The sequence below is a fragment of the Pinus tabuliformis genome, chromosome 5_2 (genome assembly GCF_031772625.1).
Source record: "Pinus tabuliformis cultivar Carrire ecotype Pingquan chromosome 5_2, CPIR1, whole genome shotgun sequence".
NCBI lineage: Eukaryota > Viridiplantae > Streptophyta > Pinopsida > Pinales > Pinaceae > Pinus > Pinus tabuliformis.
Window position 1 is genome coordinate 698,859,554 of NC_142306.1, and position 144,179 is coordinate 699,003,732.

Here is a 144,179-nt window from a genome sequence, read left to right on the forward strand (position 1 = left end):
CTATGGTGAGCACATGTCCCCAAGTTGGAGCAAGATGTTATTGACTAAAATGGGTAATCCTATAGGAGAAAAAAAATTATCCTATCTTGGATAACCAACTAACTAGCAACCCTACACATTTGCTCATTGATAATGATATGTCAGTTTCCTTCCAAGGATTTTTGGGGTTCTCATGAACTCTCTGTTCAAGCTTATGGATCATGCACTCAACATTGGGCACATGTCCTCGAGTTGGAGCAAAATGTTACTGAGAAAAATGGGTAATCTATAGGAGAAAATGTTTTCTCCTTTCTTGGATAGCTAACCAGCTAGAAACCCTACACATTTTCTCCTTGACGATGATATGTCAATTTCCTCTCCCATATACACCAGTCATACACCTATCACTATTCAAAATTCCTCTTGGATGAACATGGGATACCACTCAACGAGTATTTTAATCATTTTTCATTCAATTGATTTTACTTAATGTTTGGAATTTATAGTGGAAAAATGGGTGATGTGGATGATTGAATGATATTTACTATTTAATTATTATTTAACCTTTCTAGGGATTTAACCTTTATCCCTTGTCTAGTGGGACCTCCACTAAGGCCTTAAGGTTATAGGAAGGGAATTTCTTGGAAAGCTTGGATTGAAGTAGTGTGTCCATTCTCCTTTTCCATACTTAAGATTTTCCATGTCATGTTATTTCCTTTGATTCTCCACTCTTTATGTTAACTATCATTGGTTCATTGGGATCTTACACTCACATACCCACATCTTTGAGTCGGCCCATAAAACATTGCCTTGGATGTTGATGTAGCTAAAAGAATGAAAAAGATTAAGATAGCCACAATGAAATAAAAAAGAAAAGTCAAAATACAAATGATGGTTGGGACATAAGCGTGCATGTGGTAAAAATCATGGCATGAGCTCTACCCCCCTCATTAGCCATCACCCAATTCTTGAGAAATTGATGATCCATATCATCAAAAGGAAGCCTTGCATGTCCAACCCTAATGAGCGGGAACCTTCCTCAACTTAAAGGGATAAAAAAATGCCATATCGTAAAGAGAAAGTGATCATCCTTAAGTTATACACCAAATAAAAATCATTATAAAAAAGAAGTAAAAGGCACACCATAGGTGTGGAAAAAGTAGGATGATGATTAATCCCTCCATTACATTTATACACTTAGGATGTGGAATCTCATTAGCTAGTCCCCTGACCATGGCACTTGGCCATGAAGTCCTTCCCCTCCAATTCAACCTACTTTCAATAACACTTACGAATTGAAGGGTCGACCTTGGAAATATCACCTCCCCTTAGGGGTTGGAAGCACCTAATAGGTTTGACTACTTAGCCACCCATATAAAGGTAGAGAGCATTTTTACGATACATGGTCTAGTTAGATATTTCAAGGTGTTCATCATTTGAAGTATTAAAATGGCCTTAACACTTATGTATAGTCCACTTAGATGCATTTATGGTCTTAGTCTCTATTAAATTGATTATTTAAGTTGATTTTGAGATGGTTTTCTAGGTGGTCCAAAGTAGCTAAGTCCTTGAGGGAACCCAAATCCACATGATGCCTCATGCCACATTACTCTCCTACACAACATGATTATCTACTAGATGCAATATTTTCCCCATATAGAAGATCGTTGGGCACTTTGATTACCTTAGCAGTTCATGAATATCCTAGAGCACCCCCAAATGCCAGAACATTGATATTCTTTTGCTTAGCAAGGAGGATTCTTCATGATGTACTAATGGACCCAACATGCCCCTAAGATGGGTTGACATTACTTGATAAGAATGCATTGATATATAGCCTATATGAGGATGGTCATCCCCTAGGATGATTAGGGAGGGTATTAGTGCCAAAATGCACCACCCTTGAGCAAAAAATTCTTGAACTTCCAAAATCAGAAGAAGCAAGTGACTCAAAGTTATAGGGTACCAAGTGGGGCTATAACCCCACAATGAGACTAAAAAAGGCCTACCTATCCATGCCAATGATGCATGTCAGCAGGTTGGTGTAACCACCCTCCTCCCACATCTACCCAAGTAATCGGCCAATCGGGGTAAACATGCAACGCGATAGGCCACTATGAAGGGATTCAACCTCCTCAGTGACCTTAAGGAAATGGAATTGATAAAACACATCAGCCATACCTTCCACATTAGAAACAACACCCCTAGGAGATATCTCAGCCACTCAGACATCCTGCCCTTGGGTCCCACTTATATTTTAGACCTCTTGACCTATGGACACTCTCATGCCATGGGAATTCCAATGTCTAGGGACCTCTGGACACTCTAACAGGCCTGTATGCCAGTGTCCAGGGAATTTTCCAATGTCCGCGAGATTCAAGGCACTTTTCTAGCCCAAAATTTCAGCCACTGCCCAGAACTTGTTATAACTTTCAGAATCTGTCAAAGATATGATGACAAGATGCAAATTTGTGGATCTTTATATCCAATTAGTTGGATTCTAGTGATGCGACATCACACATCTCTTTATGCAGATCCTGGTCCCAACAATAGAACCATTTGTTGGCTTAGTGGGTCCTGACCCAAGTTCAGAGTTAAGCTTACCAAACAAATCCTACACTACTAGCCCTTTCGGCATCAATTCGCGGAGCGTGGACTAAAGCCTCAACTGAAGCAGTATGGGGGGATTCTGGAACCAAGTTTCCACACCCAGAAATGGTTATGATGTCATTTTATTCCCTAAACCTGTCTTCACCTATATCGATAAGCCCTTGAGGCTTATCGATATAAATTCCTTTTACCTGCCTCTAGACCTTCGCGAAGGTCTACGACTGCCTTTTGCGGACCCTAGACAGGTGAATCAACCACTTACGTGCCTCTGTAATCAGTCCTAAGCCTGTTATTACCTGGATTAGCTTAAGTTTCTGATATCTTTAGCATGCATTAAGATATTCTCTGCGCAAACAAATATTATTACTTGCATTCATATAACAATGTAAACCATGTAGAATCATGCATCAATACAGTATTAAATCATAAACACAATATTCATCATAACATAAACGCATTCATTCATAACAGAAGTAAATGGATAAAACAGATATTTTCATAATAGTCTCTTTATTGATACTTCAGATTTGCTTACAGACTTAAAACTACCCTACACACTCAACTGTGGACTCTACTCTAGGCCTCTAAGCACACAATTGTAGAGCCTCTCTTCTACTCTAAGACTCTTCACTCTTCACTCTTCACTTCTAATGACCCATTACATCAACTATGAACTTCCTTGAACTGCTTTAGACTCTCTAAGACTCTCCTTTTTATACAATCCCATGGTCCATGGACCATGGGTAGGTTTATACAAGCTGACACAACTTACATAAAAGAAGGGAAAATCCCTTTATGAAACTTATTATCTACGCACTCTGTGACCATAAATTATGGAGACTTTACACTTTACATCACAAAAAATGGGCTTTCTACCCCAAAACTTGGGCTTTTTCCCCAAAATTGACTGTAGGAGACCCTATCCCAATAGGTCCCCAACACAAATATTGTGACTCGCACCTGAGTCATTCTGCTGGTGTGGAGATCTTGTTGTGGAGACCTACCAGCTTGACTTGTGATACTGCTAACTCGGCCACACTTTACGTGGCTGCCTGCTTCAGCTCCTCAACTAGCTACTCAGTCGTTGGTCTTGCACTATCTTCTTTGACCTTCTGTTGTGTCCTATGTAGGCCTGCCAACTTCTCTTCAATGGCGGCAGAGATAACATATGCCTCGTCCAACCAAGGCCCCAATATGGCCTTGAGGACTGCCTCTTTTCATTGCGCTGCCTCCACTTGTTCAAGCAACTGCTTTGCCTCATGTAGCTTAGCCAATCACGGTGATATGGCACGGTGCACGCCGTCGCTCTAGCTTCGTCATAGTGCTATTGCAATTCCTGGGTCTTTGTGTTCAACCTCTGTAGGTTAGGATCCACTTGTAGAGTCGTAATGACCTCCATTGCCTATTCAAAGAGTGTGCTGCAATCTGCCACCGTGATGTCCATTGTTGCTACTACATCTTTTATAGCTTCCTCGCGTTGTTTTCTGACCTTCAGTGGAGTTGAAGGCTATGTATTCAACTCAAGCTCTATGATTTTAAGGTTTGGTTCAAACTGAACCTTGGCCATCTATGTCCATACATCGCACACTCCTACAACAAACTTTTGAATCTTGGCCTCTACCAACGCTTCTTCTAGGATATGCAGCTCTGGAACGATTCTGCATGCTTCGGCTACCACTGCTGCAGTGCACTCATTCTTCTCCTAGACCTTCTTCCAGGCTTCTAGCATGGCTATCTTCTCAACGAATATCTATTCATTGTTGACTTTCTACTCATTTATCATGCTCAGCGCACACTACTCTCGGGCCTTAAGCTCTTCAATCACAATTGCTTGTAGTGTGTGAAGGAATTCACTGCGGAGTGTGACCAAGTTGAGGCCAAAATTCCTTAGCACAATGACAACAACCTTGTCCACTTACACCTCCGTGCTTAGAGCTCCATCCGGCAGCGTGATTGCCAGGAGATCCAAGGATCGAACCAACTCTGCTGCTTGAGTGGTCCCTAGTGCCAACCTGGTCGAGGTCACACTACTCTGCCCTGCACCTGCCTGTAGTCTAGTTGTTTGGATCAGCAGCTCGTGCAGACCCATCTGTGTGGCACTGAGTACTTGCTTTTGTTGCTGCTCAAACTGCTGTAGTAGTTCCGTGGTCATATCCCTTACCTTATCTCCAATATCATCTAAGTAACCCTCCATCAAGGTGATTGGATCAAGAGATGATTTGGAGGCCTTGGTATTCTTTCACTACCCCTCCTTTTCTTGTTCTCTATGTTGCTTTACACGAAAAGGAGTGGTCTCCAGATCGTCGCCTCCCTATTTTGACTATTGGTCATCCTCCGTTTAGGGCAAAGGAGACTTCTGACTCCTGTCAGATTCATGCTCTTCCTGCTTCGCTTGATCCTTTGTGGCATGCTATGCTTTTGCATGGGCCTTCTCCTCAGTCTCCTTCTTCCTCTTCTCTACCAACTATTGCACCTTCAGTTGGGCCACTTCCTTCTTCTGCTTCTCTGCAGACTTGCTAGTCCCGACAACCAAATATGATGGTGTGTTCCAATCTGTTGGCCATCGCTTAAGGACTTTGGCAATGGCATCATCTGTAGCCAAGTAAGGAAGATCATACCACTTCTGGTCCAGATCCTTCAGCGCTCGGATGTAAACTTGGTGGAAGTCTTCTTTGAACTACGCATACCTAGATAACTACTCAAAAATGGTTGGTGACAATTGTGTCTCGCAGTTGATGGCTGCGTGGATGCTTGCCTCCATCAACACCCAAAAAAATTTAGTTTCTCAAACTCACGCTACGTCCTTTGTGGCCCATAGCGAAGAAAACTTTGCAGCTTCTGGTAAATCTGTCTGAATAGGAGGAAACTGAATGTCCTCTGATAACTCCCACAGTACCAACACAATTGATAAGAGAAGCCATGAATAATGAAATGTATTGCTTTGGTCTTGTGCCTCCCTGCAGTTCGTTAGGAACTCCCTGCACAGGTAGCGCGCCCAGTTGAACTGTAATCCCTCCGCGCACTGAGCCGCCAGTGAAACCACTGGTGCCGGCACCTCGTTCGCATGGCACTTTCTCATTATTTTTCCAGCCAAAATTTGGGTGGCCACCTTCACTGCAGGGTCAGTAATACTAGAGATGGAATACTTGCGCGCTTTCTTGACAAGTTTGAACTTGTCCTTCATCTTCTCGATGAGGTCGCGCTCGCCCGTCTTGCTGCCAAATGCCTTTGTTGGATTCAATCCAAAGTGAGGGAGTAATGTGATCCTATGGATCAGCATATCAGTGATTGGTATCAACTCACCCAACCACAAGCACCTGCCATGCACAAGGCACAACAACTGCTTGATGACCGTCAAGTTTATAGGTGCGTGGTGGTAGTGCAGCACCCATAGGAGGTTCAATAATCCTACCTTGTTTACCCCCTAAATCGATCCCACTGAATCTATCGTGGCGACACTGGAATCCTTCTAGAACACTCATTTCATGAATGTATCACTAGCTAGGTGGGGAAACTTCTCCACGTCTCCCAAGTCCCAATCCTCAAGCTTCAGATGTGGTACGTGTGCCAAGCGCGAACCTTCAAATGTTATGTTTTACGGAAGCAAAGGGGTGTTCAGGAGGAATTGTCCCTAATTTGGGTCCTTTGATACCTTCAGCTTGCCCTGGCGTGGAGGGATGTACTCCGACATCTTCGAAATAGGGTCTACCCCCTCAACATCTATGTCTTCCACACACTCATCACCCTCCAGGTCCACCACTTTTCCCTTTTCCTGCGCGGTTGGATTTTCTTTTCTTTGGACCTGGGTAGCTGGATGTTTCCTGGGTGACTCGCACACCAACAATGTCTTCTTCTATTTATCTTTCTTCAGCTTAGGGACCTCCCTTATCAACGTAGGCTTTGGCCTAGGTGACCTTGATGACTTAGGTAATGTTGTGGGAACCTCCATACTCACAACCTGAGGGGAATCTCCCTAAGAGGAAATATACCCTCGGGCACTAGTGGTCTCAGCTGGTGTAGACATGAAGTTGTTAATGAGCTACTGGGTTTCCTCAGGTAACCTCTCAAATACAGAACTAGCGACCAAGTCCTCAAAGAAAACACAGTTCATACACACCAGATAGCATGAAACATAAACTCTCAAAATGCAAAGTGTCTATCGTTGGACGACCATCTGTAATTTATAGGAAAATTCGAATTCAAATTCGACTGTTCCCCCCAAAATGTGCTCATAAATACTAGATAGGTGGTAGATTTTCAAAGATCTTGCTCTTCAATTCAGCCTTAAATGTCGCCCCCTGCTCCTGTTAGCTATTTTCTCACTGTCAAATCATGAACAGTGACGATAACTGTCATGTTCTAGCTACACTGCGTGATCTATCATCCTATATTGCAACTCCCTTCACGTGTCTACTGACACTGTGACACCCTTCTATTCCGCGCAGGCCCCTCATCGTGTAGCTCTCCACCTTTCTAGGAAATGGATCTCCATTCAATTTCACAAGCTAAAATGCTCCACCATCAGTAATCTCCTTGATCGCATATGGCCCCAGCCAATGCATATAAAATTTACTAGGAAATTTATCAAACTTGCTGTCATATAATGAAACTAAATCATTTACCTTGAAGGTGCATAGTTTGATGTGTCGGTCGTGCCATTCCTTTTCATGCTCCTTTTGAACTTGTTGATGGAATCCAACCAAGAATCTATCTTCCTCCAATTCTGTTAGTTGCGCGAGCCTCTCTTCTAAGGCTTCGCAATCCACCATTCATGTGAACACCACTATTCATAGACTAGGCACAATGTACTCCATCGGCATCACAACTTCTACGTCATAGAACAATTGAAAAGGTGTCTGTCTAGTCAGCTTCTTACAAGTAGTTTTATAAGCCCATAACACCGCTGGTACGCACACGTCCCAATCATTCCTCTGCGCATTGCAAACCTTTGTTAGCACATTCTCCAATATCTTATTAAATACTTCCACCATCCCATTAGCCTGAGGATGATACAACATGCTCTTCTGATAATAAACTTGGAACTGTTCCATTAGCGCGCTGATCGTTTCATTAAGGAAATGCGAACCACAATCACTCATTAAAACCTTAGTGCAATCGAACCTAGTCAGTACACATTCAAACAGGAACTTTTATGTTGTTTCCAGTTTACAATCCTTTACAGGATGCACCTCTGCCCATCTGGTCAAATACTCAGTCACGGTGATGATATACCGCACACCCGTCTTATTTCCTGGAGGCTGAATCTACCTTGCAAAATCAATTCCCCACTTTTCGAATGGCTGCAATGATACTTGTGGATTTAGAGGAAGCTCATCCCTTCGCAATGGCCTACCTATCCACTAACATGCATCACGCACCCTACAATATGCTTTCGAATCCTTATGCATTGTTGGCCAGCACAACCCAACGCGTAAAATATTTTGTTCTCTTTCTTTTCCTGCATAGTGGCCTCCTACAGCCCCTCCATGAGATTTAGCTAGGATGTTGCTTCATTCAAACTCAAGCACATATCATTGCAATATCTCATCCACTCCTATCTTATACAAGTGACCTGCAATAACGGAAAAATCTGCTACGTGCACCACCAATTTCTTCTTCTGTTGACTAGTGTAACCCTCTGGATCCGTTCCCATAGTTAGGAAGTGGATGATGTCTGCAAAATGATTGTATGCCACATACACCTTAAAGAGTTGTGCACAAGGTGGTCTATTGAAAATAGCAACAAGAAATGCTAACAATAGAAGTGCTAAAAATAACACTGCGATAAATAGCAGTTCGAGTACCAGTGTTGGATATAGCAACAAGGAATGAAAAATGGAAGTGTTATAAATAGCATTGCTATAAATAGCATTTTGGGTTAGATTCCTATTTTAGTTAGTCCCTGAACTAAAATAGAGAAGTAAAATTCGAATTTGATCTTAGTAGCTGTTTGTAAAATAATTAATTAATTCACCATGAGTTAATTAGTTGTATAAAATCAAACATGAAGTCTATGTGCGGACATGCAACAGTTTCTCCATTAATTGAGGAATTTATCCACCAGTTAAAGAGATAAGGATGAGTTGTAATTTGGGTTGTAATTAGTTGGCTCATTAACTGAGTCAAGTCTAGTTATATTAATTCATATATTTTGTTGAATTAATTGTGAGTTCAGTTAGTTAATGATTGCATGCATGTAACTGCTGCTCTCCAGATAACTGAATATTCTCTCATAAATAACTCATGCATGTCAGTTCAGTCAGAGACCCAGTTGAGATCAGAGGAAGGGACAATGTACTATCAGTTGGAGGATTTTTCCTATATAGGAAACTCATCCATGCAGAAGGAATTATCTCCTTCAGGATTACGCAGTTAGATCAGAGATTAGTGACTATTTGAAGAGGCCAATTCACACAGGTGGCAGCACTGGACCCCAAGGAAAACTGCACAAGGAAATAGGAGACTTGGAGGGTAGAGGAGAAGGTTTGGATAAGCCTTTTACTGTTTATGAGCAGCATTGTTTGATTTCAGAGAGAGCAGGATATCTTGAGAGATGATTCTTTTTGTAACTTGAACATATTTCCACTTGTATGATAATAAAAAGATTAGGGTTTTAGGCTGAGGCTTTCCCCGAGTTACTTCTTCTGTGTTATGTGTGATTTATTTCTCATTCTAAGTTATATGTGTTCTCAATTGATCGTGCTCAAATTGATTAAGCTTCCACAAAGTTTGTTGTAGAAGTAGATCTTGTATTTTGCTTTAGTATATTGCATAATATATTGATCTACAGTGGGAATTTCTACATGGTATCAGAGCTAGCTAATTTGTAGGAAAATTCTACAGGGTATCAGAGAAAAGGTGATCAAAGTGAAGAATAGTATACAAGAAGGGAGAAGGGAGAAGTTTCAAGTTCCTGAATATAGAAATCGAGTTCTTATCACATCTCAATTTCACCAATGACATTCAACGGTTTAAGACTCGAGTATGCCCTTAATGGCAGCTCAAATTATATAGCCTGGAAGGATTGCATGGAAGCAGTATTAGAGGTTAATGGTCTAAAGGACTTCAGTGATCAAGAAGTCCCCAAGCTGGTAGTGGCTAATGCTACAGAATTGGTGGAATGCAAGAAATGTGTGGCTAGAGCAAGGAGAATCATTCTGGAGGGAGTTCGAGACCAAATAGTCTTGAGTCTCCATGGGAAGGAGACATTGTTTTCGATGTGGAAAACATTGAAAGATCTATATCATAATAGCAGTGATCAGAGGAAGCTGGTGTTGAAAGACAAGCTTCGGAAAATCAAGTGTGAAAAGGGTGACATGACCTCTACATATCTGAACAAGCTCACCACCTGCAGGGATGAGCTTGGAAGTGTAGGGATCATGACAATCAATGATGACATGGTGAGTCTTTCACTCCTTAGTATTCCTAAGAGCTGGCATAGCTACCAAGACTCGGTTAATGGAAGAGAGAAACTGCCATATTGGGAACGACTTTGGTCGGATTTGATGCAGGAGGAGATAAGAAGAAGCACCAGAGATGGATCTTCGTCATCCAAGGAGGATGAAGAAACTTGCACCTTAACGAGTAAGTCAAAGAAAGGGAAGGAGAAGGATTCTCATCCCAAATTGAGTTCTTCCCATGGTGGGAAGAAGTTTGACAAATCGAAAGTGCAATGCTTTCGTTGTCATGAGGTGGGCCATTTTGCTACAAATTGTCCACTGAGGAAATCCAAGATGGGATCCAAGGAAGGATCTGAAGGTGAGGCATTGGCCTCACAGTTCGAGTTGGATTTCACCCTCTTTGCATGCATGGTTTCATCCATGGTGGGATGTGGTTGGTTTCTTGACAGTGGAGCTTCTTTCCACATGACTGGCGACAAGAGTTTGTTCAGTACCTTGGAGGAGAAAGATCTCCAGATACTCATAGCGATGGGTAATGATGAAAAGTATAGTGTCTCAGGTGTAGGCATGGTTGTTTTTTAGAGGGAGCATGGAGCTCGCATTACCTTGATTGATGTCAAGTATGTACCAGGATTGAAGAAAAATTTGGTGTCGATCGCAATGCTGGAAGACAAAGGCTATGATGTAGTCTTTAGTAAGGGAAAGGTTTTCCTTCGACACATCACCATGAGACAGGTGAAGCAGATCGGTTCACGAGTCAAGAACCTGTATGCTCTTGAGGTTCAAGATGCATGCAAAGCCTTGAGGAGCAAGGCAATTGATGGAGACTTGGTGGTTGAGAGGGAGAGTACATTACCTCTCAACATGCAGTGCCAGAAGAAGTCTTAGAAAATTGTGGAGGAGCCACAATTGGTGAAGCAGCTTCAGGAGGTTGTGGAGCAGCCATGACTGAAGAAGCCAGGAGGAGATTGAGTGGAGGAATCCACTCATGTAGAGACCTCCAGTAGGGGGAAATTTCGAGCCAAGTGGGCAGAGGGATCATATGCATCCATACCTCCAAGTCGGAGGTGGGGCGATGTGGAGTGACAGTCCTAAGAAGGCTGGAAAAGGGGTAGGATCATTGAGGTACCCAACCTCTTTGATTATACATTCCTACGGGAGCCCCGATGAGGAGTAGTAGGACTAGTTGAGTGGGTAGAGGCAGATGCGGATGGAGTGGTAGAGAGAACTACAGTGTAGGAATCCCAAGACAACGTAGAGCTAGCAGGTTACAACAATGTGAGAGGCACAAGAGTGTTGCATCAGTGCAAGATGGCATAGAGAGGTGTGCAACAGTGCGAGATGTGTGGAGTGTTGTAGTAGCTTAGAGGTCATAGAGGGAGCACTTGTCAGCGGCAGAGGGAGCTTCAGCATCAGAGGGTGTTTCTAGCCCAACAGGGAGGTCAGTTGGGAGATATTTTTGTTTGTAGAGTTACTAGAGCAACAACACTTAGGAGAAGTGTTGCATGCAGAACATTCCAAAGGTTCAGGATCGGGTTCAAGTTGAATGCCTTTCTTGTTGAGAGGGAGTGTTTAAAATAGCAACAAGAAATGCTAAAAATAGAAGTGCTAAAAATAGCACTATTATAAATAGCATTTTGGGTACCATTGTTGGATATAGCAACAAGGAATGAAAAATGGAAGTGCTATAAATAGCATTTCAGGTTAGATTCTTATTTTAGTTAGTCCCTGAACTAAAATAAGGAAGTAAAATTTGAATTTGATATTAGCAGATTTGTAAAATAATTAATTAATTCACCATGAGTTAATTAGTTGTAGAAAATCAAACATGAAGTCTATGTGGGGACATGCAACAATTTCTCCATTAATTGAGGAATTTATCCATCAGTTAAATAGATAAGGATGAGTTGTAATTAGTTGGCTCAGTTAACTGAGTCAAGTCCAGTTAGATTAATTCAAACAATTTGTTGAATTAATTGTGAGTTCAATTAGTTATTGCTTTCATGCATGTAATTGTTTCTCTCTAGATAACTAAATATTCTCTCATAAATAACTAATGCATGTTAGTTCAGTCAGAGACCCAGTTGAGATCAGAGGAAGGGAAAATGTACTATCAGTTGGAGGATTTTTCCTATATAGGAAACTCATCCATGCAAAAGGAATTATTTCCTTCGGGATTGTGCAGTTAGATCAGAGGTTAGTGACTGTGTGAAGAAGCCAATTCACATAGGTGGTAGCACTGGACCCCAAGGAAAACTGTGCAAGGAAATAGGAGGCTTGGAGGGTAGAGGAGAAGGTTTGGAGAAGCCTTTGTTTATCTATGAGCAGCATTGTTTGATTGCAGAGAGAGCAGGATAGCTTGAGAGTTGATTCTTTTTGTAACTTGAACATATTTCCACTTGTATGATAATACAGAGATTGGGGTTTTAGGCTGAGGCTTTCCCCAAGTTATTTCTTCTATGTTATGTGTGATTTATTTCTCATTCTCAGTTATATGTGTTCTGAATTGATTGTGCTCAAATTGATTAAGCTTCCACAAATTTTGTTGTAGAAGTAGATCTTGTATTTTGCTTTAGTATATTTTATAATCTGTTGATCTACAGTGGGAATTTCTACATGGTATTAGAGCTAGCTGATTTGTAGAAAAATTCTACACAGTCTTTCCTCCAAATTAGTAGGCTTTTCACATGTTTCAATGCGTGACAAATGATCCAGTCTGACATTCAATCTCCCTGGATTCACAATGACTTCAAAGTCATACTCCTGAAATAGAAACAACCATTTGCATATTCCCCCCCCCAAACACAGGCTCGTTGACTAGGTATTTTAATGCATAATGGTTTGTGTAGATCTTAAAGTGTCTACCGAGAAAGTAATACCTGAACTTCTGGAGCACATACACCATGTCCAACCCTTCACACTCCATTTTCGAATAGTTCTTTTCGGCCTTCGACAACTTCCGACTTGAAAATGTTATCGAGTGATCCAGTTCTCCTTCACCGACCTATGTCAGTACGACTCCTAACGCAATACATGACACATCCACATGCACATGAAATTCCTTCTTCCAATTCAGGAAGACTAAGATCAGCGTGGTGACCATATTTTCTTTTAACACATCCAGGCTCTGCTGACATTCCTCATTCCAATAGAATGTAGCATCCTTTTTCAATAGTTTCTCCATCGGCCTAGTGATATGAGCTTAACTCTTGATGAACTTTCGATAATAACCAATATGCCCCAATGTTGCGTGCAACTATTTAACACTTCATGGTGCCTCCAAATTGATTATAACCATGATCTTAGCTAGATCCACCATTAATCCTTGTCTTCACACTACATGACCCAACAAGATTCCAAAAGTGATGCAAAATAAGCACTTTTTCAAGTTCAGTGTGATGTGATACCTCCAGCATGTATCCAGGATCAAGTGCAAACTAGCTACATGGCATTTGACCAAATAAAACAACGTCCAATCATCAAAGTATACCTCCAAAAACTTGTGAATGAACTCTTTGAATGCTGCAATGACTACGCGTGAAAATATTGTTGGTGCATTCTTCAGTCCAAAAGGAATTACTATATATTGGAAGCATCCCCACTCGGTCGCGAAGGTCATATTACTCCTATATTCCAACGTGATCTTGATCTTATGGTACCCCAAGAACCCATCAGTGAATGAATATGCTTCTTGTCCTCCTACATTATCCAACACTTCATCAGTGAATGGAGTTGGAAAAGGATCATGCACACAAGCATCATTCAGCTTCCTGAGATCTACGCAGATCCTTATTTCATCCTTTTGCTTCTTTTTTTGAACTACCATAAGACTGACCTAATTGGATTCCTCCACGGGTTCAATGATTCCTGCTGCCAACATTTTATCCAACTCCAAACATACTCTTTCCTTATATTTAGGATTAAGGCGATATTGCCTCTGCTTCACAGGTTTCGCATCTGGTTTCAATGTTATCTTCATTACTCCTAAATTGCCTATTATCCCTTTTAGATATAAAAAAATTGTAGGGAGAAAATATTGCTACTCACGGAGAAACTTAGTGACCTTATCCACCATAGCATCATCCCAGTAGTCCCTTATCTTCACAAACTTCGGCTTTGCCTCTGTCCTAATTTTCACTTGTCTTGTTTTCAGCAGCGCGGTGATATCATGATTCTCTATCTATGGCCCCTCAACTTTGCGGTGACCTTCTACCTCGAGGATATTAATGTTCCTTGGACCCTCCTCTTCTTCTTTAGTAGTCACCTTGTAGCACTCGATCGCATGGCACAACTGGGTGGTCCAATCTAGTTGAATCAAATGCAAGGGATCCTGCGGGATTATGAAGATCACTGCTTTGACCTCCTGTAGTGCTTCATCGATCCACTCGAATCCATATTCAAAGATGAATGTCATCAAGAATCCCTGTCTCAAACATTTTTCCGTGCCATGACAGAGCTCTATCTCCAAGTACCAATTCATTGGTATTATGTCCAAAGTGTGATAGAACAAATGTAACCACTCCAGTTGCAGTTCTGCTCCATAAATGTTAATCCATTTTGCTAAGTGATCGCGTAGATCACTCCTTCCATCATATTTCTCTATGAATCACACCTTTGGGTGACCAAACCACACCCTCATCATTCTTTTGTATTCACACCATCCATCAAAATTGTCTTTATGCGTACCCCACCATCTTGTAGGCATAGCACGCAGCACCAAGTCCAAGGCTTGGAAGTGATGCTTCTCTAGCACTTCCCTTTCAAATGCATCCAAAAATTTATCAACATCAGTTAAACCATCATAATAATGCAAACTTCTTACCTCTAATGATACGTAACATAGCTATTTGGTCATCATGTTACATCGTAGCATAGACACTTTGTGCAATTGATTCTACTAGTGTTCCAATTCCTCATTTGAATCTGATGTGCAGGAGCTCTCGCAGTCCCATGAAATACGTCCATCTATTGTCGAATTCACCCAATCTTGATCTTGTTCCGTTATCTTATAAATCTGGTCCAAATCATCATCACTTTCATAGTCGCAGACCAATTTAGTATAGCGCAGTCCTTTTGCAGGGTCCAAAGGTACTACTACATGGAGCGATTTTCTTTCAAATGACATGATTCATCCATTTCTTCAAATTGATCGCCCCATTCATGTTAATAGACCAATTGATCCCAAGGAGCACGGGGTAGGGATTGTTTTCATCAACAATCTCTTTCACTTCAAAATCTGCCAATGTGACTTCAATATCTACTATCACTCCCTGCAATCTTCCCATGGGGATAATATTGTGTTGATTTTCCACCCTCAATTGAATAGGAGACCATTGCAAGGCAGGTCTCCCCATTCTCTCCCATGTCTATTTCGGCAAAACATTCGCATCTAACCCAAGATCCAGAATAACCTGGTTCATTTCATACTCTCCTATTTACGTGGTGAGCCTCATCTCACACCTTGTTCTTGCCTTATGCTTACCAATTTTCCTGACCATGCGCTGTCCCTCGGGAGAATTAATAGCACATTTATTGATAAACTGTTATAATCCTCTTACGGCCTTGCTATCACGTAGTAGCTTCATACAGGTCTTAAAAAATGTAGTACGCATGGATGGGTCCATTTCTTGAGACTGCTTATCCTGACTTCCTAAGGTAGACACCTTAGCGAAACTTTTCTTCACTTCCATGAGGGTTTCTTTTGCGCGTTCTAGATCAAAGTTGACCTCCTTCTCTGGAGATTTGCAGACCCATTCACTTTCCTCCAGTTGCTTTCCTTTATCTTTGCTAGTTGTCATTCCACTATGTAGCACAATATTCATATTAGGATCCTCTTCATGGGGTTCAACCCTCATCATCTACAAATTCTGGGTAGGCTGCATCCCCTTTTCACGCATTTTAGTTATTAATACAGGGAAGTCTTCTATCACGTGTCAAACTGAGTACAATATCAGCATGATAGGCACATTGGGTTCGTTCATTCTCATGCGTAGTGTCTTGGCCCTCCACAATTGTAGCAAATAACTTGTCCTCGACCTCTCGCAGGTCCTCCTTCACCTCGACCTCATCCGCGCCCCTGATATCCTCTTTATGCTCCCCTAGTGCCCTAATTTGGAGGCCAAGTTTCTATCTGCATTTGATATGCGGGCATTCTCTCCATCATTAACTCGTAACTACGGCAATTGTGCTCCTAGTGACCTACTATTTTGTAGAAGTTGCTAAAGAGATGTTGTAGTGTCTGTACAAATTTCTGCAGCAAGTGGCATTTATCTGTCGCATGTTTTCCAACTACCTGATAGATAGAACACCACAATGTGGGCCCTATACTTGGCCCTGCTTAAGATTCTGGGTTCAGAGGCATCGGCCCTCTCCCTGCAACATAATTCATGAAGACATGGCAATGATCTTTATCATGCCCTTAACTCTTACATTTAAAACACCAAACTTCTTCACGCACCTCCGACCGAGCCGCTCTATCCTTCTTTAGAATTTGGAATTCTAGGAAAAGGTTCTGCAACTCCACGTGAATCTATTGAACTCCCAAAGAAGCATCTTGAATTAGTGTCTCATGCAATCTCATCACAATCTCTAGGGCCTCCGCCTGGGTCCCAATCTTTTGTTGTGATAAAGAAACCCTTATATGAGGCAAGAGCGAAGACACAAACCATTCGCGGTGCTGCCCATCCATAGGATTCATGTTAGTTTTGCGGATCTTGCATTTCAATCTTTGATCTAGCTCCCAGGGTGTCTTGCCAGGCTTCATCATGATCTCCTTGAATCCAATGATCGATTTCACTTCAGATTTGGGCCTACTGAATTCCTTATTCAACGCAGTCTGAATGTCTACCAATGCAGCCATTGGGTTATCAGTGCAGTACTTAATGTACCACGTTAGCACGCATTCCTATAAAGAAGTAACCAATGTTGCTTTCTTCATCTGATCATCTATAATGCCCTGGGCTTCCCACACAACCTTCACAATGAACCAAAACTAGTCTAGGTCCTCATTCCCCAAGCCCTTGAAAACAGAAAATTTTACTGAATTCACCATATTGAATGGTGGTGGAGGTGGTGGTGATGTGGGCAAAGGTGTATATGGTGGTGGTGAGCATGGAGGTGGTGTGGGTGGATGGGATATTCGCAGGAACCCTCACCTTATTAACTTGATAGCGCTCTATGAAGAAGCCTGTGCTGCTTCTTTGTCATCACTTAGAGGAGGCTCAATCAACGGGCTATATTCAGGTCCTATACCCCTTCTATCCCTGAATAAATTTCCACTTCACGTAGCTCCAAACACCAAGGTAATCACATAACCCGCTTTTCACACAAGATCATTTTAATCCAAGTATTCAGAGATCTCAAATACTTACGTCGCGGTTCCTTGAAGAAGCGTCGCTATGCTTCATTGTAGCTAACCGAGGTATTGACCATGAACTCCGTCACAAACCTTCTAAGGATATGATCAATCTAGTGATCAATAGCGTGCATGATCTTATCTTTAGAGGCTTCCAACCTTCGCACTAACTTTGGGGTCCAAACTATTGGACCATCAAGCCTCCACCTTCCCTAGCCATCTACCAATTTAGTGATCCACTCATATAGTTTGACCGAGAAGGAAAAAAAGAAAATTTTGTGTATCTCTATGTATAGGTACCTATCCAACCATTGTTCTTTCATCATTCGCAGGTTCTTGTTCTCTTGCGTTGTGAATTCGTGGATCTTTTTGTCCAACCAATCCTCAATTTCCTTCTTAGTTGGATTCCAGTGATGCGACATCACACATCTCTTTATGCAGATCCTAATCTCAGAAATAGAACCATTTGTTGGCTTAGTGGGTCCTGACCCAGGTTCAGAGTTACGTTTTCCAAACAAATCCCTACACTACTGGCCCTTTCTGCATCAATTCGCGAAGCGCGAACTAAAGTCTCACCTGAAGCAGTATGGGGGGATGTTGGAACCATGTTTCCCACCCCGAGATGGTTATGATGTTGTTTTATGCCCTAAACTTGTCTCCGTGCAGATCAATAAGCCCTTAAGGCTTATCAATATAACTTCCTTTTACCCACCTCTAGACCTTCGCAAAGGTCTACGACTGTCTTTCGCAGGCCCTAGACAGGCGAATCAACCACTTACGTGCCTCTATAATCACTCCTAAGCTTGTTATTACCTGGATCGACTTAAGCGTCTGATATATTTAGCATGCATTAAGATATTCTTCACATAAACATATATTATTACTTGCATTCATATAACAATGTAAACCATGCATAATCGTGCATCAATACAATATTAAATCATAAACCCAATATTCATCATAACATAAACACATTCATTCATAACAGAAGTAAATGGATAAAACATAGATATTTCCATAATAGTCTCTTTATTGATACTTTAGATTTGCTTATAGACTCAAAACTACCCTACGCACTCAGCTACAGGGGTCCGTACACTCAGTTGTGGACTCTACTGCAGGCCTCTGTGTACACAACTACAAAGCCTCTCTTCTACTCTAAGACTCTTCACTCTTCACTTCTAATGACCCATTACATCAACTATGAACTTCCTTGAACTGCCTTAGACTCTCTAAGACTCTCCTTTTTATACAATCCCATGGTCCACGGACCATGGGTAGGTCTATACAAGCTGACACAACTTACATAAAAAAAGGGAAAATCCCTTTATGACACTTATTATCTACATGTTCCGTGGCCATAACTTGTAGAGACTATACACTTAACATCACAAAATTTGGGCTTTCTGCCCCAAAACTTGGGATTTTTCCCCAAAATTGACTGTAGGGGACCCCATCCCAACACCTAACCATCCCCAACTAGGACTGACATTCTGTCAAACACTTGGCATCAATGAAATCTACATGTCTAGGATACAAGACAGATCATGAATGACTGAAAAATCTTATGAAACATGACAAGAAGGATCACCACCTTCTCCATTGAATTGTTATAACATCAATTAGGTCTTTCATCCATCATTTCAATAAATACAAGTAAATACATGAAATAACCATGACATGAACCAATCAATTAACCATGCTTATAACAAGCATAAAACCATGTAAATATCAGAGATATAACATCCATTAAATCTACATATAAACAAGTGCAAAAGAAAGAGAACTTAACTTTCATTAATCATAGGCAAATTAGATCAGGTTCAGCACTTCCATGTACCACTCGATCATAGACATGGCTGAACCAAATCTTTCTTTCATTCAGTCACCCTCGTGCCATATTCCAAGCCTGAATGTGGGATCTCATGGATAAACCAATCCAAAAACAACCAAGGGAATCTAAAGGTTAAACCACTTCGACCCTCACCAAACTGTGATCACACAAAAATCGGTGCTTCGATCACAACCTAACCAAACTTGGAATGCCATCTAGAATCTATCACTATCCTTGAGGAATTTTCTGTCTCCTTGTCTCTCAGGTTGAAGCATAAAACTTCTGATACGCAGAATTATATATATAAATATTTTATTAATAAGATGGATAGACAGATGATGATTGATTACAATGGGGTTCCTGGCTTATATACCGCCACGGACACCCTTTGGGAAAGGGCATGATCTTATGATCGTGCCCTTTCATCTAATTAAAATTAAAATTAAATAATAACCCTAAAATTAACTAATTTTTTACATAACATTGCCTTCCTCTCGAAAGAATGCTTTGTCCTCAAAACATAAGTAACGACGGATGTTATTGAAGAATGATTCATTCTCCCAAAAAGCGTCTTCTTCGGGTAAGTCCTTCCACTTGATCAGATATTCCAAGATGATCAAGGTCCCACACTTTAAAAGGTCTTGGATTAATCTCTCAAATTCCATTTTTTGGTGATGTGGATATCGGTATGGCTTGCTGTTGACAGGGTCTGACCCTGCCTTGACTTCTATTGTATGCTCAATTCCCCTATTAGGCGGTATCTTCATAGGTAGGGCTTGAAATACTTTTTCATGCTTCCGCATCAGATCTTGTATCTCTGGTGACTCTTCACTGGTCATATTTGCAGATAACATTTCTAATTGGTGACATTGTACTACATAAGCAGGTGCTCCTTTTCAACTCAGCTTCATCACCTAAGATGATGATACAACTTGATTTTCTAGTGCTTGGAATCTGTGTAGCTTGTACTTCTGACCTCCCCATTTGAATTTTATAAATTGTACTTGATGGTTGGCGGCATAAGTACCTAAAGTTCGTAGCCATTGGATACTTAAGACTACATCTACTCGTCCTAATGGTACCGTGAAGAATGGAGACTCTAGATTAAAGTCTTGAATCTGCAAATTGACCTTATGGCATTTCCCCACCTTTTCAATCTTCTTACCGTTAGCTACCATCACTTTCATGTTTGGTAAGGGAAATGAAAAGATATTGAGTCTCTTTGCCATGGTTGCATCTAAAAAATTGTGTGTACTTCCAGAGTCGATGAGAACCACTACATTGTTCTTCTTTATGTGTCCTTTTAACTTTAAGGTCTGAGGTTGTGATATACCTGTCATGGCTGATAATGACACTTGCGGAATACTCCCGTCATCTAATTCAGGTAAGAATTCTGGGGCATCTTCTATTTCTTCTATGTCAGAACCTTCATTGTTTGAATCATTGGTTGCTTCACAATTATACAGGTTCTTTAGTTCATTTCCTTTAGCACATCTATGTTTGGGGTCCCACTTCTCACCACAACATTTACATTTACCCTATTTTATCCTTTGCATTTCCACATTAGATTTTTCATCTTCATGACAATGTGGTGGAACATATCTTGTATTATTTGAGTCCACATACTGGGGTATCCTTCGTCTTGCATAAGTTTTTTCTGCTTTTGACCAAAATATTGGTTCGGATTTCTTTTCGGCTATTTTTTCTTTTCGTCTTGCTTCTTCTATAGATGTAATATCATGCATCTCAAGTTCTGCTTGTAAATGGGTTTTGAGTCCCGAGATGTATGACTGAATTAGACGAGATTCTGATAACCCAGGTACTCGTGTTACTAAGGTCTCCCATTCTTGAGTGTATTTGTCCACACTTCCTTTTTGTCGTAACTTGATGAGTTTTGAAAAGAACTCTTCTTCTCTTACACCTTGGAATCTTTTAAAGAATGCATCTTTAAATTTTCTCCAGCTAATGAAGTGTGTTGTTTTTTTCCACCACATATACCAGTTATATGCTTCTTCTTCCATTTTCATGGATGCATGCCTGAGCTTTTCGTCATCGTCATTGATGTCATATATCTCAAAGTATTCTTCTGCTTTATTTATCCATGCAACATTGTTTTTTTCATTTCCATCGAAATTAGGCATCTCGACTTTTGCCCTTCGCTGGTATGTTGCTAATGGTTGAGCGAAAAAAGGGTGTTGATTGGTAAAGTTATCCCAGAGTTGCTTGTTTGTAAAGGCTGTGTTACTCGCTTCTTGGTGGGGTGTCGCTGATTTTTTTGGGGATTCAACTTTTTCATGAGAGTCTGTTGACTTTGTTGAATCTGATAAGATGTGTTCTTGATTCTCTTCACCTTCTTTTAGTAGTTGTTCGGGTGTACAATTCAACCTTTTACATAGAGTTTTCAGCATTGTTAAGACCTCTCTGATGCCTGCTTCTGTCTGAACATGGTAATTTTCCATCTTTATTTCTATTCGATTTGTCGTATCGTGAACATTTTTGATTTCATCAGCTTGCTCCCCAAGCTTGATCTGGAATTCATTTAATCTTTTATTGACCTCATCGTGGTTGCTATTTATCTTATGCTCTGCATCCAACAATTTTTTTTGGAAATCCGCCATTGTCATTGTCGACATTGAGCGGGTTTGCGGGGGCGTGTATTTATTTGCCAGCTAAAATATTTTTCCTCCCTTTTTTTTTTTGTTAAATTAGCTAAAATAAATTTTATACATATAAATTTTAATTAATTAAAATAAATTTAATTAATTAAATTAATATATATATATATATATATATATAGATAACTTTTAATTAATTAAAATAAATTTAATTAATTAAATTATATATATTATATATAATATATAATATAATTATATATATGTTATATATAATATATATAGATTACCGTTATATATATATATATATATATATATATATATATATATATATATATATATATATATATATATATATATATATATATATATATATATATATATATATATCCACCGTCATGTTCGCTGGTGGGGGGTCACCTCCGTTGACCGTTCGAATCTTCCCGTCGGACAAGGATGCTGCAGATAATTAAAAAAAAAAAACGTGAGCTTACAGCGTTATCACCACAACTGGACTCTCAGCACACGACTCACCGTAGGTATAAAACAAATGCCATAATTCATTGGTTCAGCGCAGACAAATGACCGGACCTTCTACACTATTACCCGCAAAGCCCACGCAGTCAAACAGGGATCGGACTTCAACGTTAATTATTGAGGCTCTCTCCGTCAACGCGTAAGTCACCGCAAATAAAACAAACGCTGGAATTTAGTGTTATCACCACAGGTAAAAAAAATGCCACTCGATCTTGGGCTGGAAATCACAGTGTTTAGTTTAGCGTATCCGCAGACAGACGTATGGACCATACGTGCCGCAGACAGACGTACAGCACACACGTACCGCAGACAGACGTACAGCCCACACGTGGCTACGGTTTATGGAAACCCGATAGGGCCTGATGGCCAGCAGAACTTGTGGGTGTCACCAGTTCGTGTTGGCTCTGATACCAGATGAAGCATAAAACTTCTGATACGCAGAATTATATATATAAATATTTTATTAAAAAGATGGATAGACAGATGATGATTGATTACAATGGGGTTCCTGGCTTATATACCGCCACGGACACCCTTTGGGAAAGGGCATGATCTTATGATCGTGCCCTTTCGTCTAATTAAAATTAAAATTAAATAATAACCCTAAAATTAATTAATTTTTTACATAACACAGGCTTTACCGCAATCCAATCCCAGATCACTAGGCCCTAAACTGAGACCAGTCTCTTAAGATTTACAACAATCCAAACTCGGATCACTAGGTCCTAAACCAAGACTCCTCCATCAGGCTTTACTGTGTATACCACCAAAACTGGTCAAGGGATTCCTAGGCCTTTGGGAATGAACCTTGAGACCACCTCTGCCACGTATTCCCAAATCCATCCAGCAAACCAAAGCTCAAAAGCTGAGATAAACATTCCAACATAACATGGCATCTAGAAAAAGGCAAGGCTAGGATGAAAACCACTGTCATAACTCGGAAAAATGATGCCACCAATAGCAATAGAACCATACACTAACATGCAAAGCCATGCATGTCAAAACCAACTAGGAAATCACACATGTAATATGGTACCTGCAATTATTCCTACTAAAACTGATGATCCTTTTCTTCCTTCATTGATCCTTGCTTTCCTTCCTTTTCCTTTGCTTGCTTTTTCTCCCTTGACCTAAAGCTAGAGTGCTCTAAGAAGACTCTAAGTGACCAAGAGTGAGAGAGAGAAAGAGAATAATAAGAGAGCTCCAAAACTTGAACTGACAAAAGGTTATGAACTAATCCTCGGAAGCATTTTTATTAATGAAGCCTCTATTTTCTTCATTTTCCATTATTTTTCTACTCACATGCAACCTTTGAGCTTTGACCTTACTTTTCTCCTAATTTCCTTTATTTTCATAAATAAATGTGACAAAAATTCCTTTTTTCGTTTTAATGCCTTTGCCTTAGCCTTTTGCCAATTTGCTTAGCCATAAACACATCTAGTGATGCCCACTAGGATATCTTTTCCCAACATTCAGCTTGGAATAAATGTCCCTTAACCATGGTCTTATTTTGCCTTTATTAAATTTTGTTACATGAACTTCTCACCAGGTTTTTTACAGAACCCTCCCCTTTGGGGAAAATTGTCCTTGGTGTTAAACCACACCAAGACTTCAACAAAACTACTAAAAAGAAAACATACTTCCCATGGATATTTATAACTTAGCTTGTTGCAGTATTTACAATGAAAGACCCGCTCAAAAGCAAAAAATCATGACAACATGACAAGATAAAAACCATACCACTTATAAGACCTTTATAACTTAGCTCATGGTGGTATTTACATACACACACACACACAGACAGCCATATATACCAAAAAATCAAACAAAACATATGCCAAACATATACCAAACATCAAACCAAAACAACTTTTCCTCAACCGGAAAACAATGAAGGATATACAACCCACATCTAATCTGCCAACTCCCATGTAGCTTCTTAAGGCCCAAAGTGCTTCCAATGCACTTTAACTTGCTTTATGGCTCTGTTCCTAGCTTGAGATGCTTCCGTTGCAATATGCACTAAGGCTCCGTTGGAACTCTCCTTCTTGCTCTACTTGCAATACAAACCAATCAATAACAAGATCAACATGATTTATATACCTTTTAAGCAATGAAATGTGGAAAACATTATGGACTTTCACTATTGGAGGCAGTGCAAGTCGATAGGCCACTGGTCCAATCCTCTTAAGGATCTCAAAAGGCCCGCAATATTGTGGTGCCTACTTGGCACATGAACCAATCCTCAGAGAGCTCTTATTAGTCTTGATACGTAAATACACATGCTACCCAACCTGAAACTCCTTGAATACCTTGCGCTAGTCTGCATAACTCTTCTGTCCATCCTGTGTTTCCTTTACATTATTTTTTATAACCTACATTTCCTGTTCCATTTCTGCCAACATCTCTGGTCCAATAAGTACCCTATTCACTAGATCACTCCATCTGATGGGAGTATTACAACTCCATCCACACAATGCCTCGAAAGGACTCATCCTCAATGACTCCTTATAACCATTCTTGTATGTGAACTCAACCAATGGAAGATACTCCTCCCATCTCCTCTACTAGTACATCACATACATCCTCAGCATATCCTCTAAGATCCTATTGACTCCCTCTATTTTTCCACCTGTCTACGGATGATAAGTTGTGCTAAAGGCCAACTATGCACCCAAACCTACAAATAGCTCCTTCCAGAACTTGGAAGTTAACTTTGCATCCCTATCCGACACAATTTTCTTCAAAACACCATGTAATATCACTATCTCTCTGAGGAAAACTTGTGCTACCTCATTGGCTGAATATGTAGTCTTTATTGGAATGAAGTGAGCTATCATGCTCAACCTGTCGACCACGACAATAATAAAATCATGTTGTGTCACTCTCCTTGGAAGACCTATAACGAAAGAAATGGAAATGACCTCCCATTTCAATTCCAGAATTGCTATAGGTTGTAGTGAACCACCTGGATTCTTACATTCTTCCTTGCTGAAAATCTAAACATCTAGCCACAAACTCTGCCACTTCCTTTTTCAGATTTGGAAAATAGTAGAACTTCTTCACCATCGTCAATGCCTTCTGATATCTTGGGGACCCAAGTATGGCCTGACGTGAAACTCCCTCAAGATAAGCTTCTTGAGCTCACTACAATTCGGTATATAGATCCTGTACCTGAATCTCACCAAACCATTTGTCATGAGATGCTAGTCTGCATCCTGATCATCACCAATACATATGCTTGCACCTGTACTTGCACCTGTACTTGTACCTGTACCTACACTTGCACTTGTACCTGTACCTATAGTAAGTTGTAACCTGTGCATGATCTCCATGGACTTGTTATCCTGTTGTCTTGCCTACAAAATCTTATCATGTAACTATGTCCCATAAGAGATCATAGCTGCTATATGATTTACATGTACCTTCTTGCTAAGAGAATCTGCAACCCGATTCTCCTTTCCTTTGATGTATCTAATCTTGAAGTCAAACTCACTGAGGGTGGAAAACCATCTAGCTTGCCTACCATTTAGATTCGGTTGGTCAAACAAATACCTCAACCCACTGTGGTCACTCATCAGTACAAACCTCCTGCCAAGAAGATAGTGCCTCCACATCTTCAATGCATGTATGATCACTGCTAGCTCAAGATCATGCGTCGAATAGTTCTACTCATGCTCATTCAGTTTCGTGACTCATAGCACACTACCTATCCTTATTGCATTAGAACTCCACCAAGTCCTCTCTTGCAAGCATATATACACACTACAAACTCTTTATCTGAATCTACAACCTTTAACACTGGTGCATTTGTCAACAACTGCTTGAGCTTCTCAAAACTGGCTGCAGATTCCTTTGTCCATTCAAACTTCTTACCTTTCCTCTGTAATGATGTGATAGGATATGAAATGCATGAGAAGTTCATGATGAACCTCCTGTAGTAACCTGCTAATCCCATAAAGGATCTTACCTCATCCACATTCTTAGGAGTTTCCCACTCCATGATGGCCCTTATCTTTTATGGATCTACTACTGTGCATTCCTTGGAGACAACATGCCCCAAGTAATAAACCTCATTATGAAAGAAGCTGCACTTTATAAGCTTAGCATACAACTGATGTTCTCTTAGAAATCTCAACACTACTACTAAATGCTCGACATGTTCTTCCTCATTTTTAGAATATACCAGTGTGTCATCAATGAATACAATAACAAACTTGCCCAGATAGGGATGAAACACACTATTCATCAAACACATGAATGTAGCTGGAGCATTAGTCAAACCAAATGGAACTACAAAAAACTCATAATTCCCATTCCTAGTCTTGAACAGAGTCTTAAAGATATCCTCTTCCTTGATGCATACCTAGTGGTATCCTGATCTCAAGCTGATCGTAGAGAACAATGCTGCTCCCTTCAATTGATCAAACAAATCATTGATCCTCGACAATGGGTACCTGTTCTTAATCGTTACCTTATTCAGCTGTCTGTAATCAATGCACAATCTGAGAGTACCATCTTTCTTCTTTACGAACAACACTGGTGCACCCTAAGGCGATACACTTGCCCTAATGTGTCCCTTGTCAAGCATCTCCTTTTACTGCAACTTCAACTCTACCAGCTCAAGTGTGCTCATCCGATAAGGTGCCTTTCATGCCAAAGCTACCCCTAGCACCAACTCAATAGAAAAGTCTACCTCCTTGTGAGGTGGAAACCCTGTAATGTCCTTAGGAAATAATTCCTGAAACTGTTGTAGAACTGGGTATCTGCTCAAAAAATTTGCATCCCTAACTTTCTTACCTTTGTCACTATAAATGTGCACTACAAACATTACACAACATTTTCTACAACTATGCATAGCCTACATAGAGGTAACCATCCTCACTGATGTAGGCTTCCTCTTCCCCTGCAAATTTCTCTTTTCCCCACTATCATCTAGACACTCAATGGCCTTGTCTAAGAAATCCACTTTGGTCATGTGAAGGTACAATCAATCCATACCCAAAAGCATCTATACGAGCCCAATGGAAGTACATTCAAATGTGCTGCTATAGGCATACAATTTCACTCAAATGCACAAGCTCTTACCCAATGGTAAACTCTCTTCTTTGTGCCTATAGCCAACTGCACCAACCAAGATTCTGCATGCACTTCTTTTCTCAAACCACACTTATCCACCAAGTTAGGATTAATATAACTATATTTAGATCCAGGATCAATGAAAATAGAAACAACTTGATCACAAAGCTTACCATCCATATCAATGATATATGCCTAATGATTCCATTGTCCATAGCTACATAGATCTGAGGAATGCTATGACCAACATCACCAACTGTATGCACCTCCTGAGCACTATAAATCTGGGGTCTACCACCACTTTGATACTGTAGACAATCCCTCTTATGATGATCCTTACCACATATCCAACACTGCAATGGTTCCCTACCACTACCTCTAGCCTGCTGCTCTCCATGTCCTTTCTCAGTTGTATTGAACTTCTTGTAAGGAACTACATTTTCTTTCTCACTTGCATCTTGAGGTATTCCTCGCTTTGGTGGCCATTTTACTTTAAAATTGTTATTTCCTTTCAAGTCACGCTTAGGCTCAACTTTGCACTTCAATTGCTCATAACAATGTTTCAAATTTTGGATGGCCTCCTCCAACGATATAGGCTCATCAAACTCAATCTGGTCTTTGTATGCTATTTGCAGTCCATTGATGAATCTTTGAACCTTAGCCTTCTCCTCCTTGAGGTAAGGCACATATCTCAATAGCTCCAAGAACCTACTAGTATACTCATCATCTGTCATGGAACCCATCCACAACTCATAAAACTCCTTAGCTCTGTCATCAAAGTATCTTTCTGACAAATACTTCTTCTTGAAGAGCCTCTCAAACTCATGCCAAGTCAAATCATCCTCATGTATACCTTTAAAATTCTTCACATCTTCCCACCAAATATTTTCTTTACGTTTGAGACTGAAAGTGGCTATATTTTCTTTCATGTTTTCTGAATAGTCATGCAATTTGAACAGTTTCGCCATACCAAGCAACCATGCCTCTGCACCCTATGATTCTTCATCTCTCCATCAAAGGTAGGTGGATTTTCTTTCTTAAAATCATCCGGCAAGTATCCCCTATCACTCCTCCTATAAGGATGATAACGATGACGATCATGATGCCTGTCCGAACCAAAACTAGAATAGTACCTATGTCCATCACCTCTCCTATCCAAAGTGTCCAACAACCTGCCATCTTTGATAATGTCATCTTTGTCTGACCTGTGACCACCATAACACCTTCTACCATAGGCTCCATTACTTATGTCCTCCTACTCATGGTTGATCCAAAGTGGCCCCTATTGTTGCAATTCTGATAAACATTGAAGTAGTATTGCATTAAACTATGCTTGTTTCTCTTGTTCCTACATGATTTTGTCATTGTCCATCTTATAACTTCTTATTTCTTCCTTCAATATTCTCAATGTATTTTCCAAATTAGAAGAGAGCCCAACACCACGTTGCTCATTTGATTCATAGGGAGAGTCTTTGTAGTCTACCATCTTGCTAGCCATTTGATCTCTTTCCTGCAAGGCATACTATGTCAGCTAAACCAAATCACAATAAACCAACGTACCTTAGCATAGTTCAGGGAGGATATCTCATCTGCAAGATCATCAAATCAGCGTGATACATGTATAACATAATCATAACAACATATAGACATATGATACATAAGCACATAACCATGTAACCATCAGTCTAGCTAGAGTCTAGTCATCAATGCATGACCATATCAACTACACACATACCATGACTACATGCATGACAACAACAACCATAACACCACTGTATACTTGACCACATGAAAACATTAACATGCATAAGCAATGCGTAATCGACCACACACACGCATGAATGCATATGATCAAGCATGAACAATGATACTTGTAACCAAACCTACAAGAATGATACATGTAACCAAGCATGCAAGAATGTAACCAAACATATGAGAATGTAACCAAGCATACAAAATGACACATGTAAGCGACATATAACAACATGTAACCAGTCATACACTCATGACAACATGCTTCACACAACGAAATCCTTATTCCCATGGCAACATCACTATGACCATGACTAACACCATGCATATGCAACAAGCACATTGACCACAAGGACGACTCACACATGTACAATTGACATGAATGCATGACAAAAACATTCACCCAAGGAGAGCGCAACTTGGTTCTGATACCAATATGTAACCACCCTCCTCCTACATCTACCCAAATAACCGGCCAGCCTGGGTAAAAATGCAACAAGAGAGGCCACTATGAAGGGATTCAACCTCCTTGGTGACCTTAAGGAAATGGAATCGACATAACACATCAAACATACATTCCACATTAGCAACAACACCCCAAGAGACATCTCATCCACTCAGACATCCTGCCCCTAGGTCTCACTGTTCTTTTAGACCTCTTTACCTCTAGACACTCTCATGATATATGCATGCCAGTGTCTAGGGACCTTTGGATGTTCTCATAGGAATGCTCTCATAGGCCTTCAAGCAGTGTCTAGGAACTTTTCCCAACATACCTCTGCTAGCATCCACGAGATTCGATGCACTTTTCTAGCCCATAATTTCAGCCACTACCCAGAACTTTTTATAACTTTTAGAATCCAGTAAAGACATGATGACAAGACTAATAAACCAAAAATCAGCCTCAGGACTAGGCCTGACCATCCCCAACCGGGAATGAAATTTTTTCAAACACTTGGCATCAATGCATTCTATAGGTCTAGGATAAAAGATAGTGAATGAATGATTGAAAACTCTTATGAAACATGACAATAAGGATCACCACATTCTCCATTGAACTGTTACAAGTAAATACATGAAATAATCATGACATGAACCAACCAATTAACCATGCTTATAACCAACATAAAACCATGTAAATATCAGAGATATAACAACCATTAAATCCACATATACACAAGTGCAAAAGTAAGAGAACTTAGCTTTCATTAATCATAGGAAAATTTGACCAGGTTTGGGACTTCCACGTATCACCAGACTGTAGACATGGCTGAAGCAAATCTTTCTTTCAGCCAGTCACCCCTGTGCCATATTCCAAGCATGAATGTGGGACCTCAATGGATAAACCAATCCAAAAACAACCAAGGCAATCTAGAGGTTAAACCACCTCCACCCTCACCAAACTGTGATCACACCAAAACTGGTGTTCCGATCACAACTGAACCAAACTTGGAATTCCATCAAGAATCCATCACTATCATTGAGTAATTTTTTGTCTCCTTGTCTCTCAAGCTTTACCACAATCCAATCTTGGATCACTATGCCCTAAACCGGGGTCTGTCTCTTAGGCTTTATCGCAATCCAAACCCGAATCACTAGGACCTAAACCAAGACTCCTCCCTCAGGCTTTACCATGTATCTCACCAAAACTAGTCAAGGGATTCCTAGGCCTTTGGGAATGAACCTTGAGACGACCTCCGCCCAAGATTCTGAAATCCATCTAGCAAACCGAAGCTCAAAAAATGAGATAAAAAAGGACCAACAGACATCCAGAAAAAGGAAAGGCTAGGCTGAAAACCACTATCATAACCTGGGAAAACCATGCCACTGACAATAAGAGAACCATACACCAACATGCGAATCCATGCATGTCAAAACTAGCTAGGAAATCACACATGCAATATTTTACCTGTAAGTTTCCTGCTAAAGTTGTTGATCCTGTTCTTCCTTCCTTGATACTTGCTTTCCTTCCTTTCCATTTGCTTGCTTTTCCTTCCTTGACCCAAAGCTAGAGTGCTCCAAGAAAACTCTAAGTGACCAAGAGTGAGAGAGAGAGAGAGAGAATAATGAGAGAGCTCTAAAACTTGAATTGACAAAAGGTTACCAATTGATCCTCATAAGCTTTTTTATTAATGAGGCCTCTATTTTCTTTATTTTCCATTATTTTCCTTCATTTTCCTCTTCACATGCAACCTTTGACCTTTCACCTTACTTTTCTCCTAATTTCCTTTATTTTCATAAGGAAATGTGCCAAAAATGCATGTTTGCCTTTTAATGCCTTTGTCTTAGCCTTTGTCAATTTCCTTAGCCATAAACACATCCATTAATGCCCACTAGGATATATTTTCCCAAAATTCAACTTGGAATAAGTGTCCCTTAACCGTGGTCTTGTTTTGCGTTTATTAAATTTTATTACATGAACTTTTCACCAAGGTTGTTATAGTTGGTGTGGAAACGAGTGCAAAAACAATGTTTGAATGGGCATGAGTAGGAGCTACACAAACTGACTATTGAACAATAGGTGTGGGCGTGGATCTGATGACCCACAACACCCTGCACCACTAAATCACATAGTTTTTAATGAAATTAAGGGTTGCAGAGGAGGAAATGCATCGCCCTCCCATGCCTCCTGCACCCTAGTCAAATTTTCAACACCATGTCCAAAAGGCATTTGGAGCGCACCATGTAGAATTGTCACATCAACCTTCGATGCCGACTATATTCCCCATGTCAGCACCAACCCACCACATCAATCATGCCATGTTACCCCCCCTCCCCCCCACAACACCTATGTCGTACCTTATGCCACATCATCTTTGCTAAGTCATACTTGGCATCCATCCACTGCTTGCGACATGACACCACCCTGGTGACACATTGCAAGGTCCACCTTATCATGCTGACATGATTATGTTGTAAGCCTGATGTCAACCCTAAAAAATCCTAATGGCATCCTGACATGTGTTAGAAAAATCTTTTATAAAAGGGCATCAAGCCCATTTTATTTGTCATTTTGTACACTCTAGCTTCTTACTCATGATCCCGATGGACTTGTGAACTCAATTTGCTCATTTGTGACCCTTTGAGCTCAAATTCACATTTTCAAATGCACAATTCATCTCGTCTTCACAAATTCAACATGTCAAAGCCCTCTCTAAGCCAAATTCAAGAGAATTCGAGCTTAACAAGTAACCCTAGCTCATCTACATGAAGAATAGATCACCTGACTTTGAGAGCTCAATTTTGAGCCAATTAACTCTCCTTTTCACAAAATTAATCCTACAAGCATCATCATGAGCCAATTTTCCTTTTAAGAAGCCCCATAATTGGTCAATTCAATCACTAAAACTCCATAAAACCCTACAATTTGAAAGGAAAACACAACTCAATAATTTTGAATAAATTTTCCCTCCATCCCATTGGCCAACCCTGTTTAGCCACATGGTAGCCCCATATTGGTTGGTTAAGGCATTGTTGTAGTTGCTACAACACACCTTAAAATTTAGCCTACCACTGAATTTTGGGCCCACTCTACCTTTTTTTTGGGCCCACTCTACTTTTCAAGGTTGCACGAGTATGCTTGTAGCATAAATTGGTTAAATTGTTCAAAGATCTAATTACCATTAAATCCTATGGTTTCTCATTACATATATATTCTTTGATTTATCTTGGTTCTTGTCCTTCATCTTGGTTCTTGTCCTTGAAAGGAATTAGGGATTAGGGTTTGTGAATTCATCACTTTAATAATGCATCCTCAAACTTTACACATTCTATGTTATGTGAATCATAGACATACTCCATGTCACCATCAATACTTCAACTCCACACTCGTCCCTTAATTTGCAACCTCGAGCTTGAATTCACTCGAGTATTTATGGCCGTCATAGTCACCGCAATTGCACCACATATGCGTGCTAGTTTCAATCATTGAGGTGGTTCGTATGCCTTAAGGAAATAATCACTTAACTTTTGACATGAAATTTTTAACAGACATATCCTTTACTAAGCTCCTTTTCAATAAAGAGTCTAGCATTTGCCAAAGAATCCCCCAAAGATCTCTCTTTTGGTGTTTGCAATCTCCATCATTTATTGTGCATGCCAAACACGTTGAGGAGAGAGGCCATCAAGCGCTAACACCAAGCAGCAAAGATATAAGTGACGAGAAATTCAATGATGTCATGAATGAAAGAGATTTGAGAAATTTCAGAATAATATGTTCAACGAACATTCAAGTAACACAGTGAATGGCTACACGAAGAAGCCTTTGGAAATCATGCAATAAATGCATTGAACAAAAAACAAGCAAGGCGTTGAAACAAAGGAAAGTTTAGATAATAAAATCACTGCGTTAAACATTATACCTTATGATAGATGGTGCAATGACATCGTAGCTACAAATTCTTTATCGAGATGAAAACGATGAAAAGATAAATGAGCACTATGAAAAGGGATTAATCATGCGCGTGCACTATATTTAGATCATATATCATAGGGTTCTAACGCTGCATCGTACGAGGGTGATATTCAGTGTTTTCATAGGTTATATCAGTGCTGAGAAGGGTCGCACAAAGGTAATGTAAAAGGGATCTCCCTCAATTCAGTGCTAATTGTAGTGCATGTCATCTTAAGAGCCAAGGTCTAAGTGCATATTGTAGGGCAAAGAGATTGCACCGTGCATTATTGAAATGCGACAATGCGACATAAGGAATCGAGCGCAATTGCATCGATGCAATTAAAGCCACAAGGTCCATTCACCTCTTATTACTATTGCTACACATATAGTGTCGATTCATACGTTTCCAATGAAAAGTGCGCATACTTGAAAGCTATAGTGATAATGCTACTGCATACAAATTGAAAGCTATTCAAAGGACAAGGAAAGGAGGAACCAAATGCTAAGATGCGACAGGGAAAATGCAAAGAATATAAACATTACACAACGGGCGTATAATTATTAACCCAAGATGAATGTGCCAAAGGGTGTGTGCTAAAGAAGCGTTGAAGGCCATCATACATAAGGACACTACATGCCTATAGCTCCCAGTCTTGAATCCTTGTCTGTAATAATTATGCTGGCACTGGTGCTGGAAAATGCGACAACGATCTAGTAAAGGTTCCTATCCAGGCATCATATGCGATGGGAGGTTCAATAACACATCACGAGATTCTTTGTCAACAATGCGGTTGATGAATTAGGTTACATTGTGTCACATGCGTTGGTGGCTAGTGAGACATGAGCCATGTCAATATTGAATTAAAGTCCTATATATTGAACAATACAAGGATCATATTTTGACACGCACATGGTATAGTAGAGAAGGGATTATATTGAATCCCCGGAATGTGCATTAAGGGCTGTCATATACCATATTGAAAGAGCTAACCACAATTTTCAAACAAACCAATGGCATGTCATTGTTGGGAGGCTTTGTTTTTGTTGTGAATTATATTGCAATGGGAATGTATACAAACGCTGCAAGAGAATGCCAATATAGTAATGAGAAAATGTGAGGCTGTTGGAGGATGCAATAATGATATTCAACAATCCACACATTGAAGGGAAAAGTGCAAGGTTTTACTGGGACACAAGAATGCGAGTAAGGAGATGAGGACACATATAGTCGATGGATCAATTCTGGTATCAAGATGAAAGGATCGTTTTAAGGGATGTGAACTATTACTAACCTTTCGATGCTAATTATGTACACCAACTTCACTTATGATAATTGTCTCTTGTTTTATTATGATGCAAACGTTTTTCACGTACTAATGAATGGTTATGTGTTTTTGCAGGATTGGAGCGACAGAATGATGGATGGTCTTTTATATCTAGACACTTTATAAAGGCATGATCCAAGTGAATAACAATTAACGAATAGGCATGATCCAAGTCAATAAAAATTAACGAATGATCCAACCAACACTAAGGCGACCTTACAAATGTTACGAGGACATCCAGGATCAATATCTTTTCTACTTGATATCATGTCAAAGTATATTACATTTTATTTTATTAAATTGTATTAAAATTTGATAAATATTAAAATTATAGAAAATGTCAAAAGAAAATATAAAAGGCCACGAGGGAGTTGAAAAGTCTGAAGGAAGTTAAAGAGTCAATTGGAAGTCAGAAGTTAGAAGGTGATGAGGGAGTCCAAAAATCATAGGCAAAGGTGAAGGGTCACCCTCCTCATTTCTATAAATGTATCCCCGTACCTTAAGTAAAAGGAATTTTAGCACTTAAGATAGGCTAGTAATAGAATTGTTATTTTTTTGCTTGAGGAGTTGAAAGCACTCACTCTTGGTAGCTTATAGGTGGAGGGATTGTGACGCTAGTGTTATGTCATAAAAATGATATAAACTTATTTGGTTTTTGATGAGCTTGTGTACATGTACTTGAATGTGCGACAACATTAATGAGAAGCTTTCAATTCATGCATTACTTCTCATACATGTTAATGGCACTTGTAATAACTATTCATGCTTTTGTTGTTTATGTATGTTTGTTTACACATTGGCTACATGTTTATAAACTATTTCGTTTCATGCAAGGTGTGTTGGTTTTCAATGTTACTGTTAGTGAATAATTGTGAATTAATTTGCATTTGGTCTCTAGCACTCTCTTACTTGTGTATGTCTCATTTAGTCTCAACTACTTGATTCTTCCATAAAGAATGCTCTTACTCATTATGTTGTTGTTATGTTCTTGTATCATGCTCTGGAAATCATTAATGGATGTCTGATTTTGTCCTCATCCTTCTCACATATTACACTTGGTATCACACACTACTACATATAGCACTAAATTGCAATGACATAGTTTGACAGTCTGACCCATACTATCGCAAAGGTAAAAAAAAATGTCATTTTTTTAGTTTTGGTGCCCGTGTTCATTGCAATAATGACAACATATTTTTCATGTATACATTATTTTTAGTGCGATACATATTTTGTTTCAAGTGAAATGAATCCATTCATTGTCATTATAGAGACGAAAGACATTTATTGTCAAAATTCAAAAGACTATTATATATATGTTTTTCTTTATATAAATATATTTATATACATTATACATATAAATATATTATATATATTTTATATATGTGACTTTATAGTATTTACATACTTGTTTTATATATATATAGCATGTAATTGAGCCATTCTGGAGCTGAACTAGTTATTATAATAACTAAATAGATTTGAACCATTATAATTAGAAAATATAAACCTACTCGCGGCAACAAGTGCTCTATCTCTCTCTCTATTGTCATTGTCCCTTCTCAATTATTCAATGATATTTCACAATAAAGAAATATCTCTTCGATTTGTTTCCTTTTGCATTTAGATCTCAATATCACGGTCTTACATTCAAGAATATCCACAATTAGTTATGCCCATGCTTATCCAAATTTAAAATCCTCTCTTCATTAGAGTCACATCCACATAGCTTGCTTTCAATATACCTTATAGGCAATGTTATTGTTCTTGATCATGACCAACTTTAGGCATAGGCCCATGGGTTTCTACCAAAAATAAAGCCACATAATCATTGGAACCAAGCAAACATGGGCATCATTCTTGTTTAACGCAGCAGCAAGCACCAGAACCAGGCAGACAGGGGCATCATTCTTGTTTATCACGACAACAAGCACCAGAACCAGGAAGAAGAGGGTGCCATTCTTGTTTAGCGCAGTAGAAAGCACCGAAACCAGGCAAATAGGGGCACCAGGCAGAAGAAATCCCCGCTTGCTCTATTACCAGACATACCAACCTTAGAAGATCGACAGCAAGCACCAGAACCAGGTAGGCAGGCAGAATGAGACTAAAAAATCATAAGAATATTGATCTTCCTTTGGACTTTTCCTATCATTCGCCACATTTATTTCCTGACTCACAGTCATGCAACAATCCAAATCTAACCTTTAATAGGCTTAGCTATAATGGGACGGTAAAAAAGTTTCCCTTTCTTTCCATAGTTTTGTGTGTGCACCATACTTGAACTCAACCCGACAATCACAGTTGCAGGCCAGAGATTCGATCTGGAAACCCTGTTCTCACGGCATATTGGTATTGTATTTTGTACCCATCCGGGGCTCCCAAGGAACCGACTCTCTTCTTGGATTTGTTTGCTTAAACTCGTAATCTCTCTCGTCTGTCAGAGATAAGAATCCGTTGTAATTTCGTTGATTCCCTTTTGTTGCGAATTAGTGTTTAATTTTTTTTTACCTGAAGATGGGTGCTGCTCTTGGTCCCTGCTTTTACTATGACTCTCTTCAGAGCTTGTTGCAGGATCAGATACCCTTCTTTGACAGGTTTACACTGCTTACTGAGATGAATACCGAAATATAGAACCTTCGCTGCTACTTCAGGGTCCTCACTGACCAAGCCATAAACAACAAGGAATGGAACATAGGTAGGAAAAGCATCACTTCCACAGCCATAACCCTAGTCCCTAATCAAACCAGAAATTAAAAAAGATGGCAGTAAGAATAAATAAGAACTCAACTCATTATTGCCAAAGTAATGTTGCTAGCCACATTGCCAGAAAAAAAATCATGGGATTGAAATCAGTAAGGATCCACAACTTCAACCAATGATATCAATAGTGGGACAAGGAAAATAAAAGTAGGATAAGCCATGATAGGGAACTTCATCGCAATAGGCCACTAGATTTACACAACGATCATGAGATTGTACACATTACTATTAACACTCTAGCTGGCAATTTTTAAGGGATCCATCTAGAAAAATCAATCCTCGATCCAAATAGGCTTCCTCAAATGTATCTTGGCTTACAAGAGAATGTCCAGTATTCCTCCTCCCTCTTCTACAAGAATCGAGTGCTACATGATCATTACCAAACCAATAATGGCACATAAATCATTGTATGACATTGATAGGGAACAAGTTGGTCTCTTATTTCATACTAAACTTGAATTTCCTATGTCTCTACCTATCATCTATTTTGAACTTTACATGGAATTTCTATCAAAGGAGTTTCACTATATTATTTTTCATAATTTCTCGAGGGTATATAATCAAACTATTATGTTACAATATATAACATTTACATTCTTTTGATTAACCTTGAAATTTATTTTGATGAAACCATCTTTTTAGATGATAGAAGCCTTCAATTATATTAACCTTTTTTCCTTCAAATTTTCAAAAGAAATTATTGATTTCTATAGTTAAAATCAATCATTTGAAGGAAACTCTCCATTCTAGTCATCTACAGGATACCTTGTCACCACAACCTTCCTATATAATAGAATAGTATATAGATTTCTATAATTGGGAGAAATGTTTAATCATATGGAGCCTACAATCCATTCTAGTGTTTACTATATCCCATAGGTGGTTGAGATTTTTGAAAGATGCCATTAGATAGTGACTACTTCAGTAAGTGGAGGGGATATAATGATGAGGTGGTCAAAGAATTTTTCATGAACCTATAGAGTATGTCATTGTTGTCATAGATCTATAAATATTTGTGAATGAAGAAATTATCATCAGAGTGTATAGAATCCTAGTAGAGATGCATTGGGAAAAGAGGAGAGGCAAGAGGCCACTCTTGCCAATAATAATTTCTTCCTTAAACATGAGGACTACCTTGAAGATAATAATGGGGTAAAAATGGATAGCTTATCATCCCCCTTGAATGAAGTGGATTACCATATTATAGAGTATATTTCATGTGAGGGTACATTCAATGTGGTACATGTCCATCATTTTAGGCTTCTATACAAGCTAAGGGACCAATCCCACCTAGATCTTGTAGAAACTCTCAATGTACCATATTTTATATGCAATCATTGAATATGATGAGTACCAAAATAAAGGGAAAATGAAAGCACTATCTCATCTCATCCAAGTAATAGTCTACCATGCACTAGACAATCTACATATTTGTAAATAAAACATCAAATAGATTAAGAGAGGAAATCCCACACCCAATTCCTTCCACTAGAGTAGAGTAACCCTTCACAAATAGTCCTTGAAACAAATCCTTTGCAGGTAGTTTTTGACATCAATATTCAACAATGAAAAATTCACAACATATTCCTCACATGAACACTAATGAACCCTTAAATTTTCTAATAGCTTTCAATAAATCTTCAACGATGAGCTCTCAAAAGTTTGCTACACTTTTAACAACCATTACAATAAATAGGTGATTCTCTTATATAGAGTCCAAGTTCTCATGGAAATCATCAACATAGTCATTGTAAACTTTAAAGTTGATCCATCAATGAAATGTGTGTAAAATGAGGAGCGCACAACTAAAAGAGCTGCCAAATATTACACAAATCAATTCAAGCACCATCTATAAGGTAAACACTAACATCCACCACATAGATAGTACAAACTGATAAAAACCAATAGTGCAAATTATCTTCACATTTATTAATCAAATATCACATTACATATATACAAGAGTATTGTCTCAAGATAGGAAAACTATCTTGGACATGCAATCTATTAGTTGAGAGAATATCTCAACCACACACAAATCTAGGAACATAGTTAGGAACAGACTCCTCTAGTTAGAAAGACGCAACTGAGACAAGTAGGAATTACATATTCCAAAACACCCCCTTAATGAGTACTTTTCTCGATATGCTTTGTTTTCTTATGAAATATTGGGTTATTTGCAAGTTTGATGGAGTTCTGGTTGTCACATTTGATCACTGTTGCAACCTTCTGTTCTTCTCTAGCATCAAGGAGAAGTCTCCTCAACCAAATTGCTTCGCATGTTGTTGCACACATAGCTTGATATTCAGCTTCTGCAGACGACAAGGATATTGTGTTCTGCTTTTTGCTACTCCATGTAATGACCCCAGATCCAATGCTTAATGCATAGCTTGTTACGGACCATTTGTCATCTACATTTCAAATGCAACTGGAGTATGAAAAACTTGTCAATCTAACATCACACAAATCAGTATAAACAATACCAAAATCTAAGGTTCCCTGGAGATACCTTAAAATACCTTTTGTTGCAACCCAATTGTGTTTGGTAGCTAAAGCAGTTATCATTCTAATTGTGTTTAATTTAGCTACAGGGCAAATGTTTAATCATAATCTATGCCTTCTTCAATGTCATGTCTTCATTATATCTAGTTGTTAAGCATTCCTGCAAATAAATTTGTCTATTCCTGGAATGGCCAGTTCCAACAGAGACACAAATGTGTGACAATAGTTGGCCAAACTAAATGCCACTATATTATTTTAACCAGAATTACATTACAAACATAACACTTTCTAAAAAATAGAATTTAAACAATGACATTCTCCAGTTGACAAATCAGCTCTCCAAACTTGGTCCTAAGGCTCTTATGACAGATCTCCTCTATGCTTCCAGAAGACCCAGCTGTAGCATATTCACTTTGGTTCACCATAATCTAGGCATGCCACTGGATGCAAAAGAGGCAACATCCACATCAGAAAATAATTACACTGCATTCATTACCCAAAATAGCTAGAAGAAATGGTCAAGTAGGCAAGGTCCTGATATTGAGCTCTGCTCCAATAAGGTCTTCCTGGTCCAAATTCTCTGTTGAGTTCAGCGCTACAATTGAGGATTCCAGTCTTCATACCACCCTCTAATCCATTATAGGGCTTCAGCACCCACCAAGGTGGTCAACATATAAATTGTCACAAGGGAAGCACCCCTAAGAAAGTGTGCACCAATAATTTGATCCTAGTCCATCAATATCATCCTACAACCATCTAACATGTGTGATAAAAATCACAAGTATAGGGCCTCATACAATAAGAGTGGTAACAACTCCTATAATGCAAAGGAACCTGCCACCAAGGTTCCTTTATCCCAAGGTAATTTGAGATGAATTAGGGACACCTAATGTTTTTTGGGGAAGAGTTAAGGATAATGGAGGCACCATTTCTATATCTTTCCTTCTCTTTTGCATTGTTTTCTACTTTCCATTTTGTCACCACTCTCTTCCATATAAGAGTGGTAGCTATCGGGTTGGCCAATACAATATTTTAATACCAAAAGTGTGGACACTAAAGAGAAGTGGTTGTTAGCTCTCCAACTAGTGTCAACTTTCATTACCATCCACATTTTCATTTATACCTCCATATTCCTTACAAATATATGTTATATCCTTTCTAATTGTTGGCTACCACATGGCCCATATGCCCTTTCCTATCACTATAGTGCAATCATTGGCCTTAGTGCCAATGCATCGTTCTACTCAAACTATACATCATAGATTATTCTCTTTTTTGGTTATGTTAAGATAGCTAATATTAGACTACATACACACGTGTAATGTACCCCCTATGATTGACTACTATTATTCGTTCCTCTAAAGTGAAGTAATTTGATAGAGAAACAAGATTGGGAATTTGTGTTGGATCTTTTTGGACTATATTTTATATGAAATTATTGAAATTTTTAGTGAAACAAACTTACAGAAATAATATATTTGTATCATCAAGGGCCTCAATCTTGATGGATAAAACTAAGAAAGGACAAGAGATAACATAAAGTGCCATTATGGTTGGTAGAGTGGAAACTTGTTCATTTCTTATTAAGATGGATTGCACTGAATTGTTACCCAAAAACTAAGTAATGGAAATGAGTTCACCAAAGAGGACTGTGTTAACTAATCTAAACTTGACATCACTATCGCTCTTGTATAGAGGGTTCATTGAAAAGAAAATAAACATAACATTTGAGTTAGTAAAAAGTATGAACTAACATATAACACCATTGTTACCTTTAATATACCTCCCAATACAGTATAGGTTAAGACTCATACAATAGACTAAGTATTGGTAAATATTACTAGGGTTACACTATCAATTATTTGGCTAGGTAATATGATCAATAAATAATTATAATGATTGATTACTTTATGAATGATCGACTCCTTTATGAATGGAGTCACCCTTTCTAGTGAAAAAGAGAAGGACAATACTCTTTCCAACCATACTTTTAACTGAAGATACACCAAGTTTCAAAATCATATTTGATCTAGGTGGATGTTGGTGGCCACCCACCTAGCCCATTTGGACCCCCACAACTGTCTCTTTCAGTTTTTTTCAATTTCCTAAATTGTAGCACAGTTTACTATTTTTAGCAGTTTTTTGGGTCCTGAACTTCCGGAGCTGTTTTGAGGCCCTAAACGACGTTTTTTGGGAAATCTGGGGGCAACATGGGTCCATGGAAGAATGTTACCCTTCCCAAAGTGGTATTTGTCAGATAGATCTTTCTAACGAGCTATTATATGCGTCAAACGGAGATCGTCTACCAAAGTTACGACCCCGGGAAATTGATGTACCAATTTACCCAAACGGGGCCCACAATTTGGCGTTTCATCTTCTAGGGTTAGGTTTTGGGATGTGAAGGGTTTTCCATTATTTATCAAAAATAAATAGGCCTTCGAGCCTCATTGTAACACAGTTTAGAGTTATGTAGCCACCACATCTCTTCTCAGAGATAAGCTACCATCGCCCTAGCTGGTTTATTTACATTTCTGGTTGTAAGCATACTTCAGTATTTTCCATTAATGAAATGAAGCATTATTTCCGTTGCATTTTTGTGTATATGGTTATCTCTGTATTTTTTTGCGTTCCTGTTTAAATCCAGATCAATGGTATCAGAGCGGTCTGCATTTCTCTGTTTTTCTTTGCATGTCCCCAACGAGGTCAGGATATAAGGAGTTAGGGCTGGAACTGGTTGAACCTTTGCAAGACCAGCGTCACAAATCTCGACGACCTCCCATGGTGGATGAGGAGAAAGACGAGGGGGCAGGAGATCCTATCAAAATCTTGCTCGAAGAATCCCTCGAGCGGCAAAGGAACGCGATGATGGATAGCTTTGCGCAGATCCTTCAACGGCTACCCAAAGGCGATGCATCGGCTTCCAACAGCTACTCTGGAAATGCCACACCGTTTAAGGTACAAGTTAATTTTGAAATCCCCATCTTCGAGGGTCAAATAGACGCAGATGCCGTAGATAAATGGTTAAATCTGCTAGATGGGTATTTTTTTGTTCATGAATTTTCAAGTTGGGAAAAGATTGTTTTCGCTCTTCTCAAAGCAGCCCCCCACGTCAAGGACTGGTGGGAAACCTACTGCGAGCAGAAGAATGAAAGTACGGGCTCACTATTTTCAACCGCACCCACTTGGGATTCATTCCGGGATGCCATCAAGGAGCAATACTACCCTGTCAAAAGCTATGAGGACAAATACATCAAATGGACCACGCTGCAGCAAGGACGGGACCAAGATGTGCCTGAGTTCACAAAAATTTTTCACACCCTTCGCACATAGTTGGGTATCAAAGATTTTGATCTGCATTTGGTACTCAAATACCATGGCTGCCTGCACAGATACATCTAGGAAGAGATGGAGTTCCTGAACATCTCCTCACTCGGCACGGTGTACCAATACGCTGTCAAAATCGAGCAAAAGTTCAAACAGAAGAAGCAAGACTTTGGATCTGCAAATCCGAAGCCCAAAGGACAAAGCCAAGGCGAGGTGACCCAAGACAACCCGTCGAAGCCACAAGAAAATAACAACACCATGAAGCCAAAGAATGACACAGGAAAGTGGTGTGAGTTCCACAAGAGTCCCATTCATAACGCAAGTGAGTGTTAGACCAAGCAGTCACTGGTGGCTAAGTTGAAGGCTTTCGAATCAGATGCATGTTCTGACCTTGAGCCAGAACCCAACAAGGGGAATGGCAAAGGGAAGCAGATCATTGATGCAGATCCCAGCACCACTGTTGCCACCACCAAGATCCAGAAGAATGAGCTCGAAGACCCAGAGGAGGGGGAGCATCTTTTCCACTCATAGATGTGGGTGAAGGGTTCGCCGTTGCAATTCATTGTCGACAGTGGTAGCCAAAAGAACCTCATTTCAGTAGAGGTCGTGAAGCGGTTGGGCCTACCGACTACACCACACCCGCAGCCGTACAGTATCGGGTGGCTTCACGAAGGACGAGATCTCAAAGTTCGCCAACAGTGTCGCCTTCCCTACAGCATCAAGCCCTTCACAGACAAGGTATTGTGTGATGTTACACCTCTGGATGTTTGCGATGTACTATTAGGTCAGCCATACTTGTGGAGGTGACATGTTGTGTATGAGTGAAGGCCTCGTGCTATCATTATTTCTTTGGATAATTCATTATACAGGATACCAGAGGTAGCCCCACCTACCACCACCTCTTTGATCACTTCCAAGAAAGGTAGCAAGCTCATCTCCCAGACTAGGAAATTCATTTTCTGTCTGGTTCGCTCCCAAAGTAAGGGGAAGATCGTTGCTACATCCATGACCCCCGCAAAGGGTTCCTCCACACAGCAGTAGTAGCAAAGAGATATGGTCATGACAGAACACAGGAACAACTTCTCCTCACCCACATGAGTACCACACAAGTTTCAGGTGGGCAACAAATTTTGGTTACATCTGCAGAGAGAACACCTTACTAGAACCCATCAGAAACTCAAACCACTACGACGTGGTCCTTACACCAGTACCAAGGCTACGGGCAACAATGCTTTGAAGCACATCATTCCTCCATTCCTTGGCTTGCACTGAGTGTTCAATGTGGACCATCGTCGACCATGCTTCCCACCATTTCTAGACACATCAGAGATTGTAGAACAACTCACCAGAGACCTAGCTCAGTAGAAGCTTCCTCATCTCAGGGAGGAACTCAACGCAATGGGGACCATTGCTTCCTAAGGGGGGAGGAATGATCCAGGTGGATGTTGGTGGCCACCCATCTAGCCCATTTGGACCCCCACAACTGCCTCTTTCAGTTTTTTCAGTTTCCTAAATTGTAGCACAGTTTACTATTTTTAGCAGTTTTTCGGGTCCTGAACTTCCGGAGCCGTTTTGAGGCTATAAATGACGTTTTTTGGGAAATTTGGGGGCAACATGGGTCCATGGAACAATTTTTCCCTTCCCAAGGTGGTAGTGCTCAGATAGATCTTTCTAACGAGCTATTGTATGCATCAAACGGAGATCGTATGCCAAAGTTACGACCCCGAGAAATTGATGTACCAATTTACCCAAACAGGGCCTACAATTTGGCGTTTCATCTTCTAGGGTTAGGTTTTGGGATGTGAAGGGTTTTCCATTATTTCTCAACAATAAATAGACCTTCGAGCCTCATTGTAACATAGTTCAGAGGCATGTAGCTGCCACATCTCTTCTCAGAGATAAGCTACCATCGCCCTAGCTAGTTTATTTCCATTTCTGGTTGTAAGCATACTTTAGTATTTTCCATTAATGAAAGGAAGCATTATTTCCGCTGCATCTTTGTGTATATGGTTATCTCTGTATTTTTTTGCGTTCGTGTTTAAATCCAGATCATATTTAGACTTTAGGAAATCCCTGGTAATGGAGTGAAGTTCTACACATATTCCCTTAAAAAAATAACAAAATTCACTAGCCTTTGCATGGCTTCCCCAAGCACAATTGTAAACACAAACTAGGATAGACCCATGGCTTTAATCAACCTAGAGTCGGAGAGACTACAAAATGAATCATATGCATAACAATTGTTTAAATATGGCAACAAGAATATTCCAATTTAATTTGTCCTTGAATTAAATTGTTAATTAAAATTGAATTTAGTCTTAACAACTACTTGGAAATAATTAATTAATTTATTTTAAATTAATTAGTTGGAGAAATTCAAGTTAGAAGTCCTTTTGAAGTCATGCAAGAGTTATCCCTTAAATTAAGGAGATATGATTGAGTTATATTTGAGTTGTAATTAGTTAATTCAGTTTACTGAGTCAAGTCCAGTTAAATTAGTTACAAATTGTTTGAGGAACTAATAGAGAGTTAATAGTCAGTTGATGCATTAATGCACTCAACTAGTGCTACTCCAGTTAACTGAAGATTCCCTCATCAGAAACTCATGCATGTCTATTCTGAGAAAGACCCAATTGAGATTAATGTTCAAGGACAGTGTACTATCAGTTGCATGTGTTTTCTCATGGAGAAAACTCATGCATGCAGTCAAGGATTTAATCCTCGAGGATTGCATAGCTTTGGAAGAGGTTTTCCACTTGGTAAAAGGAAAATCATCCACAAGGAACAACACAAGGAAATAGGAGCTTGGAGGGCAAAGAGGAAGGCAGGAGAGAAGCCAAGATTTCCTATGAGCATATGTGAGGATAGTACTAAGAGCTGACTAGCTGTGAGAGCTAAGGCTTTGTATAATTCCTATGTATTTCCACCATGTATGATAATACAATAGTGTGGGGTTTTTAGCTGAGGTTTTCCCCAAGTATTTTCATGTGTATTGTGTCATTGATTCTTCTTCTTCTTCTGGTTATATTGTTCAGCTCGATCTTTAAGCTTCCACAAATTGATAGTAGAAGTAGGTTATAGTATTCTGCTTTGATTTATATTGCATTATTGGGTTAACCTACCATTAGATTTTCTACAAAAATGTTAATGAAAATGTACCTTGTTATTCTACCACGACACTTCAAAGAGGAAGTCTAAGGTAAATGAAACTTTTCTAAAAATGTTTAATGTACAATGCAAGGAGCATGCAGATGATGAAAATGAAAAATTTCCATGGCCAATAGGATTGCATTATGGTCTCCTTAGTACAAAGTAGTGGGGAGGATGTTCATTTTAGACCAAGGGAAGCAAACTTTGCACTTAAAGAAAAAGAAACATAAACCTAGGTAGCTTAAGTCTCAAATATTTCATTTAAGCAACAATATCTAAATGCATTAATCTACAAACATATCTTGTTACAAATTATGAACAACATATACATAGACCTTAAATCTCAATATTACATCTGTATTCAAATAATTAGAACATATAACTACACAACGATATAGATACATTGGAATGAACTGTCTAACACCCTACATCTTGTTATAGACATTTTTGTGCCTTACAGCATAGAGCATGAAATGTCAATAATCTGAGGTATCCAAAGTCCCTAAACATGTTGTTCCTACCCCTAGAGGAACAAGGTCAGCAAACCACAGCACTTCAGATCAGTTCTCCACTGAAAAACACTCAAAAACAGGTCAATTTTGGATCAAAGCAGCTGCTCCACTAAGCATCTGCACTGAATGTCAAAAGCTCTATGGTGTACCTGCGCTGCATAGCAAGTGCAACAAAGGCTACCTGCGTTGGGCGTACTTTGACATGTGGAGGAATCTTTTCTCAATGTGCCAGTGCCCAGGAAGCTTCCAAAATGACACTTGGATCAGAAGATTTGCCTAATGATGAGTTAAGAGCTTCTAAAACTCCAAGTGGAAGGTAGAAACTCCAAGTGGACTCAAGGACTGAAGAACAACTGGAGTTGAAGAGGACAACAAGTCACACATCAAGCTGACTTATCTTCACTCCAAAACTCTATATAAGGATCTCATCCCATGGGATTTTGAGGCCGGAATTTTGTGCAAAGAATTGCTGTTGGTTTACAGTTGAGAGTATTGGGTGATTGCTTGAGGGAGGTGAAGAGGAGATTTCTTTCCGTCGGGAAGGTGATGCTGGATTGGACCTCTTATGGTTGTATCACCGCCTGAACCTTACTTTCTTCCATTAATAAAGCATTTGAGGTTCTTCTATTCGCATGTGTTTCAATGATGTGTTGTCTTACTTGCGTATTTGATTTATGCTAATCCTTGAATCAATTATGAATGCATGCCTCTTGTAGTTTCCTTTTCTCGTCTTGTTTGCAGGATCTTGTGTAGCTGGGCCCGTGAGAAGACTTGGAGCTGGGAGCAAGCGGCAAAGAGAGAAGATTGGATCGACCATTTGCGCAAGACATCGGTAAGTGGATCTCTTCCTTTCCTCTTTTGCATGTCATAAAGAAGTAATCTTAGATAGCTTTGCTTCGGCTGTTGCTAAGGAACTATCACCCTTAGAGTGGGATAGGGTCATTCCGTGTTGGATACTTTTCTCCACAACAGACTGGCGACTCCGCTGGGGATCGTGTCTTGTTGGTAGCTTGTGTTTCTTGCTATTCATTTCCTAAACGAAGGGAGTACCGAATCGAACTGCATTCGAATCCTTCGAATGCAAAGTAGAGGGCAGCTACTCTAGCCCAGTGCTGGGCATGTTTATGATTTGAAGAGCTGATCCACAAGGACTCTTTTTAGCTCTTTGTGATAGTGTTCATCTTCCTTTAATCATCCTCTAGTGTATACTTGACTGATAGCCTCTGATTTGGCCAAAAACCATTGATTTTTGAGCAAACTGTGACCCGGAATCTGAGAGAGACGAGAGTTGTCTCTTCAGTGCAGCTGCAGCAAAGGCTACCTGTGCTGCAACGCAGGTCCCGAAGGGGCTACCTGCGCTGCATGTCAGATTGACAGTGCAGCACCTGCGCTGATCCAGTTTTGCCTTGTGCAACTGGGGTTCCCCACTGTCTGTTGCCCAGTTTTCAATATTGTTTTTGCAGCCTGTTGTCAACCTGTATACCCAGCTGAAACTACCTTTCTTTGCCTTCATTTCGCCTCAGTTGTATGAAGAAACCGTGATTGTTCTTATTGTATTTCTTGCTTTCATTCACAGTTTCCCGTAGCGAAAGTGAACTAGTCTTGCTGTGACCTCTTGGATCTAGACCTGTGATAAAGTGTCGCTGCGATTCTAAGAGCTAGTTTATTGTTGTTCATAGCTGCTTGAACATTTGCTTTCGTTATATGGTTCGAATTTCAGTATTTCTTGTGTTGAAACGAGTGAATCTTAAGGTGTTCTTTTGATTATTGGACAAAAACTTGTTTGCTTTCGCTTGAAATTGAATTCGAAATCATACAATAGCTTTCTTTTTGTAATACATCAACATTAAGGAAGAAGAAAAGAAATACTTGCATTGTGCATGTGCATTTTGACAGTTTGCATGTCGATTTAGGAAAGTGAATCAGTGTGTGCTCTATGATCTGTTTGAAAAGATGATGTCTTTCTTTTCCTTCAGTAGTTAAGATTTTCATAAGTTGAAAGAATTGAAAAAGCTTGCTTATCATTCTTAGACTGCATTTAGGAGTTGTATCATACATCACGTGGTGATCCATAAAGGCAAACTGCTAAGCAAGATCAACCTAAAAAGAACTGAATTTATCTAACAACGCTTTGAAACATAACGAAACATAGTAGAGGTCTAGGTAGAGACGTGAACCGGCGTCGTTAAACATAGTGACTGTCGATCTCTACGAAGGTGGGTGATTCCTCCTGAGGGACGATAGCACTAATACGGATTTGTGCTCCCGCGTACCGTCGCATATATTGGGAGACCCCTATAGGAACAAAGAATTTATCCATAGGAAGCCGTGTCGGCCGCCCTACTGATCGCGATGCAGTGAACACAGCATTCACGAAGATCGACCACTCATACTGTAAAACGTATTCTGTGGTTTCGCGAAAGGTTTGGCACACCCTCTGCCTAGAACTCCAGAGTAGTTTCTTTTGGCCTTTTTCAAACTCTATAACTGAAAAAGTCCATCCGAGCATTTGTCACTTCGGGCTCGTTAATACATCGAAGGAGACTAGAGTCATCTTTAGCTTTTTCTCGACTCTTAAAAAGTGAAAAAGCAAGTTGTGTCTAAAGCGTCGTCATATAAAATTCATTCTAAACGGAACATAATCACCCCTTATTCCTACGTTGATATTTAGGTTGAGAACATGGAACACACCAACCAAGGGATTCCACATGATGGGACCCCTAGCCCTTTCTCCTCTTGGGGAGAAGTTGGTGCGCCCCCCATGGCCACGTTGTCGCTTCCAGGACTGACAATTGGCCTGCCAGTTTGGCTATTCTCAACCACTATAGTTCAAACCACCACGGTTCCTGAACAGTCGAGTCAACAGTTAGACCAGTCTAGAGCTACCCTCCAGCCTTCCACTTCTTGTAAGCCTTCCTCCGATCCTTCTTCTTCGAAAGGTCAAGCCGCCGAAAGGGGAGCTCCCATAGAAAAGAAGAAGGAAAAGAAGAAGAAAGAAAAGAAGCAGAAGGAGCCAAAGGCGCCTGGGGGCAAGCAAAAGGCATCTAACAAAAATCCACACACAGCACGGACCGGGCCCAAATCGCCATGTGTCATATGTAGAGGGGACCACCTCCACCGTGATTGTCCCAGTATTCCCCGGATACTAAGGGACTGGTCCCCTCGTTTGCACAGTTCGGAAGCGTCAACCTCTGACAACCAGGTTGAATGCTTACCGTCGACCAACGAAAGTGAAGGTTCTAGACGACGAAGGGGAATGAGATTCCCCTGCGAACTGTGTGAAGGCAATCACACCCTCCGCCGTTGTCCCTTTTTAGACGAAGCCAAGAGAGTTTTGGAAGATCAACCGGTTGCACCGTTGCTACTTCCTCCTGGATACCAAAAACTCGCGCCAAGTCCTTCGTTGGTCGAAAATACAGCTGCCCCACTCATAGGGCCAGCTGAAGTGTCAGTCACTAAAAGTGAACCTACTGAATCCGGACCGGACGAAAGTCCGAAGGTCGAAACGGCAGTTGACCCGGTTCTCCCTTCAGAAGTTTCATCTTCAAATACCACAGTCACTGAGGATTCATCTTCAACTGACACCCCTACCGAAGAGAGTAAGGATGACACCGTCCAGATTCTTTTCATCAACACCGATTCTGATGAACATCAGGGCAATGTGCCCACTCCTTTATCGCAGGAAGGAGCATCGTCAAGATCATACCCGGCCGTATATTCGGTCCCGCCACCAAGAAACCTGGTTGTGTCCTTTGATTGGAACCAACTAGGCAGACCCCGGTTACTAGCCAGTATGCCATTTAGAATTATAGTCCAAATATACAAAATGGTAATGGCTGGAACTATCATTGATGAAGGGGCATTTGTGAGTATCCTGTCCTCTATTGCTTGGAAAGCACTGGGTTTCCCAGCGCTTCTGCCTGAGATAAGGAATCTCTCGGGTTTTGACAAAGGAACCAGTCGACCATTAGGGATTCTACCTAATGTGCCTATTACCTTGAAAGGGAAGGCCGTCAAGATGAATTTGATGGTCGTCCAAGGACCCTTGGATTATAACCTACTCCTTGGACGAGACTACATATATTGCATGGAAGCAATAGTCTCCTCACTCTTTCGAATAATGTGTTTTCCATACGAAGGAAGAATGGTCAAGCTCGTAGACCAACTTTCACTTCCGGGATCACGCATTGCAAGTAGTCACATACCTATCCTCAATGGTCTTTTCGATCAAGAAGGGTCTCTACCTCCGGTTCTTCTTCCTGATGAGTGCGAGTGATTCGGGAAAGTAGGGCCGGAACCCAGGGGGCATGCATCCTGGTCTGCTGGGGTCAGAAAAAACCTTGGGTGTAAAGTAGAATTTCCGCGGGAGAATATGACTAGTCCGTACCCCGTCCCCTCCTTCATCTTCGTAAAACAGAAGAGCCGGCAAGAGCTCTCATGCAGAAGAAGGGGCAGTTAGGAATGGGGTTGTTCTGGAACAGGATTCTTTTGTCAAGGTTACTTGTTTGACAAAGGTCATTCACCTTTGTCTAAATAAGTAGGCTCTGCCAAAGAAGGGGATCCGTTTGCGGCAGCAAGTAGTAACCATATTTGGGTAAAAGGAAAGCCTCACCCATTAAAACAAATGTTTTAAAGGATAAGTAGGGGCAACCTCCAAAGAAAGAGATTCTATTGCTGCAACAAATTGTAACCATCTTTGTGTAACCTAATGATAGACATCGCCGAAGAAAGTTTCTGTTTGAAAGGATTAGCAGAACGATCTTTGGGTAACCAAAAAGAGGCAAGCCTCACCCGTTGAAAACAAAGGTTTTTAAACGGAAAAGTAGGGGCGACCTTGAAATTAGACTTTACACCTAGGGGCATGCAAACCTCTTGGAATGCAAGCACGGGCGGCTTTTTAGTTTTTAGGTAGGTCTAACCCCGCTAACCCGTAGATAAGTCGATACCCAGCTTGCACAAAGAGAGGGTATGGAGCAAAGCGTAGGGAGATGAAGCTCCTTAAAAAATAGCAATCTTCCAGGAGACCTTCCTACTTTATGACTGGTAAAAACGAGCAGTTTTGGCATAGTTCATGCTCGTTAAAAAATAAACGCAAAACCGAGCAGTTTTAACGCGGACTTCATGCTCGTTAAAAAATAAACATAAGCATGTGAGCAAGCTTCCCCCTAGAGTTCAAGCTCATCCAGAAAAAATGAACTGGTAAATAACCATTTGAGACCGTAAATTCATCAGCCATAAAAGCCTTGGTCGTGTTTGTGCACCGTCACCTCCACTTTTCATTTGGCCGATCATTCACATCCACTTGATTGTTTACCTATTTTGAGGAACAGCTACAAAGAGTGATTTCACTTAGCCATCCTTGTAATACTACCGTGATTGGAAAATTCCAACCTGTACCTGGAATCTGCTGCTATCCCTGTTTATCATTCGTTCCTCAAAAGACGAGTCTTCTTTGAGCTCTTTTCACTGACTCGTGAAAAATGAAAAGTTTGCCGAGTTTTGGCCTTCCAACTCGTTAAAAGGACCGGAAGAGCTATCCCTCCTCTAGATTTTAATCTTTTTGGACCTGAGGGATTATTGCACAAAAAGATCGAGCGCTTGTCTAGTTCGGCTCGATAAAGATATCGAACATTCATCCCTTCTGTATTGTTTTATACTTTTTCGGACTTAAGGGATTAGATGACGAAAAAGGACCCCCGGAGTCCACTTTATGTACACTTTTCAGACTCTCTAAAAATGAAAAGGACCGAGTTGTCTTTGTCGCTGGGCTCGTTAAAAATATTAGATAGTGACAAACTTGTCTTTAGACGAGAACGAGTTTCCCTATCGTTAGGCTCGTTAAAACATAGCGATGGGCTTGCCCGAAGGGCAGGTTATAGAACAAGCATATGTTATCCTCCTCAAGCTTGACAAAAATAAAGAGGTACTGGTCAGAAATGACTGGGGAAAAATTGGGAGAACCTCAAAGCTTAATGGTAGCAAGTCGCTCTTGAACATGACACTTTTGCCTCCGTAAATATCGGGTTGGGTTATTATCATTCACCGGTCCATTCACCATGGTCTCGCCATACCATCCATACATGGGGTAATGCTACCGATCCATCACATCAGTGTCGTTATATGTTCAAGAGATGTCATTCAGAAAGTGTCAACCGGGTCCCATCCACTACCATACATCATCTTTCATCCTTCCATGACTGCCACCCTGAATCATATTTCACAGATCGTTTTCACCATCATCACTAGCTCCGTTCCGTGTCACTGATGTGGGATTCATTAAGGCCCTCCTTTGACGGATCACTTCTTGTCGACATCAGCTCATTATCCAAGAAGTTGATCTAGGAACACCCCCTCAGTACTTTTAAGCTTGCATGCCTCAATGGCAAGTTTCTCACTTCCGGCGATAGGTATACATTAATGACCTTCGACCAGGAGACTTTGCGTGGTGTTCGACGTCAGATCCTATATTCACGCCACGTGAATTGTGCTGCAGTACCTTGAGGGTCATCATCATTATCGGTGATTCCTCTCGCGCTTGTTAACAGTTTACATTATTGACTGGTAATCAAGCGATGTCTTTCCATGTTCGACTTCAAGAAATTCTCACATGGATCGACTTGTACTAGAGTGAAGATCGGGCAAGTTTGAAGACCCCGGATCTAGTTTCATCCATCCGGGCTGCGATATATATTCAGGAGATAAAAACATAGACATGTGCAGCAGATGATCATCCTACTAAAAGGATGATAATTAAAAGCAGAGAATTATCAGTCTATTATCAGACGATCGTCTGTTTATGTACAGCAAATGTATTTATAAAGCTGAGCATGGGAAATGCCCGCATCAGCTAGATCATGAAAAGAAAGTATGAGAAGATAATGTATTGTATTGTATTTTGTTACAGGTCACCTCCCGACGATTGAATGAACTTCGGATCCTCCTAATAAAGCATTTCACCCGATAAACGACCTCATACTTTAGGGGGCAACTGTTATAGACATTTTTGTGCCTTACAGCATAGAGCATGAAATGTCAATAATCTGAGGGATCCAAAGTCCCTAAACATGTTGTTCCTACCCCTAGAGGAACAAGGTCAGCAAACCACAGCACTTCAGATCAGTTCTCCACTGAAAAACACTCAAAAACAGGTCAATTTTGGATCAAAGCAGCTGCTCCACTAAGCATCTGCGCTGAATGTCAAAAGCTCTATGGTGTACCTGCGCTGCATAGCAAGTGCAACAAAGGCTACCTGCGCTGGGCGTACTTTGACATGTGGAGGAATCTTTTCTCAATGTGCCAGTGCCCAGGAAGCTTCCAAAATGACACTTGGATCAGAAGATTCACCTAATGATGAGTTAAGAGCTTCTAAAACTCCAAGTGGAAGGTAGAAACTCCGAGTGGACTCAAGGACTGAAGAACAACTGGAGTTGAAGAGGACAACAAGTCACACATCAAGCTGACTTATCTTCACTCCAAAACTCTATATAAGGATCTCATCCCATGGGATCTGGAGGCCGGAATTTTGTGCAAAGAATTGCTGTTGGTTTACAGTTGAGAGTATTGGGTGATTGCTTGAGGGAGGTGAAGAGGAGATTTCTTTCCGTCGGGAAGGTGATGTTGGATTGGACCTCTTATGGTTGTATCACCGCCTGAACCTTACTTTCTTCCATTAATAAAGCATTTGAGGTTCTTCTATTCGCATGTGTTTCAATGATGTGTTGTCTTACTTGCGTATTTGATTTATGCTAATCCTTGAATCAATTATGAATGCATGCCTCTTGTAGTTTCCTTTTCTCGTCTTGTTTGCAGGATCTTGTGTAGCTGGGCCCGTGAGAAGACTTGGAGCTGGGAGCAAGCGGCAAAGAGAGAAGATTGGATCGACCATTTGCGCAAGACATCGGTAAGTGGATCTCTTCCTTTCCTCTTTTGCATGTCATAAAGAAGTAATCTTAGATAGCTTTGCTTCAGCTGTTGCTAAGGAACTATCACCCTTAGAGTGGGATAGGGTCATTCCGTGTTGGATACTTTTCCCCACAACACATCTACCTTTGTCGTTTATATATTACAAATAGAACACTAAGCTATAAATAGAACCCTACACTTAAATCTACCTAGAAAGGTGAGCCTACCTACATGAGCCAGCTACCTAGACAAGTGCACCCACTAGGATAGGTTTCTCATGCATGCAAGCACAAACACAACCCAGGATATTTCACTCTTATATAAAAACTGGAATTATTCAAGCTCATATGCTTTAGCTAAAAATATAATTATCACTAAAATATCTCCAAGCTAATTCTAGAGAAGCAAACTAAAAAATATACAAGCACCTATTTTGAAAGTTGAACGACAAAATTTGGAACAGACAAGCCTCTATTCTAAAAATTGGACTACATAATTTGGAACACCAGTACTAAGACTAGAAAAAAGTCGGGTCAATTCATGCATGCACCCTATAACTCCTCCTACTGTAGGCCATCTTGTCACATCCGATCAGTGAGCCTCCTAATGGGATCAATCAACATCCTATTCCCCCTTGTCACCATCTTGCAAAAATCCCTAAGCATGTTCCCTTCATCCCCCAAAATTTCAACCCTAAACTACATCATCTGAGCTAGTTTTAGGAACAATGCTCCCTTTATTCCTACTGGGGTGCGATCACTTACATGTTTCTCCATTGTGACCTACATTGGTCACTGGTAGGTTGCTCCCCTTTGCACCTGTGTTGGTTCTAAATATCCGAAACAATGATCAAGATTCCCAAAGCTTCCCCTTCTAGGAGTTTCCAGAAGTTATTTTAACTACTTATCTTTGATAAAATATTCGAATCATATCCTACCCTAATTTGAAGTTTTCACCACTTATCCTTTGATCCTATCCCTCCATCAAAGGTGGATCTCAAACCCTAGATTGGTAATTGGATAAGAACTCCCAACTTACCCTACTTCTCTATATATTCCCAACCTTCTATGTTGTTGGGGGTTGGCTTTAGAGAGTGATTATGTGCTTATGTTGTTGCTATGAGTGGTTATTATCTCATGCATTTAGGGTGATTGGAGGTGCATATTGTGACAAGGAAAGGACAAGTCAACAACTTTGAGGAGATCTTCTACAAGATCAACTGCTACTTGTGGTTGTAATCTCCTTCCATTTATATTAATGTAAAGAATTCATTATATGTGATGTTGTTATTTCATATATTTCAATACCATGTTGATCTATTGAATGAAGTATTTAGATGATACTGCATAGATGTCGTAGTTTCTTTGCTTGTGTTATATGATTGTGCAAGTTCTAATTCTAGCATTCGGTGTTGGAATTGGAGCTTCCAAGCTAAAGAAGGAGAGAAGTGTGCGAAGGATTCCAGGTAGGCCTCACTCTGTTATCTATTTACTTTAAGGAAAAGCATTGAGTTCCTTGTCTCTATGTTGTTCTAATTTAACCACCGACCTAGGGTAGATACTTTTTTCTGCAATCGTAAATCTCGTATAAAAAATTGGTGACCATACTGGGGAACGAAGTAGTCCCTTGGTGGTTTCCTTGTACATTGTATTTGATTACCTCCTTGACAAACCTTTATTGTATCATCCAATCGAGAACAGGCTTAGGAAGTGATTTCATTGAGCCTTTTTTGCAATTTTTGTGCCACTATCTTCTTTCCCAAGCCCAATGCTCCCCCAGTGCCTTTGACATAGCATTGCACCTCACCCAGGCCCACTATGTACCAATGTTGCAATGCAGTGGTGTCTCTTTTGCACCAGCATTGGTCCATGTTTTTGCACAAATTTAGCCTTGCTTCTTGAGCCTCTCTTTGGTTAGGCCAATTCTATTTGAACTTCCTTGAGTCATGAGTGCCTTGTGGTCTCTCTAAAGCCTCCATTTGGTTTTCATTTGTGTTGTTTGAATTTGGTAAGATTTGGTTTTGATTTTTCTTTTTCTTATCATTTGTTCATTTGCAAATGGATTTCGTTTGATTGTTGATCGCTTAGATGAATTGTTGTTCTAGTCCTCATTCTAAAAAGTGTAATTAAATCAGTAATTGAACATTTTCATCTTAGTTTTCTTCATTTTGAAAATTAAGTGTGGTGAAAAGATAAATTTTTCATTTCCATTTAGGGTTTTGCATGTGCATTAGCATAGGAACAGTTGCATCGAAAAGGGAAATTTCATCTTTCATCTTGTTTGGTGCATATTATGTGTTGCATCTTGATTGTTCCTTCCCTTCCTTAGCTAGATTTTCATTGAAAGAGAAAAGATTTTTATTTTCTCATGCTAGATTTGAATTTTAGGATATTCGGGTGACATTTATGGTGAGCCCCAAAACTTAAACATAATCAAAGATAAACAGCAAAATTTATTGAATCAACCTAAGGAGCATTTGTAACATTAACACAAACATCTATAGGTCTAGGATAAAGACATGTTCTAATGTCATTAAACATAAGAGTTGTCATTTTTTTCCAGCATTGCATCCTGGGGGTGAAACCTTGTTCCACGTATGTGAGTGTATAGGATCATACTCCACGTACCTTCGGATATATTGGTGGCTCTCCACATACATAAAATATGTGGGAACGCTCTCATCGAACAGTTACACTTTAGATAGAACTACTATGGACTGCACTCCCACTTCTATTTGAGTATATTTTTCTAGTCCCCAATAGGTTTCTATCCATCCATAGGTAACTGAGTTTTCCACCTTGTATATTGTGATACACTGAACACACCATTCGGGAAGATTGGATGTTGTACTTTAAGTCCTTGGTTCACCAAGGTGTATATTGCAGTTCATGATTGCTTGGTAAACCTTTATGCCTAGTTACCCCTTTGTTTTGTTTGTGTCTTTAATTTATAAAATCAATTAATTGACCGTGGAACAACATCCTCCCCGTGGAACAAATCCTTAGTGGATCTTAGGTTGAGACTAATGGCAACAGTTCTGGAGTCTACCAATCAAGGAACCCCTCTAACGGGAATCCTAATCCTTTTCCTTCTTTTGGAAATATTGGTCTTCCTTATATGGAAACATTTTCCCTTCCCAGATTTACCATTGGTTTTCCAGTTTGGTTATTTTCGACCCCTATGGTTCTGAATGTCCAAACTACTTCTCAACTAATTTCTCCTCCACCTGAATAATATCAACCTCATGTTGATCCTAAATTTGACCCTTTTCCTTCTTCACCTATTGTTTCTTCATCCCTTTCTTCCTCTTCGCCTAGTGAAATTATTCATTATAGTAACTAGGAAGCTAAGAAGAAGAACAAGCAAAATAAGTAGGGGGCAACCAAGCAAGCATTGCTATGGACTAAACTAGTACGAAAAAATATTCCAATCAGCCCTGTAAAGTTAAATTCCCTTGCATGTTATGTAAGGGTGACAACCTTCTTAAATATTGTCCTGGTATTCCCAAGATATTAGAAGTGTGGTCCATAGGCTCACATCAGCCTTTGTCATCAACTTCTGGAGATCATGCTGGTGACAAACCCTCAACTAGTGATAGTAAGATCCATGGGAAAAAGGGTAAAGTCAAATTTCCTTGTAAGTTATGTGAATGGAATCATCCTATTCACCTTTGTCCTTATATGGATGAAGCCTCAAAAGTGTTGTAAAACCTTATAGCTTCTCAGCCATGACTTCTAGTTGGTTACCGAAATCTTTCTCCCAATCCTCCACTAGTTGATGAAGTGACTGATCAGAACCTGAATCTAATCAATCCTTCTCTCTCTGAACGTGAATCCCATGAGTTCGTTCCCGACCAACCATTGGTTGAGAAAATGGTTGACTTGATTCCACCTTCACCTGATCGTACATGTCCCATAGAGAGTGAACTTCATACCGCTCAGGTTCTTCTCGTTTCTTCAGATTCCAATGACTTGGGGGGGAATCCTCCTGTTCCAATGGCACAGGGGGGAAATCCTCATGTTCCCATGATACAGGGGAAAATTTCTCGTGTTACCATAGCACAAGGGGGGAAATTATTCCATTCCCACAACACCCCCTCTAAGTAGTATGGTCACTTCCTTTGATTGGAGTCGATTGAAAAGATATCGTCTTCCTCCTTACATTCCCTTTTAGATCATAGTACATGCTTATAATGTGGTCGTACAAAGCACAATTATATATGAAGGCGCATTAATTAGTATTTTGTGCTCAACTACTTGGCAAGCTTTAGGTCTCCACAACTTGTGCCTGTTACCTAGAATCTTTTGGCTTTTAACAGAGGAACCGATCAACCATTAGGGATCCTTTCCCAATTTCCTATTAATTTGGGAGGAAATATTGTCTATATTGATGTGATGGTAGTCCAAAGCCCTTTTGATTTTAATTTACTCCTTGGGCGTGACTATGTTTATGTCATGGGAGCTCTTGTTTCTTCACTCTTTCATGTGATGTGTTTCCAACATGAAGGAATAATTGTGACTATTAACCAACTTTTTTTTGTTGATCCTAATTTGGATCCCAATCAACCAGCATCCCTAAATGGTCCTTCTATGAAAGTGGTATCTCCCCCACCACAGATTAATTATGTGGCAACTTGGTCCATGCCCGCGAATACTAAAGATGAGCCTTTCACTATTTGCTCAACTTTCGACCTAGATCCAATAGGTGATGTAGCGCATCATGTACTAGGGACATTTTTGGCTAATATTTCTATTAGATCCCTTGATATGTATCTCTTCCATAACATTGTTCTCCCATCTGATGAGAACCTCTTGGAAGCCATGCTCTCTCGGAGGCCATGATTAGGATCGAAGTAGAGTTCCTTTTCTTGTGTTAATCTCCTTAAAAAATGAAACAAGATATGGAACAAAGTTCATTTTCTTGTGTCAAGCTCCTTAAAAAATGAAACAAGATTCGGAGCAGAGTTTCTTTTCCTATGCCAAACTCATTAAAAAATCATTAGGGGAATTTTGAGGTCTAAAATGGGCCTCCTAAGAAAATTGTACAACGAAAATAAAATTTATAAGAACCAATAGGATTCAAGATGATGATGTGAACCATGCAGGATGATTCACCATTTTTGGAGTAAAAAAGTACAAAGATTAAAAAATAATAAAATAATAAAACTACTTTTCAACTTGTACTTTCATCTTATCTCCCTAAGTTTTTACTCAAATTTCAAGTAGGAGTACTCGTTGGATGCAAAATTTAATTCCTCATCCAAGGAATACCCATATTGCATACTTTCGATGGACCCTACTACATGAAAAATGATAAATACATGAAAAAACGTGATTGCAATCACATTTTTCATGTTTTTCTCATTTTCTGTGTAGTAAGGTCCATCGAAAGTATGTAACATGGTTAGTCCTTGAATGAGGAATCAAATTCTGCATCCATCGAGTGTTTTTGCTCGAAATTTGAGTAAACCCATAGGGAGATAAGTTGAAAATACGAGTTAAAAAAATAATTTTGTCTTTTTTCCCTCTAAAATTTGATGATGTAATGTAATCTTATTTTATTATTTCCACTATTACTTTACAATTTCCTTAGGAGGCCCATTTTAGACCTCAAAAATCCCCTAGTGGAAACAAAACCCCTTTCCAATTCGAGTCGTTGATTAGATCTCGTAAATTCTCAGTAGAGTCTTTCACTTGATCTCGTAAATTAACCTTCATTCCATCCACATGTTAGTACCCAATAGTCTACTTAGGGGCATGAAATGAAGTTTGGGGGGCATGTACCTCTTGAGTCATTATGTTGGGCTCATGCAAAATTATTTCAAGCATAGTTTGTCTCTATTTCAAGCTTGTGTAAAAATGAAACCAATTACAAGCCTAGTTTCCCATGTTTCAAGCTTCTGTAAAAATGAAACCATTCCCATTTTATCCTACGTGATTACAATTTCTTATCCTTTTTTTTCCAGATGCACCTTGGTTTTTTCATTCCATCGTCACCATCTACTTGGTCGATCATACGCTTTCACTTCGTTTTTACCCATTCTTGAGGAATGGTTGCAATGAGTGGTCTTATTAGCTAGCCTCTTGATCTTTGCATGTTTTGAGAAGTTCTACCACTCGTTCCTCCAGGATGATTCCTCTTTCAGCTCTTTTCAAACTCCCAAAATATGAAAATATTGTCGAGCACTTGTCTTTTCGAACTAGTAAATGTAAATGAAAAGACGTCTACTTAGTATAAGTTTAACCCTTTTCTAGACTGAGATAGACTATTTACAAAAAAGGAATACCTTATTCGAACATGGATAAGAGGTTCTCTTGGGTATTGTTTTCTACCTTTCCGGACCTAAGGGACTACCTACGAAAAGGGACATTTGGAGTTTTCCTTTTCGCCACTTTTTCAAACTCTATAAACATGAAAAATATGTCAAGTTTTACTTTCGCTGGACTCGTAAAAACATCAAACAATGATGGACTCATCTATAATGACAGGGCTGAACCACTCCTTCTCAGGGTTCATTAAATATACTAGGTGGGATTCATCTGAACAATGAACTTACAGATCAAGCATATGTTATCCTCCTCAAGCTTGTTAAAAATTAAAGAGGTACTGACCAGCATGGTTGGGGAAATTGGGAAAATAAGGGATTCCATTTTTCTAATGGCAGTGAGCCACTCTTGAAAATGAAACTCTTCCACTTCATCTCCATGGCTATTGGGTTGGGTAATCTACTTTTCTTTTGGTTATGATACCATTTTCAAAGTCTCCATTTCAGTTTTGGGTCAATGTTTCCAACTCCTTTAAGTGTCATCGATGTGTTCAAGAGAAGTCATTTAGTTGATATCTGCTATGATAAAGCTTAAGCCTTCATTTCATGTTTTCCTTTCCTAATCCAGTTCCATATCAACATTATTCTAATCATTATATCTCAATCATGATACATGTTTCATGTCGTTGATGGGGGATACATCAAGGCCCTCCTGTGATGGGTTGGTTCCTATCGACATCTGTACATAATCCAAGGAGTTGACTTAGAAACACAGCTTTGGTACCTTTGTGCTTCCATACATCAATGGAAAGTTTCCTCGCTCTTAGCGATAAGTTTACATTAATGGCCTTTGATCAAAAGGTTCTGTGTGTTGTTCGAAATCAACTCATTTACTCATACCATACAAATTGTACCATAGTACCTTGAGAGCCATTAACATCATCGGTGGTTTCTCTCACATCTGTTAATAGCTTACATCATTGGCCAGTAATCAGATGGTGTCTACCATGTTTGACTCTAGCTCATTGATTCACATGGTTAGACTCATACATTGGTTGGTCATGTGAACGAGATAGAAGACCCTGGATCTAGTTTCATCCATCCGGGCTGCGATTTCAGGAGTTATACAAAGATCACAATGTATGATGGTCGTGATCATATAAACAATCATCAAATCATGGGTCCACCATTTACATCTATGGACACACCTTTTGATCATTATACATGTTATGTTAGCTTATGAGTTGAGTATGGGTATGCCTCCCTCAACAAACAAAGATGTCATGTTGTAAATGTATTGTAATAGATGAAGCTCGTCAGTTGTCCTTGATCCCGACTTGTCACAAGGTAAAGCACTTCAGTCATCAATCATCATCTCTGACTTTGCGCTTTAGGGGGCATTCTATTATAGGCCATTTTGTCACATCTGATCAGTGAGCCTCCTAATGGGATCAATAAACATCCTTTTCCCCCTTATCACCATCCTGCACAAATCCCTAATCATGTTCCCTTCATCCCCCAGAAGTTTAGCCCTAAACTGCATCATTTGAGCCAGTTTTAGGACCAACACTCCTTGTATGCCTACCAAGGTGCGATTACCTACAAGTTACTCCATTGTGACTTGCATTGGTCACCAACAAGTTGTTCCCATTTTCACCTTCATTGGTTCTAGAAATTGAGGAGAATGATTGGGGTTCTGGAAGATTCCCCTTCTAGGAGTTTCCAGAAGTTGTTTTAACTACTTACCTTTGATAAAACATTTAGAGCCTATCCTACCCTACTTTTGAGTTTTCAGCACTTATCCTTTGATCCTATCCCTCCATCAAAGGTGGATATTAAACCCTAGATTGGTAATTGGATAATAACTCCCAACTTACCCTACTTCTTTATATATTCCTAAACTTCTACATGGTTGGGGGTTGGATTTTGGGGAGTGATTTTGCCCTTATGCTTCTACGTTGAGTGGTTATTATCTCATGCATTTTGGGTGATTGGAGGTGCATATTTTGATAAGGAAAGGACAAGTCAACAACTTGGAGGAGCTATTCTACAATCTGAACTACTACTTATGGTTGTAATATCCTTCCATTTATATTAATCCAAGGAATTCATTTTTTTCCTATATGTGATGTTATTATTTCATATATTTCAGTACAATATGGATATATTGAATGAAGTATTTAGATGATACTGCATAGATCTCGTAGTTTCTTGACTTGTATTATCTGACTGTGTAGGTTCTAATTTTGGCATTCAGAGCTAGAATTGGAGCTTCCAAACTAAAGAAGGAGTGAAGTATGTGAAGGATTCTCGGTAGGCCTCACTCCATTATCTATTTACTTTAAGGAAAATAATTGAGTTCCTTGTCTCTCTGTTGTTCTAGGTTAGCCACTGACCTAGGGGAGATAGGTTTTTCTGCAATCGTAAATCCCGTATGACACCTCCATATGTGCACCACCACTCTATAACCACTACTACACCTATAATATACTCTACTTAGTCCACCATGAAGGTAATAGGATTGTTGTAGAGGCCGCATAATATAGTATAGGAACTCAACATTGCTACAAAACAAAATGTTGACAAAGAACATAATGCAGGGGATAAATCTTCGGATAATTGAATGAAAGAATAGAGTATAGCCATAAAATGAAAGACGCAATATTGTCTTAGAAACAAGTTTGAAGTAGTGCTTCCAACCATTCATTAGAAAATATCGGTGTCTCCTATGTTAAGAAACAAGCATTTTTATGATCATATGTTGAGTGGATTCCTTTTATGTATAGATGTTTTATTCATCACGTTTGTATGTCCCTCAATTAAATGCTTATGTTGATACATATTCTTTAAAAATAAAAATAAAAAACAATACTCTATTTATAATATTATGTGTTAGGATGATCTGCGTGGAAAAGCACTTTCACCATCATAAGTAAACAAAATACAATTTCGCTTTGTATTTAATGTGAAATTTTGATTATTTGTTTATGTAATCGAAATAATATTTTTCCTTTTGTTGATATATTTAGCCTAAGAATCATGACAATGATATTCTTAATGAGGAAGACTTGTCATCTCCAAACCTTGTGGTGACAATAAGAAAATATGTGGAGAAAGCGAACAGATAGATTATGGGGTTGATTTGCAATAGGGACAATAATCCTGTGACCGAGGCTAGGATCAATCAATTGAAAAAAAATAGTAATACAAGGTAATAACCATATTTTAAAGTGAGTTTTTTTTTCTTCTTTTATTATGTCATAAGTTTACTTTTGAAAGTTTGTTTTTTAACTTTTACATTATTGATTCAAAAAAATATTTTTTTTTTTCTAATCTAGAGTTATTTGGAGAACTATTCCTTCTGTTTCATTCAACTAATCATCATATCGGTGTTGGTACTAGTGAAATTAATGAGACACAATGTGAGCGTATGGCCAACACTAGCACCCAACATATATATGCAAGGCAACTATTCACTACTCCACCTTTTAGTGGTAATTCTCCTAGTACTGACACTGGGTCCACACCATTGGTTGTGACCAATGAGAACATAACCCCTGAGCCAAACACACATCTAGGATATTGATCAGGTGGTGACAGAGGTGACCTTAATATTGATGATGTTGTGGGTTCATTTCCTAGAGCATCACAGGTTAATAGCACGGGGAAGATTCACTGCCCATTTTTGGTGAATGAGAAAGGAATTCCAATAAGAACACTAAAAGTTCATGGTAGTTTTTGATGTTTTAACTATTTCATGTTTTCTATCTAAAACATAAGGCATCTGTATTATTATTTTCAAACAAATGATCGTATCTTTTTGCATGTATGTAACAACTCGTTTTATATAAGAGTCTATGATAAAGCATTGGATATTTTGGTGCCAACCATAAGAAAAGGGTGGAATTTCCAAAATTCCAACCTTAAAAAAGAGCTTATGGACTACCTTGAAGATCTATTCAGGGTAGATACCTTCAATAAAGCTAAGATCATCATCGTAGCTAGAAATCAGTTAAAACATATACGAGACCTCTATAGGAGAAAATTGCTACAAAAACCTAGGTATGAGCACCCTCCCATGATTCTTGATATGGCATGGAAGGGAATCATCAAGGACACAAAGGAGAATGCATTAAGAAAATAATGGAAAACACCACCTTGTCAACCAAGGTAAAAATTACATCTTCAATTCAATACATTTAATTTTCTTTAGTTTTGAATAAAATTGTAGTACATAACATACTTGAAACTTTTCATAGGCTCCTCGACACTTTGAAGGAAACCAAGGCAAGGCTTGAGAAGAATGGGTAGCACAAACTAGGCCAAGATGGTTATTTGATGATACAAGCATGAATTGTAAGTACCCAAAACTTCTTAACAATATTATTTGTTATATAGCCTTCCAACATTTTGATATTTGCGTTAGAAAATAACAAAAATCAATGCTCTTTGCAATCTAGGGTGATATATTCAGAATTGAAGCCATGAAGTAAGATTTCTAGATTGGTTTCAAGTTCATATTTAAAGGTGTATTTTAACATTGAAAATAATGGGGAAAACCCCAAGATCCAGTTTGAAGGAGAAGGTAAAAAAAAATCAATCCACATTAACCTTTCATTAACTATAAATTAAAATCATGTTTGATATAAATTTAATGTGTTGCTTTGCTTTATTTAGTAGGGGAGCAGTACAAATATAGGTGTCCCCATGATTACTGAGCATCATTCCTTTGATAGTGTGCACCATCTAGAACATTTTGGCGCTCCTGAGGAACCCCATGACAATGTGGTGCAACCCCATGATGAGGCCCATAACAGTAATAGGGTTGTCTATTAATCATATACTTAATAATATTTGTTCTTATAAAGTCTCTATTTTTTTTCTTTTTACTTATTCTTTTACAATTATCTACTTATAAATTTTGTGGTTTGAGTGGTAGAGCATTTCATATAGGAGGATCCTCAACTAAAAGAGGACCACCAAGTAGTCATTGCAACGATGTCGACTAGTGCACAAGGTAAATGATTACATTGCAAAGGTATTTTTTATCATTAAAAAATTGCTTCAATAATATTTGATAACTAACGATATAAATTTAATATTTTTTGTAAGTGAATCTCCCCCAAAACATCCTCGAATCTATGAGAAAATCATGACCAGCCGTGTAATGCATCAGAGGAGCCAATTACAATCATCATTAGAATAGCCTCGGCCAGAACATGAAAATGCAACAAGGTATTTTTTAAGGATTTACTAATTTTCCTATATATATTTGTAGGTGATTCTCCCCGACAACATCCTCGAATATATGAGAACATCATGACCAGGGGTGTAATTCATCTGAGGAGCCAATTAGAATCTCAACATAACAGCCTCGAGCAAAACATGAAAATGCAGCAAGGTATTTTTTAAGGATTTAATATTTTTCCTATATATAGTATTGTAGGCGACTATTCTAGTTTGAAAATTCATGCATATAGAATGTAGGCAAATATTCAATAAAAAACATGTAATTTACTATTAAAATTGGTAAATTTTTGGTGAATATCATCCATTTAATCATATATATGTAAAAAATAGGCAAATTTTTAACCAAATTGGCAAATATTTTTTTTCAGAAAATGTCCAAAAAATAGCCCATTTGTGAAATTTCGCCCCTAAATTTTTCCATGAAATGCATAAATGGATGAATTTTTTTTGAATTATATGGCTCATAATAAAAGGCAAAAAAAAAGTCGATGATGTATAATATTATAATGTATAGTATAAGACTTATTTTCGTAAAAGATTTTTTATGTTAAAAAAACATATTGATGTATACATATTTTTGAATGAGTTCTTGTATACTTTTTTGTAATTATGTTAGTAAAATATGAAATATGCTAATTTCTTAGAACTTTCCAGAAGATGAATGTCAACAAATATGTCTTTATCAATTTTTTTGTTTTGCTAGTGTGTATGCGTGAATCTTAATGTGTTCCTATCAAATTTTTTTATAGTAGATAGATTGGGTACTGGCAAATGGAGATGATGTGAGAGGGATGGGGGGAGGGAGGGGCCAAAATGGATTCTGCCTTCATGTGGTTGGCCTTGTTCAATAGAGAGTAATTTAAGATTTGGATAGTCTTGGATCAAACCTCCCTCGTTCCAAAAGATGAATAACCAAGTCAATGTTGACTTCATTGTTGTTCCATCAAATTGAGGAATGTTGGCTCCAAGATTAGGCTACTCTAATAAATTATTCTTAAAACCAAGAGGAGCTCATTCAGATATTCATGTGCCTCGGTCTTGTCAAATTTGTATTTTGTCCTAAAAATGTTTCTTAATTTCTTTTTCTTTCTTATTATTTATCTACCTTTAACACATTTTATTCGCATTGTAGGTATTCTTATTCCATAAATATTATGTCCATATATGTAACATGGTTGGAAAGAAAGTGGACGAATTTATCCTCTTGAGTAGACATTCCATGTTAGATGTGCACCCTACCTTTTGCATTTCAATTCTGATCCTCCTTTTTTGTCAGTTATTTTCTAGTCTTTGTCAACTATTTGTCAGTTATTATAGTTCCTACTATGTGGAAAGCCATGAAAATTGGGTAGTTGGTTCCTTAAAAGCAAGCTACCACCTATGGAAAAATTCTCCTAGTACCCACAACCTTCCAACCTCTTTTCCTGTAGTCTTATTCTGCATCCCATCTCTAGGTTGAGGAATTTATCTGAAAATCATTATGATTTTCCTCAATGTTTGTTTCTTATTTATTGTAACCTTCATTGCCTAAATCTTCCAATTGACCTTTATGCCCATGTTTTCAATATTTGCAATCAACTCTTGTTTTTTTCCAAATCAGCCTGATTCCCAAAAACTTCACCAACTAATGAAGTTTTGCAGCTACTCTTGTTGAATGCTTACATGTGAGGTTTTGGATTTTACTTTTAGTTTAATTTTAGGATTATTTATGTGGCTGGAAACTAAATCTAGCAATAATCCTCCTTTTCCTAGGATTAGTTGATGTGAAATAACTGATATAAACATACAAACATTTTGAGATAGATGTAACAGTATAGTTGATCTAGGAATACTTGAGGTGACATTGCTCATGTAGGGTTTCTATTTGATAATGGCTTCCCTAAGTTGTGTCAAGGCAAACATGGATTTAACTATCATAACACCTCAAGTATTCCTATATAATCCTACTTGATAATGTCTCCCTTGAGCCTTGTCAGGGTCAATGTGGATGAAATAATCATAAACACATGTTTGGGTATACATCCACCAATATTTACATAATGTTTGTATGCTTTGTTTGTATCTATTCAAACCATGTGGTACTTCATCGAACTTTAGTCTTGGAAGTTTTGAAAAATGGAAATTAGTCTTAAACTTTAATAAGTGTATAGGAAATGTTAGGTTATCTTATGCATTCATGGAAAATGAGAAAGTAGATTTCACCCTATAGGATATGTTCAAGTCTTATCGTATTCCAAAGGGAGGCATGAGGAAGGGAGTGAAAGAGTTACTAACTATTGAATATTTTTTTTCATTTTAGTATCTATCTTGATTTCTTGTATTTCTTGAAAAATTGGTCTAGAATGAGTTTGGAGTATATTTTCAAAGTAAATCCTTTGCAATTTGTTATCATTTAGGTTGAAAAAGGTGGGGATGATGCATTATTTGTGAGAACTTACAATGGAGGTGTTCTTGTTGGTGCTGACAGTGTGTTTGGGTGATATTTACTAATTAGAGAAGCTAGAGATGTTTAATGTGAAAATGCTTCATATCTATGCATATTCTTTGTCAAATATTTTGCATAATGTCTTGGATTGAGGTAGCCTAAATGGTCATTCATGACAGGTGGGTTGAGGAAAATGTAGATGTAGTTGGCTTAGTTTAGTGTGAATACCACCCACTACCCAATCCCATCATATATTTCTTGGGGAGAAAAATGGTGGAGAAAATTGGGTTTATGAACCTAAATTTAATAATATTAGCAGGTTTGCAGTGGACAACAATAGGATGGTTATTACATTGCTCTTGTTTTCATGGATAAGTTAGTTGTTCACACTACAAAGAACTTCATCAACTTTTCAACCATTTAAGGTATTGCAAGTTGGCACATCTTTAGGGATTGTTTTACTTTCAAGTCCCTTGAATTCATTAAGTTATTGCAACCTGGGGCATCTTTAAGGATTGTTTTAGTTTCAAACCCCAAAATTTATTAAGGATTTTTTGATTGGGGCATCATTACTAGTTGTTTCAATTTTATGCCCTATGATTTTCTTTTGCTTTTATTTGATGTTTCTTCATTTTTAGGCTCCTATTACTCTAGGTACATGGGGAGAAAAAGTCCAAGGGAAAAATGGGAAGCACAACTCAATATACAGTGGATAATCAAATGGTGAATTCCACCCTCATGAACATTGCAGATAATCCTACAAATGTTCAACTTCCTGAGATGTACAACAAGAAATTCAATCCTCATATTCCTTCCATTGTGACAGGAAATGACTTTCTAATTTATATTCCCCTTTGATTCATGATGGTTATATGGAAAAATTCTACTGGGATCCAACCAGGGAGGAAAAAATTGGTGTATGCAGGGGCATATTTTGTACAGATGATCTCCATCCTAATGACATTGTAAAAATTGTTGATGCTTTCCTTGGAAAATCAATTGGCGTGTGCATTTATAACAATTTATTTGCCATCTTATTTTGGTATCCAAACAATTTTTTAACAAAATATGTTAGGGAATGTAGATTTCTATAGTTGCTTGTATTGTATTTGGCTTTTGGATTAATTCAGTCTAGAAGTTTCTCTTTTTATTTATTTATTTATTTCTTCCTTGGAAAATAATCTTAATATATTAAATTATGGAAGCTTCTCATTACTTCATCCATCATAAATTTTATGTTATTAAATTATATTTTTATATGCTTTCTCTTCAATTTGAGAATGCCAATTTTTTCGGTGGTTAGTTTCTTTTGGTAAGATCATTGATACATTTGGGGTTTCTTGTCTTCCACTACTGGAAAATCACCTTACAATGTCCTTTTGTTGCTTACAACAAACTCTTTGTGAGGAGAGCATCACCATACACCTACCAGAAGCCTTGTCAATGAGGCTTGAATTCAATTTGGAAGAAACTGATTTGATATGTTTCCAACCTGGCTATCCTTAGTCATAAACCCAATGTCACCTCCAACTAATCCTTACATTGTTTTGGACTTAGTTGTAGAAATGATTTCTAGAGAAATGTGTGTGATGAAGAGTTGAAATCATTTCTCCATAAATCATTTCTAAAACTATGTCTCACAACTATGGAAATATGCATTCAAAAATCGTTTTGGACTTGTTTCCTCTTTTAAATACAACGTCAAATTTTCCTTTGTTTTCATCCTCTATCATTGCCCTAAAGTACTTATTTTTTATCTTTCCCAATGCCCTAGTTGTACATTGAGGATGCATACTAAATAAAAAATACGTTTTTCCCTTTGAAACATCCGTCTAAGAGAGAAAATTCTTGAAGTAGTGGAGTGGGTGATAAACAATAGTGGAAATAAATGTTGGCAAGGTCTTGGAAATTGTGGTAGATCCTAAGGTGTCAAGAAAATAATTATTCCTTTTGTTTCTTTAGTTTCATATTGTTATTACTCTGGTTACTTTCATAGGATAAACACTCTTTTCTTAGTCATTTGAGAAAGATTGAGAAGCCATATCTGAATAAACTAATCCACCTTTCTCAAAGTGTACTCTTATCCATGTTGTGTGTGTAAATCTTGCATTTTGTTCCATTTTAATTACCCACTAATCAATGGAATGATAAATTTATCATTTATGGTTTTCTTGATTTGGTGTCTGATTGGATCCAAGTAATGATCATTTTGACCTTAATGAAACCAATTCCCTATTAAAACTTGCGCTTAAATCTAAATATTCTTAAAATTGTTCCCTATGATAGAGATTTTTTATTCACTTAATATCATAAAGTTCATATTTGATGAATTGGTCAATCTTCTCTAACAACCATATACCATTGCATTCCATTTTTCTTGTACTTATAGGGGAACAAATTTCTTGTCCTTTAACTAAGTCTAATATAAATTTATTGAAAATGTTGGTTGATAATGTAGGGTTTCCCATCAATTGATGAGTACCCTCTATATGCTAATAAAGATTTTGACTTGTCATCTGCTCATATTAGTTTTCCTGGTTTTCAAGCAAATAGATATTATCCAAAAGAAAAATCTTTTACATCATGCTTGTTGTTGGGTTTTCTCATATGTATTTATTCACTTTGTAATTTTTGAAATTTAGTAAAAAGGATGAAGGCTAAGATCACAAGGAAAACAAACTTCTCATAGTACAACTGATGTTCATATTCTGAAATTTTATATGAGGATGTCATGAATCAACATGAATGCAAGGAAAATTGTTTCAACAATCTGATTTCCTCCTATTCGCATGTTGGGCAAAGGCAATGAAAAATTGTTTCGAGTTATTTTTTATCCTTTTAATCTCATTGTGTTATGATTTGTGCAAAGTGAAAGTGAAATTCAACTTTATACAAATCTACTATTAGTCCCATTGGAAACACCTAATTTTAGTATGCATTATAATGTAATTACCTTAACATGCATTGTATTGGCCTTATACTTTGGATCGTTTCTCAATGTTCTTCATAAACACATTAGTGAGGAAGAACTGTATCTGAAAAGTAAAGGTATGATGTTAGCTATTGGCAGTGATTTCTATTTTATTTGATGTGAGAACATGCTCTTGGTTAATATATTTTGGATCCATTTGAAAAGTATCATACTTTTTAGGTTTTTATTACACAACTTGTCATGCAAGCAGTTGGTCAGGAATATATGTCTTGTTAATGTTCAAGTCTAGGTCAATTTTCATGCAAGGTAGAAAAATATGTGATACAACATGGGGTCAAATAGAAAAATTACATTAAATTTCATATTTAGTTGGCCTAAATATGTCAGGTGTTGCAAGTGTTATGTTTTCACATGAAAAACAACTCTTGAAGGGCATATTAATAACACAATAAGTTTACTTTTGCTAGGTTGTAGTGGTAGGGAAATATCCCATTAGAAGTATCTAGGACTTGCAACAAGCCCCAACTACTTTATTATTCCCCAATTGCAAACGATGTATACTCAAAATTGTTAGGAGTACATATATAATGGATTTAACATATCCATTGGGTTTTTATCAGGTGGTTGCAAGGAATGATTATCATCCTCCCCACCTAGATTCAATTCCCACAAGTGATAAAATAAAATTCATTGAAATCGATTCAAGCCTTGTTGTTGAGTTTGAGAAGTCCCCCAAGGACCGAAACATCTATTTAGTCATATGGAATAAGTGATATTTCTCATAGAAAAAAAACTAGATTAGACTTGCACTTTTTACAGTTCCAAGGGGCATCCAACTTACTCCTAAAGTAGCTCATGACTACTTATGTAGCACACTCCTTTAAACCATCACTAGCCTTGTATTTCTATTCTAAACCCACATATTTTGACTTTTGTAAATGTAGGAACCAAAAGTTTAAAACTCCATGTTCTTTCATCTAATTTAAATTTGGCATAAGCTCTCGCATTTCATAGCATTGACAATTTGCTGCATAATAGTCCTCCTTACTGCGTGCAGATTCATCAATTGAAGTTTTGATGAGATTAGGTAGTCCAAAATAGTGTTAAGCATCTAAAATTTATGAAATTTTGAGAAAATCTAGAGGGAAATAGATAAAATGATTTCTCTTTCTCTGATAACTGCTTGTGATGTTTTTTTAATTTTTCTTACTTATTAACTTCTTCCCTTATTATTATGTTCTTTTATCATCAAACACATATAAAAAACACGAAGACAAAAGTACACAAGTACAGAGGATGTAGGTTGCAAGCCAGGGCCAAAACCTCTCTACTTGAGAGGAAAACCAATAAATCTCTTACATTCTTATATATTATTCAATTGACGAATTACAAGACCTTTAGACCAAGACGAATACCCTCCAAGACCAATTCCAACCTCTCTGAATGATGTTCTTCCTATGTATAAGTCAAACAAAGTCAAATCTCTTCCAGTGGCACAACTTCGACCCCCAGCTTCAGAATTTCAGCCTCTACTGCAGGTATGAAATTTTCAACCCACTGCAACTACAGCTGCAATGACACATGTGAGTGAAAATATCCTTTTAAGGCATCCCAAAAATTCGCTTATGTTTATTCCTTGTCTAGGGTTAGTAGGTGACATTTTAGGTCCTTCTCCTAGCAACTTTGATCCCCTTCCAGGATATAGATAATTTCGACTTTGAAACAGTAGAAACTCCAGCTCTTCTTCGCATGTCTGAGAGAGAATTAGCCCAGAAAAAAACTTTCCTTGTGCTCTTCCTTCTTTGCTAGCCTTCTTTATCTTATCCTTTTCTTGGATGAGTGATCCAAGTTGACTCAACTCCCAGATTTAACCAAGATCTTTTACTTTCGTGATGTGATTAGAATTGCATTTAAAATAGCATAATTGAACACATGTGTATGCTATAAAGAAAAAGGAACATGACAATTATCAACAACATAAAATAACAAGACGTTGATAACGGATTTTGTCCAGGAGGGACTACATCTCTGGGCCTCGGTGTCAAGATGGTGTAGGTCGCTGCATTAAGTGTTGTCAATAGTGATGATGTACATAAGAGATGACGTCACTATCATACCAGGAAAATGCCCTCATGCAGGAGTGGTTCCAATAGGTGTTCCACTACAAGAACTCTCATTCAAAAGGGACTCCTATCAGTATGACCCAAACTCATGCATGATGATAATGAGCATCCCACCAACATGGCATGAAAGGGATCTTAATGCAAACATACATGGTGACACATGAGTATCCCATCAACATAATGACAAAAGGATCTCAAACAAAACATGATGAATCATGAAAACAAGTACATCCCACAGATGATTCCGCATCACAGCAAGTAAGAATCATGAAACAAGTAAGAAAACAAGATCCCACATCAAAACATCAAATAGGGATCTATGCATCACAATGCATCTCATAGCAAAAAGAAGTACATGAACACACTGCATATACCTCACATCCAGGGGCCATCTAAAGAAAAGGATGTCAAGCTGCTGAAGTTGTCCGTACCATCGATATCACAGCATTGAATCACATGGAAATGACTGCTTGCACATGACTACTAACACCTGCACTCCACTTTGAAAATTTCCCGAAAAATGAAATGAGAAAATGGAGAATCTGAATGCACCAACAGATTTGTGGCATCGAATAGTACAAAATCGACTGTCAAATTTCTGAATTCTGAGAAAATGAAAATCTGGGGTTCAAGGAATCTTTTAGATTCCCCCTAGATTCCTCAAATATTCCCTCCTCCGAGTCCTCTGAAAATATGTTTCTCAGATCAGGAAACTAACTGTGCCATCAGGTTCGTGTCACTGAGAGGTGTAAGATCAACATAAAATTTGTCCAATTTGGACACTGCAAAAATTTCACCCTCCTGAGAATTTCGCCCAATCATGGTTCCACCTGCCTCTTCTCTGGGCTCATGGTTTGATCCAGGTGGATATTGGTGGCCACCTGCCAAGTCCACTTGGACCCCCACCATTGTCTTTCTCTGCATTTTCAGTTTCCTTAATTGTAGCACAACTTACTATTTTTAGCAGTTTTTCGGGTCCTGAACTTCCGGAGCCGTTTTGAGGCCCTAAACGACGTTTTTTGGGGAATCCAGGGGCAACATGGGTCCATGGAATGGACCGATGTTGCTCGTTCCAACAATGATAGTGCTCGGATAGATCTTTCTAATGAGCTATTGTACGCATCAAACGGAGATCATATGCCAAAGTTACGACCCCGGGAAGTTGATGTACCAATTTACCCCCAAACGGGGCCCACAGTTTGGCGTTTCATCTCCTAGGGTTAGGTTTTGGAATGTGAAGGGTTTTCCATTGTTTCTCAACAATAAATAGGCCTTCGAGCCTCATTGTAACACATTTCAGAGGCATGTAGCCATCACATCTCTTCTCAGAGATAAGCTACCATCGCCCTAGCTGGTTTATTTCCATTTCTGGTTGTAAGCATATTTCATTATTTTCCATTAATGAAATGAAGTATTATTTCCGCTGCATCTTTGTGTATATGGTTATCTCTGTAATTTGTTGCGTTCCTGTTTAAATCCGGATCAGTGGTATCAGAGCGGTCTGCTTTTTCTCTGTTTTTCTTTGCATGTCCCCAACAAGGTCGGGATATAAGGAGTTAGGGCTTGAACTGGTTGAACCTTTGCAAGACCAGCCTCGCAAATCTAGACGGCCTCCCATGGCGGACGAGAAGAAAGACGAGGGGGCAGGGGATCCCATCAAAATCTTGCTCGAAGAAGCCCTCGAGCGACAACGGAACGCGATGATGGACAGCTTTGCCCAGATCCTTCAGCGGCTACCCAGAAGCGGCGCATCGGCTTCCAGCAGCTCCTCTGGAAACGCCACACCCTTTAAGGTACAAGTTAATTTTGAAATCCCCATATTCGAGGGTTAGATAGACGCCGACGCCGTAGATAAATGGTTAAATTTGCTGGAGGGTTATTTTTCTGTTCATGAATTTTCGAGTCGGGAAAAGATTGTTTTTTCTCTTCTCAAAGCAGCCCCCCACGTCAAGGACTGGTGGGAAACCTACTGCGAGCAGAAGGATGAAAGTACGGGCTCACTATTTTCAGCCGCACCCACCTGGGATTCGTTCCGGGATGCCATCAAGGAGCAGTACTACCCTGTCGGAAGCTATGAGGATGAATACATAAAGTGGACCACGCTGCGGAAGGGAAGGGACCAAGACGTGCCGGAGTTCACCAATGTTTTCCATACCCTTCGCACAAAGTTGGGTATCAAGGATTTGGAGCAACATTTGATACTCAAATATCGTGGCTGCCTGCACAAGTACATCCAGGAAGAAATACAATTCCTAAACATCCCCTCGCTCGGTGCATCATACCGATATGCCGTCAAGGTCGAGCAGAAGTTTAAACAAAAGAAGCGAGACTTTGGATCTACGAATTCAAAGCAGGGGAAAGGTGCCCCTAAACCACAGAACAAAGGACAAAGCCAAGGCGGGACAGCCCAAGACAACCAGCCGAAGCTGCAAGCAAAGAACAACGCCGCGAAGCCGAGAAAGGACACTGGAAAATGGTGCGAGTTCCATAAGAGCTCCACTCACAACACAAGTGAGTGTCGGGCCAAGCAGTCACTAGTGGCTAAGCTAAAGGTTTCAGAATCAGATGCATGTCCCGACTCTGAGTCAGAACCCGATAAGGGGTATGAAAAAGGGAAGCAGATCATTGATACGGATCCCAGCGCCACTGTTGCTACCGCAAAGGTCCAGAAAAATGAACCCGAAGATCCAGAGGAGGAGGAGCGTCTCTTCACTCCCAGATGTGGGTAAAGGGCTCCCCGATACAGTTCATTGTTGATAGCGGGAGTCAAAAGAACCTCATTTAGGCAAAGGTCGTGAAGCGGTTGGGCTTACCGACCACAGCACATCCACAACCATACACCATTGGGTGGCTTCACCAAGGGCGAGATCTTCGCGTGAGCCAGCAGTGTCGCCTTCCATACAACATCAAGCCCTTCACGGATGAGGTATTGTGTGACATTGCTCCCCTTGAAGTTTGTGATGTATTACTAGGACAACCATACTTGTGGAAGCGACATGCTGTGTATGAATCAAGGCCCCGTGCTGTTATTATTACATTGGGAAAAAAGTTGTTCAGGATACCAGAGGTAGCACCACCTGCCGCCATCTCTTTGATTACTGCAAAACAGTGCAGTAAGATCATTTCCAAAACCAGGAAATTTGTTTTTTTTATGATACGCCCTCAAGGGAAGAAGAAGACAGTGGCCGCGGCCTCCAAACGGGGTCCCTCTGCACGACAGCTACAGATGGACAAGATTGTGGAGGAGTACGAAGACATCTTCACCTCCCCGGCAGGGGTTCCTCTGCACTGTCAAGTCAAGCACTCCATCGATCTGACCCCAGGTGCGCCACTACCCAATGGACCAATTTATCGGCGCTCCGTTCTAGAGAACAATGAAATCAAGAGGCAGATTCAGGAGCTCCTGCAGAAAGGTCACATCCGTCCGAGTTCATCGCCCTGTGGGAGCCCGATCGTGTTGGTACAGAAGAAGGATGGGACGTGGAGACTCTGTATTGACTATCGGGCACTGAACAAGATCACTGTCCGTAATAGGTACCCAATACCGCGGATTGATGACCTCCTAGACCAACTAAAGGGGGCGAAATATTTCAGCAAGATCGATCTGAAGTCAGGATATCACCAGGTACCAATCGAACCCTCAGATGTGTGGAAGACTGCCTTCAAATCCAAGGAGGGCCTCTTCGAATGGTTGGTCATGCCTTTCGGATTGACGAATGCTCCTACAACCTTTATGAGGCTAATGGATGACATCTTGCGGCCATTCACCAACTCCTTTGTAGTAGTATACTTGGATGACATTCTGATCTTCAGCCAGAGTTGGGAAGAGCACCTCCACCACATCCGACAGGTTCTCCAAACACTGCGGCAACACAAGCTATGTGCCAATTTGGAGAAATGCATTTTTGGCATGACCGAGGTTCAGTATCTGGGATACATCATTGATGAACAGGGGGTGCATGTCGATCCAGCCAAGGTCCAAGTCATTCGGGATTGGCCCTCTCCAACCACTCTAACAGAGCTCCGCAGTTTTCTAGGTCTTGCCAACTTCTACCGCAGGTTTGTGCTGGGGTTTTCTCATATTTCTTGGCCCTTGAGTCAAGTCACCAAGGGAGGGGCGAAAGAAAAATTCTTTTGGTCTGAATCTCAACAGAAGGCATTCAGGGAGTTGAAGGATCGCCTCTGCACGGCACCAGTGCTCGCGTTACCAGATTTACAACAACCATTTGAGGTCGAGACAGATGCCTCTGACTATGCTATTGGGGCAGTCCTTACTCAACATGGACATCCAGTGGCATATCACAGTGAAACGCTTTCAGACACAGTTCGGAAGTACCCCACTTATGATAAAGAGATGTATTCCATTGTACAGGCCTGCCGACAATGGAAGCATTACATTTTGGGGAAGGAAACGGTCATCCACACAGACCACCGACCCCTGCAGTTCATACAGACCCAAGGGAAATTGCAGAATGATCGCCATCAGAAGTGGTCTACATACCTGCAACAGTTTCACTTGAATATCAAGTATAAAAAGGGCAGCACCAATAATGTTGCAGATTGCCTCAGTCGACCACCGATCATGGCGCTGACCACCGTGCTCAACTCTTGTGGGCACGAGACTTCTGATTGGCCACTTCTCTACAAAAGCGACCCAGAATTCGGCCACACATACCAGACACTCTTGGAGGGTCGACATGTTGCAGATTTTCACCTCCAGGATGCCCTATTATGCCACCTCGGTCACCTTTGTGTTCCTTCAAGCGAGCGTGCCAAGATGATTTGGGAAGCACACTACAGTCGGGCTGCTGGGCATTTCGGGGTCGAGAAAACAGTGGCAGTACTGCAAAACTATTTCTATTGGCCGAATCTTCGACAGGATGTTGGGAAGTACATCCGATCATGTACTGCCTGTGCCGTTGCTAAACCGACCATTAAGAAGCAAGGCCTCTATACCTCGTTGCCTACCCCTAGTCGACCTTGGGAATCCATTTCCATGGATTACATGTCAGGCCTCCCTTCCACTAAGCATGGAAATGACTGTGTTTTTGTGGTCGTCGACAGGTTCTCGAAGATGGCCATTATGGTGGCCTGCAAGAAGAATATCACAGCAGAAGCCACTGCTAAACTCTTCTTTGAACGAGTGTGGGTGCACTTTGGGATCCCATAGTCTATCATCTCAGATCGGGATAGTCGGTTTCTCAGCACATTTTGGTCCAGTCTTTGGTCAATGCTGGACACCAAACTCACGAAGTCCACAGCCTTCCATCCTCAAACTGATGGCTAGACAGAGGTTGTCAATAGGATGATTGTGCACATCCTGCGCATGTATAACTCAAAGCATCCACGCACATGGGACGAGAGCCTCCCCTATGTTCAACGCAGCTACAACCGAGCTCTTCACAGCTCCACTGGCCATAGCCCTTTTCAGGTGGGTTTGGGATTCCAGCCACTATGCCCCATTGATGTGGCCATGCCACTTGCAGCTACTCACATGAATTCAGCTCATGGCCAGTCCGAAATAGATAAGGCCACCAGCTTCATTGAGCACATCCAACATATTCGCCAGCAGGTCCATGACATTCTTGAGAAATCAAATGCCAAGTACAAGCAGCGACATGATCAACATCGGGTGCCACACAAGTTTCAGGTGGCGACAAAGTCTGGTTGCATTTGCAAAAGGAACGCCTTACTGGAGCCTATCTGAAATTGAGACCACTCCGATATGGTCCTTACACCATTACTAAGGCTATGGGAGACAATGCATTTGAGCTCAGCATTCCCCCATTCCTTGGCCTGCACCCAGTGTTCAATGTGGACCCCTTCGTCCATACTTTCCACCGTTGCTAGACACATCCGACATTGCAGAACAACTCAAACCCACAGAATTAAATCCAGATTGCATGGAACAAGCTGCAACTGATCGAATCATGGACACATAGATCAAGAACACTCGCCAACAGAATATCCAACTCTATCGAGTTGTCAAAGCAGGCCAACTCCTTCAGCAGGGCAAGTGGCTCACCAGGGAACAAGTTCAGCAGAAGTTCCCTCATCTCATGGAGGAGCTCAACGCAATGGGGACCATTGCTTCCTAAGGGGGGAGGAATGATCCAGGTGGATATTGGTGGCCACCTGCCAAGTCCACCTGGACCCCCACCATTGTCTTTCTCTGCATTTTCAGTTTCCATAATTGTAGCACAACTTACTATTTTTAGCATTTTTTCGGGTCCTGAACTTCCGGAGCCGTTTTGAGGCCCTAAACGAGCTATTGTACGTGTCAAACGGAGATCATATGCCAAAGTTACGATCCCGGGAAGTTGATGTACCAATTTACCCCCAAACGGGGCCCACAGTTTGGTGTTTCATCTCCTAGGGTTAGGTTTTGGAATGTGAAGGGTTTTCCATTGTTTCTCAACAATAAATAGGCCTTCGAGCCTCATTGTAACACAGTTCAGAGGCATGTAGCCATCACATCTCTTCTCAGAGATAAGCTACCATCGCCCTAGCTGGTTTATTTCCATTTTTGGTTGTAAGCATATTTCAGTATTTTCCATTAATGAAATGAAGTATTATTTCCGCTGCATCTTTGTGTATATGGTTATCTCTGTAATTTGTTGCATTCCTGTTTAAATCCGGATCATGGTTCCACCTGCAATAAATTAATTAAAAAAATTATCACCTCAATTTTCTTGCACACTCTTGGCTCCTCCATCCCCTGGGCGCACTGACAAATGATAGGTTCATATATAAATTTTTGGGCAGACTTTTTAAAAATGTCATTTAGGAGGATTGGTTAGAAATTTCGAGTAATAAGGAGGAGGTCGGGTGGTCAAACCTTGACCCCTCCATATTAATACAATGTTTGTTTTTAAACCGAAAAATATATTTTTTTGTTGGGGGTCGGGTCCACATTGGGCGTCCCACCCCATAACCTCTGCATATACAGTGCGTTATTTTGGAATGGTTGTTGGCGTGCATTTAATGGTGGTGCATTTGTTTGGTTTGTTGTACCATGGGGCCACCGCGTGGGTAGGGTTGGCCCTCCCGTTGGTCGTGGGTTCAACTCCCACCAACCTCATTTCAATCTAATGGCATATTTGTTAAGTGGGTTGGGGGTGTGGGCCAAGTCCACCAGAGGTGGCCCGCCCACCCCATATTTAAATGTTTAATGTTTAATATGGTGCGGTGATGTGTGGGAGGGTTCGGCGGGGTAATCGCCACCAACCCAATTAAAATTTTGTTCTTTTATATTTTAAAATGGTGCAGTTGGGAAGGGAGGTGGCAAGGGTCATGGCCCGCCACCTCATATTATATTTTTTATTTTATTTTTATTAAAATAGACCATTTTTTATTTTTATTTTGTCTAACATAAGGGTTATTAGACAAATTAAAGAGGCAACAATTTCGCCCGCTTTCAGGAGCTAGGTTTCATGCCCCAGGGTCGGTCAAATTGTAGGACATTTAAACCTGGCCCACAACCCAACTTTGACCAAAACATTTACTGGCTCGTTCTCCCTCATACGAGCTCGGATTAATGAATTGTTCACACCACTGTGATCAGGATGACAATATCTATGCTCTGGTCCTGGACCGAAAGCATTCTGGTCACTTTGATTTTCAAGCTTCCATAAGCCCTATTTGTCCTGTGTGTGTCCTTGGAGCCACCTAGATCAATCCTCCCCACTAAGGAGCTTTTGGTCCTCCAAAAGCATGAAAAATAATCTACAACTTCTATGTACCTTGTCTACATCACAAGTGTCCTGAAAAGGTATCTCTTCTATCTCCTTCACCTTTGTTCTTCGGAGTCTTAAGCGATGAGTCGACACCTACAACCTGTAGTACATTGTTTTACAAATTACATGCTTGTCTTACATGACCAACTAATGACCCAAGCATACCATACTTGCCATGAGTTTATAACACATACTCGACAGTCAAATTTACATCAAAATGGAAACAATACCCCAGCTACGAAGACAAGGCCAACATATCATTGTTTCTTCAAAAAGTGATGGAAAACACATCATCAATGCAACACATGATTTACAAAAATGAGGCCAAACATTATTTTTTCTTTGACAAGTGATGGAAACATGACATCACTTTCATAGTTTATCATGCAACTCAAAATAAGACCAGACATCATTATTTCTTAACAAGTGACAGAAACATGTCATCACTTTTACATTTTGAAATGCAACAAATGATTTACAAAAGCACGACCATGACAAGCTAACATATCTAGAAACCATTTTTCACTTATCAAGGTGAATGGGTTACCTCCTTGTGGTGGTTTTGCTTGTCGAACAATCGTTTCATCTGGTTCATGCACCGATGCTTTGTCTTTAAGGCGTTGCTCTGGATGGAGTCTCTAACAAGTGGCTCTTTGATGGACACCTCTGTTGCAATGATTGCGATACATCTTCTTCCTCCAAATTTACTTAACATGTTTCTTTACCTACTGTTGAGAGGGTCTTTCACACCTCATCCTTTTGTGTGCTGCCATTCTTTTCCAACACTTAGAAAATGTATGGTTATGTAATCCAAAAAAGGTACATGTTTTTCGATGCCATGTTTTATGTTCATCATTAAAAACATGATTATAATCGAAATGAACATTCAAAAATTGAAACTAGTTATACCTTTCCTTGCTGTCTTTGGTGTAAGTATGGCGATGAGAGCTTGCCTCAGCTCTTTCCTTGCAATGGGCACAGCCATGGGATGATGGGGATGTGTTCCCTTCATTCTCTTTCCTCAACGATTTCAACTATGTCTCGGAAGAATCTGACACCATCAAGAATTCTCCCTCGGTGTATCTCAAGCCTACAAATTGAGGTCTCTGCACAACCTCCAATGGTGGAGTTATTCCTTGGTTATTAACACCAAGTTCTTTTTCCTCCTCATGCCTCATATTGGTAAGGAGCCTCATGTTTGTCCTTGTAATTGGTATCTCCACATCGCCAAAATGAATCATACTATGTGAAGACGAAACCGAAAGAAAATAAACATCTTTTACCTCCTCTGTTGATTTGGAAAGAACTGATGAGGGCTTCTCATCATCTGTTGTTTGTGGTTTTCTAGCTGTCTCGGCGCATTCCCCAACTTCCTTTCTGACATACCCAAGTCCTGCCTGACGGGGTAATTCTTCTACTTTTATGGGGTTGACAATGCCTTGCCCATTAATGCCCAAGCCTTTTCCTTCATACCCCATTCTCTTCAACAATTTGGAGCCAATTCCTGTGGTATGATTTTCAAAAATAGTGAAATAATCATCAGGACACATACATGAATTTAGAGAACTACTTTTTACCTCACATGGGTCACGCTACAACTTTTCCAAGGCCTCATCCTTTGCTTGCAGCTGTCATAGCAAACTATATTTCTTCTATTTCTCTTCATGTAGAAGCACCTTCAATTCAGTGTTATCTGTTTGAAGAATTTGGTTGTTGTGCTTCAGTTCTTCCCAGGCCTCTTCTATGGCTTGCAACTGAAGCTGCAATCGCTCCTTTTCCTTTGTCTCTTTTTGTAGAGTTTCATACATTATTTCCACCCTTTGGGAAATTTTTAGCATGCTCTCATACATCGCTTTTTCATCCTTTGTCGCTGGATGTTCCATTGTTCACGCTTGTAATTCACATCCATGGAAAGACCGCTCTAATACCAAACTTGATCCGAGTTGACTCAACTCCCAGATTTAACTAAGATCTTTTACTTTCGTGATGTAATTAGAATTTAATTTAAAATAACATAATTGAACACATGTGCATGTTGTAAAGAATAAGGAACATGACAATCATCAACAACATAAAATAACAAGACGTTGATAACAGAGTTCATCCAGGAGGGACTATGTCTCCGGGCCCCAGTGTCAAGATGGTGTAGGCCACTGCATTAAGTGTTGTCAATAGTGATGATGTACATAAGAGGTGACGTCGCGATCATACAAGGAAAATGCCCTCACGCAGGAGTGGCTGCAAGAGGTGTTCCACTGCAAGAACTCTCATTCAAAAGGGACTCCTATCAGTATGACCAAAACTCATGCATGATGATAATGAGCATCCCGCCAACATGGCACAAAATGGATCTCAATGCAAACATACATGGCGACACATGAATATCCCATCAACATAATGACAAAGGGATCTCAAACAAAACATGATGAATCATGACAACAAGTACATCCCAAAGATGATTCGGCGTCACAGCAAGTAGGAATCATGAAACAAGTAAGGAAACAAGATCCCACATCAAAACATCAAACAAGGATCTATGTAGCACAATGCATCTCGTAGCAAAAAGAAGTACATGAACACACTGCATACACCTCACATCTAGGGGCCATCTGAAGAAAAGGATGTCAACCTATTGAAGATGTTCATACCATCGATCTCATGGCGTCGAATCGCATGGAAATCGCTGCTCGCACATGACTGCTGACACCTGCGCTCCACTTTAAAAAGTGGCTGAAAAATGAAATGAGAAAATGGAAAATTTGAATGCACCATCAAATTTGTGGCGTCGAATAGTGCAAAATCGATTGTCAAATTTCTGAATTATGAGAAAATGAAAAGCTAGGGCTCAAGGAATATTTTAGATTCCCCCTAGATTCCTCAAATATTCCCTCCTTTGTGTCCTCTAAAAATCTGTTGCTGAGATCAGAAAATGACTGTGCCATTAGGTTCGTGTCACTGAGAGGTGTAAGATCGACATAAAATTTGTCCAATTTAGACACTGCAAAAATTTCACCCTCTTGAGAATTTTTCCCAATCATGGTTTTGCATGCCTCTTCTCTGGGCTCATGGTTCCACCTGCAATAAATTAATTAAAAAAATTATCACCTCGATTTCCGCGTGCACTCTTGGCTTCTCCATCCCCTGGGTGCATTGACAAATGATAGGTTCATATATAAATTTTTGGGCAGACTTTTTAAAAATGTCGTTTAGGTGGATTGGTTAGAAATTCCGAGTAATAATGAGGAGGTTGGGTGGTCAAACCCCGACTCCTCCATATTAATACACCATTTGTTTTTAAACCACAAAATATATTTTTTTGTTGGGGGTCGGGTCTGCAATGGGCGGCCTACCCCATAACCTCCGCAGATATGGTGCATTGTTTTGGAATGGTTGTTGGCCTGCATTTAATGGTGCTCCATTTGTTTGGTTTGTTGTACCATGGGGCTGCTACGTGGGTGACGTTGGCCCTCCCGTCGGCTGTGGGTTCAACTCTCACTAGCCTTATTTCAATGCGATGGCATATTTGTTAAGTGGGTTGGGGGTGTGGGCCGGGTCCATTGGAGGTGGCCCGCCCACCCCATATTTAAATGTTTAATGTTTAGTATGGTGTGATTGGGAAGGGAGGTGGCGGGGGTCATGGCCTGTCACCTCATCTATATATATATATATATATATATATATATATATATATATTAAAATAGAACATTTTTTTTATTTTGTCTAGCATAAGAGTTATTAAACAAATTAAAAAGGCAACAATTTCACCCACTTTCAAGAGCTAGGTTTCATGCCCCGTGAGCAATCAAATTGTAGGACACTTAAACCTAGCTCACAACCCAACTTTGACCAAAACTTTGACTAGCTCATTCTCCCTCATACGAGCTCGGATTGACGAGCCGTTCACACCGCTGCGATTAGGACGACAAGATCTACACTCTGGTCCTAGTTCGAAAGCATTTTGGTCACTTTGATTTTTGAGCTTCCATAAGCCCTCTTTATCCTGTGTGTGTCCTTGGAGCCACCTGGATCAATGAGTGAGTGGTGAATGTCTATCAAGGAGGTTAATTTTCCTCATTTATATAGGCTTCTCAAGGTGGACTTGACTCCTCAAAATAGGCTAACTTGGTCTTGAAGTGTATTTTGACACTTTTAATAACAAAAATAATTTTCTTTACAAATTACAATATGTCCAAATGAGTCTTCAACATATGAGAATCAGTCATTTGAATTCTTGACCTAGGACAAACCCTAGAAGCACTCAATGGGTGCTTGACTCATAAAATAAAATACCTTGAGCATGAAACCCATGCTCCAAAAATAATAATGATATTTTTTCTTTCATGTTACAATATACAAGAATCAAAAGTACATTTCGTATTTATGAATACTAAACCTAGTTACACATGTTTCAACACTCACTCTTAACTAGGGAGGTATTCATAAATAGTACATGGACATTCTCAATCTGAAGAGATATCATAAGAAGAGTCATATTTGTCACCCATATGTTTATCATCATAACAACTAGCACTGCCATATAGCAAGGCCTTGAATAAAAACTATATTTCTCCACACGATCAGAGCACAATGTCGGGGAGACCAATGATTTATAGACACCAGCATCATTGTCTCTCTCAGAAGATACCCCACCTAGGTTCTCTCAAGTATGATCCACCAGAACTATTCTTATCTTGGATAGCCAATTCTCAAAGAATATCGATCCTCTACGATTACTCTTATCTTGGATGCCCTACCACATCCTCAAAGAGTAAAAGATGTCATATGCTTATCTACTCCTCCATTCTTTCTTCTCAAGTGAAAACAAGAATGACGTTCCTATCTCTCCCTCTCAACCAGGGAGGATATATCAACCAAACCAAGCTTGTCTCTCAAATACACAGGCTTCTTACTAGGAAGATATTTTGTGAAAATATCAGCTATCTACTCATCGGTGGAGATATATGGTAGTTGTAGTACACCATCTTGTACTAGCTTCCGAATGTAGTGATATTTTTTGTTTATATGCTTTGTCTTTCCATGAATCTCTAGGTCTTGAGACAACCTTATACAACTGGTGTTATCACAATGTATCACTATAGGGTCCATTGATCCTTCAAACAAGTTGGACATCAACTTCCTTAACGAGACATCTTCTCTGCTTACTTTAAAGGCTGCAATATACTCAGCCTCATCACTACTCAAAGCAATTTTTTCTTGCTTTCTTCTCATCCATGTGACCATAGAGGATCCCATAATAAACCATCCTCCTATAGTGCTTCTTCCATCCTTCTCAATTTCTCCCTAGTTAGAATCTGTATATCCAATCAAGTGGACATTGTTCCTCCTTTCATACTTGAGGATGTAGTGGATTTTCCCTTGCAGATATCTTAGTATATACTTTAATGCTATCCAATGATCATGCTTAAGCTCTAATTGGAATTGAATGAGAACATTCACTGTAAAACATATGTATGGTTGAGTATTCACCAAATACATCAGTGATCCAATCAATTACCTATATTTGGTTGGATCCACAAGGCTTGATTTAGAACTCCTCAACCTCTTCAAGTTTTTGATCATCGGTGTTGTCATTGGTTTGCAATTCATCATGTCAAACCTATTCAAAATTTGAATCACATACTTTCCTTGACCCGGATAAATATCATTAGGTCCCTACTAGAATTCCAGTCCCAAATAGTAGTGCATTAGCCCTAGATCCTTCATGTCAAATTTTGCTGCTAATTTCCTCTTACATTCTTCAATTTTACCTTCCACACCTATCATGAGAAGATCATCCACGTATAGAAGAATGATTATAGGCTTACCCTTCACCACCTTGATATAAAGGTTCAAATCAACATGACTCTTTGGGAAGCCCAATCTTTGTAGGTATGGTTCCATCCTAGAATACCATGCCCTTGGAGCTTGCTTAAGGCCATATAATTCCTTCTTCAGCCTACACACATAGGATTCTCTACATTTTACTTCAAAGCCCAAGGGTTCCTCTATATAGACTTCCTCATCAATTGTGCCATTCATGAATGTAGTCTTGACATCCATTTGATGTATATTCCATTCCATGGATGTATATCACATCCCATTGATGTTGCCAAAGAGAACAATGAATGTATGGTTGTATACCTTGTTGTGGGAGAAAATGTCTCTTCATAATCGGCACCTTCTTATTGAGAGAAGTCCCTAGCCACAAACATTTCCTTATATTTATCAATACTTCCATCTATTTCATGTTCAATATTGTAGATTTGTTTGGAAGTTACCATAGATTTGTCTTCGAGTCTAGGAACAATCTCCCAAACTCCATTCTTCATTATCAATTGATATTCTTCATTCATGGCATCCTTCCATTCTCAGTGATTGGAAACTTCGTCAAAGGTGGATGGCTTTGATTCTATTAATTTTGTCATGTAGGTTGCATACCCATAATACCTTTTAGGTTTTCTACTTTCTAAGTGTGCCATGAACAACTCCATGACCTTCTACATTTATAAGTCTATACTTCAACCAATTAGGTCTCTTTCTTGTTTCAAGAATGACCACGGGTTGAACAGGTTCACTGGGACCTTCATATTCATGGTTTGATTCTTCTTATTCCTTGGTAACTTCCTCTTCAAATATAGGATGTTCTTCATCACCAGAGTCCATAGGGAGATCTTTTGACTTCTTTAATGCAATACTTTCATCAAATATAACATCTCGAATGACTTCTATTTAGTGTACTTCTTTTATGTAGATCCAATAGAACTTAGAGGAGTTACTGTAGCCAAGAAATGTTCCCTTCATGCCTGATGGATCCAACTTCTTTATAATATCCTTTGGTATATTAATATAGACAGGAAAACCAAAAACTTGGAGATGATCCATGCTTGGTTTCTTCCTAGTAAATTCTTCTTCAGGAATCATTTTATCTAGTGATTTGTGGGGACTTCGATTTTGTATGTATACAATTGTTTTTGTAGCTTCACCCCACAAAAATTTTGGCAAATCTTGATCATGTAGCATGGCTTTTACACTTTATTCAATGGACTGATTCTTTCGTTCTGCATCTCCATTTTTATTGAGATTACATGGGACTATCAACTCCCTCTTAATCCCAAATTCCTTACAGAAGGCCATGAGTTATTTTAAAGTATATTCTCCTCCATTATCAGGCCTTAATATATTGATATTCTTTCTATAAGGTTCTCCACTTCAGGTTTGAATTCTTGAAATTCTATGAACACTTCATTCTTGGATTTCATTAGATAAACCCAAGTTTTACTTGAATGGTCATTAATAAATGTAACATAGTATAGATGACCTGCAAGAGTCTTTGGAGCCATAGGACCACATACATTAGAATGAATGAGATCCAATATTTCTTTTGACCTTGAAGCACTACTTCCAAATGGTCTTTTGGTATTTTTTCCCAATGCACATCCCTTGCATACTCCTTCATGGTCTTCCTTGAGCTCGGGGACACCATTCGCCATTATGTTGAGAGTTGGTAATATTTTATAGTGAATATGGATGAATATTCTATGCCAGAGTTCACATGGGCTAACTTCAATGTGAACTAAAGCTTGAGCTAGGGGAGTTAACAATTTGTAAAGTCTTCCTTCACGAATCCCAATCATCCTTGCGTCTTCTATGCTTGAGTTCTTATCCCATACCACAACCTTTCTAGCTATGAAATCAACTCTATCACCTTTATCTTAAAGAATTGAAATGGAAAGTAAATTCTTATGCAAACCTTGAACAAATAGGATGTTGTTGAGATGAATGTTCCCTCCATTCTCTAGCTCTAGCGAGTTTGATATGATTCCTATTACATCGTAGCTCTTATTATCACCAAGTTATATGGAGTAGGAGGAATGTCCTTTTGATAATGCTTTTAGTTTCTTGTGATGACATGCCATATGTCTTGATACTCCACTATCAATTACCTAAATGCTATCATATTTAAATGTGCCATTGGGTGTTGATAAGAGTCCTTCATCCTTTATAAATGTATTAGTGACTTCCTTATTTGGAGTAAATAGTAGATCCAATAGCCTTTTGATTCCTTCCTTAAGATGACTTGTTTCCCTTGAACATTTTTCTAGGAACTTCTTCCATATAGTAGATATATTCATCATGCCCTTAGCCAACCTTAGCTCTAATACCATGTTGACAAATATAGAGGGCAATAGATAGAATGATTTCTCTTTCTATGGTAATTTCTTGTGATGTCCTTTTGTTTTTTCTTACTTACTTATCAACTTCTTATCTTTTTATTATGTTCTTTTATCATCAAACATATATAAAAAACATGAAGAACAAAAGTACACATGTACACAGGATGTAGGCTGCAAGTCAAGGTCAAAACCTCTCAACTTGAGAGGAAAACCTAAAATTCTCTTATCTTCATATAGATTCTTCAATTGATGAATTCCAAGACCTTTGGACCAAGACAAATACCCTCCAAGACCAATTCCAACATCTCTGGATGATGTTCTTCCTTTGTCCAAGTCAAACCTAGTCAAATCTCTTCCAGTAGCACAACTTTGACCCCTAGCTTCATAATTTCATCCTCCATTGCAAGTTTGAAATTTTTGGCCCCCATACAACTGCTGTTGCAACCACACGTGTGAGAAAAAATAGCTTTTAAGGCCTCCCAATAGCTTCGCTTGCCTTGCTTCCTTGTCTAGGGCTAGTAGTTGACCTATTAGGTCCTTCTTCTAGCAACTTTGATCCTCTTACAACACATAGATAATTTTGACCTCGAAGCAATAAAAACCCTAGCTCTTCTTTGCACATGTGAGAGAGAATTAGCCGAGAAACACACTTTCTTTGTCCTCTTCCTTCTTCGCTAGCCTTCTTGCTCTTCTCCTTCACTTGGATGAGTGAAGGATGATTGTCTCTCAAGGAGTTCAAGTATACTCCTTTCTATAGGCTTCTCAAGGTAAGTGGTTCTCCTCAAAATAGGTTGACTTTCGATCTTCCAGACCGGCTTGGCCTTGAAGGGTCTTTTGACACTTTTAATAACAAAAATAATTTTATTTACAAATTACAATGTGCCCGAATGGGTCTTCAACATATCCCAATGACTTTTTTGACTTCTTGGATTAGGAAAAACCCTAGAAGCACTCAATGGGTGCTTAAACTATAAAATAAAATACCTTGAGCATGAAACCCATGCTCCAAAAATAAAAATAATTTTTTTTCTTTCATTTTACAATATACAAGAATCAAAAGTACATTTCATATTTATGAAGACCGAACCTAGTCACACATTTTTCAACACTAAAATGAGTCGTGAAACATGTTTTATTCTCTTTCTTTCCTAATTAATGCCAAATTTTTTTACTAATCAGGTCGGTTTGAAAAAAAAAACAAGGGTAAGGAGAAAACAAAGAAGATTTCGTAGACTTGGAAGTTTCCTTGATATGATTACGGGTTAAGTGTGCATTTAATCAATAAAGATGAAGAAATCGTTGATTGATTCTATAATTAAAATAGAGCATTAAAAAACATCTAACCAATCAAACCATAGATTTGAAATAATATCTTAAATTGTTACAAAACACTAAATGTGCAACTTGCAACAATCTACGGAATTGAAAATTTTCAAATACTAAGTAGATTTTGAGAATTTTTGTGCATACCCTGATAGGAGTATCCTTCTTTAAATCCATTTTATCAAGGAATTAACGTCCAATTTTCATCCATTAAACTTCACTTGCTTCTCCCCCATCATTGTTGTTGTTGACTTCATTCCTTTGTTTATTGGCAATCAAATTGCAAACCGCCCACACATAGACTTCATTTGCATAATTTGGATCTTCATGTCCTTGGCTAGGTACTAGAAGAAGGAAAATTGTACTATAATCAAGATCATTTGTATCAAACATGTCTATGTTTTCTAACTTGTGTCAATCATACAACATTGGTTGTGTCCATTTATAACTACTTTTTTTCTCTAGATTAATAGGGTGAGGTGACTTGTTCTCTTCTATACAAGCATCAATCATTACTTCACTAGGACTAATTCAATTTCCTTCCCATGAAGTATCTATATTTAGGTTAACTTTTGGGAACCTTGAATTATAGGAGTCTAAAACAAGATCTTATAATAGAAGTACTTTAGTTGATATTCGAGATTCTGATTTATCCATTGACAGTATTTTATTGTGTGCTAGAAAATATGGTATATCATTTTATCTCAAGAATTATACACAAAAAAGAAAGGAAAATAACACATTATAGGGGTCATAAAATTTTCCAAAACATGGGGAATTTATCCCAGCCTATGATTATTGAATGTGCTAGGGCCTTGAACTGATGCACTAGGCATAACCAAAATGAAAATAAGAGAACATACTATACTAGCCATATATAATTTGGGGTAAACATGGCCATTTGAGTCCTAAAAAATCCCCACTACAGAATATGGCCATGGAAACATAGCCACCTAGAAGAGTGCAACAACCATAACAAAATTGCATGGGTAGTCTTCTCATTAGTAATTGAGTCAAAGACTACTAGAATGTAAATCAAGAGCACAAAACATCCTTTATATATGTTATATATTAAGGAAAATTTATTGTGCAATGGAACAAGTGACAAATATTGTTAGAGTCCTAGATTGATATTCATTTGTGCATTTTTTAAGTGCACGTCAAATTTGTAGTAAAGAAAGGAAAACTGAAAGATGGGAATTTGAATGTAAGCAGGATGGTGAGAGTAATCATTCATATTCTTTTGGCACACAAGACAACCATTTGGCTTGAAAAATATCATGTAAGACCCCCTCCCAGGTCTACCCAAACTAACCATGCCAACCGGGGTAAACATGAGAAGAGAGGCTACTATGATCAAATTCGATGTCCTATGTCACCTTAAGGAAGTGGAATCGATGGAACATGGAAGTTGTATGGAAAGGAACTCCTATTGATCCACCTGAGAACCTTATAAAGTTGTCACAGTTTGCAGGCGCCTATGCCACCACAACCATTGATAAAGCAATAGAAGTTTGACTTTTGCTTAAAGAAAAAGAACAAAGAATACAACTGCTGGAACAACAATTGGAACAAGAGAAACAAAGTACCAATCGGCAAGCAAAATAGTAGGTAGTGCAACTTCAAGGGGATTTTGAGCAAATGAGGTTACAACACTAGGCAAACATGTCAGAGAAAGACTTACAAATTTGCCAAATGCAGGATATGGTAGATAGACTCAAAGATAACCCTCAGACAGATGAGTTCATTAAAGAGGCAATCAAGCTAAATTCCTTATTGACACAACAACAAGAGATGTTCTGCTGAAATATCTCACAGATCAATCCCTACTGTGAAACAAGTAATAAATTGACTAACCAAGTGATTGATATAAGATTTGAATATGAAGAAATATATAAGAATGTCTCAGAGTTTATTGCTTGGCAAGAATCTGATGAAGGAAGAAAAGTTGATCTGCCAAAGATAGAAGAATCCCATAAAGACATTATTTTTTCATATTGGGACACATAGTTAAAGCGGGCAGCAAGGGCAACGACAACAACAACAGGTACATCAAACAGCATAACTGAGGTCATGAATGAAAATCTTCATAGTGCCAACCTTGTTAAAGAATGCAGACCAGGAGCTCTCCCAGACATCAGACAACTAGAACAACAATGGAAAGAAACAACCCAAACCAAAGAGGAAGCAATCAAACAACTGTCCAAACTTGATTGGGAGACATACTCACAGTATTTGGCAAAACTACATAGCCAATGAATGACTCTACGAAGCTTAACTAGTTATGCACAAAAAATGGTGCCAACTCTCTTAGATGTCGTATTCGCAGGATAGTTAAAATCTACAATTGATCAGCCGCCCCAAGTGAAACCAATGATGGATATCTGCAATCTCAAAGACCAAGTGGCCGATTAAGACAATTCAATTTGAATAAGCTTGTCATTAGTTTATTTTCTACTTTTAGTTTTTATCTTGCGTACTCTAAGGAAGGTTGTTTGAAACCTCCTCAGCTCTTTTTGTAATAATCTATTTTTGAAACATGTATTATAGTATTTAAACCTCTTTCATACATTTAGAGAGAGGTCCATGATTTTATCAAAAACACTTTGCAAGAGATTGCATTTTTGTACATTTGTGAATGCTTTGATGAGATAATTGGAACAAGACCTAATTTTCTTGGATATTAAAGCATACTCTATTGAACTTGCATTTCGGTACTCTTAGGGTATGTTTGATTGAAAGAAAGTGGATCAATATTTCTAATCTCATGAGTAGGACCTTTCTAATTTGGTACTTTTATCTTATGATCCTATATTGTGTTATGTAGGAAATGTAAATTATAGTTTAAACATCAAAGAAATTTTGTATAAATGTTTCAACTATAGTTTCTTATTGAATACATGATCAATTGATATATGTGATATATTTTCCATAATTATTTGGTTGAACTGTTTAGTCAAAATAATTATCTTTAAACGATTTCTTATCTTATAGCAATTGAATGATCTTTATTATCTTTTGCTTTAAGGCATCTTTGTAGATCACATGATTTGAATAACTCTTGGGTATATAGTAAGATAATTTTAAAATAGGTAGATCCATGTGTTCGCTACTCAAATAGGTCATTCTTATTTAGATCATTTTTCGTTATATCACCCAACATAACTATCATATCAATTTTTGCTGGGAAAATAGTTCCATTATCCCTAGTTGGAGCCACCACACCAAATGGAAAAGGAGTTGCTTTCAAGGTCCGGCCTGGGTGGTTATCCCCATGTTGTCGCAGCGAATTTCGAGGCTTCAATATGACCCTATATTAGGTGGCCGGACCTACCTATGGTTTTGTGCATGGATTTCGCACATGGTTTTGGGCATTATGGTTTTCTATCCATGATATTTTGTAGATCCTATCAAGGGAACTACGGTTATGTTCTAATCCAAGGTTAATGGATTAAGGGCATGTATATATATCTATATATATATATATATATATATATATATATATATATATCTAGATATATATAGATATATTGTAACATTGAAAGGAATATAATGAAAAATCAAACTAGTAGTCTCGGTTTTGGGATCTAGTGGAAAATCTATGTGTATATATGTTTTATGTTTTATGCTCTTGCCATTGTTTATTTTCTGTTTTCAGAATTCTTATGCTGGTAATTTTTGTATGGGGTTAAAACCTATATTTGGTATCAGAGTTGTTTTGGCTTCAAGGGGACGCCTTTTCTCCTGAGGGGTTTCACTCAGGCCTGTGGTAGATGTTATTTAGTGGGAGATCTGTAGGACCGATTTTGTGGTGAAAGAAGATGGCGAGCAGTGGAAAGATAGAGATCGAGAAATTTAAGTCAGAGTTTTGAGTTGTGGAAACTCAAGATGGAGGATCTACTAGTGGATGAAGATCAGTGGACCGTGGTAGAGCCAGATACTAAAACAACATCAATGTCAGCTGAAGACTGGGAAAACTTGGATCAGAAGGAAAAGAACACAATACAATTATGTGTCTCAAATTTAGTATTGACGAATGTATCAGGTGGAAGCTTTAGCGAAGGCCTTGTGGGACAAGTTAGGGACTTTGTACCAATCTAAGTCTTTGGTGAATAACATTTTCTTACAGAAAAAGCTATATAACATGAGGATGAAAGATAAAGACTCGGTGAGAGGGAATTTTAACACCTTTAATATCGTGGTAATGGGCTAGTCGTGGAAAGAATATAACACAACCCAACATTCTCCCACTTGTTGATTTCTTTCCATAGGGGACCACATGAGAGCTTAGTCATTTATCCAGCCCTGCAATGCCCATTGTTTCTCTACACCTAGAGAACTTCTCAAAGCTCACAAATTTTGTCAATGCATCTGCAGTATTCTTCAAAGTGTCCACCTTTACCAGCAACACCTTTTTGTCTTCCATCATATCCCTCAAAAAGTGATATTGAACATCAATGCGCTTTGTCTTTGAATGATATGTAGGGTTCTTTGCCAAGAAAATTTCACTTTGGCTATCACAGTCTATCCTTATAGCTCCCTGTACTAACACCATACTTGAACACAATCTCTGTAACCAAACTGCTTCCTTGCTTGCATGAGTGGCTGCCATGTATTCTGCCTCTGTAGTTGATAGTGCCACTACAGATTGTTTCTTACTCATCCAACTGACTGCACCTCCAAATAGATTAAACACATACCCACTTGTAGATCTTCTCTAATCCAGATCTCCAGCCCAGTTTGTATCAACAAAGCCACGAATATCCAACACTCTGTCCAATCCTGGTCTTCCTTGGTAGCACAAACCATAGTCACTAGTGCCACGTAAATACTTGAAAACCCGCTTCACTGTTGTCTAGTGCTCCTTCCCTAGTTTTGACATAAACCTGCTCAATACTCCTACTGCATGTGCAATTTCTGGTCTAGTACAGACCATCGCATACATAGGCTACCGACTGCACTTTCATATGGAACATGGGACATGTCCTCTTCCTCTTCTTGTGTCTTGGGACACTATTTAGCAGATAACTTTACACCTACAGGTATAAGAACCTTCATTGGTTTACTATCCTACATATTAAATCTCTGCAATATTGTCTCGACATACTTCCTTTGGTTTAACCAGAGCTTCCTCTTTCTCTGATCTCTTTTAATTTCCGTGCCCAAAATATAGTTTGCAGCACCAAGATCTTTCATGTCAAATTTGGAGGACAAATGGGTCTTCAAATCTTGGATAATTTCTTTGTCATTTCCAACCACCAACATATCATCCACATACAAGACCAGATAAATAACACAGTCACCAATTAATTTAAAATACACACAATGATCTACTATGCTTCTGGTGAAGCCAAGTCCTCGTATAAATGTATCAAATTTCTGATACCACATCCTTGGCGACTGTTTTAACCCATATATAGACTTCTTTAACTTGCATACCAGTTCTTTCTTACCCTTCACCGCAAAGCCTTGAGGTTGCTTCATGTAGATCTTCTCTTCCAAATCCCCGTGAAGAAATGTTGTCTTCACATCCATCTGGTCCACCTCAAAATCAAAAGCAGCAACAATAGATAAAAGCAATCTAATAGAAGTTACCTTGGCAACAGGAGAGAAAATATTACCAAAATCAATTCCCGGCACCTGGGAATAACCTTTTGCTACTGACTGAGATTTGTATTTATCTACCTTTCCTTATGCATTTGTCTTCTTTTTGAACACCCATTTGCTGCCAATGGGTTTCCTTCCAGTCGGCAACTCCACTAGAGCCCAAGCCTCATTTTTGTGCAAAGATGCTATTTCATCAACCATGGCCTCTTTCCAGAGTTTTCCATCCTCTGAATCCACTGCTTCCTTCATAGTTCTGGGATCATCATCAGTAACAAATAAAGAAAAATTTGAATAGAAAGCAGATGAACTATACCTTTCCAGTTGCCTTCTTTCTCGAACTGATCTTCTCATACCAGGAGTTTGTGGCTCTTCATCTTCTGATTCCTCCTCTGCTGTAGAGTCTGATTCTTCCTCCTTAAGCTCAAACTCTATCTTCTCAGGTTCCTTTGGTTGGACTTCATGTTTAATAACATCTTTCACCTCTCTGAACACCACATCTCGGCTATACACAATCTTCCTTGTTACTGGGTTCCAAATCTTATAACCCTTTAAACCATCCTTATACCCAATAAAGATGCACTTTTCATATTTACTGTCCAACTTGGTTCGTTTCTCCTTTGGAAAATGTACATATGCATCACATCCAAGTACCCTCAGATGTGAAAGAGAGGGTTTCTTACCAGTCCATACCTCTTGTGGAGTCTTATCCTCCAATGCTGATGAAGGTGATCTGTTGAATAGGTAACATGCTATCTCCACTGCCTCTGCCCAGAATTCCTGTCCTAACCCGGCACCACTGAGCATGCTTCTTGCCCTTTCCATCAACATCTTGTTCATTCTTTCTGCAACTCCATTTTGTTGAGGTGTATATGGAGTAGTCTTCTGCTATGCTATACCACACTTCTTATAGAATTCTTCAAATTCCTTACTGCAAAACTCTCCACCATTATCTATCTTCAACACCTTTATCTTCTTTTCTATCTAGTTTTGCACCAGAGCCTTAAATTCTTTAAACCTGTCAAATACTTCAGATTTCTTCTTAAGGAAATATATCCATGTATTCCTTGAGAAGTCATCTATAAATGATACATAGTACACGGACTTACCCAGCGATGGAACCTTAACAGGTCCAAACACATCACTGTGCACAAGCTCTAATATTTGTTTCACCCTCTTACCACCAGAGGGGAAACTCACCCGATTCTGCTTCCCATATACACAATTTTCACAAAAATCAAAATCCAGAGAGCTATTACTCATACCTTCTACCATACCTTTACCATGAAGTATTCAAAGGCCCTTCTCTTGAATATGTCCAAGCCTTTGATGCCACAACATGGTCTTCTCTCCAGATACCACTATATTTTCTGCTCCACTTTCAAGAACCACAGAACTGTTGCACCCATCAACAACAGTTCTACCTTGTAGCTTGTATAGAGTTCCAATTCGAACTCCCCACATCAATACCAGTTCCCTTTGAACCATCTTGCAGGTATCCTTCTCAAACACTGTTTTTACACCTGTATCATCCAGCTTGCTTATGGAAATCAAATTTCTAGCCAATGCAGGAATATGCAGAACACCTAGAAGTGTTCTAACCCTTCGACCTTGTAACTTAAACTTTACTTTTCTGCGACCAACAATTCTAGCCTTCCTATCATCCCCAAAGAATACATCACCACCATCATATTTCTCATTGTAGTGACAAACCTAGGGTGCTAGATTAGGCTATATTTATTATCGACCAGGGTAAGTAAACTTCGAGGCATGCGTCTAAAATCTATAGACATAAAGGATTCCTAACTAAGTGTTCATTGTGGTAGGTTACAATACTTCTTTACGGAAGGTTAAGATATGCTCCCTATCACCTTGACACTCAGGTCACTCAACTCATTTAACTGTCCTAAAGACACTGTGTATTACTAAACTGAGATTTTAGTCCCCTTACAAGGACACTGTGCATAAAAACTCTGTCTAGTGAACACTCAACATTTAACACTCAACGTTCATGAAAGATTAAAAGCATACTGAAATCAAAAGCACACTAAAATTCAAATGCATGGAAAACAAGGTCTATGAGGATGCTTTAAAAATATAACGAAGGATCAGACCTCTTACGAGATACAGTTCAATGATCTTAACGATAAATCCTTTAAGCTATCATCATAAACATCATTCATAAGGATTGCTAATTAAATCAACGAAATCATAAGCATAACTCTAATGACTGTGCATGCTATTCAATATTCAAAAGCTGCTAATGAAATGAAAATGACAGTATACCCGTCCACGCAGGGCCCGTCCGCGTTTCAACGGTATACTGGAATGCGCGCAAGCAACTAAGGTATTAACGCATGAACAAGGTTATAATGAAACCGTGACTGTAATCGAGTTCTGGTATTAAGTTCTGAAGAGTATACAAAAGCTCTGTTTTTCAAACGATATACAGAGATCAACAACAACCCCGTAACTGTATCTACATCCATGTTTTTAAAAACAACTAATACACGGTTTACATTTGGATTGAATGTACATTCACTATGCAGCTGTTGCCGCTTTTACTATGGAATGATTTTTGGGTCATTTCCATTCAAAACCGATTTCCAAAAAGAAACAAAATGAAACCGGTTTGGAAACCTATGGTTGTTGCTGTGTTTTTCACCAAAAGGCTGGGGCTTTGACCAGCATTTACCGCATAACAAGGAGTGTTGGATTCATTGTGGGATCGATGTTTCTCCATGCTTGTACATTCTAGTTTTCGTTCCTATCCCTTGCTTTAGCTCACCTGTCATGCCACGTGTCAGATGATGAACCGTTTACAGGATGTTGTAACTTCCTGTAACCTTTTTATTAAAAACTGCTAATTTCTAACATAAAACTCATAAACTAACTTTAATTCAAACTAACAACTATAAAACTATTAACTAATCAATTTCAAGGAATATAAGGGATCTATGGAGGAAAAAGGGTAGACAAATGATGTGTTTCAAGAGGGAAAATAAGGTCATGGAATGGTACCAACATCTCCCCCAAGCTTAATGAATTAGCATGTCCTCATGCTAATCCTGATGTGCTGCCTCTAAACTATGTCCTTGCCTGCACCTCTGCTGCTTTCAACAATGCATCCATGTTCTTTTTAGCCTGGGCATATTTCTAACTGTGGAGTTCATGCTTTAGAATCTTGTACTTCTCCTTGAGGGCTTTCTTTTCGTTATACCATTTGGTTGCCCACTTGCAAATATCAGTTTGTTCAGCCTCAAGTTCCTTGATTTTCTCCCTCAACTTTTCATTTTTCTGTTGAGTCTCTTTACTCTGTGCTCTTAGCATTTCATTCTCTTTCTTGATGACTTTTTCTAGCATGTTGGCCTCCATCATTTCTTCCTTTAACTTTTCAATTTGCTTTTCCAGCTTTCTTTGTTTCTTAATGGTGGGTGTTGCTTTCGACCTCCATCTCAGCTTCTGGTCCAGGTTGTGAGTGAGCACTACTCTCAATATCCATTGGTGCAGGTGCATTAGATTCTGGTTGGTCTTCTTGTAGCTGAGTCTTTTGTGCCCTCCTGGATCTTCTTGTATAGGTAGTAAAAATTTTATCTTGCTCTGCTTTCTGTGCATCCTCTTTTCTCATTTTCCTCGTCCTCACACTACTAATGGGTGGAGGTATATTGCTTGATTTGTGCGCAGGAATCTCTTCATCAATGTCATGCATAAATCCTGAATGCTCTTGCTGTTCTTGCTCATCCTCTTCATCTTTGATTTGGTTGGCAGCCAAGAACTCCTTCCACGTTCTTCCTCTTCTCTGTAATTCAGACTCAATAAGAATTTTAATTAGCCCAAAATGATATAAGCTCTTGTCTTCGTTACCTTTTTGCTTTTGGATGGTTTTCGACATTTTGGTTAGGCTCTGCAAGAGGAAGTATGGTAAGCTAATAGTGCACTACCCTTTCAAATGTAATAGTAGTTTGATGTGGTATAAGTAAACGATGCTGTAGCGGCCCTCACAAGTTACAAATTTTTGGATGATATACACCATTTCGTCCCATGGATGCATCAGCCAGCTCCTAGGGACACCTTTCTTCCAGTTAACGGATGAGACCCTCGATCTGGACATGAATTGGGTCCATGATTTTTCTTTGAACTGTTTTGTCTTGAAGTATTTCTCCCCTTCTGGGCTGATCCCTAAGGACTGTGCTATGGTGTCTTCTGAAACCCTGAATGAAAAATTACCTATCAAGGCTTTCTCCCCATTGAATGTAAAGGCAAATTGTTTAGTGACTTCCTCATTGTTTCCATGAAACTTCTCCAAGAAGGGTAGCCATTGTTTTTCTTTTAGAATTGCAATGCAATCATCGTGGTACTGGGAACTGTCGAATGTGCTTGGCTCTACCCTATTAGTCATTTAGACAGAGAAATTTTGCTCTAACCCTCTTCGTTTATGCCTACGAATTCAACAAAGGTATTTTGTTTTGTTACCTTTGTCTTTTGCTCCACACTGCTGACCTGGTGGCGCTCTCTCTGTTCTTCGAAACTAGCTCCTTCAGTGACTTAAGCGATGCCCAGATGACTGTCTTGTAATTATGGTGGAGGTCGAAACTTGTAAACCCAGATGACTGTGTTTTCCTTTTTGGAGCACTTGCTACTCTCAGTCTTTGTTGTTGAAATCACAGAAGTCGAATTGCTAATATAGAACACTGAGAATGAAATGAATTTTTTTTTTAATAACCGACCCGACTCAATTCATAGCATAGTCATATTTTATGACAGAGGAGTGGCTGTACCGGGTCATATAAACACCATCATGAGAATGCTGGAAGAATATATGGGGTACTGGAGCATGATATCAGATAGTCGTTTGCATCATTCGACTTCGTCGGGTGGTTATGTCATAATTCGGCCGATTCAAACATAATGAACAAACCGTATAACATTTGGCTTTCTAACAATTCACCACATGTCCCCCGTTCATTGGTACCTGGCCGAATAGAGATGTTGGACCGGCAGTAGGGTTTGGTTGGCTTAATAACAAAGGCTGGAAGGGTGATATAGGAGGGGATTGAGAAATCGTATGGAGAGTATGGGGATTTTAAAAATCGTATTAATATGGGATAGGCTAGAGTGTTGGGAGATGATAGGGATTAAGAATATGAGAATATGATAAGGGGTGATAGGTATGCAGGTGTTTTTGAAATTGATCGTAGCAGTCATAGTCATCACATTTAACATTAAAAATTAATCTAAGAATTTAAATGTTAAAAATAGAGAATACATTACACTTTTATTGGTTAATCAATCGTTGAATTGGCATGCTAGGTAGGACTAGTCTTTCTTGACTAATCTTTGTTGTTCATGACAGGTACCTCTGAGATAAATTTGAATGCAACAGGTCCCTCTAAGATCTGGAAAATGTTTATGCAGCTTCTTTGAAATCTGGAAAAGAACTATATGTGTGCAGGTTCCTTGCTCTTTGGTGTTTGATGAAGCCTAGGTGACAAGCAACCTTTGAATCTCTGTTGAAACTTGATGAAGCTTTGTTGAAGTAACTTGAGATAATAGTCTCTTAATAGGTCCCTTTTGTGTATGCTGAACAGGTCCCCCTACTGTTGGTGTTGGTAACATGGTCTTCTGGACAGAACAGGTCCCACTGCATAGTGTTTTTAAACAGGTCCCTCTGATTAGAACAAAGACAAAAACAACTTCTTTATTGAAATCTGGAGTGCTGAAACAAACTCTTTGGAAATTTACAGTGAGGAGTTGAGATAAGAAATCTTTGAGAATTTACAATGAGGAGATAACATAAGAAAAACAAAATGCTGATGCTTCTCCCCCACTAAAGCGTTGACTTGTCCTCAAGTCATTATTCAATTGATGAATCAAACAGAAAAGGAATTCTTACCAGCCAACGAATTGGTTTTCAAGTAAGAATTCTGGGTTAGAGTGTGCCAGAGTCTGGTTTTCGCATCTAACCCATTTTTTTTTTTTGTTATATATATATATAGATATATATATATTTAATTTCTTTTGAATTTCTAAATTGAAATGAAATGAATTAAGGCAGAGATACTGCAGCTGAAGGCTGCAATATCTCAACCTCTCTCTGTTGAGATATAGTTTGAAGAAAATTTTGCTTGCTGATGGGCTTATTGTAAAGTTTCAAGCGATGACCATTGACAGTAAAGGAGTGGCCTTCGCCATCAATAGTGATGAGCTTGGCTGATCCATTGTCATATACTTGAATGATTTCGTATGGGCCCATCCAATGTGTAGTAAACTTGGCTTTATGATCTCTGAATTTAGAATCAAAGAGTAAAGCCCAATATCCTTCCTTGAACTGCTTCTTCTTGATATGTGCATCATGCCACTGCTTCCTTTGTTTTTGCATGAGGATTGTTGTTTCCTCTACTTGCTGCCTCATTTCATCCAGCTAGTTCAACCGCTGAATTCTTTCTTGTTGTGCTTCATTCAGATCAATTCCCAAATCTGCAGCCATCTTAAAAGTATGTATTTGAAACTCAATAGGAAGCATTACCTCTTTTCCATACACCAACTGATATGGTGTAAATCCTGTAGTATTTTTCCACGTGATTCTATAAGCCCAGAGTGCATCTTTGAGCTTCTCTTCCCAATTCTTTCTGTTCATTGCCACCGTCTTAGTGATAATTCCTTCCAAAGTTTTATTTGTGGATTCCACCTGGCCATTGGCCTGTGGATGGTAAGGTGTACTTCTTCTGTGCTTGATTTGATATTTTTCTGTGATGTCCTTAACTAACTTTGAAGTAAACTAAGTACCTTGATCAGTCACTATCTCCCTTGGTACTCCATACCTTACAAAAATCTCTTCGGAAAGGAAGTTCACCACTGTTTGTTCAGTTGCTCTAACTAGTGCTATTGCTTCAGCCCATTTTGTCACGTAATCAGTGCATACTAAGATGTACTTCTTACCATTGGAAGTTGGATTAATGGGTCCTATGAAATATAGAGCCCATTTTTCAAATGGCTCTAGGCGCACTTGGGGCTGAAGTGGCATCTCATCTGTAGCTGTTGGCCTACCCATTCTTTGGCAGCTATCACAACTCTTCATGTACTTCTTGGAATCCTTAAAAATGGATGGCCAGTAGTATCCAAGACTAAGAATCTTGAATGTTGTTCGCTTAGCTTCAAAATGCCCACCACACGGTTCATCATGGCAAGATTTTAAAATATCAATTATCTCATCATTTCTTACACATCGTCTAATAATCATATCATAACCAGTGTAAAATAAATCGCCATTAATCCATGAGTATCGAGCACTTTGTTTGACTAGCCTCTTCTTTTCCTTTGGAGTAAAGTATGGAGGTGTTCTTCTTGTAGACAAATAATTGGCCAAGTCAGCATACCAAGGATTCACTATTGAAATTGCAAATAGATTTTCATCTAGAAAAGAATCTTCAACCAGAACAACCTCACCTTGATTTTGCAGTCTAGAAAGAAAATCTGCCACCTGATTCTCCTTACCTGGTCTATCTAACACTGTGATGTTAAATTCCTGTAACAATAATAACCATCTGGTAACTCTGCCACTAGTTACTGGTTTTTTCATTAAATTCCTAATGGCAGAATGGTCAGTATGTACAAAAACTTCATAACCAGTTATATAATGTCGAAATTTATTCACAGCATATATGATGGCAAGCATTTCTTTTTCTGTGACTGTGTAGTTTAATTCTGCAGGTGTTAGATTTTTGCTAATGAAATAGATGGCATAATGACAAGATTCCTATTTTTGGCCTAATGAGGCACCTACTGCAGTATCAGATGCATCTGTAAAGATGTGAAATGGTAGGTTTCAGTTAGGTCCTTTCAAGACTAGTGTGGTTGATAACTTCTTTTTGAGTGTTTCAAATGCTTGCTGGCAATTCTCATTCTAGTTGAAAAGTACATCTTTGGCTAGAAGCTTGAACAAAGGTGAAGCTATTTTACTAAAATGTTCAATAAACCTTCTGTAATAGCTTGCATACCCAAGGAAACTTCTTACCTCTCTTTGATTCTTCGGAATTGGCAAATTGACAATGATCTGGATTTTCGATGGATCAACTTTAATACCTTGAAAAGAAATATAGTGGCCTAATACTATCCCCTCGTTTAACATCATAAAGAACTTTTCATTGCTCAGGGATAGATTAGCTTCAATACATCTCTTCAAAACTTTTTCAAGATTTATTAATGCATGCTCAATTGAATCGCCATACACTGAAAAATCATCCATATAAACTTCAACACAATCATGAACTAAATCAGCAAAAATAGCTAATACAGCTCTCTGAAATGTAGCTGGAGCATTGCAAAGTCCAAATGGCAAAACATTAAGCATAAGTGCCCCAGGGACAAGTAAAAGTGGTTTTGTCCTGGTCCTCTAAGGCTATCCTGATCTGGTTGTAGCCACTGAAACCATCAAGAAAAGAGAATGATGATTTCCTAGCTAATGTGTCTAGCACTTGGTCAATAAATGGTAGTGGGAAATAATCTTTGAGTGTTGCTTTGTTCAATTATCTGTAGTCTACACAAATCCACCACTTACCATTTTTCTTGCGTACTACTACCAATGGGGATACCCACTGACTGTCAGAGATAGGATAGATAAAATTAACTTTCAACAGTTTTTGTAATTCTTCTCTAACAATATCCTGGAGCATGGGGTTCATTCGTCTCTGCGGTTGCCTCACTGGTTTGATAGTACTATCGATATAAATGTGGTGAGTGCATGTTTCAGGGTGAATCCCGTGCATATCGGTGTAGTCCCAAGCAAATGCCTTCTGGTATTTTCTCAATAATTGAATCAATTTCTCTTGCTGAGATGAGTCTAGGTGAGTGCCAATGTTCAGAGTTTTTCCTGGACTAATCTCTATGGTCTGACTCTGTGTGTTTGTGATTGATTGAATGGGAAAAATATCGTGGAATGTTGTTTGCAAAGATTGAATGGTGCATGTTTCCTGAAAATTTTGGGCTAAAAGTTCATCTGCAGCATGATATTGGTCATTTCTCAAATTTTCGGAAATATCAGGTTGAGAAAGAAACAATTCTACCAAATCATCATTATTATGTTCTTGAAAATCATAGATTTGGTTGATGCTAAAAACAGATTGAACTTCGTCTTTGTCATTATATTTATCGTCAAGCCATAAATTGTGTGCTACTGCTGGTGATTGTGCTGCTGGGTAAAGAGTGAGTTGTTTTCTTTCAGTTCCTCGTGAAATGATCATATTACCCGACCGACATCCTATGAATGCATCAGCAGTTGCTAACCATGGTCTAGCAAGGATGATAGGGTGCCCTCCTAAATTGGATTTGGTTTGAAGAACTAAAAAGTCCACTGTATACTCCCAAGAGTCCAGCAAAACAATTATGTCCTCCAAAATCACTTCAGGAATCACTTTAGACCTATTAGCGATTTCTAAAACAATTGTTGTGTGCTGCAAATTTGTGAGCTGGAGTGTTTTCATGGTTTCAAGAGTCATGACATTTATTGTGGCCCCAAGATCTATTAAGGTGTTTGGAATATGTATGTTGTTAATGATTGTAGTGACTCTGGGAATACCAGGATCAACATACTTTTCCATTGAGATGGTATTTGTCATAAGGCCAGCTAAATGTCCAATAACATGAATGGTTTGTGGATCAACCCTTTTCCTAGTGGGCTTCTTAAGGCACAGTTCTTTGATTGCTTTAGTATATATGGGAATGTCTTTTATGGCTTGTAGTAGTGGAATTTTTATATAGACATTTTTGAGCTCATCTAAAACATCAAACTGTGGTATAGACATTGGAAGTTTTGTTTGGACCAATTGGTCTGGAAAAGGTGGTGGATGCAATGGTTGCATTTGTTTATTTTTGGTGTCATCGTTTTGTTTTCTTTGATTTGCATTTTCATTTTCATTTTCTTCGTTTTCTTGTTGTTTATCAGCTATTGGATATTCTTTGTGAGGTACCTTACCAGACCTCAAATTGATATTTTGCAAGGGTAATGTGGGATATGAGGTTCCCTCATCTACATTGTAGGTTGGCCTCTCTGCTCTGTTATTTGGATTTGGTACTGGTTGAGCAGGGATTTGAGTAGGTCTGGGAGGTTGTGAGTTATATGGAAGTTGTAATTGTGGTGGATTTATTGGTGGAGGAGCAGGCAATGCTTGTTGAGTGGGTTGAGGTTGATGTGGGTAAACAACTTTCTGCTGAGGATATTGCTGATATGATTGAGGATATGGCGAGTATGGCTGATGATACTGTTGATATGGCTGCGACTATGCTTGGTATGATTGAGGATATGAATGGTATTGTTTATAGTATTGTTGAGATGGTCTCCATTGTTGTTGTGGGTAGTTTTGGTGCTGCCATGGCATGGGTACATTCCATGAATTCTGAGCATACATTTGATCATGTACAGGAAATTGCAAATTCTGATTTGGGAACATACCTTGAGGTGCTGGTTTTGGCTGCCATGGTCTCTTTGCGCCCATGTAATACACATTTTCCATATCTACATTAGCTGCCACATTACAATTCTGCAAAACCTTGACTTTAGAACAGTGAAATATATCATGATTTTCAGTACAAAAGGCACAAACTTGAATGTTTTCTAATGGGCAGTCTTTTGAGGCATGTTTCTTCTGGCATTTTGGGCAAAAGATAGCCATCATCTGATCTTCCTCTTCTTAGCTTTTAGAGTGTCAATTTGGGTTCCTAAGGTACTTAACAGATCTGTTTTGAATTCCTCTAACAGGTTCCCTATTTCAACCCTTGTGACACTTGCTGAAGCAGATTTTGTGGCTTTGGATGATATGGTTCTTTTTCCAATTTTGGCTTTGCTCCTAGAATATTTTTCACATAACTCAGCAATTTCTTCAAAAGGTAAAGTATAAATATCACCTTTGCCCATCAAGTTGAGATCATCTAAGTATTCCTCTCGAATGCCTTTCAAGAATATTGTTCGAATCAAATCAAGAGGCATGGTTTGGTGTTTGGATTTTTGTAAATTGTAAACAAACCATTCTAGGTATTCCTCTAAATTTTCATCCTCTTGTTGGTTCATCCTAAAGATATCATCTTTGGAATCTTTCGTTCTACAGTAAGGTTGGTATTTCTTTAGGAATATTCTTCTCATGCCATCCCAATCAGTTATCGCATGTTCACCAAGCCCCATGAACCATCTTAATGCTGATGCTTTTAATGTTGATGGGAAGAGTCTAAGCCTATGGGCATCATCATTGTAACCATATGTTCAAAATACAATTTCAAACTCAAACAAGAATGAATCTGGGTCTTCTGAATCCATGCCATAAAAATTTGGTAGCACAGATGGAGGTATGTTTTTCATTTTTATTTCATCATCTTCTTGTGGTTCTTGAATAGGAAATTTAAAGGTTGACTCTTCCTCGTCTCTTTGACCTTGATTTGGTACTGATCCATCTCCTTCCTCAGCCATTTTGATAGGTTCCTCTGTTTCTTGTTCAGTGTCACTTGTTTCAAAGAGAAGATTAAAGAAAGATTGTTGAGTCACTGTGCTACTTTCTCCTTGTATAGAGGATCCAGGGAAGTGTTTCTTCTGTGATTTGTGTGCTAATAGAATTTGCCTCTCGATGAGTGTGAGTCTTTGCCTTGATTTTTGTTTATCCTCTAATTCTCGTATGGTGACCTCCTCAGCTGGTGTTGTGTGTTCAATGTTTCCTAAAGGGTCTGCTCCTGATGGTAGGTTAGTTTTTGGATGGGGGGTTTTTGTGAATCTACCTTTATTATCTCTAGATCTAGGCATAAGTAAACATGACTTCTAAATCTATGTTTTTGCTTGTTTTTGTTTATTAAAATTTTTTCGAAATCCTCTAACTATGCCTCCCCGGCAACGGCGCCAAAATTTAGTGACAAACCTAGGGTGCTAGATTAGGCTATATTTATTATCGACTAGGGCAAGTAAACTTCGAGGCATGCGTCTAAAATCTATAGACATAAAGGATTCCTAACTAAGTGTTCATTGTGGTAGGTTACAATAATTCTTTACGGAAGGTTAAGATATGCTCCCTATCACCTTGACACTCAGGTCATTCAACTCATTTAACTGTCCTAAAGAAACTGTGTATTACTAAACTGAGATTTTAGTCCCCTTACAAGGACATTGTGCATAAAAGCTCTGTCTAATGAACACTCAGCATTTAACACTCAACGTTCATGAAAGATTAAAAGCATACTGAAATCAAAAGCACACTAAAATTCAAATGCATGGAAAACAAGGTCTATGAGGATGCTTTAAAAATATAATGAAGGATCAGACCTCTTACGAGATATAGTTCAATGATCTTAACGATAAATCCTTTAAGCTATCATCATAAACATCATTCATAAGGATTGCTAATTAAATCAACAAAATTATAAGCATAACTCTAATGACTGTGCATGCTATTCAATATTCAAAAGCTGCTAATAAAATGAAAATGACAGTATACCCATCCACGCAGGGCCTGTCCGCGTTTCAACGGTATACTGGAATGCGCGCAAGCAACTAAGGTATTAACGCATGAACAAGGTTATAATGAAACCGTGACTGCAATCGAGTTCTAGTATTAAGTTCTGAAGAGTATACAAAAGCTCTGTTTTTCAAACGATATACAGAGATCAACAACAACCCCGTAACTGTATCTACATCCGTGTTTTTAAAAACAATTAATACACGGTTTACATTTGGATTGAATGTACATTCACTATGCAGTTGTTGCCGCTTTTACTATGGAATGATTTTTGGGTCATTTCCATTCAAAACCGATTTCCAAAAAGAAACAAAACGAAACCGGTTTGGAAACCTATGGCTGTTGCTGCGTTTGTCACCAAAAGGCTGGGGCTTTGACCAGCGTTGACCGCATAACAAGGAGTGTTGGATTCATTGTAGGATCGATGTTTCTCCATGCTTGTACATTCTAGTTTTCGTTCCTATCCCTTGCTTTAGCTCACCTGTCATGCCACGTGTCAGATGATGAACCGTTTACAGGATGTTGTAACTTCCTGTAACCTTTTTATTAAAAACTCCTAATTTCTAACATAAAACTCATAAACTAACTTTAATGCAAACTAACAACTATAACACTGTTAACTAATCAATTTCAAGGAATATAAGGGATCTATGGAGGAAAAAGGGTAGACAAATGATGTGTTTCAAGAGGAAAAAGAAGGTCATGGAATGGTACCAACACTCATACTCGCAGAACCACTCTCTATGGGGAGTGAAGTGAAATGATGCACCTAAGTCAATCAACCATGCCTCATGATCTACATGTGTACTTGACGAAGCCAAGTACACATCCCCGCCTTCATCTGAGGTGGGTTTTGTCGCTGCAGAAGGAGCATCATCAGATCCTTTTCCTTTATTAGGAGCTTTAGATTTACAATCCCTTTTGTAGTGCCCTTCCTTTCTGCATTTCCAGGACACCACCTTTACAGGTTTTCCTGGAGATTTAGATCTCCCTTTAGATCTATATCTCCCACTTGATGACTTATTTTTGTTTCTATTCTGGGACCATCCTCATACAGAAAAGTCATCGCCATTCTGGCTCTCCATATTTTTCCGTCTCATCTCCTCCATCAGAAAGGATGAGACTATTTCATCAAACTACAAGGTAGTTGCATTGCTACCTATTGCAATAACCAGACTATCCCACGAATCTGATAGAGAACACAACAAATTGATGCACTTATCTTCATCTGAAATTTTAATATCAACATATGCTAACTGACTTACCACAATGTTAAATGCATTGAGATGCTCTGTCACTGAGTCTCATCTTTTATCCTCAGGTTATACAGCTTTTTCCGCAGGAGCAATTTATTTAGCAGAGACTTAGATTGGTACAAAGTCCCTAACTTGTCCCACAAAGCCTTCGTCGTAGCTTCCCCTGATACATTCCTAAATACTGAATCTGAGACACATAATTGTATTGTGCTCTTTGCCTTCCTATCCAACTTCTTCCATTCTTCATCAGACACTACTGTTGGTTTAGTACCTGGATCTACTGTGATCCACTAATATTTATCCACAAACAAATCCTCCATCTTGAGTTTCCACAACTTAAAACTCTAACCATTATATTTCTCAATCTCTATCTTTCCACTGCTCACCATCTTCTTTCACCACCATAATCGATCCCGTAGATCTCCCACTGAACAGGGTATACCACAGGCCCAAGCGAAACCCCTTAGCAACAAAGGAATCCCCTTGAAGCCAAAACAACTCTGATACCAAATGTAGGTTTTAACCCCATACATAAATTACTCACATATGAATTCTAAAACACAGAAGATAAAAAATAGCGAGAGCATAACACATAAAACACATATACACAAAGATTTTCCCCTGGATCCCAAAACCGGGACTACCAGCTTGATTTTTCATTATGTTCCTTTCAATGTTACAATACATATTTATACATGCCGAAACATCCAATACCATGTACCCAAAACCATCACGTCCAAAACCATGGACTGAAAATCATCGCGTCCAAAACCATGTGTGAAAATCATGCACAAAACCATAGGTGGGTCCCCCCAACCTAACATAGGGTCAATACGCCTTGTGACCCCCCACTACACAATATGTACAACGAAGGGGGAGCTCCGCCCCCCCTCTAACCCCCTGGTTAACTACGTGGGCTAGTCATGGAAAGAATATAACACAACCCAACAAATGGGAGATTCGAAGGATCGATTCTTGTGGTGAAAGAAGATGGTGAGTAGTGGAAAGATAGAGATCGAGAAATTTAAGTCAAAGTTTTGAGTTGTGGAAACTCAAGGTGGAGGATTTGTTGGTGGATAAAGATCAGTGGACCACGGTAGATCCAAATACTAAAACAACATCAATGTCAGCTGAAGACTATACGAAGTTGGATCATAAGGAAAAGAACACAATACGATTATGTGTCTCAGATTCAGTATTGATGAATGTATTAGGTGGAAGCTTTGGCGAAGGCCTTGTGGGACAAGTTATGGACTTTGTACCAATCTAAGTCTTTGGTGAATAAAATTTTCCTACGAAAAAATCTATATAACATGAGGATGAAATATAGAGACTCGGTGAGAGAGCATTTGAATGCCTTCAATATCGTGGTAAGCTAGTTATTATCTATCTATATTAAAATTTCATATGAAGATAAGTGCATCAGTTTGTTGTGTTCTCTATCAAATTCGTAGGATAGTTTGGTTGTTGCAATAGGTAACAATGTAACTGCCTTGCAATTTGATGAAATAGTCTCATCATTGTTGTCGGAGGAGATGAGACTGAAAAATATGGAGGGCCAAAATGGTGATGCTTTGTCTGTATGAGGAAAGTCCCAGAATAGAAACAAAAATAAGTCCTTGAGTGGGAGATCTAAATCTAGAGGGAGATCTAAATCTCCAGGAAAACCTATAAAGGTGTTCTGGAAATGCAGAAAGGAAGGGTGCTTCAAAAGGGACTGTAAATATAAATATCTTGAGAAAGGAAAGGGATCTATGATGATGCTCCTTCTACAGAGGTGAAAACCACCTCAGATGAAGGTGGGGATGTGTACTTGGCTTCTTCTTCAAGTACACATGTAGATCACAAGGCATAGTTGATTGACTCAAGTGCATCCTTTCACTTCACTCCCCATAGAGATTGATTCTACGAGTATGAGAAATATTATGGTGGTGATGTTTTCTTAGGGGATGACAGGAAGGATATAATCATTGGTTACAGAAAAGTCGAGTTGAATTTGCAAGGTGGAAGGATTAGAACGCTTCTGGGTGTTCTTCATATTCCTACATTGGCCAAAAATCTGATTTCTATAAGCAAGTTGGATGGTCCGGGGAGCACTGGTATTGATGTGGGGAGTTCGTATTGGAACTCTATACAAGCTTTAGGGTAGCATTGTTATTTATGGGTGCAACAATTCCATGGTTCCTGAAAGTGGAGCAGCGAATCTAGTGGTCTCTCGAGAAAATACCATGCTATGGCATCAAAGGCTTGGACATATTGGAGAGAAGGGCCTTCGAATACTTCATTGTAATGGTATGGTAAAAGGTATGTTTAATTTCTCTTTGGATTTTGATTTTTGTGAAAATCTTGAATATGGGAAGAAAAATCAGGTGAGTTTCCCCTCTAGTGCTAAGAGGGAGAAATGAATATTAGAACTTGTGCAAAGTGATGTGTTTGGACCTGTGTCGGTTCCATCATTAGGTAAGTATGTGTATTATGTATCATTTATAGATGACTTCTCAAGGAATACATGGATATATTTCCTCATGAAGAAATCAAAAGTCTTTGAAATGTTTAAAGAATTTAAGGCTTTGGTGGAAAACCATACAAAGAAGAAGATAAAGGTGCTGAGGACAGATAACGGTCGAGAGTTTTTCAATAAGGAATTTGAAGGGTTCTGTAAGAAGTGTGGTGTAACATGGAAAAATACTACTCCATAGACACCTCAACAAAATGGATTTTTAAAAATAATGAACAAGAATTTGATGGAAAAGGAAAGAAGCATGCTCAGTGGTATTGTGTTAGGACAAGAATTTTGGGCAAAGGCGGTGGAGATTGCATGTTACCTAGTCAACATATCACCTTCATCAACATTGGAAGATAAGACTCCACAAGAGGTATGGATTGGTAAGAAACATTCTCTTTCACATTTGAGGATATTTGGATGTGATGCATATGTACATGTTCCAAAGGAGAAAAGAAAAAAGTTGGATAGTAAATTTGAAAGGTGCATCTTTATTGGGTGTAAGGATGGTTTAAAATGTTATAAGCTTTGGAACCTAGAAACAAGGAAGGTTGTGTACAACCGAGATGTGGTGTTTAGAGAGGTGAAAGATGTTATTAAAGATGAAGTCCTACCAAAGGAACCTAAGAATATAGAGTTTGAGCTAAAGGAGGAAGAATCAGACTTTACAACAGAAGAGGAATCAGAAGATGAAGAGCCACAAAATCCAGTTGTGAGAAGATCAGTTCGAGAAAGAAGGCAACGAAAAAGGTATAGTCCTTATGCTTTCTATTCAAATTTTTCTTTATCTATTATTGATGATGATCCCATAATTGTGAGGGAAGAAATAGATTCAGAGGATGGAAAACTTTGGAAAGAGGTCGTGGTTGATGAAATGGTATCTTTACACAAAAATGAGGCTTGGGATCTGGCAGAGTTGTCATCTGGAAGGAAACTCATTGACAACAAATGGGTGTTTAAGAAGAAGATGAATGCAGAAGGCAAGGTGGAGAAATAAAAAGCTCAGTTGGTAGTAAAAGGTTATTCCCAATTGTTGGGAATTGATTTTGGTGATATGTTTTCTCCTATTGCCAAGGTAGCTTCTATTAGACTACTTTTATCTGTTGCTACTGATTTTTATTTTTAGGTAGAATAGATGGATGTGAAGAAAACATTTTTTCACGAGGATCTGGAAGAAGAGATCTAAATGAAGCAACCTGAAGGCTTTGTGGTGAAGGGTGAGAAAGAATTGGTATGCAAGTTAAAAAAGTCTCTTTATGGGTTAAAACAATCACCAAGGATGTGGTATCAAAAATTTGATACATTTATACAGGGACTTGGCTTCACCAGAAAAGAAGCAGATCATTTTGTGTATTTTAAATTAATTGGTGATCGTGTTATTTATCTGGTCTTGTATGTGGATGATATGTTGCTCATTGGAAATGACAAAGAAATTATCCAGTATTTTAAGACCCAATTGTCGTCCAAATTCGACATGAAAGATCTTGGTGTTGCAAAATATATTTTGGGAATGGAAATTAAATGAGATTGGGTAAAGAGGAAGCTCTGGTTATACCAGAGGAAGTATGTTGAGACAATACTGTAGAGGTTTAATATGCAGGATAGTAAACTGATGAAGGTTCCTATTCTTGTAGGTGTAAATTTATCTATTGAATAGTGTCCCAAGACACAAGAAGGGGAAGAGGACATGTCACATGTTCCATATGCAAGTGCAGTAGATAGCTTGATGTATGCAATGGTCTATACTAGACCAGAAATTGCACATGCAGTGGGAGTATTGATTATGTTTATGTCAAAACGAAGGAAGGAGCATTGGACAACAATGAAGTGGGTTTTCAGGTATTTGCATGGCACTATTGATTATGGTTTATGCTACCAAGGAAGACCAAGATTGGATAGAGTTTTGGACATCTGTGGCTTTGTTGATGCAAACTGGGTTGGACATCTAAATCAGAGAAGATCTACAAGTGGGTATGTGTTTAATCTATTTGGAGGTGCAGTTAGTTGGTTGAGCAAGAGACAATTTGTAGTGGCACTTTCAACTATAGAGGCAGAATACATGGTAGCCACTCATGTAAGAAAGGAAGAAATTTGGTCATAGAGATTGTGTTCAAGTACGAGGTTAGTACAATGAGCTATAAGGATATATTGTGAGAACCAAAGTTCAGTTTTCTTGGCAAAGAAATCAGCTTATCATTTAAAGACAAAGCACATTTATGTTTAGTACCATTTTGTGAGGGATATGGTTGAGGATAAAAAGGTGTTGCTAGTAAAGGTGTTTTGAAGAATACTGCAGATGCATTGACAAAGTTTGTGAGCACTAAGAAGTTTTCTTAGTGTAGAGAACCAATGGGCATTGCATGGCTGGACCAATGACTAAGCTCTCCTGTGGCCCCCTATAGAAAGAAAGCAACAAGTGGGAGAATGTTGGGTGTGTGTTATATTCTTTCCATGACTACCCCCCCTATACGTTGTGCTAGGCACAACAAGGGGGTCACAGGGGGGTTCTAGAGGCGTGTCCTGGGATTTTTTTTTGGACTCTCTATTAGGTGGGAGAACCTACCTATGGTTTTGTGAATGGATTTTGCACATGGTTTTGGACATGATGGTTTTCTATCCATGATATTTTTTAGATATGGTCAAGGGAACTATGGCTATGTTCTAATCCAGGGTTAATGGACTGGGGGAATATATATATATGTGTTGTAACATTGAAAGAAATCTAATGAAAAATCAATCTGGTAGTCTTGGTTTCAGGATCTAGGTGAAAATCTGTGTGTATATCTATTTTATGTTCTATGCTCTCGCCATTTTTTATTTTATGTTTTTATAATTCTATGCATGTAATTTCTGTATGGGGTTAAAACCTACAATGAATATCAATGATGACTCACCATGCAAGTTTGAATCTCGGGTTGATGAAGGAATATTTCTTGGATATTCTATAAGGATCAAGGCATACAAATGCTACAATAATCGAATACGAAAGATAGTTGAAAGCATTGATGTAAATATTGATGAGGGACACCCAAAAAAAGAAATTGAAATATGTGAAGAAGATTATTTCCCTAAATATTTTGAAGAAGATACAACAAGAGAAGAAGAAGATCAAGAAAATCAAAACGAACCATCTTAAACTCCAGAAAAAGTAAAGTTTGTTCAAAATCACCATCTAGAAGAACAGATTATCAGGAATACAGATGATGGAGTACAAACTCAAAGAAGGATGACTAATACGCCAAGGAAAGAAGAAGTCACCTTACTATCTATGATAGAACCAGAAAACTTTCCTCAAGTGAATAAGGATTCCCATTGGGTAAAAGAAATGGAAGAAGAAATGTCTCAAATTGAAAAGAATGAAACATGAGAACTTGTACCTCATCCAAAAGATAAAAATATAATCAGAACTAAGTGGGTGTTCAAAAACAAAATGAATGAAGATGGAAAAATCATCAGAAATAAGGCAAGGCTTGTTTGTGAAGGTTAGTCACAAATACAAGGAATCGACTTTGGATAAACCTTTGCACCTATAGCCCCTATGGAGGCTATAAGAATGTTTTTGGCATTTGCTTGTTCAAGAGGATTCAAAGTTTATCAAATGGACATAAAATCTGCATTCCTAAATGGTGATCTAAAAGAAGAAGTTTACATGGAGCAATCGGAAGGGTTCTACTTGACAGAAGGAAAATACTTTGTATGTAAGCTGAAAAATGCACTATATGGATTAAAACAAGCTCATCGATCTTGGTACACAAGGCTGGAACATTATCTACAACAACAAGGCTTCAAAAAGGGAGTGGAAGGAAGTAATCTCTACATGAATATGGAAGAAGATAAATCATTAGTCACTCTTGTACATGCTAATGATCTGATTTTTGCCAGCAATGGTGATGAGATGAGCCATGAATTTGCTCAAAATATGTCGAAAGAGTTCAAAATGTCAATGATTAGGGAGCTATCTTACTTCCTTGGATTACAAGTAACTCAAACTATAGTAGGTATGTTCATATCTCAAGCAAAATACATTAAAGATCTACTTAAAAGGTATGGGATGGAAGAATGTGCACCTATGAGCACACCAATGAATGCAGATTGTAAATTGAGAAAAGATGATGAATCTCCATTGGTAGATGCAAATCTTTAAAGGTTCATAATTGGATCTCTCTTATACTTAACTGTTACAAGACCCGACATTATGCAAGCAGTAGGAATGGTGGGAAGATTTCAATCAACTCCTAAGCAATCTCATTTGTTGGCAGTAAAAAGAATCCTCAGATACTTGAAAGGTACTTCTGATTTTGGTTTATGGTATCCCAGAAGCACTACTCTTACTGTGACAACCTACACTGATGTTGATTGGGTTGGAAGCATAGATGATCGAAAAAGTACCAGCGGAAATGCATTCTTCATGGGAAATTGCCTAGTATCTTGGCTCAGCAAAAAACAATCTTCTATATCTCTCTCCATAGTTGAAGTCGAATATATAGTTGTTGCAGATTGTTGTACACAAATATTGTGGATGAAGGAAGCATTGAAAGATGTTAACATAGAGACTAATCAACCAATCACCATTTACTGTGACAATACCAGTGCCATCAATCTTTCAAAGAATCTGGTAATGCATTCAAAGACCAAACATATTCCAATCAAATACCACTTTCTTCGTGAGAAAGTTGTTGAACAAAATATTAAGTTGGAATATGTAAATACAAAGGAGAAGATTGCAGATATCTTCACAAAACCCTACCACGAGAAGCATTTGAACATCTTTGCCAGAAGATGGGGGTCATTTCTCTTGCATCACATTAAGAGAACACATTGACTAGAGTAGAAGCACCATGGCAAGGGGAGAAAATTGATAGGGGGAGTATTTCGGCACCCCATTTTCCATTGATGCCAAAAGGGGGGGAGATTACAAGAAGGAGAGGATCTAGGAAAAGGAGATTACAACAAGGAAAAGATCCATGAAAAGAAGTATATTGGCATCAATGAAAAAGGGGGATATTGTTGAGATATCAGTGTTGTCATTGATGGCCATAAGGATTGAATACAACATATGAATTGAATATATATATACAGACATAATAGAAGCAGTGGACCCAAGGAGGAAAGATATCGAAAGGCATTAAAAAAGAAAGAGAAAGAGTAAAGAGAAGAAGCCATCAAAAAGCTATCAAAAGCTATCAGAAGCCATCGTGAAGCAAAAGAGTAAGAGGAAGAAGTCATCAGAAGCCATCGGGAATCAAAGAGTAGCCATCAGAAATCACAGGAATGAGAACCCACAGGAAAGCCAAGCCAAGAAGCGATACAAGGAAGAAAACAACGATAACGGAGGAACATCGGAGAAATCATATCGGTGCTTTATTATGTGTTACCACTCAAAAACCCCGATCTCTGATCTCCAATTTGAATGGGACCTCTGATATGCAAACCCGATTGATTTTATTATAACGACTCTAATGTAATATCGCATCCGCCTGCATCGCAAGTTTTGAAGCCTTGTCACATTAAAATCTTTGATTGTGATATGAGATGCGGACCCGATTGTTCCATTATAACATGCCTTAATGCAATATCGCATCCATTGCATCACAAGTCTTGAAGCCTTGTCACGCCAAAACCTCTGATTGCGATATGTATTGCGGACTTGAATACTCCATTATAACATGAATTAATATAATATCACATCCGTCGTATCACAATTTTCAAAGGAATGACATCATAAAACCTTTTATTGTGATTTGGTTGTGCACCGGACATTTTATCAAAATATGTTAAATATAATCTCGCATCCTTCAATGGTCAGGGCTTGATGCAAACCCAATTGGAATTATAAAAAATATCTTGTTGGAATATCACATCCGTTAGAAGTAGGGGCATCAACAATGTTGAATCAGAAGAAAGAACAACATAACTTGAAAAACCTTTGATATTCATGAGGCTGCGATTGCGAGATTAAGGTGATGATGTGGTAGGTGGGACCACTCGTCATCGAATGTAATGTGGCTTTAGCTATGTTACCATGTGGCTTCTGTAAAGAACAAGTCTATGGTTGAATATCATCAAAATGCCCCTTCGATATATTTTAAATGTGCCACCTCATGCACAAGTTAGCCTCTCCTCCAATGGACGTGTCTTTTTTATTACTGGTGAAACTCATATATATATACAAGTTAAACGCTTCATTTAAAGTGGGAGTCTTGGGGATTGTTACAGAAAAGAAGAGACAGTTCACAACTCGTGAGCTTAGAAAGGAGGATATAAGATGGAGATGCCAATCAATGGATATCTGAAACAAATGAAATCGAAAAAGCTCTGACCTGTGAGACATTTGTCTAGTTTGGGTAAAGTACTGTATTTAGGACAAGCACGTTTGAAAGAATCAGACCAGGTTAAGCAAGCATCAATGAGTAACTCAGAGTTACAACGAATGTGCGAAGGAGTAGATGTTTTGTAGCTCAGTAGAAGTGCATACCGTAAGAGAAGTTTTGTGAAGGAGCTTGGTGGAAGAACTAGCGCATTAAGGTGTGAAGGAAGCCTTAGATCATCAGTAAGGGAAGGTACTACAGAATTAGGAGATAGATCTGGTTGTACTATGTTGAAGCAAATAGACATGTGAAGAGCAGAACAAAGTTGTGAATAATCTATCTTGAGAAATCTGAGGGGTTGGTGCCCCAGGGGTTGGAGCCTCTAAAATAGAAAATGATAGGGTTGGATCCCTAGAGTTCAGAACCTGAACGATAAAAGGGTTTATGCCCGAAATTATCATTATACACAAATTTTTGTAAAAGAGGATTGGTGTCCTCAATTATTTATAATAAAATCCTTATTATCTACTCATCTGTTTGTAATTGTGAAGAATCTTGACTGGTAAATTTAACCATTGAAAAGAAATATTGATTCACCCTCCTCTCAGTATTTCCAACATGCATATGTAGCATTTGAAATTAAGATAAAATCATAGTGATACTACCCAATATGATAATACACTAATTGAAATTTATCATAAAAGATAAGAACATTAAATGGGTTCTGAAATGTGTGCTACTAAGTACATATTGCTAATGGAATTGATACTTTCATGATCTGAAATTTATAGTGGAACCACAAGGTGGGGTCCTTATCGTTTGACTTAGCCTTTGGATAACTAAGAAGGATTTATTGCTATTGTTGATGAGCTTATAATAATGTTGCTAACCCTTACTGAGTGTAGGGTGCTAACCCTAGTTGGGTTGTGATGCATATTGATGACCCTTGATGAATACATAAATAGAAACTAATGGTGCCTTTAATAAAGTTGAAATGATTATATATATATATATATATATATATATATATATATATATATATATATATATATATATATATATATATATATATATATATATATGCTTCTTAACTAATGATAAATAGACAACTAATGACAATGATTGTGAATGTAGGATGAACTAGATGAAATATTCTGAGTGGAACCTATGCATACTCATAATCAAAGATAAATTATGCTATGGAAGCAAGCTATTGCCCATAATAAAGTGTAGTGGAAGCACTTCATCTAGGAAAGACTACCTTGGAAGATGAAAATAAATATTTTATGTGTTAGGCATATCCCAGTCTGTTTTGATGGTTTAGAAGTAAACACTGAGGATGATGAATCGATCGAGGGGGGGGGGGCGCGGCGCGAGATGTAACACCCCTTAGTAAAAAGTAAATATTTAATTTACTTTTACTACATAGATTTGGTAAATCATGGGCTAAGAGAAAAACATAGTGGAGAAAATTAATGTTTAAATGTTTTAATTTAATTTATTTTAAAAGGTTATGACAAGTCATAAAATTCATGGGGAAAAGACACTAAAAGATTTTTTTTTTTTACTCAGAAGATAGTTAGAAGATAGTTATTCCTCTCCCTAGAGATAAATAATATCAGTTGGGAAAAGGGTGGCAAGAGTGTGAGAGGGAAGAAAACCTGAGGCAACCTTGAAGAGTTGTAAGCTTATGACCTTCAGACAGGACGGTGTTGAGGGAGGAAGGATGCTTCTAGTTGGGAGATTCTTGAGCTGGTTTGTGGCTATTGGAAACCCAAAGACAAACTTGTGAATCTATGAGTTCTTTGGCTGGACTTGTATAGTCTTAATTCTTTTGAACAAATCTTGTTAGGTTTATGTCAAGAAATAGTTATGGGAGTGACAAACTAGCTTTGGGGGAGAATTGAACGTAATTACCATTCTCATTGGTTGGGAGGAGTAGTCATTCTCCTAGTTGAATTCCCTAACTTTCTAAACTGAAACAGAAAAGTGCATTTACTATTCCATAACTTATGCAACTTATGTAAATGCTGTGATTTTATGTAATCGTTGTGGTCGTTATAAATGTGTGAAATAAGAGACATGAGAACTTAGAAATGCCTAGATAGATAATTAAATGATTGAAAAGCACCAAATGTTCTTCTGTTGAACACTTATTACTTGTTGATATGGTAGGCAAACAGTAAAAATGGTTTTCGGAAAATGATTGTGATATTTATGATGTTACATAAAAAGAAAATAAAATGACTATATTTGTCTGTACATTGAAGTTTTCTACAATTTGTATGATATTTTCATAAGAGGGACACTATATTTTTTGTACATTGGAAAGTATATATCATATTTCAAAAAAAAAAAAAAAAACTAACTACAAGGAAAGCATTTGTAGAGAACCTTAAGGTTGGACATATGAAAAGAAACCTTTAAGTACAAACAAGATAATAGTAACAATAGTGACATAAAAGAACATGTTACTTCCACTTTAACGAACCAAAGGCTCATCTACGGAACAATACTTATTCCGTTGAGCATAAGTATCTAAGTCCAGTGGGTCGGGGTAGGTCTCGAAAGGATCAATTTCTAACCGGCCTTGGACTACCAATAGTAAATAGAATTATTGTTAGCACTGTAAACATATCAATAATAATTACAAATAGAACCACGAGCAGAAATGTATAAAATTTCCTCTCTTCAAAGAAACAATAAAGTAAATGACGGAACTGAACAAATGTTCTTTCACTGAAACCCCAACCATACAATAATAACCAAGTGAAGGACCTTTCATAATAGTTCTAGGTTTACAGTATATGTTCAACATTGAAAATTTAATAAAGTTCACAGTACAAAGAGATTATTAAGTGCAGAAGCCGAAAAACTAATACAATAACTAGAGATGCATGTGTTTTAGTTTCGATCATGAGCTATCCAATAAGGACCAACAAGCTAGAACACCTTCCGGAACCACCCTTTTGAACCAAAGGCTACAATCAACCTGTGTAGGTCGTTCATTATTTGAAAATCAACTAGAAATAACTAACTAGTAAATCATAAACTAATTATGAACCTGCATGGAAGGGTAATGTGTACATATATATTTACCAGAACACCAAACTCAATACAATTTGAAATAATCTGAAAAGAAATAACATGGAGGTAAGATAGAAGGAAAATAGAATTTATACACATTCAGTCATGAAAGAAAAACTATATCACAGTCATAATGTCCAACAGGACCAAGGCCACATAGTTGTATAAGAAAAAAAGAAATTAAATATCCATTGTTAGATTAATAGAGAAATTTGTCTAAACTAGGTATCGGTTGAAAATATAATAGACACTATTTCAACAAGAAGCGAGAGAAAACATTTAGGAGAACCTGGGAAGGAGTAATCCTAGCCGGGGTCACACAAATTCCAAATGTCGAATGAATCATGGATTGTCGTATTAACAAAGTTGGCCATTACATGAGTTTAGTAGTCATAAAATTCCTACAAGTAAGGATTTAATATTACCAAAGGAATAAATGAATGAACCTTAGGCATACCTTCATGGATGATGCCCTTGAGCACTCCCACCTACAAATGAACAAACCATAACAGGGTTAATAGTATAGCAAATGGAAGGTGAGACACAATTGTAACTTATATGCGCAACAAAACTGAATTACGTCAAGAATTCTTAGCAAGAACCTGACACTGAGAAATGTATTTAATAAATTATGTAAGTCTCGACTCATAAAGGTATATAGGTGGGTTTTTCTTTCCCCATCTATAGCAGTTCTCTAGGGAAAATTGTAGCGAAACCATAGCTCTAAATTACCTGCAGACAGGGTCAAGAGTAGTGTCAAACTCTAATTATTCAAAATATAAAGGAAGAAATGATGACCAACCTCAAATTACTGACTCATTACCTTGCCTTGCAGTGCCATTGCTTCATAATAGAGTAAATCAATATGAGTAGTGACGAGGTTTCAAAAACATGGTGTCACAAAATAGAAGAAACGATTGATGAATGACTTAAAAATTAGCCTCTTCGAGGGGGAAACCGCCTTTACGTTATACAAATGAACAATTCTTGGATGATTCAAATGACAACACCTCCTTTCTATATATAGGAGTCTAAGGGGTCACAATATAATCAAAGTTTACATAACAATAATAATGTAAGGGCACAATAATAACAACAGTGGGCTTCTATGGGGCACAATAATAACAATATGGGGACTACATGGGCATAACAATAACAATATGGGGACTACATGGGCACAACAATAACAACAAGGGGGATACCCTAATAATAACAAAGGAATACACTAGTATTATAGGGACCTAACATGCCCCTTTCCTTCAAAAAATTGTTGTCCTCAATGCTTGAGTAGTTATGGATGATTCTGTATATAATTCTCATGCTCCCATTGTTGGAATTATGATGAATGTGTTGTCCTTAATGGAAACTCGCCTGTAATTAAACAAGTATATGGTAACTAGATGAATCCAAAGGTCAGTTCAAAACTGATAGAATGATGGAAAAAAATACCAGAATGATGGACCAAGGGCTTACAGATTAGAATCAAAAGTTTGATATGAGGAACTTGTTGGTATTATGAATTAAGTTTTGTCCTTGATGGAAACCTACCTGATGGGTTATCCTTCATAACAACCTATTTTATGGAATGGAATCCTACTTGATAAGTTATATTTTGACCTACTTGTTAAAGGTATAAATAGGATGCGTTTACATATGTGATAGAAGGCATGGAAGTTCAAAGGAATCAGTTCAGAGGAATGACAAGGTTGGAAGTTAACAGGATGTGTTTATAGATATGACAAAATGCATGGCAGTTTAGAGGAGTCAGTTTAGGAGAATGATAAAGTTGGAAGTTCAAGAACTATATGCGGGTCTTGTTAAGCCAAGTCGCATATGTATGCAACTTTAGTAAAGAAAAGTAGTGTATGGATTTTGTACCATGGTATTCTAGATACCAAGGGTTCTTACCATGCTATTGGCCCATAGTAATGTGTGCGGCAAAGAATATCAATTCCGTCAAAAGAATACCATCGGCATAACTATGGTTTTGACTCGAGGTATTGAAAAAGGCTAAAATTATATAAGATGGTGAAGATAAAAGTGTGCAATGTTTGAAAGTGATGGAAATCTTATAAAAAGTTAGATCAAAAGAAAATATGCATGTTATGGTTTTTTGATGATTTTCTTGATCTAAGCTAAGTATGCACCTGAGAGTTTAAAGATGGATGAGATCTAATAGATATGAAATAATTATGCAGTAATGAATACAATGATGGATCAAGATCATGAGAGCTAAAGTGAATTTTCATTGTATGATATGCTCATGGATTGACCAGATCAAAGTACTAATGCATGTTTTTAGTCTTGATTATTATGATCTGGGTCTTTCTGAAGTTTTGAAGAGCTACAAAGTTTTAGGTCAAAGTTTGCAAATCTATACACTAGTTGGTCTCGGGAAAAGCACATATACACGTGGGTTCGCCTATTCAAAGTAGCGTATACAAAGTAAGGGTTTATGTTCATAAGGAATGATCAATATGATCAATGCTGCTACTTCTTTGATGTTTGTCAATGATATCCTCATGATTGATCTGGGTTAAATGATAATGTCTGAAGTAGATCTGATTGAATGATGAAATTGAATGTGGTTATGAGTCATGTCAAGATTACTTTCTAATTATGATTAAAGATCAGGTTCAGTTCTGAGATTGGTTTAGGGTTTTGTAGTAGATCTTAGTATGACTTAGTATTCCTTTCAGAATCTCAATAGTCAAGTTTTCAGTTTTCAATATATTAAGATCTGTACGTGGGTTTCTCTACTGAAAAGTGTGTATGCACGCAGGTTGCCTTAAGTGAAGTAGCATATGCATTTTGACATTTGAATGATCAGGGGTGCAGTTTATTTTGTGTGTTGATGCAATATTCTGGGTTTAGTTCTGTGCACTGGCTATAGTGATCTGACTATTCCAGTTGATTGGTTGAATTTTGATTAAGTATAAATTGATTGGGTTTTGAGTGAATGGTTCATTCAGTTTGTATCAGAAATTGATGATTGGGTGATTCAGTTGTGCTAGAGGTTTTAGTGATTTATTGATTCGGTTATGTAAGAAGTTTTTGTGATTGGTTGATTCAAAGAATAATGATTGAGTTTCAATGATTAATGATTGGGTTTCTGTTATGTCAGAGATTGATGATTTCGGTTTCCGTTATTAGGTTTCAGTGATTGATGATTGAGTTTCAGTGATTGATTGATTCATTTGTATCAGAGATTGATGACTATGTTACATTGATGAATTACAATTTGATTATTGATGTTGAGCTTAAGTGTTGATAATGGGTCCTGTTAGCACTCCAGGAAACTCTCCTTGGTTGTAGTTCGGAGATGCCTGGTGACATATAAATCTTCAATATCCTTTTTTAAGTTAGAGAAAGATTTCGGCGCATATCACATACAATTTCATTTGTCGACGCGTTTCGAACCAACTAGTGTGGTTCATCGTCAGGACAAGTGTGGTTCAATATCCTTCTCTGAACTGTTGGAATGGATTGGGGTTTGGATCAAGTCGGATGACTGTTCATCTCTGTTTTCACTCAAGACATGCATGAACACCCTCAGCTCGACAAGGCTTTCAACCACTAATGCTCAATAGTTTATAGATTCAATGAATAGCTGGAGAATCCTAACTATACTAGCAGATGCATACATAAACACATATGAATGGCTAGCTACAGAAAGTAAATGAAGCTTGCAAATCTAATTTATCAACGCAGAGATAAGATGATAGTTATCCGGCATTAGGTACAGAAGAAAACGTGAATAACCTATTCAAGTGCAAGCTTAGAACAGAGGAGAAAATGGGAATTGAACATGTAACAGCAAAAGAAGCTTGTATTAATTAAATGAAGATGAGACACTAGAAGGAACAGAGTATCCACAGTCTCCAAAATTTGAACCCTTGTTTCTTCTAACTTTCAACCATTTATATGTTTTTTTACAATTCTCTCGGGCTCTCTGAGGCTCGAGATGTCTTAATCTATCCCTGATAGCTTCTAACTGCTTGATGCCATAATTAGACATACATCAGCCAGAGGTCTCTTTTTCTAACAACACAGTAACCAAATTCTCATAATTTTTCCATGCTGTCAGGTGGCTCGATCGTGCCAGCGACGTTCCATGACCATTTCTGTTGGTTTAGTTGCCCGTGCTGTTGTTTTTTCCCCTTTCGGCCATATGTTTTGTTATTTCAGTTCACCTGTTTGACTGTCAAAAAATACTAACATAGCCAAAACAGAGCTATTGGGAGCTATTGGGAGCCAAAACCCATATATATATATATATATATATATATATATATATATATATATATATATATATATATATATATATATATATATAGATATATATATATATATATATATATATATATGCATTTAACACTATCAGCAGCATAAAACCATACATATATGCAATACACTATCGGAGCGGCAATGCAGAGCTTATATATGTGTGCGTGGAATACACTATCAGAGTGGGCATAAATATCAGAGACAGTGGAAATCGACAGTCCAGCTATGTGCCATTACCCCAAACCCCCGATTGCGATACATATATGTGGACCCGCTGCAACATTATGCTCTGGTTTAATGTATATCGCATCTGCCCATCGCATAATGCCCCAAGGGATGTCCTCCACAAAGAGACGATTGCGATTGCAAGATTGAACCTGATGCAACATCGCAATTTGGCTTATTGTCGTATCGCGTCCATCGACCATCGGCCATCGACCATTGGCGACTGCTGATTGCGATTACAAGGCAGACCCGAAGCAGTTATAGATCCGAGAGTAATATTTTTGAAGTTTGGCTATGGCTAAAGCAGAGCAAGAGGAGACGTGAAGAATCGGGGATAAAACATGGGAGATTTCCATCAAAATAGCAGGAATGCACCCCAGGGCTAACACTAGCTTCTTCTGGGGATGAAAGCCTCCCTGTGAGGTTTCAAGAACTGCAGACAACTGCCTTTCTAGTGACAACCAAAACAAATTTATCTCCTAGTGTTCCATTGGGCATGGAGTTTATTTGCATAAAAACAAAAATTGAAAAAAACTTATTAAATATTAAGGTCTTAAAGCCTCATATGAAGTAAAGTTTCAAAAACCACCCATTGACTAGGCCATCAAAAACACCTTCCCCCTCCAAATTGTGCAAAATGAATGTATTGTTCATCTGAACTTAAGCGATGACAAACAATCCCGTCCATAAGGCATTGAATTTACCATGGTTGCCCTTCTTTTCCTTCAATGCATCCCATTTGACAACTCAGTCACCAACCTGAAAACTGTCCATTTTTGCCTATCTATCAAAGGTTTCTTTGATCTTATTTTGATGAATTCTTGACTTCTCAACTAGTTGTTCTCTGATCTACTGTAATTCAACCAAGTTACTCATTCTCTTCGACATGTCGATCTCTTCATCTTGTTCTTCTTGCAAGAATTTAGCCACAGGGAGAATCAACTAGATAGGAAAAATAGCATCAACGCCATAAACCAGCTTAAATGGAGAATTTCCTATGGACTTCTTGTTGGTAACTCTGTCAACCCATAGTGCAAACGTCAATTTGGAATCCCAGTTCTTTTTGTTGTCCTCCAATAGTTTTTTGATTATCCTTACAAGACTCTTGTTAAATGATTCTGCCAGGCCATTGCCTTCAGGATAATATGAGGTAAAATGCACTAATTGAATGCCCATGGATTCACACATGTCCACCAATTCTTCTTCCCTGAAAGCTGCTACATTATCAGTGACTAGTTTGGTTGCGAAACCAAATCTAGTGAAAATATTCTCATTCAAGAACTTTATGATAACCTGATGATTAGAATTTTTAGTGGGTATAGCCTCAATCCATTTGGTGAAATAATCAGTGTCTACCAAGATCTATTTGTGATGGCCACTGGAATGTGGATTTATCTCACCTATGAAGTCCAAGCCCCACTACTGGAAGGGACCATTGGCATGTACTGGCTTCAAGGGAAAATATTTTAGATGTTGTCTTCCTGTAAACCTTTGACATTTGTCACAAGACTTCGCAAAAGAAAACACATAAGAAATTAGGATCTTGTGGGCTATGGTTTTCCAATAATGATGCCCTCCACAGATGCTAGAATGGAACTAGTGCGTGACTTCCACAGATTGTCCTTTGTCTAAACATCTCAAGAGGATTCCTGATGGGTATTTCCAATAAAGCAGGTTTTTATTAATGCAGAATTTGGCTGAACTGAGCTTAATGGCTCGAGCTTGACTTGAGCTAAGCCCTGGAGGGACTTCGAGCTTCTGCAAAAAATGAACTACACTAGAATACTATTCATAGGTGGCTAAATTTTTAGCTAGAGACTGATTCTGCTCTTGCTCTTCTGCTGCTTCCTCTGTCCACTCACCACCTGAATTTGAACCCATGCAATTTATGTCGAACAAACTGCAATTTTCCTTAGCCATAAGCTTAGCCAAGCCCTGGCTTTTGACAAGCTTGGTGGGCTTCACCTCTGTGTTGAACTCTATGAATTTTTCAACCCATTTAGCTCTCTTTCCATCAATATCTAGCTGAGTTAGGACATCTTTTATTGAGGCTAAAGGTACATACGCAACCACTTTGGAATGCAGAATATAAATTCTGAATGCCTTTAAATATTTTATGAGAGAATAAGCTTGTTTTTCAATAAGGTCATACCTTAGTTCGTCCCTCAAAGTTTTACTGAAAAAGGCCAGGGGGTGTTCTACACCTTCATCGTTTTTTTCAATAGAACTACTGCAAGTGTATCATAAGAGGCAAAAGAGAAGATATAAAAATCCCTGGTATAATCTGGGCTGATTAGAGTGGGAGCTTCCATGATAGCTTATTTGATGGCTTCAAAAGAGATTCTTGCACCATCTATCCATTTTATTTCTGATCCTTTCTTCAACATGGAAGTGATGTACTTCGCTAGCTCTGTAAAGTTTGGAATAAATCTCCTGACAAATTTAATCTTTCCCAGGAATGATTGAATGTCCCTTTTTGACCTTGGGATGGACAATGTCTGAATTGCTTGAACTCTTGCTGGATAGATCTTCACACCCTCAGCCGAAACAATATGTCCCAGAAGTTTGCCTTCTTCTAGAGAAAACTATGGCTTCTTTGGGTTCACGGAAATTCCAAATCGTCTGCATTTTAGAAACTCCTTCTTCAAATGCTACAAATGGTCCTTGTGACTGCTGGAAAAAGCCATTATGTCATCAAGGTAAATAAGGACAAACTTGTCCTTCTCTCCCACAAAGGATATTTCCATGGCCCTCTGAAAAGTAGCCCTATCATTCATCAGTCCAAAAGGCATCTTGGAGTACATGAAAGTGCCCCAAGGAGTAGTGAAGGCAGTCTTTTCCTGATCTTCTGGATGTACAACAATCTGATTGTAACCTGAAAATCCATCTAAGAAAAACATGACTCTAGCCCCTGAAAATTTTTGCAGCAAGTGTTCCATCTTAGGCAGGGGGTAGTTGTCTTTTTCAGAGCATTTGTTCAAATTCCTGAAGTCAACACCAAGCCTTATTTCTCCATTCTTCTTTCTTACTACCACAAGGCTAGCTATCCACATTGAATACCTTAGGGGAACTATGATCTTGGCATCCAACAGCTTCTTGATTTCCTTTTCAATCAAAGGCAAAAAGAGAGGGCTGATAGGTCTTAATTTCTACTTAAAAGGCATGGTGTTCTTCTCTAGTGGAGTCTTATGTTGGATGATGCTGGTGTCATAGGTCTTAAGATCACTTTACTCCAAAGAAAAAATATCAACAAATTGTTTTATCAGGGTGCAATACTTGGAACTTAGGGTAGAATACAAGTGAGTGGACGGATTTATGTACTTTGGATGGGATGGACTCCCTACATTATGTCTATGAATTGCAGACTCATTTTCCTTTTTAGCAGGCTTATAAGGTACATCATTATGATCAAACAGCTTCTCTAGGGGCACCAATCCTTTGGGTATGTGGTTACTAGGCAGCTGAACAATGCTATCCTGACCAATTTCATCCTTTAGCTTGGATTGGTTGCATTCTTCAATGGTTTCGTTTTCTTGGTCAATGTGCATTTCAGAAAATTCATCAATGACTTGTAAAAACCTATTAATTTCATCATCTTCTTCAAAAAAATTCCAGTATTTGAAATTGTCAGGCAGATATGGTCTATATTTCACCTAAACTTCATAAGTCAATTTAGGAGGCAAAGGAGGAATAAATGTGCTAGCAGACACAACAAGAGAATCAACAAGCTGGTTCTTCATTCTAGGGATGTAAGAAATGTTGAAACTATTAAAAGAACCCTTGAGCTTCCATACCTCATCTCTGTATTCTTTTAGCCTTGGATGCTTTGCTTGGAAAGTTTTGTTCACCTGCTAAATGATAAGGTATGCATCTCCAAACACCTTCAGACCTTTGATGCCCATTTCTTTAGCAACGTTTAAGCCAATATCAAGGCTTCGTACTCTGCTATGTTATTTGTGACCTGGAAAGTTAACATGAAAGATAAATGAATGCATTGTTGTGTGGGGGAAACAAGGACTACACCTGCCCCTGTAGCTTCCTTAGAGCAAGCTCCATCAAAGAACATGTCCCAAATTTGTGGGCCTCCTTCCTCTATGATCTGGCAAACTGGTTTCCTAAGCTACATGGAGGCCAAATGGGATTCTCCAATCTTAAGAATACAGGCTCCAAAATTAGTGTTGACAGCATAGATGGGATGATTAGTGGGATTCCTTTCATCACTGATGATATAAGCCAATTGAGTTTCTCTGTATAATCTCCTACTCTCACCTCAAAAAACTAGTACAATAGCATAAGACAGATCATTTTGCAATGTTCCACCTAATCTCTTGATCCAACCTCTGGAAAGAAACATACCAAACTTAGGGGGTACATCTGCTACCACAATATCTATCATCATGCTCTTCATAGGCAGCTGAGACAAGGTGATGTCTAGGTCTTTGATTAATCCCAAACATTTCACTTTTCTGGAGTCAAAAGAAAACAGGTCATGATAAGGCTTGGTAATGTCAAGACCTAACTCATCCATGATAGCCTTGGGAAACATATTATGGCTGGCTCCTGTGTACAGAAGGCGGTTGTGAAGGATTTTGTCATGAATAGAAAAGAGACATAGAATGATGGGGAGTTGTCATCACAATTTTCAATCATTGGGCTGAGAACAACAATTGGTTTGTCGTCTTGCAGATTTACATAGTCAGTGGAGGCTTGGATGGCTTTAGGCTCAAGGGCCTCGAGGATAGATCTCTTGAAGGACTCATTCTTCACTAGTTCAATCAGAGGTATAGGTATGCTTAGCTTCTGAATTTCTGATTCGAAACTGAAAGAAGAAGGAGACTTGTCAAGGCCTCTTACCTCGTGAGTTGGAGCTTTGAGGATGATGGGATCAACTGCCGGTCGTTTATGCTTTTTAGCTTGCTGTATTGCAAGGACAACAGCTTTCTGAACAAGAGTTTCCTTGACATTATTGATCTTTGACCTTAGATCATATCTGTGTTGCTCACTAGTTTGCAGAACAACTCCACCATCCCACTCTTGGCTGATCTAGTTATTGAATAATGACTTTTCATAGGCAGCTAAGGTCAAAAAGGAGACACTGCCTTTGTCTTCCATACAATGGATCTCATTGTCTGCATCAAACTACTCCTCTTCCATGACTACATTCTTAAAAGGGGTCTTCACCCTTTGTTCTTCATTGGCATTTTTGCTTCTTTGTAGAATTTGCAACTACTCATTAGCTCTTCTATATGGATTTGGATTTCTAGGAGCAAAGGAATTAGGAACTCTTCCTTTCCCAAGGTGATGCTCAACCTTTAATTTGGAGACTTCAGAGGCTAATGACTCTATCATCTTGGTCATTTTATCTATCTTGGGATCTGAAGATGATGAAGATTCGCCCCTCTATCTCCTTCTATCAACATTCCCCTTGACCTTCTCTACAACCATGATATTTGATTCTACTTCCAAGGCTGCATCCTTCATATCAGCCAAGGCAGCACATCGTCTCTCCCTGAATAGTAGACAGAAGTTAGAATCAAAGGCACTAGCATAGGTGAGTTTATCAGAGGTAGTGGTGGGTTTCACTTCAGCTGGTATCTTGTTGTACATGTGGTTAAACCTCTTATTAGAATCAGAAAAGAAAACTCACCATTTTCCCTCTTTAAGTTCCCAAACTCGGTATGGTTGTAGATTAGATCATTCTTATCCCCCCAATGCTTTAGGAATGCATCATCTAAAGCCTCAATATCTGCTATAGACCTTGGGGTCAGTTCTCTGAACCATTTTCTAGCCTCTCCATCTAGACTTTGGACAAAGACTCTCATCCCTACATCATCTTCACTAATGTCTAGGTTATCAGCATAGCTATAGAATGATTCGAGATGTTCCTCAGCTATAACACCTTCAGTCCCAATGAACTTAGGCCTATACTTCTGATATTCTCTAATAGGCATGGCATTCAAAGGAGTGGGCAGTACTAAAGGTCCATACCTAGTTGTTATGATTCTTTCCATTTTGGTAGGTGCTTGTGGTCCTGCCATAGCTATGGTGGCTATAAGGGTATTGGAAGTCTGAATGATAGAGGGTTGAGGAGTGACTGATAGGACTAAAGGAGTATGAAGGATAGGAGGGGAGGTTTCCATTGGGCTTACAACAAAAGAAGAACCTAAAGAATAAGGAGATATATGGATCTCTGAGATTTTTTCTTCACTGCTAGTATTAGAAGTTATAATCTCAACATGTATTTGTTCTATTACAGGATTTTCTTGAAGAGATATAGAATATTGTTTAGAACTACCTGAACCTGAAGCTCCTTTCTGCAACGCCTTTCTTTCTTTAATGATCTTTTCAGGGTTAGGTATTGGATCAACCTGTGGATTCTGAGGATTTCTCCAAGTATGCCTCCCGAACTGAGCCAGAACTATGGAGTGGAGTCGCTAAGAGGTTCGTCCTCTTGTAGAGTCTCCAAATAGATGATTACAACTGAAATAGTGTCCAAACTTTGTCTATCATCAAAGCTGGATCTGTGTCATCCCCTAGGGAAGCTGAGCTTCAGTATCCTCTCCCCAGAAACAGTGCCAATTATGTTAGCACTCCAGGAAACTCTCCTAGGTTGTAGCTCGAAGATGCCTGGTGACATATAAATCTTCAATATAGTTCTTTGAACTACTAGAATGGATTGGGGTTTGTATCAAGTCGGATGACTGTTCATCTCTGTTTTCACTCAAGACATGCATGAACACCCTTAGCTTGACAAGGCTTTCAACCACTAATGCTCAATAGTTTATAGATTCAATGAATAGATGGAGAATCCTGACTGTACCAGCAAATGCATACATAAACACATATGAATGGCTAGCTACAGAAAGTAAATGAACCTTGAAATGTAATTCATCAATGCATAGATAAGATGACAGTTATCTGGTATTAGATACAGAAGAAAACGTGAATAACCTATTCAAGTGCAAGCTTAGAACAGAGGAGAAAATGGGAATTGAACATGTAACAGCAAAAGAAGTTTGTATTACTGGAATGAAGATGAGACGCTGGAAGGCACAGAGTATCCATAGTCTCCAAAAGTTGAACCCATGTTTCTTCTAACTTTTAGCCATTTATAGGCTTTTTTGCAATGATCTCAAGCTCTTTGACGCTCGAGATGTCTTAATCTATCCCCTCTCGCTTCTAACTGCTTGATGCCATAATTAGACAAACATGAGCTAGAGGTCTCTTTTTCTAACAACACAGTAACCAAATTTTGGTAATTTTGCCGCGTTTTCAAGTGGCTCGCTTATGCCAGCAACGTTCCATGACCATTTCTGTTGGTTCGGTTGCTCATGGTGTTGTTTTTTCCCCTTTCGGCCATGTATTCCGTTATTTTAGTTCACCTATTTGACTGTCAAAAAATACTAACAGAGCCAAAACAAAGCTATCGGGAGCTAAAACCCATATATATATATATGCATTTAACACTATCGGAGCGGGCATAAATATCAGCGACAGTGGAAATCAGTGGTTCGGCTATGTGCCATCACCCCAAACCCCCGATTGTGATACATATATGCGGACCCACTACAACATTGTGCTCTGGTTTAATGTATATCGCATCCACCCATCACATACTGCCCAAAGAACTGTCCTCTGCAAAGCGCCGATTGCGATTGCAAGACCGGACCCGATGCAACATCGCAATTTGGCTTAATGTTGTATTGTGTCCATTGGCCATCGGCCATCACCCATCGACCACTGGCGACTGATGATTGCGATTACAAGGCGGACCCGAAGTAGTTATAGATGCAAGAGTAATATTTTTGAAGTCCAGCAAATGGCCAAAGCAGAGCAAGAGGAGACATGGAGCATCAGGGATAAAATAGGGGAGATTTCCGTTAAAATAGCAGTACTACACCCCAGGGCTAGGAGGTCCAGTCTGAAAATTTGATGAAATGTGGCCTACAAGTTATGATGTTGTGAAGCAGGTGGATCTACTGTGAAAATTCATGAAGCATGGTCCAAGGATGTTGCTGAGGGTTGGATCCTCAATGAGGAAGTGGAAGCTTCCTGCCAGTAGTGGCTGGTGATTAGATCATGGGGTTAGAGCTCCCTTCCAGTAGTAGATGGAGAAAGAGTGAAGGTTGTAGCCTTATGTGGGTTGGTTCCTACAAATTGGTATAAGTTTATGCCAGTACAAGAACTAGGGGGTTGGAGCTCTTTTCTAATAGGAGCTAGAGAACTAACGAAGGTTGTAGCCTTCTGCAAGTGGATTCCTGCATACTGGTATGATTCTGCACCAATATAAGATTGTAAACAACTTTTTCTATATTAAAAAGAAGACATAGATGACAACATCACGTGGTTTTTTCCCACATTGGGTTTCCACCTTAAATCCTAGTGTTCATGTATGTTTCTTATGTGTGATGGTTTATTTTGTTCTTACAACACATGGTTATTGTTTGTATAATGTTTAACAAAGTAATGATGCATTGGATGAAGACCAACATATAATGAATTAACTAAATCATAAGTTTACTCGATGTACACTAGTTGTGTTAAGAACATACAAGTACACACACAAGTTCCTTTCAGTAAAGTCGCGTATAGAAATATGAATACGAAATGTAAAAAATTATTGATTTGAAAATACTGATTCACCCCCCCCCCCCCCCTTCTCAGTATTTTTCCCTACAATTGGAATCAGTGCAAGTCCTTTGGCAGAAGCTTGATCACTTGAAGGAGATCCGTCGAGACAATGGGAAAGAAGAAAAAGAAGAAATCAACTCAAAATAAGTCGACATCTCAAAGAAACAGTGACATTGTTAGAGATTGTTGGCTATTAGATGGAAGAAGATATTCAAATTCAGAATCACTTGAGAATGAATATGAACAAACAAAAGAATTGTCAGGTACTGATTTTTGGTCCTTTGGTGATACCTTTCTCTGTTCATGCAATATTGAAGATAATGAATGTGACAATGAAACAACTAAATTTTATCTTATGGGTGAAAGTGAAAGAAATATTATATAGGTAGAAGTTAAAAGGCTCACAGATAAAATTAGATATCAACAATATCTATTTGATAAAAGGGAATGTTCCAACAAACAAGAAGTTACCAGGTTAAAACTAAGTTGGAGGAAGGAGACAAAATAAGGAAGCAGTACAAGGGAAAGGAATATCAATTTCAAAGGTTTCAGGATGAAGTAACATCATTGAGAAATCAAGTGAATGAAAATGACACAACCACCAAGGAATTTAAAGAAAGAACCAGTTACTGTGAAGATCTTGAAGTTGAGGTCGTCTCTCTAAAATAAGATCTTGAAAAATCTAATAAGCAGAATGAATAACTACTTCAAGCATTTAAAGAACAAGAAAATGAGATTCTCAAATTAAAACAAGAAGTGGAAGATGGTAGAAAATTTGAAGAAATCATGAAGAATCAATATCTAGAAAAGGAAAAGAAATATTAGGTTGAGGTAAATATCCTAAAAGGTAAATTAGAAGAAAAGGCTAAACTTTTGCAATTTCAAGATAGTATTAAGATTTTGGATAATATTCTTAGTAGTCAAAGGTCTCCTGCAATCAAATCTGGTCTTGGTTATCATGAAACTGTTAAAGATTAATCTAGCTCACAAACTGAGGCAAGGAATTGTAATGCAAAATCTGAAATGCTCAACAAGGAAATAAGAAGTCAACCCCATCAACAACGAAGGAAAGAAAGTCTTCAAATAAAATCATTTACTCCTAACTATAGAAGTGTTAATCGATTCTTTCCTCTGATAAATAATGTTGAATTTTCTATATGTCATAATTTTGGACATGTTGCAGCTAGGTGCAAAAGTAGAATGTTTCAAGCTAATAACCATCTCACAGAAAGATCATCAACTTCCAGGTACTTTAAGGGATATTGTTTTTCTTGCAATATGTTTGGTCACAAAGCCATTGATTTCTATAGAAGGAATATGAAACATATAATATGTTATTCTTATAACAAGTTTGTGCATATAGCAAAAGAATGTAGGAACAAGTCTATGGATCACCGTAGACAATATGGTAAGAAACCAAATAAGAACATTGATATCAGAAAATCTGAAAAAGATGAATCCACCAAAAAGCAAGAAAAGGAAGATCAGATAAGGTGTGGTCTTGCTCTCTACTCATTCGAAGACGAAGATGAATGTTCTCATCACATGACTGGAGAAAAGAGTAAAATGGAGTCTCTAATGAAGACCATCATGATAATGGTATTCTTGGAACTGATGTTTCAACAAAATTTCTAGGACCAGGTACAATCAGAACAAACTCAGGGGGAACTGAAAGTATGAAATTTCAGTATTCCACTTCTCATATGTGGATCTTATGAATACAAGTCATGTATTTTCATGCGGAAAGAGTCAATTTTGCAGACAAAACCGACCTCCCTAGAAGCTAAGGCTTTCTAGTGACAAACAAGACAAATAAACACTACCTTTCTCTAAATATGCATTTAGAATACAAGTAATCAAGTGTTCATAACATACCTTTAGTCCAACGCTTTGTAGTAGTCCAGCCTCGCCGATCCGGATGAGCTCCTCCTTCTCTTCGAAACCTGCATTCACTAACAAGCCAAAAGATTAAATAACACCTGAATAACTTATAAAATAAAACATATTCATTATACAGACCAAGGAGTATATGAAACAAATCATGTATAACAATCTGTTGAGAAAAGTGAGCTTATTTGTATTAAGTGGAAACAAAAGAAACCATTACAACCTGAGCCTTGGTGTTGTGCAGGTCCCTCCTAGGGTCCAGCAAGAGTTCTCCTTTACTTTGATCAGCTCACCCACTTCCAAACAAGGCTAGGGAAGGATGGGAATCTCTCCTCTCAAGCTCTATAAGGAAGACCTAATTCCAGCAGCATCTACCCTTAGGAATGTTCAGCTTTCAACCTCCTCTCCTTCTGGCCCAATGCCTGTATTTATAGTGCTCTAGAGGAAGTTAATCAGGTCCACCATCAATGGGATAAGCCCCTCTTTGAATGGGATAGCTCCCCTCTTGATGGGATAAGTTCCTCTTTCATAGGGATACATGAACCATCTGGAGGCGCTCAATACATGTCAAACAAGCTTCTAGAATGCTCTAGAAATGACCACAAGTAACTTTTTTGAAGTGAAACTTGCGCCTTTTGACCTTTACAGGAGTACGCACCCACCCTTTTACAGACAGAGCGTACAAGTACGCAGGTATTGTCAACTTGAGGTGCGTACACGCAGGTAAGGCTAAGAGAAACTGCGTACCCAGAGATATATAGATTTTTAAAGACTTTCTCTCTTTCTTGGAGTTTGACATGAAGAGTAGAGGTATAAGACTTGCCAAGGAGGATAGTATGACAGTTGATGGAGCCATACTAACTGCAAATAGTCATGGTGACAAATTTTAGTGTAACAGATTGCCCCCTAAAGTGTGAAGCCTATAGTAGATTAGGGTTTCATATCATCTAGGAAGGGTGAAGTACTTTATCATTTCAAGGATTATCTTGTGGAGAGCCCAGTCGGAACCTGCAAATATTCAACACAAAATACATATATAAGATCATATCATTGCTGAGGTAGGCATTCCCATACTCAGATCAAAAACTTTAACTAACAAACTAACTACTGCTCTGATACAGGAATGATTTTGCAGTACATCATAATAATAGACTTGTGTAGACACAGTATGGACGCAACCATTTGTTTATAGTTGGTCTACTATACAATGAATACAAAAATCCTCGCAGCCTGGATGGTGGAAACTAGATCCAGGGTCTTCATTTCTTCTGCCCGAAAAGGTACGATTCTATCCATGCGAATAAATGAGTTGATGTCGAACATGGTAGAAACCACTTGATTACCAGTCGATGATGTAAACTGTTAACAAGTGTGAGAGAGACCACCAGTGATGTCAATGGTTCTCAAAGTACCCAGTACAAACCATGAGATGTGAATGAATGAGTTGATGTCAAACATTTCACGGAGTCCTTCGATCGAAAGTCAATGATGCGAACCATCGTCAAAGGCGAGAAACCTGCCGTTGATGCATGCAGATTTCAAGGTACTGACGATTTCTAGGTCATCTCTCTAGATAATGTGCTGATGTCGATAGAAAGTGACCCGTTGCAGGCAAGCCCACAACACGAAATCATAGATCAAGTTGAAGAAACATAGCTGTAAGCACTAACTCAGGGATGGTCGAGATGGATGACGGTTATTTTGCAGATGAATGGTTTATTTGCAGTGACCTCTTGAACACATAACGACACAACAGATGGCTTGGTGACATTTGACCCAAAGTTAATACCCGGCTGAAGAATTTCAATGTGGTTTGATCAACTGTGAGGCAAAGGATTTCCCAACCCAGGTGAATGAAAAGTGTCGTGTTCAAGAGTGGTGATAAGGCTTCTTCTGAGACAAAGGATAAAAAATAGGCTCATTTTTCTCTCTTTTCCCCCACCATTTCTGGCAAGTACCTCTTTATTTTTTACAAGCTTGAGGAGGATAACATATGCTTGATTATAAGCTCATCCTTCGGATGAGTCCAAATTAGTTTTGATTCGAACCCTAAGAAGGAGTGGTCCGTTCCTGTTTGTAATCGAACAGGTCCTTTACTGTGAAATTTTAACGAGTCCAGTATAGGAGAAACTCGGCGTTTTTCAATTTTAGAGAGTCTGAAAAAACTTAAGAAGACTCCAAGGTTGAACTTTTTCGTAAATTTGTGTCTCCTAAACCCGAAAAAGTATAAAATAATACTTGAGAGAGCCGCTTGATCTTGCGACCAAGGAGTACTTTCATGATTAGTGTCTTTGACCTGAAAAGTAAAAAGCGATCAAGGACACGTCGTTTTATTTCCAGTGTCGAATTTGAAACGACAAAAATCCGGCAATCTTTTCCTGTTTTTACGGTCAGAAAAGGGCTATAAGGGGACCATCTTTTAATTCCGTTTTAACGAGTGTAAAAGAAACGCTCGACAATCTTTTCATGTTTTAGGAGTCAGAAAAGGGCTTAAAAGATGACTCTAATGTTTTTGTATGTGAAAAATGACAATTTTCCCCGAAAATCCTTTTATCCTGCACAAAAACCAACACATTACTCATACCTGTTTAAAGATAGATAAAAATACTTTGAAAAATACCTTTTCATGGTGGAAAATAAACAAATTTGACATTTATTTACTCAAAAAACCTACAAAAAGGGCTTTTACCATTTCATTTTTACCATTTTACTGTTGAGGAGAGAAAAATGGCTTTTGGCAAGAAACTTCCCGTGGTCATTGCGGAGAATCCGACCGTCAGAGTCGAACGCCGTCTCATCAGGTATTCTACAACATCCTCCCTTGCATTTCCATCCATTTAGAATTTGTTTTTAAGATTTAGTTTCATTTTTGGAGGCCTTGGGGGTTTCAAGGTCCGCTTTTCGGGGTACGCAAGTGCTCCATGGTTGACCTGCGTACCCCGACATTTTCTCAGTTGGGAAAATGCCGGGCGTACGCAGCTTGCCTTAAGAGAACCTGCGTACATACGCCCTGTCTCTAAAGGCGGGCTGCGTACACCGCGGAGTGGATTTTTAAACTCCAATTTCTCCAAAATGAACCAAAAACTTTCAATTTTATGGACTCTAACAGATGTTTTATGGTGTGTAGATTGCCCACCATGCTTGATTGGCACGAGAGAGAACACGAAGATGTTGATTTGGCCGCGATTAATCACCAACCTTCCATTGATGCTTTGAAGGCATGCGGTCTTTACAAATACTGGGCCATACCTGGCATGAGGGCCCAGGTGCGCTTTCTAGAGTGGCTGGTCGAAAGGTGGAACGTCCAGGATCAGTGCTTTTACATTGGAGGGCACCAGCTCGAGATAGAGCCCTCAGATATTTACTTTCTCATTGGTTTGCCCAAGAGGGGCGAACAATTGACTCTGTCCGGGACTAGGCCAGGTGGCCAGTCCATTGCTAGTCTCCGACTAGAGTGGTGCAATAATCAGAACCAGGAGAAGGGGATAGAGATCAAAAGGATATCCTGACCTGAACTTATGGTAATTGCCTTTACAGTTACCAGACTTTGCGGCGCTGCCGCTTTGCACATTGCCACCGGGTCCCAAATGCGGATGGCGATTGACTGCTATCGAGGCACCATTTTCAACTGGTGTGATGCTGTGTTGGCCAATTTAAAGGGCCAACTGACTAGGGCAAAAAACGGGCAACTGAAGACTTTTGGTTATGGGCCTTTAGTTGTGAGTTTTGCTCTAGAGAGGGTTCCGATGCTGATCCCACAGCAGCTCACTGTTGAGGCTGGGCTTCCCCGAGAGCCTAAGTTGATGCGATGGGTTGCGGTGATGGCCCGTCATCCTGACGAGGGCACGGAGGTTGTCCGATTTAGATCGGAGTATTTTCACTGGTTAGAGAACCAGGTCTTCTCGATACAGGATTTTCCTTATGCCGGAGTTGATTTTCACGGAGATCCAGACATGATTCTTCCACCGGGAGAACAGTGGGACGACACAGGTACTTCATTTTTCACAAGTTTTTAAATTATCTATTTTTTTTTGTTTTTATATCGTCTCAAAACTGACAGTGACAATTTTCAAAATGCAGATGTAGGCCCACAGCGTCCAGCCAATCTCCGGCCTTTCGAGAGGAGAGTACCAGTTGCACCGGCACCGGCTCCATAGGATGCGGCTGCAGAGACCTTAGCTGAGTTGGAACAATACCTAGAGCATCTTATGGCGGACATACCAGAGACTACTATAGACGATATTCCTATCAGGCTTCAGCGCTATGTAGTCGCAGTCCCAGGACCTTTTAGGAGGTTCTTGTGTAGGGTAGCCCGTGCAGTGATGTTGTATAGAGAGCACCACCAGTGATTGGATGGTCACTTTGTAGACACATGTGACATTTTGGTTTTTTGTACTTATCATTTTTTCCGATCATAAGGTGTTTTTCGACCTATGATCGAAGACGATGTATTTTTTGACACACTCCTATCCATATATATCATTATTACCGGCTTATCTTGTTAAACATGTGTGATGAAATGTTTTTAAATTTACATGTATGATTATCGCAAATGTTTGTCTAACATTCGAGAAGCAATTGCATCTGCTAATGTATTTAAAGACCTTGGAATATGCTGATATTCAATGTAATCAAATTCACGTTCCAAGAGACGCACTCTCAAAAATAACCTTAATAACACTGGATTTCTAATGGCATATACTCTATTAAGCTGTAATACAATGAGTTCAGAATCTAACCTCACTATCAAACTCCGAATCCCAAACGAAATAGATTCAGACAATAACTCAATCACTGCACTGTATTCTGCAATGTTGTTTGTTGTTTGACTGAGGCTCACCCCATGCATAGAAACTAACTCGTCAGAGGGCGAATAGATAACCCAAGCTGCGGAAGAGATATTCCGTGTACTACGACAAGCACCATCAGCAAATCCAATGTACGTTTGGAGAGGCGTCGACATCTGCAATATCAAGAGTAAAACCAAGATAAGCCAGAATAACGACGAAAAACACACTTTCTAAGCTAAGCACACTGTCTATACTAACAAACACACCAGCTAGAAAGAAAAACCTAACCTAACTAAAATATCCATACCCATCATTTAAGCATAATACCTCTTTAGGTAAAGTCCATTTCTGGGTTTACCCAAAGAGTCCCCGTCAAAATCTACCAGCTCATAGGCCCCTTTTGCTAGCTTTCGCTTGACAATGTAGGGCCCATGCCACATAGGAACGAATTTTCCAGCACCTAATTTATCGTTAGCTTGATCATATAATAGCACTAGGTCTCCTTCCGAAAAATTTCGAGGGGTCACATTTCGATCATACTGAGCTTTCATGCATTTTGCGTGAGTCTCGATTGCCAATGCAGCGTCACGTTGAGTCTCATCTAATTGAGCTAAGTATAATAAACGCTTCTCCTCTTCGGAAGTAGCTGGAAGTAATTCGACAGCCATTTGAAGTGACAGGATTTCGCATTCAATGGGCAGCATAGCTTCCAAACCATAAACTAGTTGGAAAGGAGTGAACCCTGTTGATGTTTTCACTGAGGTTCGGTACGCCCAAAGCGCAGAAAACAACATGTTGTGCCAATTCGACCAATGAATACCAATGATTCGTCGGATCATGATAACTAAAACTTTGTTGATGGACTCAACCAGACCGTTTGCTTGGGGATAATAAGGAGTTGAGCTATCATGACGCAAACCAAGCTGGCCTGTAAGTTCTGTCATCATAATGTTTCGAAAATGGCGCCCATGGTCAGTGATTATCGCTTGTGGGACACCAAACCTAGCAATAATGTGATTGAATATGAAAATTGCAGCTGTCTTGTCGTCTGCCTCGAATGTAGGCATCGCCTCGGCCCACTTAGTAAAATAATCAACCGCAAGGATGATATACGCATGCCCCCCGGCCGAGTGAGGGTTACATGTAATAAAATCGATACCCAATTTGGCAAAAGGACCAACGGAAATTATAGGGTGGAGAGGAGCAGGTGGTGCACGCATCTTGCGATCAAACACTTGATAGTTGTGGCATTTTCGAACCACAATGATACAATCTTTAAACATGGACGGCCAAAAGTAGCCAGCACGCAACACCTTCTGAGCTGTGGCATACCCAGACATATGACCGCCACACGCTCCAGAGTGACAATCATTCAGAACCCTTTCTGCCTCTTCGTGAGTTAAGCAACGTTGGAAAACCAAGTCTTCCCCACGGCGATAAAGAGTATCTCCAATAATTTTGTACTGTTGGGACTGGAATCGAATCTTCCAACGTTCCGACTTTGAAGCTTCAGGCCGAAAGGATTGGGTTTGGAGATAGACAATTATATCCCCATACCACGGATCTAAAGTGCTGATGAGAAACAAAGATTCATCCGCAATGGGTTCCTCTGCCACAGTTTCCGTGTCAGCACGCGGGAAATCACACATCAACTCTGCAAAAACTAAAGATTTCTTAGACTTAGATTTTTCAAATTCCAAGTCGAACTCCTGCAGGATAACGATCCATTTAGAGTACTTGCCCCCTAGCAATTGTTTAGTCAAAATTTAGATCATAGGGTTGCAATCCGAAATGACTGTAGTTTTACGGAGAAGAATGTAGTGACGAAAACGTTGGACAGCCTGAACGGCTGCCAAGGCCAAT